Source organism: Acomys russatus, chromosome 14 (assembly GCF_903995435.1).
Source record: "Acomys russatus chromosome 14, mAcoRus1.1, whole genome shotgun sequence".
Classification (NCBI taxonomy): domain Eukaryota; kingdom Metazoa; phylum Chordata; class Mammalia; order Rodentia; family Muridae; genus Acomys; species Acomys russatus.
The window spans coordinates 117,380-260,933 of NC_067150.1; the positions used below are offsets into that span (position 1 = coordinate 117,380).

The 143,554-nt window shown below is 37.3% G+C and overlaps 1 protein-coding gene and 1 pseudogene across 1 annotated transcript; one reads left to right on the forward strand and one right to left on the reverse strand.

The window, feature by feature from the left end:
• Positions 1–14,444: 14,444 nt before the first annotated feature.
• Cwf19l2 (CWF19 like cell cycle control factor 2) lies at positions 14,445–84,291 on the forward strand. Its single transcript, XM_051155867.1, has 18 exons — positions 14,445–14,572; positions 16,668–16,778; positions 18,519–18,641; positions 23,680–23,793; positions 24,478–24,597; positions 25,944–26,034; positions 30,776–30,891; positions 32,492–33,174; positions 49,449–49,539; positions 51,550–51,642; positions 56,810–56,926; positions 58,516–58,653; positions 71,082–71,294; positions 74,327–74,443; positions 76,229–76,384; positions 77,492–77,572; positions 81,482–81,583; positions 83,980–84,291. Exons 1-18 carry the CDS (start codon positions 14,480–14,482, stop codon positions 84,121–84,123), a joined length of 2,703 nt encoding a protein of 900 aa, XP_051011824.1. The 5' UTR covers positions 14,445–14,479; the 3' UTR covers positions 84,124–84,291.
• A 1,573-nt stretch (positions 84,292–85,864) lies between these two features.
• LOC127197934 (ubiquitin-conjugating enzyme E2 variant 1-like) lies at positions 85,865–86,304 on the reverse strand (annotated as a pseudogene).
• Positions 86,305–143,554: the final 57,250 nt, after the last annotated feature.

The window sequence follows — 143,554 nt, forward strand, 5'->3', positions numbered from 1 at the left end:
CACATGAAACTTTGCTCCTGTAGTCACAATTGGTTGTTTCTACTTATTCATAGTTCGTCCCAGCCCAGTACAGGAGGGCATTTTTATCTAGTTAGTGAATCAAAAATCATGTTCTTGGAAAATACTAGTGAGATTGATCAATATCTAGCCAGACTGAGTTGACTAGGGAGAAATTTTTGTGATTTTTGTATTTGGCTCAATCAAAAAACACAAAGAGTAACAGGTAAGCTGGGCGTGGTGATGCACGCCTTTAATCCCAGCACACGGAGGCAGAGGCAAAGGCAGGCAGATCACTGTGAGTTCGAGGCCACCGGGGTCTACAAAGTGAGTCCAGGACAGCTAAGGCTACACAGAGAAATCCTGTCTTGAAAAACAAAACAAAACAAAAACAAAGAAAAAAAAGTAACAGGTAAATATTTTCAGATCATATCTTTATTAAAAATATTTATAATTGATAGCTATTCTTCCACTGACAAAATGAGCCAATTCAAGCCAAATTAAAGCATAAAGGAAAGTTTACTGGGGGCAACTCTCAGGTGGGTTCACCAGTCCCAAAGAATGGGGCCAGAGAAGTTGTCATGCAGATGGCGGGGAGTGGGGGGGGGGGCTTGAGGCATGGGGATGATGCAGTGTGGTGGTGTGATGAACACATGCAGGGAGAAATAAGAAAGAGAAGCAACACATCTAGAATATATAATGAAGAGCCTCTTGGGGAGAGGAAGGGGCTGGAAAGTTCAGCATAAAGGGCTAAGTATGTCAGGTATGCCTTGTACCAGGTAGGGCTAAGGGACGCTGGGAGAATCCCGAGGCCAGGTTCACTTTGATATGTTAAATAGGCACCTCAACCACTTGTCCCAGGTTTGAAACCCAACAATAATTAACAATTTTTTTAATCATAGTAGGATTTTTTCAAAAGAGACGTCTATTTGAATATACCATTTTCTTTTCTTTTCTTTCCTTTTCTTTTTTTTGAGAGAGGATCTCATGTAGTCCAGGTTAGCATCAATCTTGCCAAGGGTAACTTTGAACACCTGGTTCTGTTTTCACCTTTCCAGTTGTAGGATTACATGTACCATCACAGCATTTCTAAATATAAGTATATATATATGTGAAAATGAGATACTGGTTATATATTAAAGCAGCAGTTCTCAACCCATAGGCTACAACCCCTTTGAGGGTCAAACTATCCTTAAGACCACTGGAAATATCAGATATTTACGTTTTGATTCATATAGTAGAAAATAACAGTTATGAAGTAGCAATGAAAATAAATTCGTGGTTAGGGGTCACTACAACGTTAAAGGGTCACAACATTAGGAAAGTTGAGAACCATTGTGTTAAAGGAACAAGTGGACCATTGAGATGGCTTAGTTGGTAAGCACATGCACACACATGCACAAAAGCTCACACATACTAAATAAATATGTTTGTAGTTCTGGCTGTCCTGGAACTAGCTAAATTAACTAGGCTAGTCTAGAACCCACAGAAATTTGCCTGCCTCTACCAAGTACTGGAGTTAAAGGCATTTGCCACCATGTCTACCTACATTCATTTTTTTTTTTTAAGCTACAACATTTTAGCTGATCCTAAACCAAAGTTTGAATGTTATATCTGTGAATTTAAGTTTCCACGTAAACAAGTTTGTGATATTAACTGATCATAAGGTGAAAATTTCTTAAAATGTATATTGACTCTTTAGGCTAACTTAAATATTTCCTTATTCTTTGATATTTTAGAAATAACTTAAAGGCAGGCATATGGTTGTACCTATATAGTCTCATCTGCTTAGAAGTCTGAGTCCCAGAGTTCATAACTGCCCAGGGTTACGTAGTAAGACCCTATATAAAAAACATGTAAAACAGAGAAATCTGTTCCTTGTGTCATTTCCATCATTTCTTCTCCATTGAAAGGGCATCTTGGGGGTGTCAATCAAAATTATAATAAGAAGTAATTCCACTGACCCTTTGGGGCCTACATACAACTTACCACATGTTTTCTACCCATAGAATTAAGAAGTGATATGGGATTTTTGTTACTACCCTTTTCTAGTAGCTTCTGGATGCCTAGCTATGAGACTGAAGAGGAACTGCCAAAGTTAAAATCTTGCTAGCCTTTTCCTACAGTCTTTAGTAGATAATTTTTAATTTCTTCATAAAACAATTGTTATAAAGCATGAGAAAATGTACACTATAACTGATAATTAGTTTTTTTGTAGTTATGATTATAATTCTGGAGAATTCTATAATTAATAAAGGAAAGGATCTCAAGTTTTAATACAGAGTACCCAGATACTGTATCATATTGTGTGTCATGATTCACTCATTTACTGTATATCAGTTTTCAAATGAAAATACCTGGGAGATGAGAGCAGCAATAATTTGGTTAGAAATATTGGCTGTCTTCTTATCATTTTAAAATTATGATTTTGGATGTCCTATTCAAATCAGAACTCTGTGAGATAAAAGGCTAAGAAACAATAATGAGACTATGGCAAATTGATTCATGTTTAGCATACTTGAAGGATTTTAACTGAAGTTTTGAAAATGTAAGTTGTCATAATCTGGTGGCAGCTGTGAGCCTGTGTTGCTTTTTAGGAACTGACTTCCTCCATACCTTCATAACTATGTCTGACCTGAAGTAAATTTGTCTTGTTATTTATTGGGTCTGAATGAGAAATGTCCCATCACAGGCTCATTTATTTAACTCGTTGGTCCCAGGTTGGTGGTTCTAGTTAGGGAGGTAATGTAATGGTTATATTGTAGAGCCCTCCTGGAGGAAGTATTGTGGAGTGACCTTGCCCCACTTCCTGTGTACTCTCTCTGCTTCTCCTGTGTGGTCCCTCGGCTTCCTACTATAGCCACTTGCTGCCAAGATGGACTCTTTATTCCAGTAGAACTGTAGGACAAAATAAACTCCTTCTGTAAATTGTTTTTTTCATGGTATTTTATCACTGCAACAAAAAGTAACTAGTACACATGTTTTTAAGACAGTATTTTCACGTTAGATGTATTTTAAAACTTAACTCCACCACTTAGTAGCTGTTAGAATTTGGCAAATATGTATCTGAAAGAGAAAATTATAATGCTCAATTGCAGTTTCATTTGATGAATTGCATGAGAGAGCATGACAATTGCAAACACTGTACATTTTATACAGTGGACAATGAATGCCAGCTTGTTCTGTCCTCATCTCTTGCCCTAACAATAAACCTGGAAGCAATGTAGTTTTATCTTTCCTCACTTGTTTGTACGTGTTGTCAATTTTGCATTGACATTCATTAATACATCCCTATGACTCTTTCATTGTTAATTTACTGATTGCCTGTTGCACTTCAGGCATAATTCTTGTTGGAGAGAGTGGTGTATTATACTCAATGGATTGTTGTAGAATGTGCAGTAAGCAATAAACATAATTATTAAACATACATTATGATCTGAAGTATGTTGATAGGTAAGAAAGTTAATGAGAGGACTTGTGGGTTCCAACTTCTGAAAAAGCATGGATCATTCTCTGTAAAAAGATAACATTTAAATGCATACTTGACTGAGGTTCAAGAATTAGTTATATACTTACATGAGGAAATAGAATTTCAGATAGAGGGAAAATTTAGTATAAAATTATAAGGTAAAAGGCTAAAGTGAAGAACTGCAAGAAAGAGATGTGTCTGTAACAGAAAGTGTGACAATTGCTCTATGTTCATGGAGTCAACCAACTGTAGACCAAAAGCATTACAAAAATAATTGTATCTGTTCTGAGCCCACACACGGACTATATAGTATTCCTTCCACAGCCATGATGATTGTTCTTGATTGCTACCATTGAAGAAATTAGAATCACTAAGAAACAGACTTCTGGACATGGCTGTGAGTACATGGTGGGCATCGGGGGGGGGGCCTCATTTTCAGAATGAACAATACCTCCCTGTAGGCAGCGCAGATGTGAAGTGGTCTGAGGAAAAAGCAGTCTCACCTACATGCCTTCATCTGTGCTGACAGCATTTTTTGCTTACCAATGTGAACTGAATTTGTGATTCTCCATGGGCTGAGCAGCTAATGAGGTCTTTCCATTTTCAGTATGTAGATGGACATTGTTTAACTACCCAGCCTCTATCATGTAAACCAATATAACAAATAACCACTTTATAATATGTATACATTCTGTTGGTTATATTACTCTAGAAGACCACATCTACTACACCAATGAAACAGTGTAACAACCTCATACATAGCATATTTCTATTGTGTTAAGTATTATAAGTAAGCTAAAGATCACTTAACATATACAAGAGGGTGTGTGACAATTTTATCCAAATTATACTATATATATGATGGATTCTGACCTCTTCTGGAGATCCTGGAACCTCCCCCCCATTTCTCCCCACCCCTACCATGCCAAATACTGAGGGATGGCTCCAGTTGGAGATAAGGTCAGAGACAATATTGGATATGCCAAAACATCTTTGGTTATCATTCTGAAATTGCAAGCTCTTCAAAAACAGGTGACATCATGAGTTTGACTTTAAAAGAAAGTTCTGGCTACTGTGTGAAGATTAGACCATAAAGGGAGTAAGAGTGGAAGTAGGAGGGCCAGTCAGGAACTTTTTAATATAACCTAAATGAGAGGGGAATATTATCTTGCAACGTAAATGTGTTAGCATTGGATGTAGAAAAACAATATGCTTTGGCCTATGGATTTGGAGATAACCAGGAGTTTCTGATTAGTTGGATGTCGTGTGAGAGAATACAAAGAGCCCAAAATATCCCCACATTAACATGTGGAACTTCTCTGTGGTTTCTACAGTCTGTTTCGAGAGCTTCTATTCTTCAGTCAAGATTCAATTTTCCTGTATCCTTTTCTCTGTGATATGAGATATAAGTCTCTAACTGTGCTAACCTAAGCAAATCTATACAATACATCTACAGACAATACCAGTGGTTACTGTAAGCTCAGATATTCTATTTACTGTAACAGGATATTAGATTATTGTACATAGAAAACCTAATTGTCAGTAAAATATGAGTCTAAAATATATATTGCATTTGTCAGATGCAGTTAGGTGTGTCCTGAAGACATGCAGTTTGGGTGTGCTTCTAAGAAGCCTCCATAGATAAGAATAGAAAATTCCTCCTTATTTTGAGGCAAGTTGCTTGGGAAAGGACCCATGGTCTTCTCTCTCTCTCTCTCTCTCTCTCTCTCTCTCTCTCTCTCTCTCTCTCTCTCTCTCTCTCTCTCTCTCTCTCAGAGCCTTTTCGGAGGTGCTCTGGGTAAAAGATCGGGATCCTCTCTTTGGGCTTGCTGGAACAACACAGAAGCAACCAACAGGACAGGAAAAAAAGAATTCTAAGAAGGAGATAAGGGTCCCTTTTGGGTTTGGAGGAGCGAAAGAGACAGGTAGACTAGCTAGGTAGAATGACACAGATAGAAAGAGATTTCTAAAGAGGTAGTAGTTGCAAAATAAGGCTTAGCAATAAATATTTTGTATATAATTCAGAAAAAAAAGTTACCTCGCTGAGCTAGGAGGTTTTTACTTCAGTTTCTGCCTCCCATGTCTTTTTGGTATAAGTATTAAATAACTTAAGCAGCTAAATTAACTATCAAAATATATTTTAACTAATTTTATTTTTATTAGGTTATTCAAAGTAAATATTATCATTTCAGTAGATTAAAATATTTAATTGATTCTTTTTGCGACAAGGAACAAGCTTGGTTTTAGATTCTTGGTCTGTACTTTAATCCAAAGCATATATCTGTGTGTTATGTTTTACTTAACAGAAATAATAGCCTACTAAAGCCACCTAGAGGGCCATCTCTCAAAACTGGATATTCAAATGTCTCCGCCAAGACTTTAATCAGGGCTTTATTGATTAATCTGTTCCCCCAAATTCTCTACCATACGTAGTCTGCATCTCCAAGATTCAGACTATGGATTATGTTTTCTACTGTTCATTATCACTGCATGTGTCTCAGTTCCCCAGATTCTTCTGACAGCTGCTCCCAAATATTTTGTGTGATTTCCTCCTGCTTCAAGTCTCACCCCTCTCTGATTTTCCACAGTGCTTTCTGGTTTTTTGAGACAGGCTTTCTATGTGTAGCCTCGGCTATTCTGGACTCACTTTGTAGACCAGACTGGCTTTTATCTCACAGAGACCCACCTGCCTCTGTCTTCCGAGTGCTGGGATTAAAGGTGTGCACCACCACACCCAGCTGATTTTCCACAATGCTGCCAAAATGAGTTGTATAAAACCCAAAGATATTTGTCCTTAACTGAACTCTTTAACTTTTACTTTTTAAAATCTCAATGAAATGAATATACTTTATAATGATAATTAATCTTTACATACATTTCTTTTCTTCTTTTATATGAAAAAGAAAATGTTGAATTTGTTCTGTAGATAATCCACTCTTTTAGTATGAAGATAGTAACCTAGTTATTTATATTACTGAATTAAGCACATGTAACTTCTAATTCTTAGCAATGAATCCTATAAATAACAAATTGTCATCTCTTTACTGCTGTTGTTGGAACTATAACTGTTACCTTTAATAAAGAGAGAATGAAAGGATGTGGATTTGAAACAAGAAAAGAAATTTAGCAGTAGAAAGAAATAATTGACTCTATGCTCTATTTTAAAACTCACTTTAAATTAGACATAGAGCCTTTGGTAGTATAGTGTTTGAACCTCTCTCTGGAAAATGTTATATATGTGAGTGGAGATTTCTTTAAGAAATGAAAAATTTGTGTTCTACCAGTAACACAACAACCATTTTTATACACATTGTCTTAGTCATTGTTCCAGTGCTGTGAAGAGACACCATGACCAAGGCATTTTTTTTAAAGTAAAAAAGAACATTTAATTGGAGATCTTCCCACAGTTTCAGTGCACTAGTCCATGGTCATGAGAGAGAGTATGACTGAGTGCGTGACACTGGAGTAGTAGCTGAGAGCTACATCCTCATCTGCAGACAGAGAAATGAGACCTGGCATAACATTTTGAAACCTCCAATTCCATCCCCAGGGACACACTTCCTCCAACAAGGCCACTGCTCCTAATCCTTGTACTGCTTTCAAACAGCTTCATTTCCTGATGAGTAAACATTCCAATATATGAGCTTATGAGGGTCATTTTTATATCAAAATAACTTATTTATCTACTTTTTTCTACAGAACATAACTGCTTTCTTTAGAACAAGAAAGTTTACAAATGACAGTATTAACTTCTTTTGTCAAAAACTTTAAGCAAGGCAATTTATATGGTCACTTACACATAGAATAATATGGTGGTAGACAGAGGATATTAATATTTTTGTCTGTGCCTTCAACATTAACAATTGGAATTTTACATCATTATTAGTTATCTGCTAAGATATAAGTGATCAAAAGGGAAAAAATGAAGAAAATAATAAAGACCTTTAATTACATTTCCTGGAATATTTATTATTTTTCTAAAAGATTTTATTTATTTATAGATGGTTGTGGGTACCATGTGGTTGCTGGGAATTAAGCTCAGGACCTTTGGAAGAACAGCCAGTGTTCTTAACCTCTGAGCCACCTCTCCAGCCCCTCCTTGAAGATTTATAAAACAAACTTTTTGCTACATCTTTATATCATCATAGGTCTTTCCACCTTATAAACTAAGTATACTAATTATGTTTTCCCCCAACATTTGTTTTGAGGCTATAACAGTAGGTCAGTTTATTGACTAACTTGAATCTCTAAATAATTAATGTTCTTGTATTCTTTATACAATAAATTACATCTTCCATAAAATTACTTTTTTTTACAAACAAGAGGTAGATCTTATAAAATAAATATTATATGGAGATAAATAGTAGTTGAGTCACAGCAATAACCCAAGTAACATTAAGAAAAAGATCTTTTTAGAATATGAATGTTTAAGAATTTACAAAATTGGCGTTAAAATAGCAATGTCAATTACATCCATGGTTTTGTAGCATTAATCACATGAAATAGATGCACACTTGTAAGAATTTTGGACTACTTTATTGATCTTTAATAGCAGAGATGTTAGTTGATAAACTTGAAGCTACAGAATGAGAAATGTGCTCGTAGCAAATTTCAGTGAGTTATCATCACTACAAGACTCAGTGAATCTTCTCCTCTTTCACTTAGGGACTTTAAGACTGGCCACAATTTTATGAATATACAAAGATGAAAATTATATAGATGTAAAAATAGTTTTTCAATTGACCATTTCATAATACACTCAGCACAGTTTTTTAAAACTTCAGTATATTTTACAACTTTTGTGACAAATCACTTGGACTTACAGACATCAGTACCTTTGGATAAGAAAACTATTGTCTAGGGCTGGGAAAACTCAGTTGGTAAAGTATTGCAGGATATTCAATCACACCGTGAACCTGGAGATTATATTTTTTACTGGAAAAACTCGTTTCTAGTTGTGTTGTCCCTCAACCCTAGTACACACTTTAATCTAAGAGCTTTCTGATTGAATGGAATTAAATAATTGCAACCATACGTCAAGAGGTGGAACAAGCAACCAGTTGACAGGGAGTGAACATAGGAAAAAAACAGAGAGCAAGAGGAAGTTAGGATGACAGATAAAAAGATGCACAGGAAGTAGAAGGGAGGGACATTCAATAGAGGATTTTGTTTTTGATTTTTGGTTTTGGTTTTGGTCTGAGATTATGTAGGGAAAGGAAGGGGGTCAGGTCAGCTGAAGAGGAAAAGGATGCTTTCTCTGCCTCTCTGAGCTATCAGGCTTTCACCCCACCGTCTGGCTCCCGAGTCTTTATTGGTAAAATTGAATGATTGAGATTTTGTTAAAAATAACAGTTATGTGCTTCACTTAGCTTGAGGGAAGCCATGGGTTCTACACCCAGCACAACATAAAAGTGGGCATGGTGGTACATTTCCATAATCCTAGCACTTGGGAATGGAGACTAGATAGGGGATCACAAGTTGAAGAACATTCTCACCTTCATATATAATTCAGACCAGTCAGGGGCACATGAAACCCTCTCTTATGGAAGAGCACCCTGCAGCTTAAGGAGTGGGGTCTGCACAGAAGCTCAGTTAACCCCATTCCTCCACTTAGCATGCTCCAACTGCTGGCATGAACCAGCAAGGCCGAGCAGCTACTACTAGGGCCACTTGATCTACAATTTCAAAAATCTTTTGTGGAAAAATTTCTAACTCCTGAGCTAACTTATCAATCTGTGAGGTTTTTCTAATGAGATGGAATAAGTTTGCTCTTTGCAGAGCTTAATTTAAACCAGGAAAAATCTTTTAAGAGAAATAAGACATTTATGTAGATTACCAAATCTCAAAACTAAAAATATGTAAGTTCATAACAATGATAGTAACTTATTCAAACAAGCACAATATGTTTGAGAAATGAACTGACAGTTTCCTTGACTACACAAAGTTCAAACATGTAAGCCAAGACTTGTCTACCTACTTTGCCTATAGACAAAAGTGTATGCTAATTGGCAGATTTTATTGTAGAAACACAAAGATATTCTTCAGACTATTAAATTGGGAGATTGTGTCTTATTTTTAAAACCTAAAACCCTGTATGTGGAAGCAGGTAAGTTTTTTTTTCTAACTTGAGTATAGAAATTTCTAATGAGAATTTTCTCAGTCCAGTCTCATGAGAAAGATTTGGTGTGAAATATCTCAAGTAAATGAGTTCCTTCAAACCCCATCTGAAGTGAGAAATGCTAAACATGATGTCTGTTCTTCCTGCATGAGAAATATAAAGAGAGCACACCAGTTTCATCTCAGAAGAACAGCCATCTGGTCAGCACACACTGTTTAGGAAAACAACAGATGTAACTTTGAAGAATGAACTGTCACCATTACAGAGAAAATGATCTTTTCTGACCAAATTTTTTTTCCTCTCTATTTATTTTTAATTTTTATCTTTAAATTACCATTTTACTGGGATAAAATAACACCTTCGGAGTTTGACCTACAATCCCCATATAGTGTGTCATCACCTAGAGTGAGGTTTCTCAAAATGTAGCTTCTCAGCACCCAACTGCTTTACCTGCCACTCTCCAGTTGGCATCCACATTTTTAGACTGTCCAGATAGATGAGCTCAAGTCCCTGGCTGGAACACTGGTCTATGCATTTCACTGGCTCCTTGGGTTATTTCTGCGTATTCTAATGGAGAAAGGGGATTTGATTCAGTTCTCTCTTAAGGATCACCCCAAACACCATTATAGTAGTCAGAACATCCAGGCTTTGAAAAAAATTTACCAACAAAGGAAAAGATAGTTTCATGACTCTCTGAACAATAATCTTTTCAACTTGGGAATGAGAATGCTTTCATTATACAGTAAAAAAAAAAAGGTAAAAGAAAAAATTTATAGACAACTTTAAATAACTGCAAAGACAAGTAAATATATGATTATTGTGAGGATTAGAGGTTATTTGGTTGGTTGTTTTTTTTTTTTTCTTTAATTCTTTTTTCTTTCCTTCTTTTTCTTTCTTTCTTTTTCTTTTCTTTTCTTTTTTTTGAGTGAGGATTTCACTGTGTTACAGTCCTGGCTGTCCCTGTCCTAGAACCCCTTTGTAGACCAGGCTGGCCATGAACTCACAGCGATCCACCAGCCTCTGCCGTCCAAGTGTTGGGATTAAGGGAGTGTTTGACTACCCCTTGCTCAAGAATTGTATATTATGTATGTGAGACAAAGTGGTGTGGGAATTTAGAGACTTTGTTTTATCTATTAGATGGATTTGACTCAGTCTTTACAAATGTCATAAGGCAAGTAAATATGATAATTGTTGGCTCTGTTTCTTAACAATTAAACTTTATTATACAACCCAAGTATTTTACACAAGAGGGAAAAAAGGCTAAAAAGAAACACTATAATCCGGGTGGAGTCCCCTGGTCCTCTTCCTGAATTCCAGGCCCAGGATGGCTCCACACAGTCTATCTCAAGGTTAATCTCAGGGAGTATCCATGGTGTGTCCAAGGGCAAAGCCCACCAAGACTTCTTTCACCTGTGACAAAGCTTACAATCTTTCCTACAGATAAGGAAAATGTTCACCCTGGTGACATCTCTATCTTAACACCTTTTACAGTTAAAATTTAGAAGACACTTTACTCACTTGTTGGGGACCACAAATGGTGGTGGTGATTTGGAGAAAAGATAGCATCTGAATAAAAACTATTTGCTGCTCAACCAGAGAGAATCAATGACTTGTTCCAATGTTGACGACCTACTGAGAAAAACTTTCCTTGTTTCCTACAGTATTTGTAACAAGAAGGCAATGAATGTAGAAGGCATTCATACCATAAAGATTGGTGAGAGAAAAAATTAGTTTAGTATGGTGTTCTAGTTTTATTTCAGTGTTGTGACAAAGACCATGATCAAAAGCAACTTAGGGGAGGAAATGATTTATCTTCTTTACACTTCAAGATCAGAGTCCATCATTGAGGAAAGTTAGGGTAGGAACTTGAAGCAGAAAACAGGGAGGTGTTGGGGGTTGGTCTGATGTATTTTGATGTTAATTAATAAAAAGCCATCACACCTGGGCAGGGCAAATGAGATAGGTGTGACTAAGGTTCCTGGGCTTGGAGACACATGGAGAGAATTTTGGGGAGGAAGAGAACAGAGGAGAAGAGAGAAGAAAGGAGAAGAAGGTTGCACCATGATGGGTTAGGTGGCGGAGAAGAACATGGCTGGTGTGAATGGAGTGACTTGGCCCAGAAAAAGAACATTAGCAAGTATTTAGGATTATGGATGAGAGGAATCTTTATAGAAATTATTAGAAGCAGATTGCATATGATTGGGGCAGGTATCCCATACCTGCCCCCACTATGGGAAGTAGTTTAGAGGATTAATATCTGCCTTGCACCAGGTTAACTAAGACTATTTTGAAATATAACAGGTGTCTGTGTCTTGATTGCTAGTGGGTTATACTGCTGTAACAATAATAATTGTAGGGTTAATAATAAATGTTATTAGGCCATATTTGTAAACTTAACAACAACTTAAGGGATGTTGTTTGTTTGCTCCATGGTTCTGTTGCTCATAATTGTTATATAGTTTAAGATCATCTGTAGAATGAATGGTGTCACCCATAACGGGCTGGGCCTCCTACATTAATTAACAACCAAGATATCTCTCTCCACCCCACACCCACAGGTCAAGGTGATTTAGGCAATCTCTCAGTCAAGGTTTTTCTCTAAAATGACTCTAGGCTGTATTAAGTTGACAAAGGTGATTAGGACATACAACATCAAGTCCCTGACTAGGAGATATTACCTAGGAGATATTACCAAAGTGTGAAAATTGTTACCCTTGATTTACACTTTAGCATTTAGTTTGGAAGTTCTGTATACTTTAGCTTATTAGATTCTCACAGAAGTTGGGAGTATTCAGTGTTGTTACCAGTGTACATTTAAGAAACCAAATGTAGTAAATAATGTAAAGTGGTGTGGCTAAATAAATGGCAAAATTATTTAATATTCCAAACCTGTCTTCAGAACCTGCACATTAACACCTCACTAATACTTCTGAAATCATCACAGATTTAACAGATGGGAAACAGATTTTCAGATCTCTGTTACTGGTTACAGCATATTGCCCGAAAAGACTCTTGGTCTTTCTTGACTTACAGCTAAAGATAGCCAAGTATATGTTAAAGAGGAATTAAGATAAGATTAATATTAAGGTGGTCATATGATTTATTATCTAAACTGTGGCCCTTTTGAAAGCTAAATAAAGAGCTGTTGATAACCATCAGGGAAACAGATATAAATTAGATGGTCTAATGCATACTATAGCTAAGATGACATAGGTCATCCTCATAAGATATGTTGCAGGGAAAGCAGAGAGAAAGTTCAGCCAGAAAAGCAGTGAAAGCACAGCTACAGAATGGCTTCTATGCATGGTTCATCTCTAGGAATCACGAGTAGGTAGGTTTTTCAACATGTCTGTGCCTAGACTGTTCTAACGGGTGACATCTCAAGGTCTAGCAGGGCTTTGGCCTTACCTGTGTTATCCTTTACACAGTAGGAGGAGCAGGTGGCATCAGCAGGATATGGACAATTTCTCACTATCAGCCACAGCTTGACTGTCAGATCTACCCTAGCTATAACAATATCAGCGTGGTCTCTCATGACCACAGCATGTTGGGACGGGGAACAGGGAAGATAAGGGAGAATGTATCAAAATCTAGTTTTTAATTTCTTGACATATTTATTTCCTGTGACTCTTTTCAACACAGGGTCTCATGAATACTGAGCCTCAACAACGAAATGAACTTTCAAAGCTCTTCTGGCTAACAGAGAAGCAAAAATTTTACGGTATGACCTTCTGTGTGCCACGTGCCATTGGTATTGGCTGAGCAAGTGAAGCAGCCATTTCAGACAACTCTGTTGAGGCACAACCATGTAGTGATTTAGATGCACAAACTACTCAGGCTGTTGCTTCCCAAACATAGTGAATCAAAGCAAACGATATCACTGTTTTGGAGAGAAGGGATTTGTTTGTAAGTTTGGCAATTTACATTTTGCTGAATTGCCAAGAGGTAAAAGAAGAGAGAAATAGCTTATTTCAATTTTCCTATTAACACCCCTGTGGGACAGTCAAATGAAGCAATATCTAGTCTTTTGATACAGAGACTTATTTATGCAAAATGTAATGAGTACAACGAAGAGGTCACTATTTTCTTTATGAGAGATACTTTTACATCCAAGGCATCTTTCCTCAGGATGATAAGGACTCTTCATGTACACAGGCTTGTGAAACACCAAGGATTTCTCTGTGTATTCTTGGCTGTCCTGGATTCACAGGCTGGTCTCAAACTCACAGCAATCCACCTGAATGCTGGGATAAAAGATGTGCTTTTAATGTTTTTTTTTTCTTCCTGTATTTAAGTACATCACGTGGGTGCAGTGTGTGTGGGTGCCAGAAGAGGGCGTTGGATCTCCTGGAAAATGGAGCACAAAGCTTGGATCAGAGTTTAGGTCCTTTGAAAGAGGAGTTAGCATTCTAAACCACTGACCCATCTCTTCAGTCTCGTTTTAAATATATTTAAAGACACCCATCAAGGAAATGTACTGAATCTAAGGAGCACTTTTCCCCCGTTTCCTTCATGTTTCGAGTTTCAGATCAACATCCGTTCCTGTGAACCGTCACAGGAAGTCAGGCATGAACGTTATAATCTACACTTAATTTCTAGAATTATGCTGATAACAGAGGAGTTGGTATAGTGCAGGCTGAATAATAATGCATGTTGATATTGACTCGGTGTTTAGCGAATCCAGTACATTTAAAAGGTAAACTTTGCAGCAGGCTTTGAAGCATCCACCGAACCTCCTGGTGACAGACATTCCGATCTGCGCCTGCTCCGTTGGCATAGCAACGCCCCGCCCTGTCTACTCTGCGCCACTACTTGGATATCTGGATTTGCTTTCTAAATTACGACAGTCGTAAACAGGTTTCCTGACGGCTTCCTCGCTTTACGACAACAGCACTATGGCGGCGTTCGGTGGAAGATTTCAAAGTGCTACTAGTATCGAAGAGCAGAAAGAACAGACTCGAATTTCCAGGGCCGAGGTGTTACGCCAGGTACCTCCGCTTTGGAGAGTTTTCTTTTTTCCTTTTTAAAACTGGGGCTTGTACTGAGGGTTTCCTGCACGCAAGGTAAGCACTTTTCCCAGAGAATCTATCTTTAGCTCTTGAAATTCTTTAGGTTTTTTGTTTGTTTGTTTTTGTTTTTAATTTTAGATAGGGCCTCAGAAAGTTATTTAGAGTTGTAGGACTTGAGAATCCTGGAGATAGCTAACCCACGTCTCTGGTCACTCCGATGTCTTGCCTTGTCTGTAGTTTCTTTTTCCCAAAGAGTGTCGGCTCCAATTTGCTACTTCTCTTTGAGGAGAGATGTGATTGATTCCATTTCAGTTTTCTTAGCTTAATTAAGTCATTTATTCTTGATATTTCTACCGCCTGGATCGCTCAGTTTCTGTGTACTGTACCACATCTGACAACTCTTACCAGTTATGTCGAAGCCCGAGTTATTGCCCTGGCTATATAGGAAGTGGGACACCTTTGAATACACCGGTATTTCCTCAGCTCCTCTGGCTTACCGTTCTTTTCTGTTTCAGACTTAGGCTAAGGCTTTATTGATTGAAACACTGTTTATAGGTGGTTGTGAACCACTATATGATTGCTGGGAATTGAACTCAGGACTTCTGGAAGAGCAGCCAGTCCTGTTAACTCTGAGCCAACTCTCCAGCCCCAAATAGTTAATTTTTGGTTTTTGGAGACAGAGTTTCTCTGTGTAGCCTTGGCTGTCTCGGACTCACTATGACCATCTATAATGAGATCTGGTGCTCTCTCCTGGTGTGCAGGTGTACATGCAAGCAGAACATTTTATATATAATAAATCTTTTTTAAAAAGAAAAGAAAAGAAACACCGTTTAGGGGACTCACAGTATGTGTCCCCCCGCATTTTTTTTTTTTTTAGTAAACAGAGTTCTTGTTAATATTGAAATGTACAGAATTCATAAAAACGGAAGACGTAAGTAATTGAAATACCTTAGACGTTACTCATGATTTATTGTGACTGTGAACAGGGCATATTTGTATTTGAGTTACAGCAGAATGTTTGGTGATTTTTTTTTTCTTTTTTTGGCTTTTGTTTTAAGATAAAAGAGTTTTGTTGTTGGTGGTGGTAGTGTTTTATTTTGTTTTGATGTTGTTGTTTTTTGAGGCAGGGTTTTCCTATGCAGCCTTGATGTCCTGGACTCACTTTGTAGAACAGGCTGACCTTGAACTCACAGAGATACACCTACCTCTGCCTACCCTAAAGTGCTGGGATTAAAGGCATGCCACCATGCTCGGCAAGATGAAAGAGTTTTAAATAAGTCTAAATGCGTATTAAGAGAGGAAAAGAAATAGAGTAGGCAAGAAAAATGAGTAATGACTTCAGTCTTTTTTGTTTTGTTTTTTCAAAAGAGACAGGGTTTCTCTGTGTAATAGACCTGACTGTCCCGGACACACTTGGAACTCAAAGAAATCCACCTGCCTCTGCCTCCCAAGTGCTGGGATTAAAGGCTTGTGCCACCACATCTGGCTTTCAGTTGCATTTAAAGGGGATAGAGGTGAGCAGTTAGTCTTTCACAGTTAAACTGTTGTGATTATTTGCTGGTCTCAAAATAGGTATAGTAAATGCTCTTCATTATTGTATGGTATTTCAAGCAGTTTTTGGAGAAAATTCTTAGTAAGCTGTGACAAATTTTATAGGGATCTACATATAGTTTGATAAGGACCAAACTCACCTTTGGAATTTGAGAGGTGATGACAAAGCAGAAGAAACGTCTTTGAGTGTTGTTGACTGCTGTCTAGAAATGTTGCCTACTTTAAAGGCATGGAAAAAAGTCAGCTTCATGGTTTTGGAAAAGTCTATAAAGAACTAGGCACAGGAATGATGGAGATTAAAGTGATTCCAAGTCATATTTGCAAGGGAGAAAGGAAGACATAGACTAAAACATCATATTAGTTTTTAAACATCATTTCTACACTAGTAGGAGCAAATTTATTGGTAAGAATAGATCACTTATTGACTAGGAATTTTCATATGAAAGTGCTACCGATTTTCGTTTTTTGTATTTGAAAAGCAGCTATCAACTGCCAGTTTGTCTTTTGTGTGTTTTTGTTGTAGGCCAAGAGTAGTTTTGAAAAAGAACAAAGGCAAAAAGAACTTAAGCAGCTTCGAGGTGAGGACAAATGGATGCTACCTGATGCCAATGAACGAATTGAACAGTTCTCACAGGTGAGTATTAACAGATGTGCTTCATGTGATGATATGACTTATTTTGTTTTTGTTTTGTTTGAGGGAGGGTCTTTATGTGGCCCTGGCTGGTGTGGAATTTGTTATGTAGACCAGGATGGCCTCAAATACACAGAGATCTGCCTGTTTTTTCTGTTCAGGTGCTGGGATTAAAGGCATGTGCTGTTATATCTGGCTTATGCTTCAAAAACAAACAAACAAATAAAAACACTCTTCAAGTCAATATTGAGGAACAGTTTTTTTCTTTACATCTATTTATTCTCTCTCTCTCTCTCTCTCTCTCTCTCTCTCTCTCTCTCTCTCTCTCTCTGTGTGTGTGTGTGTGTGTGTGTGTGTGTGTGTGTGTGTTCGGGGCAGGTCTCAGAGGACAAAGTGCCTAAGTTAGTAGTTCTATCCTACCTCGTGGTTTCTGGGGGTTGAACTCAGGTTGTCAGTGATATCTTCACTGTCAGATTGCTGGTGTTATTGAAAATTATTTGGCAACATGATATATGTCTTGACTACAGGTTCATAATGATATGAGAAGATTTTGTTATGTGTGTTGGCTGGTAGATTTAATTATAAATTGGTGGTCTATTTGTAGGAAGTTTCTACATCTGAAAGTATATGTTGTAAGATTCATATCTTTTCCCCTCAATTAAGCCTTCTTTTCTATTTTTACAAGTTTCTAGTAGCTTGTCTTTTGGCATGTGCCCCTCAACTGATCCAATTTTGTTTTTTATTTTTATTTATTTATTTTAAATTGACATATGTTAATTGTTTACGTTTATAGAGTACACTATAATACTTTGATTTATGTACACATTATAGGAACATTTAGTCGAGGTTATATGTCTATAATATTCTCACTTTATTTTTTGGTGAAAATATTAGAAATCTGTTTTTTAGAGATTTCTGAATGCTTAATATGTATTAGTAACTGGATGTATGTATATATCTGTATATATTTGATACTATTGTTTACATATAAATAATTTAACTAAAATTTTACTCATTTTTTTCTGGTAAGAAATCAGAGCTACTTCCTTTATTAGTTATGTTTTTAAAATATCCATATTATCAGTATGCCCGGCTCACAATGAATTAAGACACTAATACTTGTTATATTTTAAAATAGCCTTACTTAATCTAGGCTGGGCAGACATTAATCCTCTAAACTATTTCCTGTAATGGGGCAGATTAGGGATCCCTGCCCCAATCCTATGCCATCTGCTTCTAATAACTTCTATCAAGCTACCTCCCATCCATAATCCCAAATACTTGTTAATGTTCATCATCTGGGCCGAATCTCCATCCACACTCGCCACGTTACCCATAGCAGCCTTCTTCTCCTCCTCTCGGGACTCTCTCTTTGTCTTCCTTCTCCTTTCTTTTTCACGGGATTCCTCTCTCTCCCTCTTAGCCACACCTCTATCTCCTCTCCCTGCCCAGGTGGGATGGCTTTTATTAATCCAAAGGTGGGACACAGAGACAGCAAGCAGTAATTAGCATCAAAGTACATCAGACCATCCCCCAACAATTAGTGGTGCTTATCTTACAGAAAGTGTGTTCTGAGTACTTAAAGAATTTCATGTTCTCTAAGTAAATAGAGTCATAATCTTCATTTCTTTTCATGAAAGTTGTAAAATTTCTTGGAACATGGACTTTTCTTCTTATTCAAAATGTCTTCCTGTTAAAATTAGGTAACATTAAATTCCCTTTAAACCTGTTCAAAATTATTAGGAACATTCTGTGAAGAAAAAGAAGAAGAAGGACAAGCATTCAAAAAAAGTGAAGAAAGAGAAGAAAAAGAAGAACAAGAAACAGAAATGGGAAAAACAGAGCGAGTCGACTGACAGTTCCTCAGTAAGTGAGAATCAAGACTGGGTGCTGCAGCTGTAGAGAGCAGTGGACTTGAGCAGTATAGGAACTAATGGTGCAAGAGACCCTAAAGTATCGCTACTTATGATAGAAAAATGTCTAGAAGACACACACTTGGAGTTCCTTGGGGAATACTGGCTCTTTAGACTGTTGGGTCTAGAAAATGGACCATTTAGTCATCACTGTTGCTCGGAGACACTAAGATAATAAAATGTGCAGGTAAACCAACATTGAAGAGCATCATGGGAAGGAGAGGAAACCACTTGTATGGGAAAGCAGCAAAAAAAAACCTGTATTACAGAACTAAGGAAGAATGTTAAAACTGGGGTCAAGTTTTCTTTTATGTTTCTGTTGTTCTGTTGTATGTATATATCTGTATGTAGATAGAAATTCATAGAAATTAACATTTAAGTCTTCAAAGTACAATTTGTTTTGGACCAAAAAGAAGAGTGTGTTGGGTAGCCAGTTCTAGTCTGCAAGGACCCAGAATAAAAGAAAGCAAGCCACATTTTATACTTATTTTCAAGAAGAAAGAGGTTGTGTGTAGGGAGTGATGGCCTAGAAATGTTTAGGGTTGATTACTTCTTCAGACAGAATCAGGTTCTGTCAGCAGGAAGGAAGATAGAGTACAAAGTCTTAGTGACAGGAAGCCATGCAAGATAAGTACTATGGTCAAGTTTTCCTGTAGCACTCCAAATATATGGTGGATAGGGACTGGGGAACGCAGAGGAGTAGAAAAGACAGGGGTTCTAGAGCTTTATTTGGTTATGCAGTTATGAAGGTAGTAATATGATCTGATTTAAGAATGGAAAGGCGGATGTGTATTGGTTGAAATTCTTTGTTTAGGTTATAGTAGGCTATAGAAACTAAACAATTTAGCTCATGTGAAAAAGTGGGAGGGGCATAATATTCAGATGCAAACATCTCATAAGACATTTAGGCCTAGAAAGTAGCTTGACCTCAATAACAGCTGGAATTAGTGTTGTGAGTGCGTTATAATCGTACCTGTTGCAGTGTTTGCTTGTTTGATACTTATGAACTCCACTTTTCAATAAAAAGGTGGACCGTGACAATATCATTTCAGTTCTCCTTAGTTTTATATCAGCCCATTTGGCTTGATTTGTAATATTTGGCAAATAACTTAGTTTGAAATGAATTTGGCCAATACCTGCTTCTGAACCAGTCTGTTATGGTCAGAACTGGAACTGGGACCTAGGGGTGCAGGTGGGCTCCCAGGGCCGGGATGTCTTTGCTACATGGTATATTTGACTTGTATTTTGGAGTTGACTATCAGCTTGGATGGGTGGCTAAGATGGTCCTGTGATTTCTGATCTGATAATGCCAGAAAACTCATTTTAGTAATTCAGCAAGAGAAACAGGCTTTGTGGAAGATGATGGGTTTATTTTCTTGAATTCAGTGTATATTAAAGATGGTAATTAAGTCACTGAAGCTTTAGTTGGATTAAAATCAATCAATCAATCAATCAATCAATCCCAAAGGAGTATGTAGAGAAAAAACAAACAAACTGTAGTCAGAATATGGAATCCCAAACAACGTGAGTGTTCAAAAACACAGTACAGTCGTGTGGAGAGCAGGGACTGATCCTGACATGAACCCTAGTGCCCCCTATTTGACCACTTCCCCTTGGTGGGGAGGCCTGATGGCATTTGGGAAGGGGAAGCAGGCTACCAGGATGAGACCTGATAGGCTGTGATCATATGGTGGGAGAGGAGGTCCCCTTCTGTCACAGGCCTAGGGGAGAGGAATAGAGTGAAAGAGGGAGGGAGGGGGAAACGCAGGATGCAATCTGAATAAATTGTTTAAATTAAAAAAGTTTAAAAACATAGTAAAGAAGGGAGAGTGCAGGAAGAAAATGCATAATAAGCCCTGAGGGTTGGCCTGGAGAATAGCTTTAAAATCTTGAACATGAGTTATCAACAGAGTTGAGGTTCCGGAGCTAAAGACTGGAATGCTTTGTTGTGCTTGGAAACATAAAACCCATTGATGAATTTTGAAGAGTTGCCACTAGTGTATCATAGTTAAGAATATAGATAAATGTTTGACTGGGCAATTATTCTTTCAGAAATATTATCTAAGAAAAGGAGTAGGAAGATGAATTGTTGCTGCAGAGATACATAAGGACGGAAATGTGCCTCTCCTCCCCAAAAAAGGATGTGAAATGTTTTTAGCATACAAATCTCTAGGTCATCAGGGCCTTTCCTTTGAAGAAAGTCAGAAAGAGAGTAAGGTGGCAGGAGAGAGACCAAAATACGTGGAGGTGGACCTGCCTGCAGTAGGAGGAGTTTGACAGAAAGTTAGGCCAAACATAACTGTAAGTAATTTTCCAGGGGGTTGTGGGGAATAGGTAGGAAGTGAAAGTGGCCTATTTTTGCTAAAGTAAGAATAGAGATCATTTGTTGAGAGTATAGGAAATGTTAGTTGGTAGAAAGCTCCAGGAGAGTGTGAAGAAGATACCAGAAGCCTAATACTAGAGGAAGGAAAAGGTGATTGTGGCTTCTGTGGTCTTAGAATTACTGCTTAAACTAACTAAGGATCAGTAAGGTGAATTCTGGTTTCAATAGTATCTAGTTAACTCAAGTTTGCAGGAGTTGATTGCTTTTGCCTGGGTTGGAACTGTGGTGATGGAGTGCCCAGTGGCAAGTAGTCAGCATAGTAAGTCAGAGAAATTCCTCACTAGAATTCCTGTGACAGGACCCTTGAACTCAAACTTCTTCATTATTTTACTTTCTTGTAGCAAATTGGCAGTCTTCTAAAGAAATTACTAATGTTTCAGGCTATAAATTCCCATTTTTTGTGCATGATATCAAGAATTATAACTGAGGCACTAATTGATTTGACAATATAAACTTGAGTTAGACTATTTATATATATACATACATACATATATATGTATATATATAAATATATAATGATTGTTTGTAAAAAGTGTATGTGAATAAATATAAATGAACTCAGGCATTAAATCCCAATTAAGGCATGAATGAATGAATTAGTAGACTCTGCCTTGCTTTGGGAAACAGTTGGTAGTTGATATGGCAGAACATAAATATATTTTACATGTTGATTATATCACTTGACAGACATACTTGTATGTTCATGGGGTAGAGAGATAGCTCAGTAGTTAAGAGCATTTGCTGCTCTTCTCAGAGGACTGAGGCCCCATCATTCTTAGCATCCACACTGGATGGTTCACAATCGCCAACCTTAGCTCCAGCTCCGGGACATATAAACAGTGTTCTGCACCCATGCCTACCCCCACCTCATCCCCACCCCCACCTCCACCCACCCCACCCCACACACGAATAAATCTTTTAAAAATCTTTAGGAAGTTTTGAGGGATTTTATGAAGTAGAAGAACATCGGTTTCTTACAGGTACTTGCTTCAGTTGGTAAGAGTATTTGCTATACAGCATAAGTATACAGTAGTCTCAACTACGAACACCCATGTAAAAAGCAGGGTGTAGCTGCATATGCCTAAAACTCAAGCAGTATGTTAAAGCAAATAGGTATTCTCAGGCCTGCTGGCTTCCTCGCCCAAGTTGAGTCAGAGTCTTACAAAGGAAATAAGGTGGGGAGTGGTAGAACAGGACAACCTAATCTGCTCTTCTAGCCTCTGCATATAGGCCTATGTGCATGTGCTCCCTTGTGCACACACACATGCAACAGGCATCACATGTGACATGACATGTACATACACACACATGCCTATGTGCATGTGCTCCCTTATGCACACACACATGCAACAGGCATCACATGTGACATGACATGTACACACACACATGCCTATGTGCATGTGCTCCCTTGGGCACACACACATGCAACAGGCATCACACATGTGACATGACATGCACACACACACACACACACACACAGAGTATTCATGTCTTAAGGAATTTAGATTCTGTGGTTTGCTTTTGTATTTGCTTATATGACCCCAATGTTTCCCAACTGTACACTAGAAGGTATTTTGCACAGATAAATCTTAGGATCTTAAGTATTCAATAGCTCTGACAAATATATTTTAGAGCCTGTCAGAACTATATTTCCATACTGATTCTCACAGGTAGAAATTAAGTTATGTGGGGAAATTATTTAATATTAGTGTATATGCAGGGCCCCACTCAGTCTATCACAAGGTATTCATGGGGTGCCCCAAGGGTAAAGCCTGCCAAGACTGCTCCCACCTTTGACAAGGCTTATTCTTTCCCATATATTAGGAAGCCTTTCTCAACTATAAAAAAAAAAGACTTTACAAATTAGTTTTAAGACTCAAGATGATAATTGGTATGACGATACTGATTACGCTGCTGACATTGAGAGTAGGTTGTTATTTGTTGATAATAAACTCCCAAGTTTGGCATAGTGTTGAGCATAAGGGACTGTGACAATATCATAGTTTATCTAATAATGTGACATTTAATGTTTAACCAGCCTAGATGTTACTAGAGATCTCTGCAATTTTAGATCTAGGAGAATCCCCCAAATTTAGTACTTGAGCAAACAGCAAATTTCTTTACATGGGTGTTATTTTCCTAGTGCTATTGAGGCAAATTGATGAGTGCGTCAGAATGTTGGTAGAAAGTGAGCCTATTTGGTGCTTTCCATTCCTATGGTTTATTTTTGATAGAACTCATGAGAGGAAGAGTAAGTTTTGCTATATGTCTTTTGGGCTCAAACCAAGTAGGATTTTCATATTATATTTTGAGATTTTCCACTGTTACTTTTTAAAGGGGAATTAGGGCCAGAGAGATGGCTTAGAGGTTAAGAGCACTGGCTGTTCTTCCAAAGTTCTGAGTTGAATTCCCAGAAACTACATGGTGGCTCACAACCACCTATAATGATATCTGTTGTTCTCTTCTGGCATGCAGGTGTACATGCAGGCAGAACACTCTATACTTAATATATAAATTACTTTAAAAAACCTGAATTATTTCCATTTAATAATGTAGGTATATACATATGCAAATTTGTGAATGTCACATATATGCTAAACATTCTTAGAGCTCCGAAGACATGTGGGTTGAGGCTGTTCCCTCCCAGACACCTGACAAAGAAAAGACCTGGAAAGTGAAAGACAAAAGGCCAGAAAAACAATGTGACAGCCATGTTATTCAGGTGAGCACCTATCTGATCTCAGAGAGAATTGATCGCTCTTAAGAACAGATGGATGTTAAACTGATGATTATAACTTCTTCAGGAGAAGAACTAGACGTTAGCAGTAGTTTATAAACCCTTTCCACAGAAATGCTAATAGTTGGTGTTCTGGCAGGCCTTTTCCTCCTACCATGGAAGGCGGGCGGATGTTCATCTTTGCTGCAGCATTTTTCTCTTTTGAGGGATTTACCTAATACTATTCTCTTGTCTGACCCTCCTGTATGTGTCTAGTTCAGTTGCAGCTTTTCTTTCTCTTCCCCTTATATCTTAATTTGCTCATCAGTGCTTACAGTTGAATAGCAAAGTAAATTTTGAGTTCTGGTTCATACACCTAAAAAAGAATATAATTTACCCTCTTAGCCACAGATAAAGGAAGAAGGGTGAACAGGAGCTGGTGTTTGATTGTTTGCACCAGACCCTATGTTGGCTGCCCTTTATATTTGTTATTTTGTTTACTCCTTAAGACAAACTTGAACGGTGAGTACTTTTTCACAGTCTTATAAGGGAGAGACTAAGGTGCAGCAAAAATGAGAAACTTCTTGGTAGTGGTTAGCCATGCAGTATTTGCTCCTGCCTTCTGCCTGCAGTCTCTGATATTAAGAAGCTCTTAAGTACAGATTGAAATGGCTTTATTTTTTTAAACAGCGGGATGAGTGGATGACTGTTGATTTTCTGTCTGTTAAAACTGTATCCTCATCATCACTCAAAGCTGAAAAGGAAACTCTAAGGAAAATAGAGAAGGAGAAAGCCCAAGCGCTGGAGCAGGTAAGAAAACAGTTTCAATACTTTAAATTTGCCTAAAATAAATTAGTAAGTTGTTCTATGTATTTTTTATGTAAAAACCTTATTTGTAATGCCAGTTAATTTGTAAAATACTTTTTTTTACTAGTGTTTGATAACGAGAACTAAGAAATGTGAAACAAATATTTTAAAAATAAATTTTTTGTAGCAAAGCTGTTTAAAGTATACTAAGGGTTGAGAGATAGTTCAGCAGTTAAGAATACATGATGCTCTTCCAGAGGACTCCAATTGGGCTTCTAGTACCCACGTGGCAGCTGACAACTATCTGCAACAACAGTTTCAAGGATTTTGAAGTCCTCCTTTGGGCTCTGTGGGTACTACATACATGTGGTGCACAGCCATACATGCAGACAGATGATACATATAAATACACATAAAATAAAAATGGCTCTAATTTTTATAAAAGTATATACTAAATTCAGGCTGGAGATAACCACAGGCTCAGTGGTTATGATCACGTCCTGCTCTTTCAGAGGACCCAAGTTCAATTCAGAACCCACAGAAGGTGGTGTATGGCACCTACACCTATGCTTACATGCACACTTAGACATAGGCACATAAAATAAATTTTTACAAAGACATATACTAGATGTATAAACCTAGGTGAATGTAGGTAAGCAATTAAGTAGCCAAGATTCTCATGAATTACAGTTGAAAATCAACTGAGTCTTCAGTGTGTATAAAAGTATAGTCATCCTAAGAATGCTTTCAAGGACACATAAAACTCCATATAAAATATTAAACAAGCATGTTTATGTTAGTGTTTCACTATGATGTCAAGAAAGCAATGAGAAATACCTAGAGACTGAAACAGATGGGATTTAAATCAGAGTTAAAGACATGAACCTACAAAGTGTAGAAAAGTATAGCTCGTGGCTTTCAGAACTTATCTTTATAATTTATCTTGAATGTAGTAGAGATTAACAAGTGAAAAATATGGCCAATCATTTTGAGAGTTCTGTGATCAGTATTGTTTTTTCTTCCAGTCTAATTTTAAAGGTAAGGATGGTAATTGTGTTGGTTTGTAATCAAGCTGGTACCCATATAGAGCATCAAGGGACAAGACTTTTGGAATGTCTCTTCTAAGTCTGAGTTAGACTTGAAGGTTCTGAGACATGTAGGTGTTGAGGAAAGACACATAAACATGAGTTAGACATCGTTACCTACAAGTTACATAACTTGCCTTAAGAATTTTAAATGATTTGTCTACGCTTGCATATCTGATAGTTAAGTTACCTCAAATTATTTAGTAATCGTTTCCATGATGGATTGACTTTTACACTCTAACTTTTCAAAATGCTTTGTTCTAGTCCAAACTGCTAGAAAGAGAATTGAATCCATACTGGAAGGATGGTGGAACAGGTCTCCCATCAGAAAATTGTACACCAACAGTTACTAAAGGTATCTTTATATTTTTGTGGACTTGTAGGCATTTCTCAGTTTTTAGTAATGAGAAGGGTAAAAATGATTAAGGTATGTTGTATACATGTTTGAAAATGTCATAATGAAATTCACTTTTGTACAGTTAATATATAGAAATAAAATCATACAGATTCTTGTAGTTTAGTGTTTCTATTACAGGGGCTCTTGGGGATCATGCTTGAGGTTGAATAATAAAGACACAGTGTAGAAATAATGTATGGGTTTCCCTATGCCCAATCTAGCTCCCAAATAATGACACAGAGAACTATTAAATTTGTTAATAAGGTTTAAGGCAGATTTTCAGCTATTCTTACCCAGCTGTGCTAGCCTGGCTACTTTCCAGCCACATGCCCTGTTACCTGCCCCGTTAATTTCTCCCTGGCTGTACCAGCTCCATCTTTATCTTCATGGCAACCTTTTCATAGTGACCTTCTCGCCTTTCTCCTCTTTTCCACTTGGGATGCTTCTCCTGGGGTTGAAAGTCCTACTCTAACTTTCCTGCCCACATATTGGATGTTCACCTTTTTATTAACCAATCAGAGATGATGCACAAGACATTGAGACAGGAGATTTTTTTCAATAATGGCAGTACCATTTGGGCACAGAAATCAGCATGTGAATATACAGTGCACAAAACCATCCCTCAAAAACATGGAGACATCTGTTAGCCTTTTTGCTGGCCAGTGCTACAACTAGCCCATCTAACTTGACCCCACTTCCCTGCCATTGCATCCCTGCTACAGTTCTTCTCTCTATCTCCCAGTTCCAGCCTTGCTCATGCTTCTAGGACCTCTGTCATTCTGCCTAGTAGGCCTGCCCCAGCTCTAGCTCCTATCCCTTTATTTATCATACTCTGCATTCTTTTCTCACATTAAAAATCTATTAGCATGGTAAGAGAGGTTCCAGTGTTTATAGCAGGACTACCCTTAGTGTTGCCTTTTGGCCAGGTTGGGGGCAGTGTGACCTTCTGTGACCTTCCCTATAGCAGCTTGCTTTTTATTATGCTAATCTCAAAGAGTCCTTTCTTTTAGGCCAGTGAGGAAGTGACATTTACATATAGAAAGCAGGTAAAATGGGGCATGGAAATGACTACCCCAAATATCTTGCTAGCACTTGGCTCTGGCAGCACAGCAATTAACAATTAGAATACAGGGATACAGTTAGGTAGCCATTTGATACAATATGTATGGTTGTAGGTCGCCCCAACAGATCCTAAGGGAATGACTTGAGTTTTATTTATAATAGAATATTTATGAAACATATAGCCTTTTGAAGTTTATTTAAATCTTTAATATTTAGAAAATATGTATTTGGAAACAAGATGATTAAATGCATACTGTTGTATGTGTAACCATGAGTCGTGAGTTTCTATTTTAAATGAGTTAAGACAAAGCATATTTATGTGAAGCTTTATGTTGCATTTGATTTGATAAATATTATAGCAGCATATAAAATATATTTAGTGTGAAATTTATGAAAATAATGTATAAACAATAAACATGCAATCTTACTGCTTTTAGAAATTCTTCATGTGTCTGCATTCATAAAGTTTGTGTTGCTCTTAGTAGAGTACTATTATTTTCTATAGATGGAGATAAAATATTTGAATATCACATAGACATCTTTAGAATTCTTCTACTATGTTATTAGCTACTTCAGGCTATTTTGCTTTTATCATGGGCAGAAATGTCTCTACTGGGTTAAGTAAATACTAGCAATGTTAGTCATATACAGCTTTGAAATACATCTTTCTAGAAAGTTAAGAGGGAACAATGAGTTAGCTTACTTTGACCATGTCGGTCATGATTTTTTTTTTTTAAATTTCTCAAAGTCATAGATTAAAATAAGGTCATGTTTCAGTAGAGCCCAGAATTGACACTAAGCCTTTAGATTTGGTATTCAGCAGGTTCTGAAGGTCACTGCATATGAGAGGCCTGGAGTTGAGCTTTGGCTAGTGTCCTGGCATTCAAAAAGAGTAGACTTGAAGAATCTAAGAGAAAACACTTTTTCCATTTCATGCTTTCACTACTGTTTCCCATGTATTTTCTTAGAAAAAAAGTGGCAAAAGTCTTGTTTGTTACAGGCTCAGGTTCCAGAGTGGAAATTAAGTTTTATAAAGTTTACTGTACATTTTACTGCATGTGCAGATATATGATCATTTTTGTTTAGAATATGTTAGGACTGGAACTGTTAGCAACATGTGAGTGTTAAGGGCATGTTAGCATTAAGTACTTGAGGGGACACATTGATGTGAAAGACTCAAATTTTGGAGTCAACTCTTTTTGTAATTTGAATTTTAATATATCCATTTAATAGCTTTGTGACATTGGGAATGTGTTTTGACCTTTCTGAGCCAAATTTATTGGGATGTGATAGAGAATACTGACAGTGCCTATTTTATGAGTTATTATGAGGACTGAAGAAATTTTCTAGTATGGTGTCTGGAATCTACAACCCTCCTTATTGATGACAACATCCAGTACTTCCTGGTCAAATATGTTGAAAAGGTTTTATTAACAGTTTGTGAAATGATTAGCATACCATATTTTTAGAAATTACTTTATTAATCTTCGTTTTATTCTCAGAATAAAAGCTTCATAGGCCATACAATGACATTTTAATTTTTATTTGAGTAATGGGAATATGTATATAACTTATTGTACTGGGCACATTCATGTATCAGCCTATGGTCACAACAGTCAAGTAGAGAAGTGGGTTTTACTGTCCTAGTTATATAGCGCAGACACCTGAGACTTAGCGTGGTTGGTGCTTTGTCTCTCGTCAGATGAGCAGTAAGAGTGCAGGTCTCAGACTCCCAGAGAGGTGTTCAGCACTTCAGGTCCCTGAGAACACTGGAGGGCTTTGTTTTTGTTTTTGTTTTTTGTTTTTTTTGTTTTTTTTTTGGTTTGGATGTTTGTTTGTTTTTTGTTTTGTTTTGTTTTTTTGTTATCATGTTCTTAGTCAACAGTGGTTTAAGGGCTTTTTCAGTGAGCTCTTATTGATTTTTTTTTCCTCTTTTTCCTCCATCTCCTCCTTTTTCTTGGACTTTCTGTTACAGTCTTTATGTTTAAAAGACCTTTACAGGGCTGGAGAGATGGCTCATAGGTTAAGAGCACTGCCTGCTCTTCCAAAGGTCCAGAGTTCAATTCCGAACAACCACATGGTGGCTCACAACCATCTATAATGAAATCTGGTGCCCTCTTCTGGCTTGCCCATGTACATTCAGGCAAAACATTGTATACATAATTAAATACATCTTAAAAAAAACAAAGACCTTTGCAGGTGGCTTTAATTTGCTGCTTTATTTAACACAAAGATACAAAGGTTCAAAGAAATGAATGACTTGTTTTTTGATGTTAACAACTATTTAGTAGTAGCATTCCTGATGCTCAATTTATTGTTTGTTTTTTTATGAATTTGTCTTCTGAGATAAATTTGTCATCTGTTAGATCAGCACATGCTCTTCACCTCTGAGCCATCTCTCTAGCCCTTCTTAAGCCTCTTTTCAAAGTCTAACACACATTGAAAAGTAAGTGAACCACAGACGCAAAGCAGAATGAAGATTGTCACAGAGTGTCATGGAATATCAGCACACAGTTGGAGAAACAACAGTTTTAACACTCCAGAAATGTTCTTGTCCCCTCCTAGTAACTCTGTCACTATGCTGTTTTCTGACAAAAGATGTCTTATACTCTTTGCCTCTTTAATTTTTTTTTATCCACATTTAAAATTCTTCCATAGTGTGGTAAGTTGCTTCAGGTTATTTATACTCCATTTACGAATGGACCATGATCCTCATGTCCCTCTCTGGTAATGTACATTTCCATGTTTGAGCTGGTATAAGCTGTTCTGATATGAAAATTTTTATGCATGTCTTCAAGAGCTTGTGTATGTTTCTTAGCTTTAAAGCTGGAGGGATCTGAAAGCAGTCTTCATTGGATCAAGAAACTCTGGAACAGCATTTTAATTTAAGTAATCAATTAAATTTCTTTGTATAGATTAAAAATACAATGAGAGAGAGAGAGAGAGAGAGAGAGAGAGAGAGACAGAGAGAGTTAGTTTATAGTTTCTAATCACAACGTAGGTTTAACTTTTAACTTAACATTATTTTCTATAACTTCCTTATTCATACTTTGTGGTGATTCTCTCGTATCTCTCTCCTGTGTGTACATTTATTCCTTATTTCTGGGAGTGATAATCCCCATATATTTTAAAACAAATCCAACTCATTTTCTTGAGCTCATCCTATGGAATTTTCTCTGACCTTCTAGTTAGCAATAATGCTTAAACTGAGCATAATAGCACATATTTTTAACTCTAGGGTTTAGGAGGCAGAGTCAGGCAAACTTCCGTTGAGTTCAAAGCTAGTTTGGTCTACATAGTAAGTTCCTGCCTATCCCGGGCTGCATAAAACCCTGTCTCAATAAATAAACAAATAAATGATCCTTAACTTCCTTGATCTTTCTATAACTTTCTTGTATTATATAGTTTTATGCTTGTTCTCTTAAATTGGTATATGCTTATAGGTATTTTTGTTTCTCTTTTTTTCATCAAGCCTTTGTAGCTCTCATAAGTAGGCATTTAAATATATGATGAATTTTAATTGTGGTTATACTGTTAAACATTCAAGAAAAGTACTTAATTTTATACCTTAGAAGTAAATATTAATTGCATAATAACCACCTAAGAAATGTAACTAATGCTTATTATTGGAATTTAGCTGTAGGAGTAGAGGATGGTGGATTAAGCTGGCTAAGAAAATCTTGTCAAAGAATGAAGGAACGAGCTAAAAAAGAAAATAGAAATTATGAAGATATTGTAGCTGAAAAATATGGGGTAAATATTTGTGTTTTTAACATATATATTTTCATATTTACTTGAAAAAAACTGAGTGTCTTTGTTTTGAGTCATGAAACATTTTTAATCGATATTAGATTTGAATTTATATTAGATTTATCTTCATCCATTTAAATAATTTTCTGCTTCTTAATATGTAAGGATATTGCTTAAAATGTTTTTACAGTTATTTATGTGTGTGCATGTACTCAGGAATGTGCACATGCCAGAGGGCCCATGTGGAATTTAAGGGGACAATTTATAGGAGTCAGTTCTGTCCTTTCATCATGTTGTCTTCTGCCATGTGGGTCTCAGTAATTGAACTCAAGTCGTCAGGCTTGACGGCAAGTATCCTTAGTCACTTAGACATCTTGCCAGCCCACCCTAAAACTTCTTAAGATTAACATAGAGAATGTAAAATCCAAGTGTGGAAAGATTAAAATGTATTTATGCATAATGTACAAGTTGCATTCTTTTATAAGAAAATTTCAATAATATAGGAGAGTCTCTAGAGTATACCTTTAGAGGTAAAGACTGTTGACATTTTTCTAGAGTTTCATATATTGTAGCATTATGGCAATGTGACTATGCTTAAACATATATTTTTAAGACATCTTAATGCTCTTTCATTTCACACAATGGGTTACCTGCATACCCTGTCTGTGAATTCACTCCTATTTGCAAACTTCTTTCCCTGTCCAATTTTTGCAAAGATTTTGCAAAGATCTTGAGTAAACTTATCTTCTTCCCCTATCCTAAAGGCTATTAAATGAGCCTTTCTGTTCAAGAAAATCAGTTGCATGAAATTCTCTTATTTTTTTTTTCCATGCTTTTCTCCCATCATTTTATCTTGAAGTACTAACATGTAATTATGAGGTTCTCTAGAATCAAATGTCATGTATCTGCTTATTTTTGCTTAAAGCACACATCTGCTGACTGTTGTTTCCCAAACTGTAGAGAATTTCTTTGGCAATTTGGTTTTTAAGAATGTAGTTCATTCAATATACCTGAACATTTCCCCCCATTTGTTAGTCTTTATAATTTTTAATGATTTATTTTATGTATATGTATGCTGTATCTGCATATACACCTACATGCCAAAAGAGGGCATCAGATTATAGTATAGATGGTTGTGAACTATCCTGGGGTTGCTGAGAATTGAACTCAGGACCTATGGAAGAGCAGATGTGCTTTTAACTGCTGAGCCATCTCTCCAGCCCATCTTTTTTATTAAAAAATTTTTTTTTCTCACAAGGATCTAGCATAACAGGGTTTGGCATCATAGTATAGCCTCTTGAATCTTAAGTTGCCAATATGTATTAATTATGAATTTTTTAAAGTTGTACTGTTGTGTCTGTGTGGCAGTGTCATACAGGACATTTCTTGTCAGTGCCTCCCTTTTTAAAAATATTTTTTATTTGATTTAATTATTTTTCTTTATTTTTTAAAGTATTATTAGCGTATGTGTTATTTATATTTCTGTCTACTTTGATGAGGTATTTTTATTGTACCGTTTAATAGTGCATCATGACACAGTCGCACATGGGAGAAAAGACACTGAACCTTTCTTAATTGTAGATATATTATTATTCTCCCTTAGTCAATGGAAGTACTTCAGTCAAAATTAAAAGAAGCTGAAAAAATCGCATGCAAAAGAGAAGACTATGGATGGGAACGGTGGAGGAAGCCTGCGTATTCAAATAGAGCTCAATGTAGTCAAGCAGGTGGCATGTCAGACTTAGTGAAACATAAAAGTGACTCAGAGGACAGACACTTTGAAGTGGAGCTTGCAAACAGCAGCGCCAGCAGCAGCAGCAGCAGCAGCAGCAGTGACTGTATGTTAAGCAGTCTTACAAAAGGGAAGGGATCTGGGTCTTTAGAAACCTGTACAAGAGAATCTACCCTAAAAAAAAGCCAAGAGTATTCTGGAAACTTAAGACCTCAATTCTTAAGACCCTCTGATGAAGATGGACTGTCATTTCGCAGCAAGAGAAGACATTTTGAATCATCTAATTTATCTTCTACGTTAGCAGCTAGGAGTTCTTTGCATTGTGATTTTCGAAAACCCCCAGAGAACAGTGAAGAAAATTTGACATCCTGGAGCCCATCTGGTAGGCAAGAAGGAGACAGGAAGCATTCAGATCAAAAGTCATTAGACACCCGAGGCTGCAGTGCTGATCAGCACTCTACAGGAGATGGGAGAGAACAATTACAAGCTGAGAGCTTGAGGGGTGACCCACCAGGAAGAAGACATCTGCAGGACACAACGTCGACATTTTCTTGGTATTTCATGCATATATATTTTCACATAGGTTATTGAGTGAGATCAACCCTAAGAAAACTTGATTATGTTATAGGGATGCCCCTGTTGGAGGTTGAAAAAAATATGTCTAAGAGGTAAGGACAAACTTCCACATAAATGATTGTTAAAATAGGTGAAAGGTCTTGGGAGATACCTCACATAGCTGGCATAGAAGTTCGCATCTATTACCCCAGTGCTCCTGCAGAAAGATGAGGGTAGAAACAGGAAAATTCCCCAGATCTCATGATGGGCAGTTAGACTTTGGAAACTGAAAAGGGAATTTTGTTATGTCGATTGAATAACCATAGCAGGGGTTAGAAAAAGTCAATGTATACAGTAGCAAAAACAAGAGATCATGTATGAAACAATCTAGAAGGTAGGACCTCTGCCCTGTTACCCCTACACTCTTGCCATGTGCAACCAAGGGGGAAATTCTGTTAATATTGACAGAATCACCATGGCAGGAGTTAGAAAAAGACAAAACTACCTGCGCCTTATTCTGAGTGCCTTGGATCATTTCTAGTCCTTATTTGCCAATGGGTATTGCCATTAATTACTGATATTCTTAATATTGGCATAGCGTTTTGACACAATGTGTTTGTTCTATTTTCTGTGAATATAGATGACCCTGTGTTCAGAGCTTCCATACATTGTTAGTATCTCATCTGGGTATTGATTTGCATCTTTCTCTTATGTTCTGGATATATATATATATATATATATATATATGTGTGTGTGTGTGTGTACACACACACATACATACATACATACTCTGGAATCCCTCTGACTAGATTGTTTTTTTCACATTAGACAATATGATGTTAGAAGTTTGAGGCTTTTCATGAATTCCCCGATTGTATGAAGAGACAAAGAAAAATTTACAAATTATCTCCATATATTTGGAAGAAAAATATCTGTGAATGATTAAGTAGTGGTAAAGAGCAAGCTAGGGCTAGGAAGAATGCCAGAAAGGTTCAGTGAAGTACTGCTGGAGGCTATTTGTGTGAGCATTATTGTGAGATATGTTGGATTGTTAAACAAATGCCAGGATTTTGGGAATTTTTAATGCCAATAGATTTTAGAACTACAAAAAGTTATTAATCTGATTTTAGTACCAGAAGAAATTATAATCTAAGCCCTGTATTTGCAGGTGTGAAAAATTGTAACTTCTTTGAAGCAGTTGTACCTCTTTATGATTTAAACAAATACACACACACACACACACATACACACACTTGCTAAACAGGAATTGAAATTTAACCAAATGTACACATTTTATCTGGCAAGTGGGTAGCCCATTAATTTTTTTAACCATATACATATATTTTTGAAAATTTTTGTTTCTTTAAGATAAATGTAGTTAACAGTACTTTTGTGTAGTTGATTTTTTCTTTCTCTTTATTTGCATCATGGGTAGCTTTCCTTTTCCATCTGTTCTTTCACTTAATTTCATTTCATCATCTTTATCATTTCTCCCTCATTCTTTTTGAGGCTGTGATTATCTTATAGGAAAACATGTAATAATGGCCCACATGAGTTAGAACTTTAAGCTTATTATTTTCAGAGATTTTATATATATATATATATTTTTTCTTTTGTTGTAAAAATATATTAGCTAAGTACTTTTAGGAGCTGGAAACCTACAACATTACTTAAAATAAACACTTCCATAATTTAGATTTCATAAATTTAATCAGAAACTAACTTATTTAATATACTGTTACAACCTCAGTATCGTCTTGTCATTTTGGAATTATAGCTCAAAAGGCAAAGAAAGGACACCAGCTCTTAAGTCTGAGTCAGATCTTTAGGTAGGAAGGAAAATGGGAGACTATGTGGTAAGGAGAGAGGAGTTAGAGATCACTGAGCACTGCCAGCAAGAAAAGGAAAATTGAATTTATACTACAATGTTAGTGGATTAAACTCTAATTATTTCCTTCTGAGATGTTCAGTATGTGTGTGTGTTAAAAATTTAATGATAAAATATGGTGTTCTTTATAGAAACTAATTAAAAGAAGACTGCAGGAATATGTCTGTCATCCAGGAAAATGAGACACTTCTTTCTTGCAGTGGCAAATATTATGATTGTGTTTCTTCGAAAATGTCTGCTCAGTGTTACAGATACTTAGAGAAGGTGGGGGAAATTTTTATCAATGTTTATCTCGAAAACTGTAGGCTTCAGGTTGACTTCAGTGTTCTTTTAGTACTATCACCTTTTTTTTGTTTGTTTGTTTGTTTGTTTTTCTGTTTAGCCCTGGCTGCCCTGGACTCATTTTGCAGACCAGGCTGACCTCAAACTCACCGAGGTCTGCCTGCCTCTGCCTCAAGAGTGTTAGGATTAGAGGCGTGCACCACTGCTCTCACCACGTCACTTTAGTACCCAACTTTAGTACCTTCTCTTGATTGAGTCTTTCAGCTTAGGTCTGAGACATGAAGGAAGAGGGAAGCTTTTCAGCAAAAGGCAGGGTGAAGTAAAGTACTAACTTGAATCCCATATAAGCATTAGGACAGGCCTTCTGCAACTTCACTGAGGACTTTTTTTGTTATAACAGAGTAACTAGATGGCAAGAGTCATTAGTCTAAAGTATGGTTCCATATATAATGTTAGAGATAGAAGTGATAGGCAGGAGATAGAAGCAGAAGTGCTGCTGTGGGGCTGTGTTCCTTTGGTCCGCTTGTTGTGAAAGCATGAGGATTTGAACTTGACTTTAGTACCCAATACTTGTATGTGTGTATGCAACCCCAGATCTGGGAAAATGGGCACAGGGTATCCCCAGAACTCAGCAGTTACCTAATCTTGACAAATTGGTGAGTTCTTTCAGTGAGAGTGGCCATGTCAAAATAAGGTGAAGTAAAATGTATATACCTCTCCCGTAATTCTCTGGCAAACTAAAGTCACTCTAAAAGTCCTTTCTTGTTTGGTTGGTTTTGGTTTTTGAGACAGGATTTTCCTGTGCAGCCTTGGCTGTCCTGGACTTACTCTATTGACCAGGCTGGCCTTGAACTCACATTGATCTACCTGCCTCTGTCTCTGCTGGGACTCAAGGTGTGCTCCACCATGCCCGGCTGTAAAAGTCCAGTTTTTAAAAAATGAAGCTATGAGTTTATTTTTAAACACACATGAATCAGAATTTGTTATGGCTGCTTTACAGCATTAAAGACAGGCTAGCGACCCTTCAGTCCCTTGGTTCTATGACAGCCAGGACTCTGCAGAGAGACCTTTTCTCTAAAATCACCAGGAGTGCTGATGATCTCCCATCTTTCAGAATACTGAATCAACCGAACTTCTTCAATCCATGTAAACAGGCAGAAAAAGCAGCTGTGAAATGCTCACAAAGAGGCAGGACAGGCTGCCTCCTGCAGGACACTCAAGGTTTAGGGCTGCTATGATTCATCCTGTCCTACAAGGAGATCATTGTCTCTGAGGGAGGGGCTAGACCAATGGTTGCAGATATAGATGCCCTGGGCTTCTTCCTGCACTCCTGGTTTATCAAGGCTGCTGCTTTTACTAGCCTGCATGGAAAGTTCCAGCACCTGGCTGACAAGTCTGTGAAGCTCCAGGTTCTTTTTGGTGATTAAGCCCTGAGTTCCTCCACGGCACTTATGCTTTGGCATCTGGAGAGCAGATGCCCAGCTCACTCCGGAGCTGTCGAACTGTCCTCGGGGTCTGCTATAGGACATCTAGGAGCTCCTAACTTACTTCCCTGCATGTGGACAGGCAGCTTGTGTTGCATGGTGGCCAGGGTTGTGCCCATTGTCCTGTCTTGCTCTGTGCAGTGCTCTACCACAGCCTGAAAAGGGCCCAGCGCCTCCATCTGGACATCGAGGGGCAGCCAGTTAGAGCTCCTGCAGCCTCTTCTCCTGGCACATAGCCACCAACTCCTCCTCAGCCTTCTGTAGCAGAGCCAGGTTGTTTTTCTTCACAGACAGCAAGAACAGCATCACACATGACTCCATCATGTCCATGATCTCCTGCAGCTCCTGTCTCTTCTTGTGAATGACTCTTTTTCAGAGGGGTGGTAAAGGATGTGGATACAGCTTTCTTTGACAGTTTCCTGGCTAGCTGGGGAGCTTTTGTGAACATGCTTTTGACTGATGGCTGAGAGAGTCTAGGTCGGGTGGAGTCTGCCTTTCTTCTCTCAAGTGGCTTCCCTCTTCTGGCTGATACAGAAACCTTAGTTTTCTTCTCTTGTTTCAGGTATTGAGACTTAAACACTCTTCCTCCTTGAACTCACCTTTTTTTTGTATTGGGGACACTGTGGGCACCAGTGGCCAGTCTCCGAGGCGTCGGCCATTTTACCTGCCATTTTAGGATGCGAGCCAATTGTGGTGGCTCATACCTTTAATCCCAGCACTGGGGAGGCAAAGACAGGCTCGGGTGAAGCAATATCTGAGAGTTTGAGGCCAGCCTGATCTACAGAGTGAGTTCTAGGACATCCAGGGATACAGAGAGGAATTCTGTCTTGAAAAACAAATAAACAACAACAACAAAAAAACAACAGCAAAAAAAAAAAAAAAAAAAAAAAGATAAGTATGTGACTAGAGATTTCGGGTAGCAGGGGAGAGGATAGAGGAAGTTTTTGTTATGCTCAGTTCAAAGTTTTGTTTTGTTTTTTTTTGTTGTTGTTGTTTCTTTTCTTTTGAGATAGGGTTTCTCTGTAGCCATGGTTGTCCAGGAACTCACTCTATAGACATTCAGAAATCCACCCACCTCTGCCTCCCGATTCCTGGTAGTGCTGGGAATAAAGGCATCCACCGCCACAGCCAGGCTCCAGTTCAGTGCTTTTTAATATATTATTCCCTAGAACATGGTGTCTCTCTTAGCCTGTGTCACAGCCCTGTATTGGTAGCTTCAGTAATACTGATGATGATGATGTAACACTTCAGTTGTCATCCAAATGATAACATCAATGTGTCCTTTCAATTTCTTAGGGCTCTGTTACTGTTTAGCTTATTTTTACCCCTGAATTTTGGTGAGCCTCTCAAATAATTTTTTTTTTTTTTCAAGAAATGATAGACTATATTCACCCATAGAGCCTTGGATACTGAAAGAATGAAAACAGACTATTTCACTCCTTCAACTTTGGGGAAAAAAAAAGTCTGGATTTGTGTGCTATGGAATGAGTTAATAATAGGGTAGGTTATGTTTGTGCAAGAGGTGTTTCTTGATGGTTTTTACGTGACTTTCATGAACTCTGCCATTCATCATATGTTTACTGGATGCTTTTATTTACTAGATAAGGTGGTATAAAAATAATTACGTTGTAGTATTTGTCTTTGAGAATTTACATAGGACAGGCACTCAAGTAGGTACCAATTACCAGTATGGTACTTTAATACCATAATATGAGTGTGAAATGTCGGTACTTTCAGTTGCAGTAGTTTTACACAGGAAGGAGTGATGAGGAAGTAGAAGGTAACATTATGGCCCCAGGGCCCAGGAAAGTTGTAAGGTCCCTCTGCAGAAAGCCTATTGGGCTGTAGGAAAGGCAGCCACTGCTGAGGGGACAACTGAAGCTAGGAGACAGTTTGCTATAGCTTATTGATTTCACATAGTGTTTTCCAGAGAGTGCAGCAGTAGTTCTCAAGAGAAGGCTGTATCTAATTCTAGTCTTTGTATCTCTGAATATTAAGAGTACTTAACATAGGTATGCATGGTGGTGCACGCCTTTAACACCAGCACTCAGGAGGCAGAGGCAGGCGGATCACTGTGAGTTTGAGGCCAGCCTCGTCTACAAAGCAAGTCCAGGACAGCAAAGGCTAACACAGAGAGACCCTGTCTCGAAAACTCAAAAGGGGGAAAAAAAAATAAAGGAAAAAAAAAAAAAAGGAGATGACTAAGCATATAATAGCCTCTCAGGAATTAGCTTAATATAGTTCAATGAAAGGACAATGGGAAGAAGTCTTAAAACCACTGCACCTTGCTAGTAGCATCACAAGTCATGCTTCAGTTGGACAGTATTTTATGAATATTAAGAAGGAAGCATCTCTATCATTCCTTAAGGACTGAATTTACATTTGAAAAGATTCTGAAAGTATGAAGGCTAGATTGGAAAATTTATAGATTGAAGGTGAATGCACTAGTCTGGACGCTGTGCTGAGAGAAGTCTTGTCCTAGAAGAGTGGGTATAGAAGAAAGGTAGTATTTTATTGAGTGCTTGAGGTGCAGTGATGGAGTTATTTCTTTACTTCATTGGAAGTGTACTGGCTGGTTTTGTGTCAACTTGACACAACCTAGAGTCATCAGAGAAAGGAGCTTCAGTTGAGGAAATGCCCCCATTTTCTCTGTAATGGAGTGTTCCCATTGTAAGGCATTTTTTCAATTAGTGATCAATGGGAGAGGGGCCAACCCATGGTTGGTGGTGTCATCCCTGGGCTGGTGGTCCTGGGTTCTATAAGAAAGTGGGCTGAGTAAGCCAACAGAAGCAAGCCAGTAAGCAGCACCCCCCTCCATGACTTCTGCATCAGCTCCTGCCTCCAGGATTCTGCCTTGTTTGATTTCCTATCCTTTCTTCAAAAATGAAGAGCAATATGAAAATGTAAGTCAAATACACCTTTTTCTCAACTTGCTTTTTGGTCATGGGGTTCTGCTATAGCAATAGAAATCCTAACTAAGACAGAAGGATTTGTTAGTGTATCTATACCTTGCTCTAGATTTTTTTTTTCTTAATCGTAGTCTGGTATAGGTTGACGTACAGTCTGACAAGGAAACTCCTTTTCTCAAAACACTAAGAAGGAATTTAATTCTCTTTCAACAAAGGAAGAAGGAAGTCAAATTATAAAGATGGGACTAGTGCATGAATAGCTAGCTTACAACTGAAACTCCGGATTGATTGGTGCCGCGGACCACCCCAGTCAGGTATCAGGTTCCCTGGGACAAGGGTCTTCAAAGACTTGGTGGGCAAGGATTCGGCGGTGACAAACAGACAAACACAGAGGCAATTTGAGTCTGAGTGTATTTTATAGGCAAGCAGTCTAGATTATTATACACATTTTGAAACAGGGAGTGTTTTGTGGTTACATTTTCCATGGAGTAGATTCAAGGAGGTCAGCGAAGCAATCAGGCATATAGAATACACAGTACAAAGTATATAGTAATAACATCATTGTTTCTAAGTCATTAACTTGGCACGGCAGATATTACATTCTCAGGTTGAGCCAGGGACCAGAGACAGTCTTCTGTAAAATTAACTTTTTGCTGTTAGTCAATGTCTGACACCTTTTTCCCATTGATGACTACCCATCTGTCCCCTCCCTCACACACTCCTGTATAGGGGAAAGGTGCATAAGGTGTAGTAGCCAATGTATAGGGTCCTCTGTATCTAGGAGGACAACAGAGACTGCTCTTCAATACATATGCCATGCCATATGGAATTTTGTAGGAATTAAAATTCTGCTTTTACTTTCGCTCTTGTCTGAGTTACTCTTCTTCAAATGGGTAAAGACCCTTCATTTAATTGAGGGAATTTTTCAACCACCTCCTTTTGCTATAGTTCATTGAAAAAGTTCTCCATTGTTTTATTATTCTTAAGAACTTTCAGGATGACTAATAATAAATTAGGCGCATTTGGAGGAGGTGTCTCATTCTGCAGTTTCTAGGCTGGCGCTTTGTCCAATTCTCCTCCTGCCACATCCCTGGTCACCTTGTTGTTGCCTTGACTATGAGTGAGAAGAATAACAGAACAAATAGGGAGGAATACCAGGAAGCAGGTTGCTCTCAACACTCCAATGGAAAGAGCACCATGGCCTTACTCTACTGGAGGTGGCGTAGCAGATTGGCTATTTTCATTTGTTCATTGTATTGATGAGCATGAGCCATTTTTTTCTTTCTTGACATTTGATATGGTAGTTAATCTCTTTCCTTAGAGGAAGCGGATGGCTTGAGGAATGGCTTCTGCTCTTCACGCTCATCCTTTCCAATTTAAGCTTGTTTACAAGACAGTTGACTTTTTCAATGATGATTTGTGTATAATTTTCCCTTATCTGGATTTTAGTAAGCTTCTTTTGGGCTAATTGGTAAAGATTTGGGAACCCTTCTTCTTCCCACAGCTCTTTATTTTATTATCTGGCTAGTTTTGAGATTGAATTAGACAAATTAGATATATTTCTTTGAATATGAGTAATGATATTAAGTATTTGGAAGAAGAAAACTAGACAAAGCAAAATGAAAGCAAGCAGTTTCTCATGGAGGGAACAGAGGCACATGAGAAGCAGACACAGGAGTAGGTCCATTTGCTGGGAACATAACTGATTGTCCTTACCAGGATGTTAACTGTGCTTGTCTGTTTTGCATTAGATTGTCCTTAGGAGCTTGTGAACTGTGGTTCTCTACTTTTCACTAAACATTCCTGCAAAAACATCACTAGTATTTGTAAGTTCTGCTTAAAGACAGGAACAGTACATTTTCAAAGCAGAAAATTTAACTGAATGGGAAGTAAAACAAATTGAGAAAATTGCATTGAGTAAGAAGTAAAAATTTATAGAAATAGAACTGAGTTGCTGGAAGTCACATAATTTACATTTATAAGAATGTTGTGTACCTCAGAATTTGAGAAATTTTTTCTGTAAAAAAAAAAAAAAATTACAACTAGTATTACAAACAATCAATGACCGAGGCAAATAAAAAGGCATCATGTTCTCCTGATCACATGAATGTAGTGACTCACTTTGTTTTAATTGCTTTTTAAAAATAGAGACTCAAAATAACTCCTTTCTTATGAATGCTTTGCTTCTGTTATTTATATTTATTAATTTAAGCGCTAGAATTTTACTCTTTGTGTTCACCTACCATAAGAAAAGATTAATTTCTATAGCAAAGGTTAGTGTAATGTCTTTTAAAACAAAAATCAAGTAATGTCTATTAAATTGTTGATTTTTTATGACAGAGAAGTTTGATATGTTTTGAAAATTCCATACATGGTTATTATTAGCATGTTCTCTCTTCCCTGCCCCCACCTCTCTCTTCTCTCTCTTTCTGTTTATGTTATTTTATTGGCTTATATTCCTTGTGCGAAATGATGGGCTTCACTGTAACATTTCCATAAATCTGGATCTACTCATGTTCACTAGATAGATCCTTTATACTTAGAATTGTGGTCCTTAAGGACTATGATTAGGTCCTGATGATATGTTTTGCTTTACTGTTTTCTTTTTTCTTTCTCCTTTTTGGGAAAATTTAAAAGCCTTATGAAGGACAATTAACACATGGTAAACTGCTATACATAACTTGTAAATTTTGTTATGTGTATCTTATGAAACATAATCTCTGCAAGCTTCCTGGTGAGCCTTTATAATTTCTCCCTCCTGCTACCACTGTCCATATCCCTAACTCTCCATTTCCAGACTCTTGCTTTCTTTCACCACAGACACATTTTATATAAGTAGGAAATATGAGTATTTTAGGGGTACTCTGACTTCTCTAGCTGAACATAATTATTTTTAGCTTTATTTACATTGTGCATATTAATAGCTCATTCCTTTTGATGGTTGAGTAAGATATCATTGGTTTGGAAACCACAGTTTGTTTCTTCATTCCCTGTTTGTGAACATTTAGATTGTTTCCTGTTTCTGTGCATTCCTGTGTATATACATAATTCCCAAGAGATGGATTATTGGATCATTTGGTACTTGTACTTTAAACATTAAGAAAATATGAGAGTGTTTCCTAGAATTGCAATGCCATTTTATGTTACTACCAACAGACTATGGAGCCACCTTGGCAGTGGGCAGCCTTTTTAACATGGTGGGTAGAGGTAGTCCAGAGCTACATTGTATCTCCTAATAACTACAGATGCTGAGCAACTCTCCAAGTGCATGTGTGCAGTCTGTGTGTTCTTTTAGTTAATGCTTAGACTATCTAGTAATGATTTCTTTTTCCTTTCTTTGATGATAATCCATACCTTTGTTTTCTTCACCTGTTTTATTGATCATATTAAAAAAGCAACTTTGATTTCATTTAATTTTTCTGTTTATTATTTTTGCTTATTTACTTTCTTTTTCTTTTTCTTTGCGGGGTCGGGGAGTGGCTTTTGTTGTTGTTGTTTGGTTTGTTTTTTCAAGATAGGGTTTCTCTGTGTAATAGTCCTGGCTGTCCTGGACTCACTTTGTAGACCAGGCTGACCTTGAACTCACAATGATTCGCCTGGCTCTCCTCCTGAGTACTATGACTAATCGCATGTGTCTCCATGCCTGACTTTTTTGTTTTATTTATACTTTTTAATCATTTCTTATATTCTGGTTACTTTTAATTGGTTTTCTGTTTTTCTGGGTTTTATAACTATAAGTTGTTATCTGTTGTTTCCAAATAAGTAATGAGTTCTATGCTTTCTCTAAGGATCCCCTAGCAGATCCCTACAAGCAAATTTAGTATGTTGAATTTACATTTTTACCAGTTCAGAATGCCTTCCAGTCTCCCTTTCTCTCTTGCTTGCCTCTGGTTACTTTATGTTGGTAGTTGAAGTTTTTTTATGCTGAAAATTGTTGCTATGCTTCTTTATGCTAGTACAAGTAGTTGGATGTCTTCCAGCAATACTTACTAATGATTTCGAATTTCATTTCATCAACCAGAAAACGATTTTTGGATGGTATGTTTTCTTGGGTTTCCTAAGAAAACCAGTTTTATGGCTCAGAATATAGTCTATTTTGGCAAACAGCTTTATTGTTCATGAAATAATGTGTCACCCATGGATATTGAGTGTTGTATTCTGTAAATCGTCAGCAGCTCACTTAGTTGTTCATCTTTTCATATTGTTGCTGATTTTTCTGTTTATCCTTTGGAGTGTTGACAAATACTAAAATGTATAGCTGTCATTGTGCATCAGTCTGTTGAAATACTATCAGTGTATGCTTTTTGAATCTCCCTTATTAGGTACATGCACATAGGGATTCCTGTGTACTTTGATAGCGCAGCCTATTTTTCTTATGAAATGACCCCTTTGTCCAGGGCTATATAGTATCATGTTATATAATAAATTGTGTCATATTAACATAGATACTCAACTTTCCTTTTACTAATATTGACATGGTATATCTTTCATCCTTTTTTACATACAACACATATCTTTATACTTAATTTCCCTGTCCTTTTTATACTGAGGTATTATGAAAAAATCAGTCTTTTAAATCAATTGTAATTATATGTCAAGACTTAGGTAACAAGCAAGGCAAAGGAATTCCAGGTTGAACTGAACCCATCGGTTGAATTACCTTGTTTATGGCCCTCGAATCTGTTATCATTTTTTTTATCTACCTGATTTTTTTTTTTTTAAACCTACAAATACAGGGGAATTTCAGAGACTGGAAGATTCTTTAATGTGTTGAGCCTCTAGCTGCTCTTTTACTAAACAGTGAAGTGCCTGTAACTTTTTTTTTTGTTGTTGTTAAGGGCCACTGCTCTTGTCATCATACAGGTCTGTTTGAAATCCATTTTAGGGGCAGGGCTGTTGGTATTTCAGCAGTGGCTCCTTTTATAAATTTGGATATTCTAAACCTGAGGAGTTTTGAGGTTGAACAGTGGGCATAGCTTGTGGTCATTCCTGATCACTTACATTAATCTTTTTTTCAGAACTATGTACCATTTCACCCCTAGTTTTAACATTGTTTATCTCTGTAATTGTAGGAATATTAATCTGAGTACCCTTTGTTGTAAAAGATCTCTTTTCCATAGATTAATGGTAATGTCAGCAACATAGAGTTTTAGCCTCCCTATTTGTCCTTTTGGTCTCACACACTCAAATCACCACACACTTTGTTTTATTTGAGATAATTTACAATTCCTATAATTTTTGTATAAACGTTTTGAAGTCGCCAATTTGGGTTCCAAGACTTTTGAGACTGCGGCTCCTGTGTCCACTAAGCCTTCTATTTTAACACCATTTATTTGTACCACTAATTTAGGTTTTTGATCATTAACTATTGTTTGTCAGAACAAACCTGTCCCTGTGTTTTTAAATGTACGAGTCTTTTTATTGAAGCGGCTTTGTCCTTAATGTAAGGAAACAGTAACAGTTGAGCAATTTTATCTCCGGTATTAATTTTTATCTCCTTTTTTACACATATCATAATTTTTATTTTTTTCTTAGAATCTCTATCTATAATACTGGATGTACAATAAAACCATGAGAAGTCAGCCCAATTTTTTCCAGAGCCATTTTTACTGTGTCTGAAGGCAAAGGATCGACAACACCAGTATTTAATTTGTAACATTTAACCAGTGGAGATAGGGTAAGAGACATATTTCAAGCCAGATCTAAGGCTGCACTGTCTTCAGTAGTATGTATTAGCTCACTAATACTCAGTTTCTGTTTTCCTGTGGGTCTGTCACTTTTGAACTGGCCAAGGGAATTTGGCTGGCATTGTTTATAGGGCCCCGAGCCGATTGTGCCCTCTTTCCGTTTCCCGCCAGCAAGATGTTATCTTGTACATCTCTTATCTTGACAATCTAGATCAATGTTTTTTGTTTTCCAGCGATTACAGTATCCTGGAAGTCTTGACACCTTGTTATCATTATGGCCAGAACCTCTTTGTTTTCTCTTACGAGTTATTTTTTGGGGGGTTATTGTGCTTTTTATCTCTACAGGTTTTTTGTACATGACCAATTTTACTACAGTAAAATACTACAGGTATTATGATATCTGGGTTCTCTGGCTATAGCTTGTCCTACAATATTGTTTTGATACTCCTGAGAGTTAATATTAACTGTCTCCTTTACTCAATCATCTAATGGAGCGCCTCTTTCCTTTAATGGTCTAAGTACCCTCTTACATTTAGTATTTATATTTTTATAAGCCATGATAAGCTTTAATGTCTGTTTAGTATTAGAATCTGGCAATACTCTATCTGTAGCGGATCCTAATTTTTGTAAAAACTTTGTGAAGGGTTTCCCAGATCCTTGGAATAGTTTAATAAATGATTTTTGTTATTCTCCACCCTTTTTAACCAAAGGTGCCTATTGTTTTTTTCTGCCTTCCAGTTTTTTGTTTTTTTTTTTTTTTTTTTTTTTTTTTTTTTTTTTTTTTGCATTTTTTTCATTTATTTAGTCAAGTCAGTAATTTTTTAAAAAAGGATAGAACTTATTGACTCTTTCTGATGTTTTTGGCTTTCCGGTCTCTCTATTTTCTGTCTTTCATCATTCTCATTTACCAAATATGCTATCTGTTTTCCCATCCCTTTATTTTTTCCTTATTCTTTCCAGTCAAATCTGTAATCTTTTTTAAAAGGATAGAATTTACTGACCCTTCCAGCTTTTCTATCTTATTAGCCTTTCTTTTAATCCTTCTAAGAATGAAATACAATAAAAGAACAACGAAAAAACAGAACATTCCCTTTAAGTATCAAACAGGAGTTTTGCAACAGTAGTTGCGATTTTGCTGATACCCTGAAACAGCATCTCTGTATCTTTGAATTTTGAATCTTTTTCATATCATTAGAAATTACGGAACCCATCGGGCCTCACGTTGGGTGCCACTTCTTGGCTCTGGGCCATTTTTGGAATTAAAATAGACTGTCTGAGGTTATAGGCAGGCATTCTGGGGGACTTGAATCCAGTGAGAGGAAAGATGTGTGTAGTAAACCAGAAATCTAAGACCAGTGGAACCCATGGGTAGGGTTAGTGAAGAGGCCCAGGATGTTTTCAGTTCCCAGTTAATCAGAGAGGTCCAGCAAACTAACTAGAGGGAAGCGTTTATGCAGAGTAAAGGGAAAAAAAAACCTTACCAATTAGCAGGTGTGTGAGGAGGACGGAATTGGGATTCAGGAGTGGATCTGTAAGCAGGCGAGCAAAGATTCTACTGGTTTTTATTCGGTAATCTGGTAAGGATCACCACTTATTACCACCACAAGGGCCTCCCCGATGTTGGGCACTAAATGTAAAAAGTGTGCGGCGGCGGTTAGAGGTGAACGGCGGAGCTGTACAGAAGGATGGAATCACACCACGCAACAGTTCCACTTAAGGGTTTAATACAGATACAGAAACTGTCTCTGGAGACACACGTGGAGAGAAAGAGAGAGATAAAGAGATAGATAAAGAAGTAGTGAAAGGTAGAGAGGTAGAAAGAGAAGTAGAGAGATAGAGAGCTAAAGAGGTAGTGAAAGGTAGAAAGGTAGAAAGGTAGAGAGGTAAAGAGGTAAAAGTGTAGAGAGTTAGAGAGCACCATGTGGAGTGTCTGTTTTTTATATGGCCCTGCGCACGGCCACGCCCCCATTTCAGGTAAGCAGTGACATCACAGGTAGGCGGACTGAAGCAGAATCCTAACACTTAACAATTAGACTTTATTATACAATCCAACTATCCTATACAAAAGGGGGAAAGGGTTAAAGGGAAACAAGAATAAACCTTCTGGTATCTGTTCCATGGGAGGGATCCTCAGGTGTCTCTGGCCTACATGCTGGTCCGGCCTGTAAGCTGGTCGTCTCCCCAATCCACAGGCCTGCAGCCTTTCGTCTCTCCACCTGAGTCAGTCTACGCCCCCCCCCCCCCCCCCCCCCCCCCCCCCCCCCCCCCCCGCCGGTGCAGTGGCTGATCCTGTCTGGCTCCCTCTTCCGGAGTCCCCAACCCTTTCTTGAATTCCAGAGCCAGGATGGCTCCATTAAATCTATCACAATGTCAGTCTCAGTGGAGTATCCGTGATCTTCACCTGGATAAAGCTTACAGTCCTTCTCACACTGGTGGCACTCAAAGGATGAATAGGCAAGCTACCAAATTGAAGCTTGATAACTTGTGACCATAAAGTGGGGGAGGAGATCCCCCTCGGTCATGGACTTAAGGGAGGAGAATAGGGTGGGGGTGGGAGGGAGGGAGGGAGGAACGGGAGGATACAAGCGATGGGATAACAATTGAGTTATAATCTGAATAAATTAATAACTTATTTCTTTATGGAATACTTTTATACTAGTAACTGGATATGCTTGTTTATTATATCTGTCAGTTCTGATGGTTTTTTATAAGAATTTTCTATGATTTTTTTCTATTTGCTTGTATATCTGATAATATTTAGATACTAAGTATTATATTTACTTGTTGAATACTTTATTTCCTTTTATTGTTTATTGACATTGATTCATTGTATGAATTGATCAGTTCTATAAGAACATTTTCATTCAAATGTGTCATGTATTTAACTATTTTTGCATTTTGTTTTAGGATATTAATGGAAACCATTGCTACTTAATTTTAACATTTTTTATTTGGGCTCTGAGCAACATTTTAGTGTACAACATATTATTTCCTTAGCGTTCTACCCAATATTTTCATACTTATGCAACTTTGCTTTGTGGCTAATGGAACCAGACATTATTACCAGAATTCCTCAGAACATTCTTTAACCATCTTGGAGAGTTGTTTCCCTGACTATAGGTATTTCCTTGATACATATATTTACTCCATGGCATTCCTGAGGGATTCTCTCATCATATGCCTTCTCTTCTTTGGCATGCTGTACCATGAATGGGGACTACTTTGGACTTGTGGATCTGTTCCTACCCTTGTTCAGGACTCCTGGCTCTTGCTAAGTTCACCTTGTTTTTATAGCCTTGACTCTTAAGGTAGTTCAACTGTGTTATTAGATCTTGGCTGAAATTTTCTGTTATGTGAAGCTTCTCCTGAGTTTGGCACATGATCTCAATTTTAAATAACTTTTGTTTCTAATTAATTTGGGGCCAACTTTACAAAAGAACTCATGGTTATTGTTTTTACTTGTTGAATGTAATTAACTACACTCAAGATTACAGTTCTGAAAAGATCAATAACTTGTCATATGGATTACAGCATTTCTTAAGGTACAGAAAATTGTGGTCTGATATTAGTGATTTTGTTTGTTTCCTTTTTAGAATGAGTATAAATCTTGTTTATTTATTTGTTTCTCAGACAGGGTCTCTTGATGTAGTCCAAAATACCACGTAGTTCAAGATGGCATCTTAACTCATGACAGCTTCTAACTTTGGCCTCCTGAGTGTTGGGATTGTAGGTGTACATGAATATACTCGCTGATTATTTAAAAAAATGAATATTAATTAGTTTGTATATTATTTATCTTACAGTTACTGGACTGTTTTCAGTTATTACTACAACTGTAATAGGTCGTACTTGGCATTGGAACAGAATCTTGAAGTGTAATTCACCCTAGAATGCTGAGCTTAAGTTTTACGTGTTAGAATTGTGACCTACTATTAGTGTTGAATGCTTTGCTGAGGTCAGTTAAGACAGTGCATGATGTTGATTTATGACATATGTTCTTCCCCTACCCTGTTTCATCTGCAGTCCAGAGGCGGAGTCCACCTATTTCTTGAGTGTTGATGAAAAGAACAAGTTGGGGGCCAAGATAATTAAGGCAGAGATGATGGGCAATATGGTAAGACCTCTGTGTGCTATTCATTTGGAGAAGAATGAAAATTTTAATTTTCACAGATATAGTTTTAGAACTTTCAGTCACTTAGATGTGGAATGCTTTGAAGATAATTACTGCTTCTTAATTTCTTAAAGCAAATCTTGAGACTTTCTAGAAACATTATTCTTATGGTTTCTCTACTGGAGAAATATATTATCTCCCCTTTATTAGACTTATGAAATTTATGAAAAAATTTGTTATTTTATTTTTAAGTACTTTACTTTTGGATTCCTAATATCTGGAAAATAGTTAAAAGACCTAAAGATGTTTTTGTTTCATTTCCATTTTAACTTATTAAATTTGCTTATTAATTTCTCATTTTAAAGTTGTAATTTTCTTTAAAATTTTTTATATTTTACATATTTTATATGTGTCTGTGTCTGTGTGTGTGAGTATGTTCATGTATATTGGGTTACCCATGGAGGCCAGAAAAATGTGTTGCATCCCCTAGAGCTGTGGAGTTATAGGTATGCACCTGAAGTATGTGCTGGGAATTGAACTATCGTCCTCTGTAAGAGCAGCAAATGCTCTTAACCACTGAGTTATCTGCAGCCCAACCTAAGCACATGGGGCCAGTGGGATGGCTTAGTTAAAGGTGTTATAACCAAGGCCGATGACCTGAATTTGCTATATGAAACCCACATGGTAGAAGGAAAGAACTTACTGCTTCAGGTTTCTTTGGACGTCCACACACATGCTGTGATGCATCCCAACAATAAGTTTAAAATGTCTTAAAAAGAACCTAAATGATGTTTATGAGTTAAGACCAATTTGCCTAAAATTAAATACAAATAGGGATAATTTGTTAGGAACTATTCACTCATCCATTTATTCATTCACTATATGCCCATTATACTAATTTTTGTTAACTTTGATATGGCAGAATTGCAAAGCCTGAAATCCTTCTACTTTCTAGTATAGCAAATCTATTTACTATCATATGCATGGGCTTGTTTTAAATTTAAATATAAATGCTCCTTAAATTTTTTGTTCTGGTGTACTACCAAAACAGCTTAATAATACAAACAGCAGTTAAGGAAGATTAGTTTGTTTCTTTTTTTTTTCTCTTTATTTTGTTGTAGACTCTATATATGCCTGTTTTTTTCTTTGAACATGGTTTTGCTAACCAATGAAATTCAACTCAGCCTAAACGTTAGTAAAAGAGATAAGGTTACTATCAAATAATTCTAATAGAAAAAAGTATAGTTTAATATTTGAAAGCACAGAAGCAGCAATGATGGAGTGATAACCTAGTAGGTTAACTTACTTTTGTTTGTTTGTTTGTTTTTGTTTTTTCAAGACAGGGTTTCTATGTGTAGTCTTGGCTGTCCTGGACTCACTTTGTAGACCAGGCTGGCTGGCTTCAAACTCAGTGATCCGCCTTCCTGTGCTACCCAAGTGCTGGAACTAAAGGTGTGTGCCACCACACCAGTGTTAACTTACATTTTTAAAAGGGTGTCCTGTTTTTATGGAAGCATGGCATAATTAAAGAAATAGATTAGCATACTACTTTCTGTCAAATAAATCTATCATTTTGTGGTTGATTGCGTGTTTTATATAAATTTATAAAGTTCTGAGAATAGTGTAGTATATTCAAAGTTTTTATGTAAGTCTCTCATCAGAAATGAAGAAAACAAAATTTTTTGTCTTGTAATTACTTTTAGTATGGGAAGTTTGTAATACCTAAGAAATTGCAAAAGTGTGATTCTTGATGCTATGCATTTCTTCCGTTTTCCAGCCTCTTTTAAAATATACTTCCTTGAAGTATATGACCTCAAAGCAATAAACAAATGCTCTTAGTATTCTAGCAATTTGTAACTGAGGTATGCTCATTAAAATTTAGCGTAATTGGTTATTGAAGTTGGCTGTTGTCTGCAGGGCTTGTTGTTAAGCTGTTTTCTATTATATAACTTTGAAATATTCTGTAATGAAAAATTCAACCTCAGAGCTAACTGTCTTATTTTCCTTTTTAAGGAATTAGCTGAACAACTTAAAGCCCAACTTAAAGAGGCAAATAAATTTAAAGAAACCACTACACAGATATCAGGAAAAAGATCAAGAGTAGAGGTAAGTAATAAAAGTATGTGTATGCACTGCACCAGTGGAATTGTAACACAGATGGCTGTGTATAAATTTCACTAGCATTCCCTGATGCAAGCCTCATCCTAGGGCCAAGGAAATCTGCTTTTATTCTAAATTCTAAATTCTCTAGCTTAGTTTCTTTAAATTCTTTTCCTACAGACGAGTAAGAGAGTTGAATTAGGTATTCATTTCATATAGAACAAATTATTTTGTCTAAGGTTTGTTCATTTACTTAGCATTGCATGAAACAAAAACACCTGCCTAGAACTTTCATTTGAGTACAGATGAAGGGATAATAAAGTCTAAATGATGATATCAAAAGGTTATACATTCTATGCCAGAAAGAGTGAGAAAGAAAGTTTTAGATACTTGTTGGGTGACTAGAAATGAACTGCTAGATTTGGAGGTACCTTTTTTTGTCTGGCAAATACTTAATCTTTTCTTACTATAAAATTGATATACTTTTATGGTAGAATAATATTTGCTTTTCCTCAACTATTTTTAGAAACCAGTAGACATTGTTCATCCCTCGCTATATCACCAAGTTGACTTAATAAAAAATATTTTCTTTCTTAAAATATTCTTTCTTAAAAATTCACAATTTTTTTGCCACCCATATAAGCCTATTTTATAGGTACTGAATGCACAAGACTAAAGCACTTTGAGATTTGTTTATAAGAATATTCACATAAAATGTTTATAATTTAACATTCTATTTCAATATTTGCAAAACTGAAAGCTGTACAGATTGAACTGTGATTGTTGGGAAAAATTTAACACTCTGGAACACTTTGCATTCTTAGGAAATGAAAAGCTTTTATAAATGCTTTCTATTTCTAGCAGGAAGTATGTTTGTTTTATTTGGAGAAAAATTAGTAAATTACATGGATGTTAATATTGGTTTGCCTATTTTCCTTTTTAGTTTTTTGAGATGAGGTCTTTCTATCATATAGCTCTAGTTATCCTGGCACCCACTATGGAGAGCAGGCTGGCTTTGAACTCACAGAGATCCACCTGCCTCTACCTCCTAAGCACTGGTATTAAAAGCTTGTACTACTATGTCAGGCTTTTTTGTGTTTTCTCTGTAGAATGGATCTCGTTGTTGTAGGTGCATAAAGTGAGTTGGCTTTAGGACTTCTTTACTTGCAGTATTATGGAAATGAAAGAGGAAAAAGTGGGAAATAGTCACCCAAGGAGAGGAAGTCAGTTAGTTTTGAGAGCATATCAATCGGTTTGAGACCCTCATCTGTTAATTCCACTTGTCAAGCATTTATTGAGGAATCTTTGCTGTTTGACAATGTCCCAGGTCTTATATACACTTAAAGTATTTACCTTTGTCTTGGCCTTGAAAAGGTGGCTGAGACAGAAAGTCACAAATAGTCTAATAGTAACTATTTTGGAAATTTGTGATATAGCAATGTGAATGTTCTTAAAATTACTTGGGAATTGACTGTTGGCTGTAGTTACATTCTTGGTTTCCTTTTAAAATAAGAAGGTAACTTTTCCTATGCAATGGAAGTAAGATATATAGTAAATTTACCAGAATTATGAAGAACTAGAAAAGAAGTACAGGGTCAAAAGTTGAAAGTCTTGCAAATTCTTGGCCTTTCCATTATTTAGTACAGCGCTTCTAGCCTTCCATGCAGGATTACGGTTGTTTATAGATGTATAAAATGTGTGCATGTCTGTGTGTCTGTTGTGTTCATCTTGTATTGATAGTGTCATAAAATGTGATTCACATTATTTATGGGATATTAAATAAAGATTATAGGAAGTAAGTCTGTAAAAATTGCTAGGTGGTTAATTACTATAGATTTGCTCCCCAGCAGTCACATGTCAATTCACAAACATTTGTAAGTCTAGTTCCATGGAGTCTGGCATCCTCTTCTTGCCTCCTCAGGTGATGTTTGATTTGTTATTTGACTTTAGAGGGCTTCTTTACCCAAGCTGATTCCCAAATTAAGTGAAAACAGAAACCTTTTGGTTTTATAAAAGCTTTTAGGCACCATAACTGGGCAGGTATCAACCTTCTAAGCTGTTTTGCTATTTCCCAGCTATGTACCCCATGTTACTTGCCGTAATTGTTTCTGCCAGGGCTGCTTCTGTTCCAGTAGGCCAGCCCTCAAGGCCATGTGCTCACGGACCATACTGCTCCATGCTCCATGGTGCCTTCCTTCTCTCCAGCTGCCTCTTCTCCTGCTACATCTTCTGTTTCCTCTCTCCACTCTTCCTAGACTTGTGGTCCCTGTGAGACTCCAAGCCCAGGAACATAAGCCTTGCTTACTTTTCTTCTGTCTGGTCACAGGATTCAGTAACTTGATTAGGCAATTAACTTTGAATTAGGTAGAGCAAAGTTTACACAACAAAGACAGCTGTATATGAGGATGTACTTATTGTGGGCAATAAATCTTGGGAGCCTCAGGGACCAGTGTAGGTTTTGTCATTTACAAATCTACCTTATTTGGGGTTGTTTAATGCCTATACTTCCCTTCCAATCCACCTACCCTACACAGGAGAAGGAGAAGTAGATCTTTTTATACTCAGTTCCTTGGAGGGATTCCATTCATATTTCACAACTGAGCATCACTCTGGTCTATGATATGTAGTCTCTAGGTTAAGTAAAGACTAGCACAATTAAGTTTACATTTAATAGTAGAGTTTGAAGCAGTATTAGTGCCAGTGAGGTTAGATTTCTGGGAAATGAATAAATGCTTGGAATCACCAGCATATGACAGAAAGCTCTAAGGCATAGCAGAAAATGAATCTGGCTTTCTTTATATTAATAATTCTTATGGGAGTAGTTTTCACATGAAGCTATAATCTTTATGTCAGGGACTTTATTTCTTAGAGGTGTAGGAACTGAAAATGTTTGCTTATACAGCTACTTTAATATTTGCTAAGTGACTAAGTTAAAGAAAAAAGGCATAAAAATGTCAAGAGCTTGAGAGATGGCTCAGCCAGTAAAGTACTTGAAGTGGATTCTGGGTACTTGAGGTAGATTCTCCCAGAATCCATGTATTAAAACCTGATAATCTCAGGGCTGGTACAATAGAGACAGGCCATTTCCTGGGCCTTATTACGTAGCCAGACTAACCTACCTAGCACATTTTGAGTCAGTAATTTCAAGGAATCACATGCAAGGTCATCTTCTGGCCTCCATATGCATACGTATACATATACACCACACCAGTGTGCACATACACACGAAACTAAAAAGAACTCAGACCAGAGAATGCTACAAACATAATAAAATACTTTCAAATCAAGGAATATGGTCATACAGCTAATAATTATTGGCTTTAGTTATTTGAAAGTCTTTAGTATTAGACAGCAGCTTTCATAGTATGATGAAGTTAGAAGTCATATTATTATATTTTCCTATCTTTATATTTTCTTTCTTTTTTTGTTTTGTTTTGTTTTTGTTTTTGTTTTTTTGTTTTTTTTGGTTGTGTGTTTGTTTTTTGAGACAGGATTTCTCTGTGCACCCTTAGCAACCCTGGATTTGCTTCATAGATGCGGCTGGCCTGAAACTCACAAAGATCTACCTGCCTCTGCCTCCTGAGCACTGGGATTACAAGTGTCTTTTTCTAGCAAAGGAACAAATAAAAAGGTTTAAAATATAACATCTCACAACATAATTAAGGGAGAAAAATAGTGACAGTCTCTAATCTCCACTAAATACTTGGAAAAGTAAATTCCTATAAGAACAGTAATAAAGCCAGGCATGGTAGTGCATGCCTTTAATCCTAGCACTTGGGAGGCAGAGGCAGGTGGATTGCTGTGAGTTTGAGGGTCAGCCTGGTCTACAAAGGGAATCCAGGACAGCCAAGGCTATTACACACAGAAACCCAATCTCGGAAAGAAAAAAAAAAAAAAAAAAAAAGTAGTAAGGATGTATTTTACTTCTTCATAAGAGCTGTTAAATATAAATAGATTTGATTCTTATGTTTTATTCAATTTTGAGAAGAAAATTGAAATGTGAATAGCTGTTAGCTTTGTTTGCAATTGATGTTTAATGAATATATCACCTAATGCTTTTATTGATTATTACAATCCACTTGCATCATAGAAAATTTTTATTTTATGTTATTCCAGAAATATTTTTGGCTATAATTTTTAGTAACAATAATATCTTTAAACTATATCAAATATAATAACTCTGAAGAGCCAGATACAGGAAATGTATTTGAAAAGTGTTAACACAAAGAAAACACTGATCATTACAGTAGATACTTTGAAAAGTCAGCTTTGTCAATTGGTTGCCTTGTTACAGTCAACTCCAAGTTATAAGTTTATAAAACACTCACTAAATATACTATCCACTGTATCAGAGATGGGGATTCTCAGACAAGTCCTAGTAGACTATTGGTACCTTAACTTCATTTTTTTCCCCTTAAGATGATATTTTATTGATTATTTTGGAATTTCACGTAATGTACCCAGATCACACTCACTTCCCAATCCTCCCAGGTCCCTGTACCCTCCACCCACCCTTGTGTCCTCCACTCTTGTGCCCTCCACCCTTGTGCCCTCTCAGGAAAATAAAGAACAACAAGAGAGGGAGAGACGGAGGGAGAAAGGGAAGGGGAGAGAGAGAGAGAAAGAGAGAGAGAGAGAGAACACGCAAATGAACGAAACAACACCAACTCTAACTTATGTTGCCCATACACTCATTTGAATATAGTCAAACTACCAGTGTCCTGGGGACAGTCTCTTAAACAGAACTGAGTCCTTCCTCAATCCCAACCCTCAGCCCCTCAGCAGTGAGTCCAGGGCCACTTGAATGGTTCATAATACCATAGTTCAGAATCTTTTTAAAAAGTAAATAAGAGGATTGGATATAGCTCATTGGTGGGATGCTTACTTAGTATTATACATGAGATCTTAGATTCAACACCCAGTATGCCCAGTTAAAACCAGTACCAGAACTATTTGAAGGTTGTCTCAGTAGTTATTAAAATACTAAAATGAATTTTGATTCTCTCCTCATCTTGTCATGCTCACTTTATAATACGTGATTAAAAATCCAAGAGACTAGAAATGGCCTATACTTCTGTATTTAAACTAGAATCTTTTCTGTGATTTGCTGTGGTTAAGTGTAGCAACTTAACATTCTTTTAGAATTTCAAATATTAACTAATCCTTTCTATAGCATGAAGATGAACAAGAAGTGATCCTTATTAGAACGGATGAGTCTGGAAGAATGTGGCCTGTGAACACCCCCAGAGAGACTCTGGATATGAAAGCAAAAAGACGGAATAGACAAAGGGTATGTTTAGTATATGCTAATTCACAATTCTCTTTTTCATCCTTTGAGTTCCTTTTATATTAGACTAGAAAATTTTTGAAATAAAATATTGGAAAATAGCAAACTATCACTTTTATTCTCAGTTGTATCTTTTTACCTTTTACAAATGGCAAACAATTCAACTGTGTCTTTTCCAGTGTCTCAACATAGAAGGCTTACCACATATTAATTTTAGTGTACATTTTTTGATGTTGTATTCCATTTCTTTTGCATGTTTACCATGTTGCACATAGAAAATCTTGACCTCCTAGCTCTGTTATCTTTATAGACACCTAATTTGAGGTCTGGAAACGTGATGTTCATACACAGTACTGTCTTAATTATGTAGGTGCTGTGAGCTTTTAAGCACCTCATTTTCTTTTCTATCTTTTAGCTCTGGGAATTAGTTTCCACCACTACCTTGAGTATTTGGAAAGGAGGTGAAAACAACACATTCACTTCCTCTGAGTTAAGTTTTGTTTTAAACTTGAAGATCATTTAGATGATAACTAAATATACAAATAATTTTATATCCAATATTGATTGCCTGTTGAGTATCTATCCTGCTATAGTTATTAATTCATTCTTTCAGTATAAGAAATGAGTTGGACTTAATGTAATGCAAAGCCTGGCAAAGCTGGAGAGATGTGGAGAAAAATAAAACTTTGGACATATAAAATGGCAGAACTGACTAGGAATCCATAAGCAGAGATGCCAGTTTGATTTGCATATTACTGAACAATATGAATAAATGTTTAAAGTCAGAGATGTAGAGCTAGGATTTGCATTTTGAGCATAGGCCGGATATTAAGTATGTAGAGCCAAGGAAATTATAGCAAATAAGTTTTAGGTTAGCAAAAATTAATAGCAATGTTAGAATAGACTATGATAGCAAATTAGTGCTTAGGAGTGAGTATTTTATCTGTCAAACAACATGTTAGATTGGTGGGCTGGCCAACAGAAATGAATTCTTATAGTGTTTGAAGCTGAAACATCCAAATGAAGGCACTGGTAGGTTTTAATATCTGGGTTCACAGTGATGCTTTCTCAATTTTTTCTCACACAATAAAGAGCAGGCACAGAAAAGGTGCTATCATGTCTTGATAGGATACTAATCATGGCTCCACCTTATGGCCCGATTACCTCTCCAAAGTCCTGATTTCTGGTGTCATTTTATTGGGAATGTGGCACCATGTGAGTTGATGGAGGAATACAAACATTAGGCACATAGAAGTGAGTTTTTACCTCTGATTTTTTATATACTTATTTCTGGCTTGAATACTGGCAGTCTTTCTTCCACAATAATAAGGAGTTTTAACTATAAGAAAAGAGGAGAGAGGGGAATGGACAGTTGTAATCTTTCACCAAACCTGGCAATCACTTGTGTGATCCTTCCTCCTGGGAAGGAAGACTGGAAAGGGGAAGAGTACAAAGTGTAATGCTGATGGACTTTCTTTCACATGGAAGCAACAATTGTGATACCTGATAGGATTATGTACATTTATTATCAGAGTTATGGATGATCCATTCAAAGCATCTGCAAAAACTTAATTATGTTCACATTGCTGTAGGTTTCAACCCATGAGGATAAAGAAAGGCTCCGATACTTTCCTGATGATGATCATCTGAGTCTCAATGATTTAGTCAAGAATGTAAAGATGGGAACAGATACTGATCAAAACAGAGATTTCATGAGAATAGCATCTAAGGTAAGAGTCTCCCAGCAAACCTTTGCATTGTAAGAAACTGATGGTGATATACATGCTAAAGAGATCTGACCATCTCTAATCTATTTTATTAAATTGAACATTTTTACAGGATATACCTGGAAAATATTAGAGCAAATACTGTATATGACTATTTTCAATATTTTAAGTGAAAATAATTTTTTATACATGTATTTGATAACAGTTCTCTCTTATCTTTTTCCAGATCTTCCCCACTTCGCCATCCACCCAACTTCATGTTTTCTCTTTCTCTCTCTAGAAAACAAACAGGCAAATTAAGAAACAAACAAACCAGAATAAAACAAAACAAACAGGAAAAAAAATCAACAATAAAGAAAAAGCATGAGAAACAGACATACACACAGAAAACGTAAAACTGGAAACCATAATAAGAAAAAAAACCCTAGTAATGTTAAAAATGCCCAAGTAAAAACATTATGAGATAAAAATTCTCCAAAAATACCATTGAGTTGGCTTTGTGTTGGCTTGGAGCCTCCTTTAAGTGTGCTTTGTATACCCAGGGCAACTCTATTGGGGAAAACTAATTTTTCTTGCTAGCAGTTAACACGTGAAGATAGCTTCTGGGTTAAGATTGGGGCTCATGTCCATTTTGCGTCTCAGTGCTGGAATCCCACATAGTTTGTATCTGTTAGACCTATGGATGCTAGCCAGTGTTTGTGAGTTTGTATGTGTGTAAAATCCTGTTATGTTTCCTTTGTGTCTTCCATTCCCAATGGTTTTTACTTGCTACCTCTTTTTTCTACCTCTTCTTCTGCATAGCTTCCTGAGTCTTGAGGGAAGGAATTTGGTGAAAGCATCCCATTTAATACTGAGTGGTCTAAGGTCTCTCTCACTCTCCACACGCTTGTCCAGTTGTGGGTTTCTGTGTTAATTCCATCCTTTGCAAGAGGAAGCTCCTCTGAGCAAGACACTGATCAGATTCTCAATTTGGCATCTTTTTGTCAATTTTTAAGTGTAGACTCTGGCTTACTTAGTTTGGGTTAGATAGGATTGTACTATGTTGCCCAGGTAAACGTCAAATGTATGACTCTCCTGCTATAGAACCCTAAATAGCTGAGAATATAGGGGTACACCATCATGCTTCGCTTGGTACCAGAACTCAGTGACTGAAAATGTGTTTATTGTCAGCCTATTCTATCATCTTTTATATTTATTTATGAAAAAGCTTCCTAGGATACACAGTGTTTCTATTTATTCCCTTCTCTGACTTTTTGTCATAATTTGATTTGTTTATTTCCTAATAATTTTAAGCAGAAATGAGCCAATTCTGATAGCATTTATTTAAACTACAAATTAAACCAGACAAATTTGTGTGCAACTAAAACATTCAACCTGGACTTTTCTACAAGTGCTGGTTGACTAAGTTATACACTATTTGCATTTTGGCACAAGTGTTGCTTTGTTCTTGTTTCTTTCTCTTTTTTCATTCTGTCTGTTTGTTTGTTTTTGAGACAGGCTTTCTCTGTATACCTCTGGCTATCATGGACTCACTTTGTAGACCAGGCTCTGTTTCTCAAGTGCTGGGATTAAAGGCCTGTACCACCATGCCTGGCTTTGTTTCTCATGTTAATGGAGATGTTAAATTTTTTGGACCCACTATGGAAGATTAAAGCACTGCCAGCTGTTCTTCTTATAGTCAGTTTTTACTTATGGGGTAAAGATGTGGGTACGCAACATCTCTAAAAAAGACAAGGTTTTTTTTTTTTTTTTTAAATGGGCAAAGCAATGGTTCCAGTTTGTGACAAAGCTAGTGGAGACATAGGTTGCTATTAAAAAAAAATGCTGATTTGGCCTGGTTTTATTTTAGCCTGCTTAATAAGGAGCCTCAACATAGTAATTGTTTTATACTTTTAATAATTAACATTTAGATGTACCTCTGCCTCCCTGAATGCTGGGATTTCAGGCATGTGCCACGGCACCCAGCTCTATATCTCTTAGTTTTGTTTTGAGTCTCTGAAGATGTTCTATATAGTTAATTAAAGAGGGGATGGATGGCGTAAAGCTGGGCATGGTGGTGCCTTAATGGGTCCAAAAAAAATCAACATCTCCATTAACACAAGAAAGAAAGCTGGGCATGGTGGTACATGTCTTTAATCCCAGCACTTTGAGAGGCATCCCTGGTCTACGGAGTGAGTCCAGGACAGCTGGGGTTGTTACCCAGAGAAACCCTGTCTCGAAAACAAAATCAACCAACCAACCAAATCTGAAGAAAAAAATTTCCGGTTGTTTTCCTATTGAGTATACCATTATGTTTATTATGATCTCTAACGGTGAATTGTCTTTCTTTGAGATTCGAATAGAATGAACCTGAGCCATACTAATCGTGTTTAACCTTCCTTGTTTACAAAAGAGAAAGCAGACTCTCTAAGAGCTAAAGGGAATATGCAAGGTTTGGTGACCTAGAACTAGGTTTCCTACTTCTCACAGTTCTTGGGTGGCAGACTATAGTATCTTAAACTTCAACTTTTAACTCCCAAGTCAGTGTTATTTTCATTAAATGGTACTTTACTTTAAATCATTTATGTTAAATAACTCTTGATTGCTGCCTAGGTTTGTCCTTGACCAGTTTGCATATGTCATATGTTGATATTTGGAGATAAGTTGTGGGTACCTAACCTTTTGTTAATATACTCTATATTGACTCCAACATTTTTTAAATGTAAACTCTCTCACTTAAAATGTAAGATGTCGGGCTGGAGAGATGGCTGAGTTTAAAAGCACTGGCTGCTTTTCTAAAAGGTCTTGAGTTCAATTCCAAGCAATCACATGGTGGCTCACAAAAATCTATAATGAGAGCTGATGCCATCTCTGGCATGCAGGCACACATGCAGGTGAAACATGATATACATAAATAAATAAATAAATAAGTCTTTAAAAAATAAAATGTAAGATGTCAGTATTTTTATGGCAACATCAACTCAAGAACATCTTCAGGAGTTCTATATATATCTCTCCTCATTAATTTTGTTCACACTATGGCAGTAATTTCATTCTTTTTGTGCTAATAGGATATGAAAAATGGGATGATGGGGAGGAAAATGGGAGGCTTAAGAGAAAATGGGCAAGAGAGAGAATAAAGTCATGTGGGGTTTTACTTTAAATTAGAAGGAAATGATAACTTTATAGCTAATAAAAGGTGTTTATATTTTGGTTGATTTTTTTCCTGTTTGTAACATTTAAGGCTTAATATATTTTAAAAGTTTAATATATTTTATGATGAAGCTGATTATTGAAGTACGCATTACCTCTTTCTTTAAGAATATACACTGGAACTAAAATATTTTATTCTTTTCTTTTTAGTAAACAACCATTTTTTTAAAAGTTTTTATTTGTTTTTTATTTTATGTATATGGGTGTTTTGCCAGCATGTGTGCAGGGTCCATGAGGACCAAAAGAATGCATTAAATCACCTGAGAACTCAAATTATGGATGGTTGGGATATACACTAAACCCGGGTGCTCTGTAACAAAACCAAACCAAACCAAACCGTGTTCTTTTTCTTAAGAAACCTTAAGTGGTTGAACTACACACCATATTTGAAATTTTAATTTGATTAAGATAAGGAAGGTTGCAGTTGATAAAGTCTTATATATGTCAGCTGTGGATTATTTATTTATTTATTTATTTAAAATGGGTGTTTTGTCTGCATGTGTCTGTGTGAGGGAGTCAGATCCCATGGAACTGGAGTTACAGACAAGTGTGAACTGACATGTGGGCAATGGGGATTTAACCCAACGCCCTGGAAGAGCAGACAATGCTCTTAGTCACTGAACCATCTCTGCAGGCCCCTGTGGGTTTTACAAAGGGAAATTAGAGCAGGAAGAGGCTAATGCAAGAATGTAATACCATTTAGAGCTACTGAAACATCCCCTTAAAAAGATTGTATGTCCTAAAACAGTAGAAGTGATGTTTTGTTTTTATTTTGAACTGAAAAAGATATATATCTATATATGTGCATGAATCCTAGCTAAGCTGCTTTTAAAAATCTAGTTTTTGTCTTGAAAAATTAATATTTTTTAAATTTTATTTTATTAATTTATTCAGATTACATCTCAATTGTTATCCCATCACTTATATCCTCCTGTTCCTCCCTCCCTCCCACTTTTACCCTATTCCCCTCCCCTAGGTCTATGACTGAGGGGGACCTCCTCCCCCACTATATGAATATAGGCTATCAAGTCTTATCTTGGTAGCCTGCTTATTCTTTCTCTGAGTGCCACCAGGCCTTCTCCCTAAGGGGAAGTGGTCAAATATGGGATACCAGTGTTCATGTCAGAGTCAGTTCTTGCTCTACACATAACTGTGGAGAATGTCCTGTCCATTGGCTAGATCAGAGTAGGGTTCGATGTTTACTACTTGTATTGTCCTTGGTTAGTGCAGTAGTTTGAGCAGAGTGCCCTAGGCCCAGATCCACCCATCATGATGTTCTTCTTATAGGTTTCTAGGACCTTCTGGATCCTTCTATTTCCCCATTCTCCTATATTTCTCTTACCTAGAGTCCCAGTAGGATATCCTCACTTCTATCCCAATCTCCTGGTATGTGAAGACATTCATGGGACATGCCTTTTGGGATAGTGTTCAATTATAAGTGAGTATATACCATGTGAGTCTTTCTGCTTCTGGGTAAACTCACACTCATTATGATCATTTCTAGTTCCATCCATTTGTCCACAAATTTTGGGATTTCCTTGTTTTTAATAGCCGAGTAGTATTCCATAGTGTAAATGTACCATGGTTTCTTTATCCATTCTTCAACTGAGGGACATTTAGGCTGTTTCCAGGTTGTGACTATTATGAATAAAGCTGCTATGAACATGGTTGAGCATATGTCCTTGTTGTGTGCTGGAGCATCTTCTGGGTATATTCCAAGGAGTGGAATAGCTGGGTCTTGAGGTAGCCCTATTTCCAGTGTTCTGAGAAAGTGGTTGTACAAGTTTGTATTCGCATCAGCAATGAAAGAGTGTTCCCCTTTCTCCACATCCTTGCCAGCATGTGTTGTCACTTAAATTTTTGATCTTAGCCATTCTGATGGGTGTAAGATGGAATCTCAGACTTGTTTTGATTTGCATTTCTCTGATGACTAAAGATGTTGAGCATTTCTTTAAGTGTTTCTCAGCCATTTGATATTCCTCTGTTGAGAATTCTCTGTTTAATTCTGAGCCTCATTTCTTAATTGGGTTATTTGGTTTGGTGGTGTTTAATTTCTTCTAGTTTTTCTGAACTTCACATAGGTGTGATGAGTGGAAAAGATAGGGACACCAAAATATCAACATACTTCATTAACAGTCTTTTACTTGGGCTCTAGTTTTTTTTTTTTTTTTTTTTTTTTTTTTTTTTTTTTTTTTTTATAATAAAATGCACATGGCATAGGTATTGCCATTTAATTATTCCAGTTATACAATTCAGTACCATTAAGTATGTTTGCAGTGTTGTAAACCATCACCATTATACATTTCTAGGACTTTTCACCATGCCAAGATTTTAATGACCTTTTAAGTAGAAGACTTGTACCCAGTCTTTGTTTCTCCTGTCTTGTCCCTCTGCTTCACCTGTCTCTGGTAACACTTTTGGTATGACTTCATTCTTAATGTTTTCAAATCCATGAACCATGTATCTGAATCCCATTCCTTTTAATGTTTTTGTATTTTTACTGATAGGGTGATGATCATTTTAGGTTTTCTGTGCTTTCCACTTTTTTGCTGTTGTTTGCATACCTCTGTGGATGGTGATATCCTTATGTTGGCATTTTTGCTCTCTGTTTGCAGGAATTATCTCCAGAAGTACAGTTCCTGGATCAAACAGTAGTTTTAGTTTTAATTTATTTTTCAAGAACCACCAATTTATATATATATATATGTATAATTTTACATTTCCACTAGCAAGATAGAAGTGTTCCAGTTCCTCTTATATTTTCATCAGTTTCTTTTAAAATCTATGTCTTAGCAGAAGGAAGGGAGGAATGGGAGGATACAAGGGATGGGCTAACAATTAAGATGTAATATAAATAAATTAATAAAATATTTTTAAAAATCTATGTCTTACAAAAAGAAGTAGTACTGTGTGTGCAGTACCATTATGATCAAGTCCATTTGGTGCCATGTGTACTTTTGAAGACTGTAGAACATTTGTTAGACTTCTGGTCTAATGTTAAATTGTTGATGAATCAAGTAGACAGTTTATCCATGTTTCTCGTTAAGGAAAAACAAAGTCCAGGATTACCAGCAATTTGTATTTGAACAAATTTCTCTTTTTTCTAATGAATTTGAAGGCCTGGAGTTGGAAAAGATAAGTTCACAGTTCAAAAAAAAATTTTAGTTTTGTTTTTTGTATTTTTCTTTTATTAAAAATAGATTTTGTTTTATATATTATATTCTGGTTATTGTTCTCCCCCAAACTCCTGATATCCTCTTAACTCTCATCCAATACAAATCTACTCCCTTTCTGTCTTACTAGAAAACAAACAGGCATCTGAAGAATAATAATAAAGTAAAATGAGATCAAACATACTGTTTTTATTGTAGAATAATTTGAAGAGTATTGGCATTAATTAGTTCTTATTTGAAAGTCTGTTAGAATTCTGTACTAAAACTATCTAGTTCTTGGGGTTTTTGGTTGTGAGATGTTTAATGACTTTCTTCTTTATGAGTAGGGCTTGTAGGTCTGTTTAAATTGCTTGTCTGATCTTAATTTATCTTCGGCTAAACTTAAAAAAATTCCAATCTAGTGGATTACAGGTTATTAAAGTATGTCCTTATGATTCTATGGACTTCTTGGTATCTGTTTTCATCTCTAGTTGTATTAATTTGAATATTCTCTGCCTGGCTTTTAAGTTAATGTTGCTAAAGGTTTGTTGATTTTACCAACTACCGCAAAGAATCAGTTCTTTTTTTTAATGAGTATCTCTGTCTTGGACCTGCCAGCTCGCAAATAATGACATGGAGAATTATTATTTATTATAGCATAGGCCTTAGCTTGCTACCTCCCAAGTAGCTTATATTACTTGATTAACCCATTTATTCTAGCCCACGTTTACCATGTGGCCCATGACCTCTTACTCAGTCCCAGTACCTAGGACTTTCTCTGTATCTGACTGACAGATCTTGCCCCTCTCAGTTCTTCCCAGGGTTCATCTCTCTGTCCAGAAGTCACACCTATCTCTATCTATTCCTATTATTCATAGTTTTGGTCTTTTCATACTTTCACATTTATCCTGAATGTTTTGTGCCTGTATTTTTTTTAGATTTCCTTTGACCACAGTATGCATATCTTCTATCTCTTTGAACTCTTGTATTCTATTTGTGAGACTTGCCACTGAGTTCTTGTTTGGGCTCCTAAATTTTTTATTTCCAGTTTAGAGTTTTTTGGTTCTTTTGTTTTTTATTCCATTTCTGGCTGAGATGATTAACATTTTGCCTTTATAAGTTTGGGTGCCCTTTTGGACATTGGGTTTCAGTTAATTTCCCTCTGTTGATAATCCTGCTGCTTCTTATATGCATGTGAAAGTTTTAGTTTTTTTTTTTTTTTTTTTTTATGATTTATTTACTCTGGAGTATTTCGCAAGCATGTATGTATATGTGCCACATGTGTGACTGGTGCCTACAGAGGTCACAAGAAGGTACAGCATCCCCAAGAAATGGAGTTAAAGATGCTGATGAGCTACAGTGTGGGTTCTGGAATCTGAAACTGGGTTTTCAAGAGCAGCCAGTGTTCTTAACCTCAGAACCACCTCTCTAGACTTGAGGTTTGCATTTTCTCTTTATATATTTGATCCAATTTTTATTTATTTATTTTACATGTGGACAGCAGGCTTTGGAAAATGGTTTTCCAAAAATTTGCATCTAAAACTGAAATTCTTTTTTCCTCTTTGGTTTTTCAAGACAGGTTTCTCTGTGTACCTTGGTTATCCTGGACTTGTTTTGTAGATTAGGCTGGCCTTGAACTCACAGGCCTTTGCCTCTGCCTCTGCATCCCACAGTGCTTTTCTTTTCCTTTTTTATTATTAACATATGGAACTTACATAGAGAGTAATGGACTTCATTGTGGCATTTTTATTCTGATATGTCATTATACTTTGTGTTCATTCTCTTTCCCTATTGCCTTCTCCTGTGTCCCTGGCATTTTGTACCCCTCTGGCTGGATCCTTTCCTTCCCTTTTCCAGGAAGTTGTACTTTCTACTTTCTTTATTTTTTGTGTTCCATTGTTCTCTTTTCCTCTTGCTTAAGGAAATTTTCACCCATCTAAAGTCTTATGACTTCACTCACACACATACACACACAGACACACACACAGACACACACACACACACACACACACACAACACTTTTAAATCCAAGTGCCATATATAAAAAGAACATGCAATATCTGTTTTTCTTACTCTTGCTTATTGCATTTAACACATTCACTTAACATAGTCATTTAACATGGTCACATTCACTTTCCTGCAAATGTCATTATTCTTCACAGCTGCATAAAATTCCATTGATAAAACCATTTATTTAAAACTATCATTTTTTTTCACTAACTGATTGACACCCTTGTCCCAAGTCATTTAACCATATATACGTGTATTTATTTCACCATGTATGTGTCTTTACTTTCTCTCTCTCTCTCTCTCCCTCTCTCTCTGTGTCTGGGCTCCATCCTCTGCCCTATTGGTCTGTGTGTTTGTTGTATTTCTGCCATTTCTGCAGTATTTTGATTCCTGTAGTTCAAGGCAACTTTCAAAATCAGTAAATGTGAGATCTCCACGTCTACACTTTTGTTTTTCAGATTGCGTTAGCTGTTTGTGTTGGCTGAGACTCCTTGAGATTTTTAGGATGGTAATTCCTGTTGTTTGATGTTTTTGTTTGTTTTGAGACAGAGTATTAGTGTCAGAGTCTTCAACCTGAATTCTTTTGTCTGTTATCAGATCAAGGCAGGTTTTGTTCTCATCTTGTTTTTTTGTTTGTTTTGTTTTTTTTTTATTTCTATAACAAATGTTACAGAGTTTTTAATGGTTACTTCAGTGAATCTGTATGACACTTGGTGTAGTGTTAACATCTTTTCTTTGAAAAATCTTCTTTCTCTTAATTTTTATACCCACTTAAAACATTTTTCTGATATTGGCTGTAGAGGTTCTCCAAGCTTTAGTATATATGGTGTACTGTTTTAGACTATAGTTGTCTTCCTTTAACATTTTGTCTAAATGATGAAGAAGCTTATTTTCCTGACCCCATTTTTCTTCACCTTCACTTGTCTAGCATTTCAGTGGCTTTTTTTTGACGTATAAAATATTTTTTACTACCTGTTAAAAGACTGTTAATTGATACCAAATATGACAGTATTGTAGATCAAAATTGTAGAAGAGGTATATATGACAGATAAGATGAGAACATTTGAGCACACCCCTAAGAGAAGGCAATAGAAAGAAGTTCAGTTAACTTATGTGTATGAGGAGTTCATTTATGCTGTTCTCATTTAAATGGAACCATGTTTCAGTTCTGTTGAGGAATAATTCTCACTTAGTTGGCAAGTCTATACCAGAATCAGTCAAACACTATAAATAAATTAGAGAAGATTGACAGGATCTTCATAACTTTTACAAAGTATGGAAGTTCTGTCTTCCATATACAGAACATAAACATTTCCTTTAGTGACATATAGACAGTGTGCTGTATTTAATAGAGGCATGCTTTTATAAATGGAAGCATGAGCTATGTTGTTTTAGTATACTGTCGATAAACTTCTACTAAAACCTTCACATTGTTTGGTTTATTTATTCTGGAAGAAATCTAGTTTTCTTCTAATTCTTCTGTTTTGTAGATTGTATTTACAGTATATTGGTGATATATATGTTAAGAGATTAGGTTCTTAAAGGAAAGTGTTATTTATGTGCCAGGCATCCTTCATCTCAGTTGTCAGACATATGGCTGCAGTAGTGGCCCACATGTATTACCTTAGCAGTCAGAATCAGGAATTCAAGGCCAGTGTGAGCTACGTAGTGACCCTCCATTAAAAACAACAACAATAACAACAACAGCCAGGCGTGGTTGCGCACACCTTTAAGCCTAGCACCCAGGAGGCAGAGGCAGGCAGATCTCTGTGAATTCGAGGCCAGCCTGATCTACAAAGCAAGTCCAGGACAGCCAAGGCTACACAGAGAAACCCTGTCTCAAAAAAACCAAAAACAACAACAACAAATTTGTTCCATGTAGTCTTTGAACTTGGCAGTTGTTGCAAAAACATTTCTTGTTATAGTCTAGATACTTTAAAGTCATCATAGTATCTGTCCTGGTGGACAGTCTGCACACTTTGAAAAGCATTCACTGTCTTGCCAAGGGGAACTCTGTCAGTGTTAAGTAGATAATATTGGTCAATAGTCTGTTAAAGTCTTCATTTTGTATTTTTGTTTCTCTCCTTCTTCTAGTAATCATACGGTGATGTTTAAATCCCTGAATTGTGGATTATATTTTCCTTTCAGTGCCATTGAGTTTTTGCATTGTGTATTTTGAAATTCTGTTACTAGGCACATAAATTTTAGGAATGCTGTGTCTTGAAGTAGCTTTTGTTCCTTTTAAAGACAAAGTCACTATGTAGCCCTGGCTTGCTTGAAACTCACTGTGTTTATCAGGATAACCATGAACTCATAGAGACCAAGCTCCCTTTGCCTTCCAGGTGCTATAAATAAAGCATGAGCATTCTTTATTTTTCATAATCTGTTATTAGAAATATTTCTTTACTTACGTAGATATACTCTGTCTTTAAATTGTTTTAAAGGTCTGCTAAGATCCAAGTAGCTTGTAATTGCTTCGTATTTGATGATTTTTTTTTTTTTTTAAATATGTGTGTATGGACAGAAGATTGAGTAGAAAATAATGTAGTCAAAAAGGAAAAACAGGTCCATGGACACTGAATACAGTGGAGTCTTTCTGAGACTGATGCTAATACTTTGGAGGGACATGGATACTTGAAGAAACTTCTTCCTGAGGGCGACAACTGAATCTAAAACTACAGCTGAAGAATGAGAAGAAAAGCAATGTTGTTGCTAATTTACTAGGATGGCCTAATAATATTTATTATCAGGCCTATAATTATTAATATGGCAGTATAACCTGCTACCAATCAATCAAGACACAGACACTTGTTATATTTTAAAATAGCCTTAGTGAACCTGGGGCAGGTCTGTTATTAATTCCTTAAACTACTTCCCATAGTGGGGCAAGTATGGGATACCTGTGCCAATCTCATGCCATCTGCTTCTAATAATTTCTTTCACGCTACCACCCATCCATAATCCCAAATACTTGCTTCTTCATGTGGGCCAAATTCTCCATCCACACCAGCCATGTGCTTCTCTTCCATCTAATCCATGGTGGACTTCTCCTGTCTCTCCTCCCAGCTCTCTTCTTCCCAAGATACTCTCTGTCACCCCATGCCTGGGAACCTTAGCCACTCCTATCTTATTTGCCCTGCCCAGGTGTGATGGCCCTTTATTAATTAGCATAAAAATACATCAGACCAACATGGCAGCATGGAGAGAACTGGTCAGAGAGCATGTGCAAGTTGGAAGGCAGCAGTGCCTTGGAAGACTAACACTAGAACATAGAGAGTGAATAGGTGTGACCAGATGTGTTAGCAATCACTGCTGCTAGATTATGACAGGGGTTACTTTTTACTATGAGTCTGTAGTAACTATGTGTTGTAAGTATAACTCCAGAAGACAAACAGTATTATTGTGATCACGAGAGAGTGCAAAGAGAGGAAATGGGAAGCTCAAGGTTAAGTAGGTAGGAGATAGAATTTTACTGTGTTTATTTTGACTATAGAACCAAGTTTCTAATTGATACAGCTTTTTTGTCTCTACTGTTTTGTAGGCTATAGCAGATTTTGTTTTGTTTTGTTTTTTATTTTTGTTTTGTTTTATAGCAGATTTTGTATTTGGCCTTCTATAAAAAAATAATAGAGGTTTTTAGGAATTTTAAGCAGAAACAAAATTTGTTTTCTGTCTTTCTCCATATGTTGGAAAGAGTGTCAAAGAAGTAGAGATCAAATTGAACAATATTTACATTTTATATATTCTATGTCCTCTGTTTTCAAGTAGCTTAACCTCTGCATTTTTGTTTCCTTTCAGCTTAACTGAACATAATAATGGTTTACATATTATGTACAAAACTAATTGAATGATATGAATTTGTACTTAGCTAAGATTCAGTGACTTTAGCTGTGATTAGATTGATGGTGGCCTCAGTAATGATGGATTTTTTTTTTTTTTGAGCTCAAACCTAATTTTAATTATTTAAAAAAATATAGGTTGTATCAATAGTATTTATAGATAGGACTTTAGGATGCCATTATTCAGCAAAATATTAACTACTGCCTTCTATCTACTATTATTATTTTGGTATTTCAGTTCATGGGAAAATCAGATGGAGACTATTACACTTTGGATGACATGTTTGTCTCCAAAGCAGCTGAGAAAGAACATTTTGGTAAAAAGGAAGACAGCCAAAGGAAAAGAGCAATTGCCGAGCATCAGAGTCTTGCAGCACAAATGGCCAAGTGTCTATACTGTTTTGACAGCTCTCAGTTCCCTAAGCACCTTATTGTTGCAATTGGTGTGAAGGTAAGAAATAAAACATAGACAAAGTGAAGGTCAGTTAGTATATGCAGATATGCTCCTTCAGATTTAGGGGCGGGGAGGGCGGTTCTCTGTGTACCCTTGGCTGTTCTGGACTAGCTTTGTAGACCAGGCTGTCCAGGAACTCACAGAGATCAGCCTGCCTGTACCTCCCAGAGTGCTGGGATTGCAGGTGTCTGCTACCACACCCAGCTGTTCCTTCAGATTTTTATAAAAACTTTGAAGGTTTTTTACTAAGTCTGATTTTTAAATATTTTTGTTCTCTAAGTTACCATAGTTCTTTGGGCTTTTGATAGACCAAGTATTAGTATTTCGTTGTTTCAGTTCATGTTGTATATGATTCTGCTCTGTTGAGAATCAAATTCTAGCTGTGCTATTTTTGAGCTTTATGACCTAATGACTGAATTGATTTCAGCACTAAAATCTCCCCTCAGAGTCTTAATCCAAAGCAGCTTCTTTTTTTTTTTTTTTTTTTTTTTTTTTAACTTCCTCTTAAACAGCATCTCTTTGATATCTCATAGGCTCTGTCACAGTTTGAAAACTTTATTAAAGCTAGTTTGTCTTATTGGTACAGTCATTCTCCAAGTCTTTCGGTTTCATGACTACAGAGATAACCTTTGCTCACCATTGTATTCCAAGCATCTTCATAGGACATCACTGCAACCACATAAAGTATCTAATACACCAAGAAAGACACAGGAGCCATAAGAGGTTAAAATAAACACAAAATTAACTTGCTAGCTCAACAAGGTACCTTTATTTTCTGAACTATATATACAAAATATCTATTTACAATCCTGATTCCACAACTAAACCACTAGCTGTTTAGACCCCTCTTTTTATGTGTCATTCTACGTAGCTAGTTTTTCTCTTGAGCTCCTCCAAACCCAAGAGACCACCTTAGCTCTTTCCTAGAATTCTCATTTACCTGTTTCCTGCCAGCTGCTTCGCTGTTGTTCCTGCAAGCCTAAAGATAGCTCTGTCAAAGGTCCAGTTGCTTATCAAAGAAGTCTCTGGCTACTCCCCTGCACCCTTGGCAAGCTGAACCATGTCACTCTCATGGTGGGGGGCTTGAAGCCAAGTTAGTAGGGGCTGAACAATTTCACCTTTATGTGCGTTAGCTCCAGGGTACCCATCTTACTTTGCCTTGGGTCATAGAGTAAAGATCACAAAATCTTTCCCAAGCATCTTGCCTTAAATTAGGCAGGAGCTTTCCATTCTTTAGCATTCTTATGGAGGTCTTTAGTGGCACACCAAAACTGCATCTCTTCATCGGACAAATACAGTCTCTATTTAGATTTTATATGTTGCTAACACGAAGGTTTTCTATGTACAATAATCAAATATCCGGTAATGTATCAGAGACATTTATTTCAATAAACATGTTGGTAACTATTTTTCACATGGTGTAAATTAGTTTGTGGATGTGGTAGGTGTCAAATTCTAATTGTCACAGAAAAGTAAAGAATCAGGAAAATTTAAAAAAAATTTTTTTTTTAATTTAAAGATTTTTATGGGGGAATCAGGGGAGGTTGGGACTTGAATCTAGGGTTCCATCTTCTATTGAAAAAAAAAAAAAAACAGATTAATCATTACCCCAATTCAGATGGATATTGTCATAATATGAGGGCTGGAGGTGTCTTATTGAAAAGGTTTTATAGAAGTCCTCTCTGACGCACCAATGAATGAAAAGCCTTCGCAGAGAAGAGAAAGAAATAAGACTGGAGTGGCACTCCTTTAGTCTCAGTACCCTGGAGGTAGAGGCAAGCATATCTCTCAGGTTGAGGCTAGCCTGGTCTACAGAGAGAATTCTAGGACAGCAAGGCTATACAGAGAAACCCCGTTGTTGTTGTTTGTTTGTTTGTTGCATGTGGTTGTTTGTTTTAACTAGAAAAAAAGATTTGAGTGGATTAGTGGGAATGGATGGCTGAGGCTGAAGGAATGAGTTCTTGCTTCAGGGACTAATAGTTTAGGGAACATACATATTTATAGTATTCCTCATCATTCATATATTTTTGAATACTTCCTTCTATATAATAGAAAAATAGCTTCAAGTCAAAGGTCATCATATATGTAAATAAACAGAATTTTGCCAGAGAGGTAAAGCTATCCTGGGCTTGTTTTCTTTCTCTCAGCTGAGTAATGACAGAAGTTGCCTGGGTGATACACATAATTTAAACTGTCAGTAAAAGAAAACAGCTTTCCTCACAAAGGAACAATAGATGCTCTATTCTCGATCGAAATATGAATTACCATGGCCCAAGAACACCAACTTAGGTTACCCCATGTCCCATGTTCCAATGTGTTAAAATTTTCCTAATATTGTTAGCATAACATAATAAGAAAAATGAAAAAAAAAATCAAGTGACTTTTTGTGTGTATTAGTGAAAACAGGTAGGCAAGTTGTAGAACAGCTAGGAAATCTCATTATTCCAAGGCTTCTTGCTTTTTGATTGGTAGAAGTTAGTGCTCTGTCAGGGCTCCTGGAAGTTTTACATACTGGTCACAGGGGGCGTTACACACAGAGGAGGGCAATAAATGACTATTAGGGAGCTAAAGATTAGCTCAGGGTAACTTGGCTCTCGACTTGCACCATTTCAGACTCCACAACTGGAGTTCTGGCCACTTCATTAGCTCTAAACAGCACAAGATGCAGCTCCTGTTGGAACTTCCATTCATAAGATTTATGTTGTCATTTTATTTTCAAAAACTGTTGTTTTCAGTCTTTGTAAATATATAGTTTTCTTAGATAAAAGATCAGTGGGTATTGTTCTTTCTTGGGAATTCTTAGTCTTTAATGTCTATCAGTGGAAACTGAAACCTGTGCTCTAAATTTTTAGTTTTTTAGAAACCATTTCCATGATATTTTGAAAGTAAAAAAGTATCTTTGTGAGTATTAAAATAAAAATAGTTCTTTTAAATAAGTCGGCCTTAATACCACCCGTGATTTCACTACTGTAGTCTCATCTGTTACACCTATGACAAAATAACACATCACCATTGGAATTTGCCTCTAGGTTTATTTATGTTTACCCAATGTCCAGTCTCTTACTGAGGGCCACTGCCTCATCATTCCTCTGCAACATCATCAGGCAGCCACTCTACTGGATGAAGATATCTGGGAGGAGATTCAGGTCGGTACTTCAGTGTTCAATGTCTGCAGAAATCATGAGGAGGTTTTGCAAATTATTATAATAAATTCAAACAGGTTTGATATCTTTACTTTATAATTTGTAGTTGTCTATAGATCATTATGTTTCTATTTCTCATTTTATTTTTGTCACATTCTCCTGTTTTGAAATCTGTTATTTACTAAGCTGACAAAGTAATTACTTTTAAAAAGACAATTGGGTTTCTAATTAGTGCATTTTTCAGCTTGAGATAATTATTTTTATTAAATTGTAGCCAAAAAAGAAAGTTTCTGAGAATGAAAAGATGTGGAGTCAGAGGTTTCCAGTCAGCAGTTATTCTTTGCCCCCTGGCCCTCACTGCAATGGTGATTGTGCTGCCATAGCAGCTTCTGTTCTTATCTCTTCCCTTCATAACATACCCTGGCTTTGAATTCAGTTGTATGAATCAGTTACACAGTTTTATGTCGGTTCTTTGAGAGATTGAAAGGCAAAGAATGGATTAAATTGTTGCTGAATTATTTCAAAACCTCATAATGAGTAAGACAAAGTGTATTGTTATTTTCTTAAGTGCTGTGTTGTTACAGAGGACCCAGGTTACAGAATGTGGAATTGCAAGATTTCAAAAGAGATGACAGTATATACTAGTTTTTGCAGAATATAAATAAAGATGCCAAAAGAGGACATATTTGCCTGCATTTTGTTTCTGTGCATTTTAATTATTTGTACTCCCAGAGTTCATGGGTCAATTAAACTGTGTCAAAGGCCAAACATAACTAAGGTCACAGACAAATTATTTTTGATATGAAAAATTTTTCCTAATGGAAATTAAAGAGTATGGAAATTTGGTCTTTAGGTAGGACTATTATGAGGTGCATTTAAATTTTTATGAAAAATTGATTTAACAGAAAAAAAAATACAGTACAGAAAGCATTTAATCCCAAGAATCTTACATTATATATTTCTGTGAGAAATTAAGATATGTGGTGAAAAACTTAGAAGTGAATAAAATATTCAGTCCACTAGACAGTGAGCACATGAATACAACAGCATTATAGTTCTTCTTGAGAAAGGAAGAGCATCATTGCACATGGTGAAGAGTGGAGCACTGAGATATTTATAGCAGCGTAGCTGAAAAAGCACCATGTTTAGATTTTACTTCCAATTATGTGTGACACTCAAATTAATTATACTATTTATGCATCCATTTATTAGATACATTTTGAAATGTAATTTGACTTAACACGAAATATTTGAAAATGCAGAAGCTCTTTTTCAATTATTTTCTCTTTCTCTCTCTCTCTCTTCCCCTCCCCCCCCCCCCCCCCCCCCCCCCCCCCCGAAACAGTGTTTTTCTATGTAGCCTTGGCTTGCTTTGCAGACCAGGCTGGACTAGAACTCACAGAGGTCCACCCACCTCTGCCTCCTGAGTGCTGGGATTAAAGTTATGCACCACTATACCCAGCTTAATTCTTTTCTTTTTTATGTATTATTTATTACTAATAATACTGAATTGTCTTTGGATCTTATGTTTGGTAGAAAACATAATTTTCATCAAAACATACTTGAAGGGAAGGAATTAAAAAAAAAAAACTTGAACAACCACAAATTACAAATGGGAAAGATCTAAATTGTATAATATTCTTTTTTATGTTGAGCTTCAAGAATGTTTTTCCTTTAATGCAGTTGGTCATCTCAAATTATTCCATCTAGCCAGGAGTTTAAAACATTTGCAAATATGGAGAAGTTGTTGAGTATATATGCCTTTCATCTTTCTGCTCTTTTCTCTAGATTTTTCGGAAATCATTGGTAAAGATGTTTGAAGATAAAGGATTGGATTGTGTCTTTTTAGAGGCTAATATGGGCATGAAAAAACAGTATCATATGGTTTATGAATGTATCCCTCTCCCAAAGGAAATGGGTGATATGGCTCCCATCTACTTTAAGGTATTTATAAGCAGTTTTGTGTACATTCTTATTTTTTATACGTTAGTTTTGGTGGATATATTTGTTGTAATGTATTTTTTATATATCCATACCCAATCTGATATTAAAAAGTGAAGTAAAGCATAAAATATTCCAAGTATATTTCAGTATAAAGAATTTTGAACTTTTTGTTTAAGGAGGCTTGCTTAGAAGTATGAATGAGCAGCCAGGCACAATGATGCATGCCTGTAACCCAGCCCTAGGGGAGGCAGAGGGAGGCAGGTCTCTGCGAACTCGAGGACAGTCTGGTCTGTCACAGCCAGGGCAGCCAAGATTAGATACACAGAGAAATCCTGTCTCAAAAAAAAAATTATATATATCAAATAGTGACTTACAGTTTCTACTTTAACTTTGTTTTTAGTGAACTCATAGGTTTACTATGAAACACTTCCAAGTCATAACTATAAAATTGAACTCATGCAATTTTAAATAGGGAATGACAGCCTATATGATAGCTGAATGTTAATTTCACCTTAAAGTGTGTTTCATTAATGGTAACCCCCCCAAAAAAAGATTATTTTATAAATAATACCTATGCTACTTAACTTAAAAAGTCTTAAAATTCCATTTCTATGTATTTTTATCCATGCCTTTAAAAAAGTAGACTTTGGTTTTGAGAGTAATTTTTTTTTTACATGATTACTCAATTGTTGTATGGTATGAAATAGTTTTTAGTAGCCACAAATCATATTCCCCCTTTTGATGTTTGGAAGTCGAATAGTAAAATTAAATGAATTTCTTTGAGTAGATTTCTATGAATAAGAAATTTGGAAAATTTTACATTCACAGATCATGTTCTATCTTTAAATTGCTTAATCTTCACACTTTTTGTCACATAAAGTTGAACTGTTCACTAAAGAGTTAAGCGTGAATAAAAGAATATTGTCTTTGACTAAACATCAGGTTTTAAAAAGTTAAGTAATTCTAGATTTAGATCTTCTAATTAAGGCTTTCACCCATTCATAATAACAGTCTATCCGATATACTGTACCCTTCATTCACCTAAGAAACAAAGCAACAAAAACCCAGTTTCTTTGTGTTTTTGTTTTTCAAATGATTATTTCTTAGAAAGCCATATTGGATTCTGATGAAGAATGGTCCATGAATAAGAAATTGATTGATTTGTCTTCAAAAGATATTAGAAAGTCTGTAAGTAGTAATAAGATTTTTTCTAATATAAGAAATTTCTATTGTGTGGAGAATCTTTGTGAATGTCTACCTCTTGGTTGAGAATTAAGCTATGTTGCTGAGTAGGTAAAGATGAAGTAACTAGGGTACACATCGAGAAGAAAGTATATTCATTCGATCTCATTTGTAAAATGATCACTTGTTTATAGGGGGATTTCATGTGTTCAAATAAATCCTTCTTCCTGGTCCTCAACCCTTCCCTTTTATTCCCTATAATCGGATATGGTGGCCTTGCATTCTGCCTTGTGACATTTCAGGAGAAGGACATTTTTTTGTCACTGGTATTAAAATGAAAGAAACAATTTTATATGTACTTTTATTTGAGTTTGGCATGCTTTCTTTTTTTATGCTCATCTCTCTTTCTTCCCACTCCATTTTAAAAGAAAAAACAAAAATGAGTGTGTGTGTGTGTGTGTGTGTGTGTGTGTGTGTGTGTGTGTGTGTTCGTGTTCGCGTGTGATTGCACGTGAGCATCCATGCGTGTGTCTATGTCCTTGCCTTATACTGTGCAGGCTAACTAATTTCATACTCAAATTCTTTCATAAAATTGTAACGACAGCCAATATATTCCAAGTAGAAATTTTAAAAGAAGTGTATTTTTCATCATTTGCAACTTCTGGTCCATCTAGTGCAACTTCTGGTAAGTGCAACTTCTGGTCCATCTAGTGCTTAAGCTTGCTTTTTCTAAAACCAAGACTTAGGGTACTTTTACTAACAGATACAGAAAACAGGAAGCAGGAGTCTTACGTCAGCATTAAAAGTCTGAAACTAGGAAACATTGAAGCAGTGAGGTTTCATAGAGTTGGATTGTTTTGCTGTGTTGTTTTGTTTTTAACAGAGGCTCTTCAAAAGTTGCAGTAGATGTCCGTTGACCACTTTTCACTCTATCTCAGTGGGGGCCTGACAAGATTACCCCTATCTACATTGGCATGTCAATTGGTCTTGTTATGCTGTTTTTGTTCAGGTAGCCATATTGTTGAGATTTCTTGGATGTATTTTCTCTGTCGTGTCTGGGCCTCTGGCTCTTATAATTTTTTGCCCTGCTGCCAGGGACATTCCCTGAGCCTTTGGTATAGGAGTTGCATTGCAGATACATCACTTGGGATTCAGCAACCACAGACCCATCCTTATTCTCTGTGTTTTGACCACTTACGGTTCTCTGTTACAGTCCCTGTGTGTTGAAAAAAGAAATTTCTTTTATGAAAGGTGATAGCTATACTTAACTGTGAGTATAAATATTTAGAACACATTTTTTTTTTTTAATAAGCCATACTCTAATTAATAGAAACCCCAGTGCCTGGCTTGGGAAACCTCCCCTCAAGTTGTTTGTTGGAGGGTTACAAGAGCCTTCTAAAACAATGTAGGCAGTTGCCATTGCCTTTGCTTGCTTTAGGGAACTTACATGTCAGGCCCTATTACTGTGCACACTGTTAAAGAGTGATAACTAGAGTTTTAGCAGTTTTCCTTGTGATGGACAAGGCAAGAAAAGGAGAATGCTAACAATTACAAATATGCATACTCTGACGCAAGTGCCTTTGCCATATCTACAGTCGTACAACACTTATTACAGCAGGACTGCAGGTTTCACCTGCTGAAGCCTGGAAAACCGAATAAAGGAGAAGCCATGACAGAAGCTGTCATTTATGTAAATTCTGTCATCACAGCATTTTGGCAAGTACCTCAGAGGCACTGAGTGTTGATGTATATATTAGTTTTCTGTACTGCAGTGACAATGGCTTAAAATGTTGTGCAGTTATACTACACCACAGTTTGGAAAGTCATAAGTATGAAATACACTCTGTTGGGTGTCTCCTCCTGAAGAGTGTAAAGAGGAAGTATTTTTTAAATGGATTGGGGCTAAACCCGAGGCTCTATGCATGTAAGGCAAGTAAATTCCCAGTGAGCCTTTCTCAGCCTTAGTTTTTGTTTTGTTTTGTTTTTCCTTCAGCTGTCTGTAGTCAAGTCCTTGAACTTTCAGCCCTCTTATTTCAGGCTCCAAAGTGGCTGTGATCATAGCCCTCTGCCATCAGCTCTAGAGAAAAATGGACACCCTTATCTTCTCAATTTATGGAAGCTATCTGTATCTATGACTTGTTGCTTTCCACTGCCTTCAAAAGTTCCCTACTTGCCAACCTTTATAACTCAGGCCTGCTACTTCTTATAATTATAGTCATGATTACATTGATCTCATGTGAATACCCAGCATCACAATTTCACCTCAAGACTCTTAGCTTGTTCACACCTTGTTCCTTTTGCCATGTAAAGTAGCATATTCAGGGCTGTGGTTCCCAGTTCCGCTTCTTCCTGCATCCAGGCACACTAGGCTGAGAGGGATGAATAAATACATCTTTTAAAAAAATACATAACTATAGAAAAGCATAATTACATAAAATAACATTTTTTATTTATACTATTTTGTAGACTTATTTTTTTAAATTAATGTTTTCTGTTGGCCCTAATTTTATTTGATTTATAATGCTTCAAGAAGACTTCTTTGTTCCTACCATATAGCACTGCACACTGTAAAGTTGTACCTTCCTAAGCACTCAAAACCAAATATGTGTAGTTAAGAAAGAATATGTGGGTCATTGTCCAGAAGAATCAATGCTGATTGTGTGATGGTGTTAGTAATATAATACTGTATATTAACTAACATGTATGATTTATAATGATAAAATTTGGAACTTAGAGGAAAATTTACAAAGATACAAAATCTACTTAATGAGAAACTAAGGAATTAAAGCTGTTTTTAATCAGTGTGAATGTTAAAACTCTCTCTCTCTCTCTTTCTGTGTGTGTGTGTATGTTTGTAAAAAGAGATGGAGAAAGTGATAATTATAGAATGTAATATTATTCTTTCTATATTGATTAATAAGTAAATTATTATGGTAGCAGTTTTCTTTAACCAGCTCTCCAGTGACTGACACAGAGAGACTATGATTTATTATTAAGCTGTAAGCACTATGCTAGACAGATTCTGAGCTATTCTGATCCTAGGAACTTAAAAACCCACATAAAAACCAATCAGTTGCCAGTCTGATGATTCCTAGGCAGCTTCTGCTCTGTTAGTCTGTTACAGCCACGTGCTCATTGATTGCCATCTTGCCCTGGTGATGACTCCTCTCTCTCCAACTTCCTCTCCTGCTACATCTTCTCCTGCTCCTCTCCCAAACCCAAGCTCTGGAACCTAAAACTTCCCTACCCCTCTAGAGTCTTTATTTAGCCATTCAGGGATAATTGGGGAACATTCCTTATCAACACATGGTTACAAGAGATACTTCAATATTTATAATAATGTCCATGGCAGGGCAGTAACCAGATCTCAAGGCACTGAAATAATTTGTTAACTAAGTTAGACTTTCCTCCTACAGATAATAGAGAGCTGATCACAAAGATATTGTGAAATTAACTTGGTAATCTAAATATTGCTATATTTACCTCACCAGCTAGTGAGAGAAATAAAAATGATAAACATTTGTATTTGATAAGAATAATCATAGTGAAAATTTTATGTACCAGTTAACATATTCAGATATAATAACAAGCTTCCTCTTCCTAAGTAAAATATGAAAAACTATATCTTTATTTGTATAATCATAGAAAAATTATTCCTTTGCTATGTAAAAATATTTAAATACATTTTTTCTATTATCTCCAAGAACAGGTGAAAGTATTTGCTTTGATTGTGAGTTATTAGACTTGCCAAAGGTCTGGCTGGCTGGAAGGCTATCACAATGAATTCATTTCCTTGGGAAGTTAGGTCATTACAATTTTGTCATGTACATTATTCTGACAGATGATGACAGGGAATCAGAGCAAGAAGTTAAGCATAGCTTTCCCATTTCATTTGTGTTTTGTTTGTTTACTTAGGTGCCTAGAAACTTGCCTTACTTTGCTGTAGACTTTGGCCTTCAGGGAGGATTTGCCCATGTCATTGAAGATCTACACAAATTTCCTCGTTACTTTGGAAAGGTATATTCACAAATTTGATAAAGCCTTGGAGTCTAGTGTTTTGGTTAATACTTCCATTGTGAAAGAAAATTAAAACTTTGGATACAGGATATAAGAAATTGATGAGTTTTTATCTATATAAATTTTGGAGAGGGAGAGAAGTTAGGAACTAACAATAAAAATATACCAGAATATTCATGACGAATTAGACACATCCATGTGTGACCAGACATTTTTGTAGTGTGCTCCGTAGCTGTAATGTTTTCCACTGTAGTCAGGCAGTTTTGTCCTGAAAAAATGCTGACATTTACTAGCATTTGTGAAGGGCTTACAGCACGCCTATCTACTGCCCTAATCATCATCTAGTGTTCACAATAGCTCTGCTGTCTAGATTTTGATACAATATTTGTTGTACAGAAAGGAAAAATCAAAACTACAGAGAGGTTGTGTAACTTGCCTAGGGTTTTGTGCTAAGTGAGAGAACCAGATGCCACAAGTTATAGTTAGTGCAGAGAATAGATGGTTTCAGCTTTGCATTTATAGTTAAGGTTCCATCCAGGAAAAGTAAATGACTAATTTCACAGTTAGGTTCTGGACGCATATGAAAGTCCCAGTCATTTGATTGCCAGTAGTTTCTTTCAGGTAAGGAAAAGAAAATGCCTTCGTAAGAATATATTCCTTAAATTAGAGATCTTCTTAATAACTGTCTAAAAAACTGAAATAAAATTAATACAGCATTTCAAATTGGCAAAATGAATCTGGACCTAGCTCAGAGCTTCTTGTACCACCTCTTTGTGCCTGTGCCTCTAGAGAGGGGGACCTTAATGAACTTGCTAAGAATTCACAATTGCCCACCCTCTTCTTTCTCTACCCTACTCTTAATTGCATGAAATCATCTTCTGCAATAAATAGGGATGTGCTAGGAGGAAACAGAGCTCCATTGCTTTGGATCCAGAACTTATTATGTTCTTTAATGTAGCCATGACATACATCTTTCAGTTATTGCTTATAAACTCTCCCATAGCCCAGGCTGATCTTTAACTCACCACATAGCTGAGGATGTTCTTTAGGTCCTCATCATCCTGCCTTTACTTCCTGATTGCTGAATTTCCAGGAATGAACCACCGCACCTATTTTTTATGTAGCCTTAGGGATCAGACCCACAGCTTCATGTATGTTAGACATATACTCTACTACTTTACTGAGATATGTCCCCAGCCCTTGTTTGAGAAGTTTACAGGATTTTTGGTTTTTTGTGTTTTTTTTTTTTTTTTTTTTCTTGTAGCATTAACAAAAAACAAAACAAAAACCAACTTGGTTTTCACTTCTGTGAAAAATCCTGTTATTATTTTCCTGGAGATTTCTAACTGATCTCTCTTTCTTTCTCTTGGTTTTGGAGACAGGTTTTCTATGTGTAGCCCTGGCTGTCCTGTACTTGCTTTGTGGACCAGATAAACCACCTGTCTCTACGTGTGGAGAGCTGGGATTAAAGGCCTGTGCCACCACGCCTGACTTCTTCTTTTTGTATCTAGAGAAAAGGACATCACTAGCACATTGTTTTACTTTGAAATTTCTCATTGGGAAAACTGCATCCCCTTCAAATATTACTCATGTATTGTGGTTTATGTAATACATTTTTAATATTGAATAGGTGGTTTCCTCATGCTACAGAGCATGCCTTTCAGGAAATACTTTGGATCCGTCTTTGACTTGCTGTCCAAGAAGTTGCTTGGAGAACAAGAGGAGGTTTGAGAAATGAACTCTTTTGCACTAAGAGAATTAGAACCTGTCTTGCACTGTCACTAACATAATCAGCAATCTAGAGACACTTTTCTACAGATAAAAACTTTCTCAGACTTTACTGTTTAGGTGGAGTGATGTTAGGAAACTCTTGGACTAGATCTGAATTTGTCCAGTTTCTCCTGAGGCCACATGCAAAGTACTTTCTTAGTGACAGGTGGTTTCTTTTTTTGATTTATTTACAAATAGGGTTTTGTTGTTTATCTCAAGTGTCTTAGTGGCCTGCTGTATCAGCTCCCTTTTTCCAATGTATAGCTGACTCTTTTGTTATTTTTGTTTTCACCACATATCCATATTCTCTTAGGAGCTCTTTGTTGACATATTAGTTATTATGACCAAAGAAAATAAATTTCACTTTCTTCCTCTGTTTTTCTACCATTAGATAGATATATTAATGAGGAACCAAGAAACATGTTGATTCACAGGAGACACTAGAAGGACTCAGAGAATTTGCAGTTAGGATTAGAAATAAGGTTTATTTGCTTGAAACTAGTATGAAATATTTGTACATTGTTGCAAAGAACTACTTAATATTATATTTATTAGCATAAGTGAATAGTTCCATTCCTTACTACATTGTTCATAATATATGTTCATATTTTTCTTCCACTTTAAAGGAAATCATTGGTGGTATGCTGGATCTAGAGCCCAGGCTGTGGAGGAAGGGGATTCGAGAAAGCTTTGAGGACCAGAGGAAGAAAGCATTGCAATTTGCTCAGTGGTGGAAAACATATGATGTCACCAACAGTAAAAGCTGTTAAGTGTATGTCATGTCTCATTTCCTCTGCTGAGCCCAGTTTATGTCTGTTTACATCTACAAACAACTGTGCCTTGGGACCTACGGAAAGCAGCAGTAGCTGGCCACTCTAATCACTGACATCCATGTTAGGTCAAATTGTTTTCTTCCTCGTGGCTCCTGGAGACCTGGTTTCAGTAATGTAGAGTAATAACAAGCACATCAGGAGTATCAGCTCACATTAGCTTCTGTGTCTACTTCTGACTGTTCCCTGTTACGCAGTTACTCTAGAGAAGGACTTGTTTCTAGAGATCTGGCAAGGTTCCAGGGGAAACCGGATCTGCTTCCAGGTAGAGTCTGCCACCCAGCTTCTTTTCTGCTTTTTAAATAAGATCAGAAGAATTCAGTACTAATTGAAATTTATTTTCATAGCTTTGTAGTATCTTTGTTAAAGAAAACAATTAAATAATTAAGTGATAAGGAAATATGCATTTTAAAAATTTTCTGGACCTTTAAATAGTCTGAATTTTGGTAATGTTAAATAATTATTCTAATCTGGAGGTGATGGCACATGTCTGTAATCTCATCCCTCTGAGAAGGAGAGGCAGGTAGATCCTGAAGAGAATGAGGAACTTGCCAGTGAGCCAGGAGGTCAGGCACAATGGTCTGCAAGCATAGTGACACACAACTCCTCTGGGTCCCTGCAGAAGGTCTGAGGAGCAACATTGAAACCTGAGTCTGCAAGGTCAAGGCGTTGCCTTCAGCTGTCAGGTTCCCCATCAGAGCCAATGGGTGGCCATCATGAGAGCCCTATTCAAACCTCTTCAATGTTTAAAGGCGAAGCAATTATGGGTAAAGGAACCAACCCAGAACTGTGTGTACTCAGGACTCTGTGCATAGCCTTTTTCTAGGAGGAACCACCAAGGACTCTGAGGATTAGCCAGTCCTGTGACTGACTGATCATCTTGAGACCTGAGCTCAAAGCTCATGGGCTGGTGGAGATGGCAGGGCCAAGGACCTGGCACTCCCTTTCCAGCCTGGTGGCAAGTGAACAGAGGTGGTTTGGAGCTAAGTGAGGGAGGCCAGGTTATTCCAATCTCATCTGATGGCTTTTGGCCACAGCAAATTTTAGGTGGTAATGGGCAACAAGAAATTTGAGGAGAGGGAAAGCAGCACCGTTTGATAAAAGTGGGAAGACAGGAAGCCCTGACTTCCTCAACCATGGCCAGTTTCAAGGGAGGGGAGAGTTGCCATCTAAACTTTGGCCAAGGATGGGCGCAGAGCAGTGGGAACTATGGTTTGGATGGGGCATCACGTAAGACTTAACAGAGCAGGGGTGCAGCCAAAGCATCCCCAAGATCAGCAGTAGTCCCACAGCTGCCACCTAAAGTCTTCCTATCTATTCTAAGGGCCATCACACAGCAGGTGGGCAAAGACAGACCCACTCCATGTTCCAGTAGCAGGTGTTTTTGTGACTTGTTCAGAGTTGCATTAGCTGTGCCCACAGCTCCCAGAGGGAACTGATTTCAATACAGAACCCCAGAAGTTAAACTAGGCAGACAGCGGTTACACTCGACAGATGTTACACAACACAACTTAGGTATTTCAAATGGATAAGAAATTAGTATCAGAACAGCGCCTGAGGATGAAGTCTGAATGGAGCTTCCTCTCCAGTACTTTGAGGTCTACAGATATATCTAGAAAATTCACTACTGTGTAAAATGAAGACTTAGGTGGATGGGGAGGGGAAGCCAAGGCCCTGGTGACTAGTTGCTGTAACGCTGTCCTTCTGGCAGCTGTGGCCACTTCCTGTTCTCTTTTGACATCATCAAGTGTGGAAGTTCCTGCCGGATGACTTGGATGCTGTGGGAATGTTGCCACTTCACCAGCACAGCTGTGGTTCGTGGATTCAACACTCCATTCGAGCTACTCACACTGCTTGTATTGACTTTTGTTACAGATCTTACAGATGGGGGTGATTCTGAGTATTTAGGCCCACATTCTATTTTAAGGCTGTATATTCAGTTTTCACAAATAGTTTTTGGAGGCCCAATTATCATCCCTGTTCATCTTGTAAGCGTCATTTCTTTGTTGTCCTCTACACCCTAGCTAACTGTTTGTCGCCCACTCGTTTCTGGCCTTCCAGCTCTTCCAACAGTCGGAAATTTCGAGGAACTTTTATTTCCAAGCTTGTGGTGGCTGACATCTTGTGTCATTGTTGCATGAAGCTATTGACAGTGTGTTCACCTATTGGCTTTGTCTCAAGTCTTATGTTCATTTTTATAATCGATATGCTAAAGTATTTGATTATAGAGTACTATATTATGTGTTGATACTTCAAAAAATATAAATATTCCTGCCTTAATTTTTACTGAATCTGTAGCATGTCTATCACAACTAAATTCCTGGCTTTGTCTTGGCTCCAGTTGCTTCTTGATGCACAATGAATTTCTAAAATCTTAGTGGTTTGTAATAATAGCTATTATTTTGTAATTTATGGTTGGGACTTTTAATGATTTGCTTTTCCTTTATGATGTGTAGGTCCTTGGCTAAAATAGTTAAAATATCTGGAGATGACTGGCATTGTTTGTTGAGGGCTTCTGTTCACTGCAAATATTGGCTCTGGAATGTTCTATGTGGTTTTGTCACTTACATGTCTAATGTCTCGGCTGGGGAACAGCTGGAGATCGCCTAGTATAATTTTTTTCTGTATATGATATTTTCAGGATAGTTGGATTTCCTTTCTTCCCTAAAACTCCCTAGAGCAACTATTCCAAAGGAAAGATACAAGATGAGGAATGTGCTGGTCTGTAAGGCAGAGGACAGATTCTGATACAACTTGATCAGAATAGGTATTATGTTTGCCAAACTTAACTGACAGCCTGTCTACAGTTAAGAAGAGGGGTCGGGCTGAGTATGGTATGCCAAGCCTTTAATCCCAGCACTTGGGAGACAGCAGGCCGATCTCTGTGATTTCATGGCCAGTCTAGTCTACATAGTCAGTTCCAGGACAGCCAGTACTACATAGAGACCTAATCTCAAAACAAAACAAAAAGGGAGGTCATAATAAGAGAAATGTGAAATAATGTTTGTTCATCTTTAAGTTGTTACAGTTTATTCTCTGCCTACAAATTTACATGTGTCTCCTGTGAGGCAGAGGCAGGAGAATCACTCTGAGTTCAAGGCCAGCCTGTTCTACACAGGACATTCAGGACTACACAGAGAAACCCTGTCTCAAAAAGAAAAAAAAATGTGTGTTTAAATCCTCCTAAGAAAGCCTCATTGTAGTGAGGCTTTAGTATCAGGCTTATGGCTTATGGTCTCTTCTCAGCAAGATGTAACTACCGAGGAGTTTTCCATTCAGTTTGAAGACCTGTATATATACTTAAAGATGCAAATTGTCTACCTCTCCTTATCCATATATGCCGTTAAACCTACAGCAGTTGGCATATGTTACTGTTTTATGTATTAGAGCCTCAGTCTGTTCTTGAGAAAGGTCTAGCTCTTTTCTTTGTTCTTCGTACTCTTAATTAGCTGATTTGACTTTCCTTTTGCATAAGAAATTATTCAAGAATTATGCCTGGAGATAAAGATTGAGTGATTGTATTACCCTCTTGCCTAAAACAACCACCAGATGATATAAACCAAACCATGATTACCAGGTAAAGAGAAAACAAAGTTTAGTGATTACTAAGAAACAGGAAACAAGTGAAATGAGCCCTCTTAAGTTCTGTCCTGTGCTGTGGTTCAAGGTGGGGGATACAGGAAAAGCCTACTTGCACTATTCAACCCGAAGAAAAGCAGTTTTGAGCACAGAGAGATCTAGACCACATAAAGGAGAGTTTGCTGAACAGAGTTCTGCAAGGAGGCATCTTTTAGTATATGTATGAGGAGGCTTTCTTTGGCTAAAGATTAGCTTGAGAGAGTTAGTAATAACATTTTTTTATTTGCTAGAATGTATAATCGCATACTTGACTGGGAATTGGGGAGACAGTTAGCACATACCATAGACTAATAGCCTTGGTAGGTTAAAGTTATTGCTTCAAGTCTAAGTACTGATCTGGTTTTTGAGAAACATCCTAAAAGTAAAAGGCAAAGGTATCAAACTTTCCAAGCAACTTATTTGCACTCTAGAGCAAAGCTCAAAATATTAAAATGAATATTTTCATTAGAATATGTTGAATGTCTGAAGTCCAACCAAAAAAACAACCATGCAAAGCACCAAACTGGCAACTGCTTGGGTAAATAAATGTTTTTTTCTTAAGAAATACTTTACTATTTAAAGAAAAATAATGAGGAATTTATACCACCCAAAGCTAAAATTACAAATAGTAGTGAAGATGTGTAAAAGGAAGGAATGGAAGTTTTATTGTTATAAGATTGCTGCTCTATTGAAGTGTTAATAATTTTAAATATAGGCTTTTGCAAGTTAAAATTACAATATAAAAAAGTTAAAAATATAAATTCTAAAGAGGTCCTTAAGATTAAGAGAAAATATAGGTCAAAAGGACAGTAAAGCAGGCACAAAACCTTCAACCTACAATTTGTCCTGACAGCATGATGTGCTGGGGTAAATGTTGCACAGAAATTGTGGGGGTGACCAACCAATCACTGGTCCAGTTTGAGATCCATGCCACAAGAGGGAGCCCACCACTCTTACTGCCTAGGGGACCGGAAACCAAAGGGTGGATGATCCAGAGACTTATAATAGAATCTACCACACTGGGCATTGAGGGGGAGATTGGGGGTAGGGATAAAGAGATGATTGCTAATGATATTCTACTATGTATACAGGAGCCTGTCATAATCACCATCAGAGAGGCTTCATATAGCACCTGATGAAATAGATACAGAGGTCCACAGTCAAACATTAGATGGAGCTCCGTGAATGCTGTGGCACCAGAAGTGTTAAGGACATCACAGGAAAACTTGGACGCATAGGAGTACATTTGGACTGAACCAACCATCAGAGAGCCTACATGGATCTAACCTATGCCCTCTGTGTATGTGTGCGCACGCACGCACACACACACACACGCACACAGTTGTGTAGCTTGGTGTTTTTGTGCGACTCCTACCAGAAAGAGTAGAGCTCTTTCTGGTGCTTTTGCCTGCTTTCAGGACCTTTGTCCTACTGGTTTGCCTTATCCAGCCTTAATATGAAGTGTGATGCCTAGTCTTACTGCAACTTAATGTACCATTTTGATTGATATCCCTAGGAGGCCTGCCCTTTCCTGAAGGGAGGTGAAGGAGGAGTTGGTTGAGAGTGGAGACTAGGATTGGGATGTAATATATGAGAGAATAAATTAATAAAATATCAGATAAAAATAGGAAAATAGAAAAGCAAACTACAGGCGGGACAAATAGAAAACAAATAGGTTTAAACCTTCACATACACAACTGTCAGTTGTTATGTAGCAAATTTCCACAAAACTAGCTGCTTACAGCAACATGATTTTACGATCTCACCACATCTGTGCAAGGATGTTAGAGGCATGCCTAGTTAAGGTTGTGGTCATTGCCAGCTAAGACAGGCTCTTCATTTCAGCTGCAGTGGGAAAAGATCTACTTCCTCACCCAAGTGGTTGTTTGCTACATTCAGATCCTTCCAACTAGCTTCATGTGTTTTCCAGGCTGTTAGGCAGCTTTTATATGATGCTGAAAGTTCTTCACATGTTTCTCAAAGTGGCTGCTTGGTTATTCATAGCAAGTAAGGTAATAGGAATCTGCTAAGATGATTACCAAAGGCTAATTATATGTAAAGTAATCACATAATGATGACAAAGATCACAAATATATATCCTGTCACCACTTCTATGTGTTATTGGTTGGAAGCAAGCCAATAATCTTCCCCATACCCAAAGTTTCGGCATGTACCACACCAGCAAGTGTCAGTCCACACAAGGCAAGAAAATTGTCCACTTCAATACAACTCAGTAGTATATGTTAGTTCAAATGTTGAGAGCCTGAAACAGAACAATTTATTTTAAGCATATTTAAGCACATCACAATTTGGAAAAAAAAAGTTTCTCCATGTGTACAACAAAGTGTAAGACATGATTATACTGAAACTCTTGTAAAATACAAGTGACATATCCATAAATGTTGGTTCTATAGATTAACTGGGAAAACAGGCTCCAGGTAATCAATGCTCCTGATGAGGATTTTGGGGAGGACATACTATAGATTGCTGGAGATATGAGAGTCTGGGGGAGCCCTGTGGCCTGACTATAAGTATAGTGCCAAGGTCACCAGTATTAACCCCCTCTTTTCCTAGCCTCCTGAGCAGTGAACAGGTTAGACATCTTTCTTTGAAGACGCATCCCTGTGTGTTTAAAATTACTGGTCTCCTTAGTGCATATTTGTAAGCAGAAGTACTTACATGTTTCCTATAAAAAAAAAGAATGAAATCAGAATGTAATGGAGGTTTCATTAAATCCATATGTCAGCACTTTAAGAAATCCCTGGAAGTGATGTCAGAGTTTGAAATACTAATCACTGCCACAAATAGCAAATACAGGCACTATATTGGTTAGTTTTCTGCTGCTGTGATAAAATGCCATGTTCAAAAGTAACTTAAGGAAATGAAAATGTATTTTGGTTTAGGTTCCAGTTATCATTGCAAGGAATTCATAGCATAAAAGCAAGAGTAGAAGGTGGGCTCATCATATTTCTGTCCACATACAGGTGTGGGGAATGGATATGAATGAATTCAGAAAGTAGGGACCAAGTTAGAAACTCAAAGCCTGTTCCCAGTGATGTATATCTTCTAGCAAAACTCCATAACTATCAGTTGAGGGCCTATAAGCCAATGGGGAATACCTAACTACCATAGACACCAAAATGATTTCTGGTTTGGCTCAAGAATCAATTTAAATAGCTACATGAGCATTGTGGGACCAAAAAAAAAAAAAAAAAAAAAAAAAAATTGGTGACCATCCACAGAACACTGGTGAAATTCAGAAATGGAAGGAGACAGTAGTAAAAAAAGAAATGCAGAGGGTATCAGATGTATTAGCATACAGTGGCAACCACAATAATCTTTAGGATCTGCTCCATAAAGGACACTGGAATGTTCTGGCATTTAAATAGTAGCAGGTGTTCCTACTGAACCCCTCAGTGAAGTAGGTGTGCATGCCTCAGCTCCCTCCTTGGAATAAGCAGCTGTTCTGTAGTTTCAGCTCAACCACTCACATTCCTGTCCTCTCTAAGTCCTAACTGCTTAAATGTCCACACTCTCTAGAACTCTTTGGCTCAGAGGTTCATATGTTTCTTTTCTGACTTTCTCATCTAGAAAACTACCACAGTAATAGTAATACACAATTATAATGAAAACTAAGTGAAGCACAAGACTCCTGCATACACAAAACATTCAAATATAGAATATTTCCCTACAAATGTGAACTTCAGACTCAATTTTTCTTGTCTTCCCTCCTCCTGTAGTTAGAAGCTTGCAGTCTTCTGCACTAGACTGCTAAATACAAACTGAAGAGAAAAGTGGATTGGAAAGTTTAAAAGCCTTTATGTCACAGCATTCTTTACATTTTATGCTTAAAAAATAAAACAAACTATTTGAGTTTAAGCTTAGCAGAATGCACTCCGTCACACAAAGTCTATGGATTGTTTTCTATAAGGAGATAAAATGTAGAGAGCAAAATGATGATGAGAGTTGGTGACGTCTTGAAGGGAATTCCACAGATGCTTTCACAGACATAAAAAAGGATAAGTGAAGAGTCAAGCCATTGCTTAGATCTGAAAAACTGAAAAAGGTTTCATTGAAGAAATTGGACTTGTGGTGAGCCTTAAAAGATTTACCATCTAAATAAAGCATAATCAGAAGAAAGTGTGAGCCAAATATTTTCGCTTTAGCTTTCCATCAAGTAAAAGTATGTACCAAAATTTTAAAGGAAATGAGGTGTTGAGAAGATGGCTCACTCAGTAAAGTCTTTGCCTCTCAAAAATGAGAACCCGAGTTCAGATCCCTTGTAGCCTCATATGAAGCTAAATGCAGTGGCATCCTTGTAATAACAATGCTGGAGAGTTACAGACAAGAATCCTTGAGACTTTGTGGTCTGCTAGTCTAATTGGATTGGTGAGCCATTGGGTCAATGAGAGACCCCATTGTAACTAAGCCAGAGAGCAATTGAGGACACCCAGCAATGTATGGCTCACACACACACATTCACAATTTTTTTTTTCTGGCCCAGTAGGTAATACCATTTTCTATCCAAGTAGGAAGACTTCAGTTTGAGTTCCTAGAAACCATGGGCTGGCTGTGTGTACTCATAATACCAGTATTGGAAGGCAGAGAAGGCTAATGTTAAGAAGGTCAAGACTAGGCCAGCTACCCTAGCAGATATGGCAGCCTTCTGGTTCAGTGAGACACTGTCTCAAAGCATTAAGGTAGACAAGGACAGAGGAAGACATCTGGCTTGTGATCTGCCTTCACATGCATGTGCACTAGAGCCTTAACTAAAAAGGAGCCTAATATATTAAATACAAAATATACCTGTGCTTCTATGAGTGGACATTAAAAAACATTAAAACATTAATTTAAAAACATTAAACATACAAAATCTGGTAAAGAGTAGAGCTATTTGTCAGCCTACAAGAAGATATAAATGCATATTTATATTTTATCTTCCATACTTAAATGTTGTCTTTTTGGAACCAATATTCTATCTTTTAACAAACAGGTTGTCTTAGTTAATTTTTTGTTGCTGTATTTGATTAATGAGGATTTACTAGATTTGCTCAGACAATATTGTCAGTCATACAATGGCTGGCTCATACCATAGAAGTCAAGAACCCAATGATTGCTCAGCACATGAGACTGGGTGCCTCAGTAGTCGCAGTCTGGAGCTAAAGGCCTAGAAGATTCCTTCGGAGCCACTGGGTCCATATTGGAAGCTTGATGAAGTTCTAATATCAATAAAGAGACCATGAGCAACAATAACAGAGTAGATGAATTTGCCAACAAAAGTGAAGATTAAGCCAAAATGAAACAGAAAATCAAAACAAAAAACAAAAAACCCAAACAAAAAGCCCTACAACCCTTGTTTCCTTTACTATCAATAGATGGTTTTGTACGCCGCCTTAGTTAATTTCCTGTTGCTGTGATAAAAACTCTAAAAGGAACTTAAAGAAGGAAGAGTTTATTTTAATTCACAGTTCAGAAATATAGTCCATTATACTAGGGAAATCACAGCAACAGGAGTTTGATGCAGCTTTTCACATTACAGCCAAGGTAAAGAAGCAGACAGCCATGTATGCCTGTGCTCAGCTAGCTTTCTATCTTTTGTAATGTCCAGAATTCCAGCCCATTTTAGGATGGGTCTTACCTCCTCAATTATGTAATTAGCATAAACCTATGTAAGCTAAGTAATCCCTCATCAGGTGTGTTTGAAGGTCTATCTCTTAGGTGATTCCAGATGCTGTCAAGTTGACAATGAAACCTTTCTACTTACTATAGGAGCCCAGCTCAGAGGGGTAGTCATAAATCCTAAGTCCAGAATCACACTTTGTCAGGCTTCAACTGTCAACCTGAAGAGCATTATTGTTTAGGGTCCTCTCATTTGGGGACAAAGATGGTCACAGTCTTTTCTCCTGATGTGGCTTGCTAGCTAGTAAATATTCATGTCCTAGCAACCTTCAAAGCTATAATCCAGAAGGACTGTAATCTAGATGTAATTACAATAATGAGTTCCTCTAATAAATTATTTTGAATCCAAAACAAATCTGTAATCTTTAATTCTATATTATTGTTAAGGAGAAACTTTAGAGAGTCTTTCATATTCATCTCTATTTAACAAAGCAAAAATTCCCAGAATTTTAAGTTTATACACTGTACTTCAGGCTATTTGGTATAAGACTGTTGAATCTTGATTTAGTTAGACATAGGGAGAGTGTGCTCTTATGATTTATTTCATTTTACATTTCTTGGTTAGTTAACCTCTACTTTTAGTGTTTTGGCTTTCACATTAAACAAAAGTCTACACAAAGCTATAACAACATCCATTGCCTTTCAACACTAAGACTAGACAAAAACAGTCTAGCATTTTGGTTAGTTATTTGCTGTACCATTCTAGAACAGCTAAACAATAGATGAAAATTTTTTTCTGACTTCAGAAATCCCTGTCCTTCACTTGTATCATATCAGTCCAAGCAGGATGAAACCAGTTTTATTCATACCCTCTCACCTGAGGCCATCCTTGATATTTTTTCTTTCTCTATAGCTATTCCAACTCATTAAATATCTATTATCCCATTCTTTTAGTATCACAAGGATACCTGACAGCAGAGATCCCATTCTCCTTAGCACAAGATAAATTCTGATATGTTGCTATTAGAAAATAAGGTAACAAAATTAAGTTTCCAGAACTACTCCCCCTCCCAGCTTCTTTCTCTTTCATCTGCAGTCTTAGGCACCTGAAATCAGGTGATGTTTACCCACTCTCTGGACCTGAAGACAGGAGTTCATACCATGATTATTGGGGCCAACACAGAGCAAACCTGGGCAGACCCTCTGATTAGCATACTGATTTAAGAAGGCCAAACAAATAGGGAGTATCTTGGTGGTGATTGTCAGAAGGGAGGAGGAGAATTTAAAAGAAATGAAAGAGAATGACAAGATTCTAGGAATTGTGGAAGCCTTGCCATGACAAACATTATGTGACACTAAGAGGCTAGGTGTGATCCTACTCAAAAAAAAAAAAAAAAAAAAAAAAAAACCTATCAATACAATATGTGAAGTGTGTTAAAGGTCTCTGGAAAACTGGGTAAGGAATGCTAACCTCTTTCTAGAGGTTATGAAAATGAGAGAGGCCTTAAAGGAAGAAAATAAATCTCTCACACTAGAACTGCAATACACAAAGAAAGAAACTTTCCTAACCTAAAGAAAGAAATGTCCATAAATATAGAATGGACCAGAAAAGAAAATCCTACAGCCACAAAATAGTCAAAGCAGTAAACATACAAAACAAAGAAAGAGTATTAAAAGCTGCCAGAGGAAAAAGGCCAAGCCACATATAAAGGCACACCTATCAGAATTACACCTGACTTCTAAGCAGACACTATGAAAGGCAGAAGAGCCTGGGCAGAAGTCATGCAGACACTAAGAGATCACAGATGCCAACCCAGACTGCTATATTCAGCAAAACTTTCCATCACCATAGATGGAGAAAACAAGATTTTCCATGACAAAAACAAGTTCAAACAGTATCCAACCAGAAATCCAGGTCTACAGAAGATACTAGAAGGAAAACTCCTACCCAAGGAGGGTAATTTTACTCAGGGAAGCAAAGGAAATGAATAACCCCACACCAAAAAAAAAAAAAAAAAAAAAAAGTCTCTCTCTCTCTCTCTCTCTCTCTCTCTCTCTCTCTCTCTCTCTCTCTCTCTCTCTCTCTCTCTCCCCTCTCCTCTCTCTCTCTCTCACTACCAACATAAAAATAATAGGAACCATTAACCAGTGGTCATTAATATCACTCAACATCAATGGCCTCAACTCCCCAATGAAGAGACACAGACTAACAGAATAGATGCAAAAATAGGACCTATCAATCTGCTACATACAAGAAATATACCACAGAAGTAAAGATAAACATTACCTTAGAGTAAAGGGCTGGAAAAAGGTATTCCCAACAAATGGACCAAAGAAACAAACTGGAATAGACATTCTAGTATCTAATAAAATAGACTTTCAACCAAAACTAATCAAAAGAGATATGGAAGGACACTTCATAGTCATCAAAGGAAAAAAAAAAAAAAAAAAAAGACCAAGACAATGTCTCAATTTTGAACATCTATGCCCCAAATACAGGAGTACCCACATTCATAAAAGAAACATTACTAAAGCTTAAATATCACACTGAACCCCAAATTTTAATAGTGGGAGACTTCAAACCCTATTCTCACCAATAGATAGATCAGCATAGTGGAAACTAAATGGAGAAATAAAAAACTAATAGACATCATGAACCAAAGGGACCTAACTGATATATACAGAACTTTTTACCCAAACACAAAATAATTCACGTTTTTCTCAGCACATCACAGAACCTTCTCCAAAATTGACCATATAATTGGTAACAAAGCAAATCTCAACAGATACAAAAATATCAAAATAATTCCTTGCATCCTATCACACCACCACGATTAAAGCAGGATCTCAATAACAACAAAAATAACAGAATGCGTACAAACATATGAAAATTGAACAGCTCCCTACTCAATGATATTTGGGTAAGGAATTAAATAAAAATAAAAAAAAATAAAATAAAAAGCCTTCTAAAATTCAATGAATTCGGAGGCAAAACATACCCAAACTTATGGGACACAATGAAAGCAATGCTAAGAGGAAAATTCATGTCACTAAGTGCCTTTATTAAGAAATTGGAGAGATCCAATATTACCAACTTTACAATACACCTGAAAGCTCTAGAACAAAGAGAATCACACTCAACTAAGAGCAGTAGATAGCTGGAAATCATTACACTCAGGGCTGAAATCAATAAAATAGAAACAAAGAGAATGATTCAAAGAATCAACAAAACAAAGAGCTTTATTTTATTTTATTTTTTTTTTTTTTTTGAAAATCAACAAGATAGACAAACTCTTAGCCAAACTAAAACACAAAGTGAGAATAATCAAATCAACAAAATCAGAAATGAAAAGGGAGGAATAACAACAGACAGTGAGGATATCCAAGGAATCTTTAGGTTGTACTTTAAAAGCCTATATGCCACAAAATTTAAAAACCTAAATGAAATGGATAATTTTCTTGATAGATATCAACTATTGAAATTGAACCAAGATCAGCTAAACAAATTAAATAGTCTTATATCTCCTGAGGAAAGCATCAAAATTCTCCCAATCAAAAAAAGCCCAGGGCTGGATGGATTTAATGCAGAATTCCACAAGACCTTCAGAGATGAGCTAATATGAATCATCTTTAAACTTTTCCACAAAGTAGAAACAGAAGGAACATTACTCAACTCATTTTATGATGCCACCATCACCTTGATATCTAAAGCACAAAAAGACTCTACAAAGAGAATCCCTGTCTTGAAATAATCCCCTCCAAAAAAATTCATAATGGGATGAAATTTGAAGCTATAACATCTGTTTGATTTTTTTTTTTTTTTTTTTTTTTTTTTGAGACAGAGTTCCTCTGAGTTGCCCTAGCTGTCTTGGACTCAATTTGTAGACCAGGCTGTACTTGAACTCACAGAGATCTGTCTGGCTCTGCCTCCTGGGTTCTGGGATTACAGGCATGAGCCATCATACCTGGGTTGAGGATATAACATCTGAAAGTCATTATGGATTACAAAACTGTAGCTTTCTTTTTCAAAAGATCCATCCAGTAATTACCCTATCATCCCCAGATTTCTAAGTAAGTAATAAGAAGATTCAGCATGCAGCAAAATAATATAGATTCAAAAAACTGTCGAAATTGGCAGAAGCTATATCCACGTAGTTTACTAGAGAAACAACAACTGAAAATCCCTACAATCTCATTACTATAATTAATCTAACACTGACTTTCTGTTGTCATGCCTCCCCCCCCCCCCTTCTCTTTGTTCTTAATATAACTGAAGATCAAGGAACAGGTAGGGTGATGCTAGAAAGTGTAATGCAATGTGTTTGAAAAAACTGCATTTTTTTTTTAAGTTAATGATGTCCTGTATAAAAGATGATGAGAGAGTGAACAGGTCCCAAATGACCTGCCAAGCGCCGCCCTGTTCAGGGAGCTCACTAGGCATGTGGGCTGTCTAGGAGGTGATCTGGTGTTTGCAAGGTCTTATACCACGATGTACCCCAAAACTGCTTCCAGCCTCTGACATGCTGTCAGGAGACATTGATTTGGGAAAGTCCAGGAGGCATGAGAGATCTCTGGAGGTGATCCAATATTTGCAAGGTCTGTATTGTGATGTACCGCAGAACTGCTTCCAACCTCTGACTACCCTGTCAATTGTGCACTACTGCATCTCTCTGAAATCAGGCATTAGAGCCGGGCATGGTGGTGCATGCCTTTAATCCCAGCACCCAGGGAGGCAGAAGCAGGCGAATCACTGTGAGTCTAAGGCCAGCTTGGTCTACAAAGTGAGTCCAGGACAGCCAGGACTACATTCATGGCCAGCCCGGTCTACAAAGCGAGTCCAGGATAGCCAAGATTACACAGAGAAACCCTGTCTTGAAAAACCAAAAATAAATACATCTGGCATTGGTGTGAATTGTTAGCTTCTGGGTACTGACCAGCTCTGATTGAGCAAACTTCCTAGAGGATCTTATTGAAGATGTACTTTTTGTTATCCAGATGAATTAATCCCTGATTATGGAATTCCTAATTTGGCTCAAATAGTTTTAAAAGTTAAAGTTAGTTTATGGCTGCAATAAATACCTTTGTGAACCTCCAGATGCCTCACTTAGGATAGCCTACCAGCAGATTTGTGGCTTCAGATAAGCCTCCACCGCAGATGGCACCACGAATCCTGGTATTTGACCATAAATATAGTCAAATTTGTTTAAACTCCATGTGAACCTATGTAGAATGAAGTTACCTAGAGAGGTCTGAATTTACTCTGTTTCTTAGAATGAAAGACAGACAAAATTATTGTCCTGAGCTCATATGAACTAAGAGATAGTTGGATAATGTATAGTCAGGTCCGTCCTAACTGATAGGTTGTATACTCTTGTAAGTTTCAGACCCTGTTAACCTTAGACCCTGCCAACCTTCGTCATTTTGAACTCACCATGAACTTAAGTAATGGATACATAGATAAGAAATGTTTAGATTTAAAGCATGTAACCTGTTGTATTTTAGAATCCATCTGCTTTTGTGATTAATTGTACTCTTCTGACTATGAGGTAATTCCCTTTTCTCAGAAGTATAAATATGGGCTACAATAAATGTGAGAAGGAGAACAAAGGAGAAAAGGAAGGAGAACGAGAGAGAAATGAAGGGGAACAAAGGAGAAAATGAAGGAGAACAGAGGAGAAAATGAAGGGGAACAGAGGAGAAAAGGAAGGAGAACAGAGAAGGAAAGATTGAGCAGCTTAACTTCAGTTGAAGTTAAGATGCCTGACTTCATCTGCCTTTTCTCCTGGTCCTCTTCTCTTGAACGTATGTGTGTGAGTGTTTGATTTTCTATCTCTCTGTCTTACTTCTTATTTCTCTATAGATTAGCAAATAAGTTAGCAGACTCAAGGTCATCAGCCTTCTACGGCTAATAAGCCTAAGCTTACACCAACTTATTGGAGATCTCCGCAAAGAGGCCTATCTACAGATCAAAGAGCCTCCTTTTACGACCCCGCGCAGTTTGTAGCCAGAAGCCGCTTTTACAGCCTCAGCCATAGGAAAAAAGGTGGTCAGTTTAAGTTCTCCTCAGCTGCAGTACAGCCAGTCCCTAGAGAAGAAACCTTGGGCTCTTTTCCCTTTCCTTCCTTTTTCTTCTTTCAATCCTGATCAGTTGCCTGAGCCATCAGGTCTGGTCACCCAAGAGATAAAGTGAACTAGAAGGGCACCCGCGATCCAATACCAGAGAATCTACCCTGGACCCTCTCCAGAGCACCAGCCGGGCATTAACAATGACCTGCTTGTAAAGGTGAAATAAGTGGGGCAAATTGTTAAGAATGGTCTCTCAGTTGATTAATATCATGCCTATTAGTTTGTGTCTGTGATGTCACAAAAAGAAAGAAAAAGATGGGTATCTTATATAGAGAGAGCAAGTGGTAAGGTGAGGCCCAACCTCTTCATGGAGGTAAGAAAGAAAAACCGTATATAGGATTGTGGGACTCCACATGTCATATCTCCCAATCAGCTGTTCAACTCTAGAGTTGCTGGGGAAGACAGAGCTTCTTTACTGGACAGGAGGAAATGAGCACCACTGTCAGCCAGAATAGATGCCGTGCACTCACAATGAGGAAACAAGACCTCCATCCACATGAGATGATGTCTCTTTCTTATTCTTTCTTTGTATTCTGCCTTTAGAGAGGGAAGATAGTAAGAGCCAGGTACCACAACCAGGTAGAATCAGAAGGTGAGCGTGCAACAGGACTGGGAGGAACTATGAAAGGGAAGAGCTGTGTATTATACGTGAAACAAGTTGAAAGGTGAACAGGGATAATTCTTAAACACTTTAGAAATCTCTAAAACTAGAAGTAACTTATTCAAGAGGAAAGAAGGGCTTGACATAGCCTCATTTGTTGGTCATCATTATGCAAAATGGTCTCATTTTATATATTAATAGTTGATCCTCCTCTATAACTAGATGATGTTCATCTCCATGGAAAGACACTCTGGATATTAGGAGAGTAGGAACCAGTATTTTCCTTTACCGGTGGTGAAAACAATTGTTAATGGGTGGTAAATTCTGCAATCAGGGGTCAGTTTTAAATTAATGAACCCTGGAATGCTATAGTGAAGCAAGGTCAAGCACAGCTATGATACATTAGCACACTAAGGAAAGACTCTAGGCCACAGAAGTTGGGTTGCAAGAATGATTTCCTGTCCTACACTACAGTGTTGATAAGTTTAACCACAGTTAGGAAGTTGAGAAATAACTTCTCTTCTAAAAAAAAAAAAATCTTACAACTTCTGGTGTCAGTCTTTTGCTGGTTAATTAACTGTCAGTTTGATAGAATCTAGAATCACTTAGTAGATGGTCCTCTGAGCATGTCTTTGGGAGACTGTGTTGATTATTTTTATATTAATTGATGTAAGAAGGCACAATTTAAATATGGGTAAGGCCATTCCCTGGGTAGGAGATTATGGAATATATAAACTTGAGATGAGGACAGAGAAGTAGGTTGCTATTGTAACCAACTCCCTAAAGCTCTTACTGTTATTTCTTCCCATTGGTGTACCGTAACCTGGAACTGTAAGTCAAAATAAACCCTTCTTATAGTAATTTGCTTTAGTTATTGTATTTTATCTCAGCAATGGAAAAGAAATTAAAAGAAATCTTAGAGTTTCTGCTCAGGTTAGGTAGGATTTACTGATTTCAATTTCAGAGGTCACCATACCAAATTGAAAAACATTAATAGTTCTCTTTGTATAGCAGAGTATCATCAATAGTGTCAGAGGTTAGGCATCTCCCATTTAGTGGATCTGAAGTTTGGCCATTAACTTGTTGGCCATTTCCCCAATCTCTGTTTTATCTTTTATCCAAACACAACTTGTAGGCAGGACAAATTTTGGGTCAGTGGTTTTCTGGATGGGCTAATGTCCCCTTTCCTCCACTGGAAGTCCAGTCAGCTACAGGATGTGGCCATTTCAGTCTCAGTATCCCATCCTGCTAGGAGTTGTCACAGACATGAGGACAAGTTATAGAGCTTTTACTTGACAGAGTTCCAAAGACCTCTGACTGTCCAGGAAAGTCTTAAACACCCAGAACAGCTGTTGAGACTTTGCTTGATGAAGTTCCAAATTGCTCTGGCTGATCACCAATTCTACTAAATATTATGTATGGTCCAGGTGTAATTTTGCCTAAAAACTACTTTAAAATGTTTTTTTTCCTCCTAAAACTGCCTTTTCTCTATTTCTCACTTTGACTTAATGAAATTCATTCTGGAAAAAGTTTTCCCACATAGAATGTTGAAGACGGCATCTGGCCAAAGTCATGAGATAATTATAGAGACTTAGCTACAATTATTGTGTTCAGTCAAGCAGAAACTGCTTAAAAAGAAAGTTAGTACTTTGACACAATAGCACCTGGTACTGTAGCTGTAGCTGTAGAAAAGTGAAATTTATTTCTTCAGAATCTGCTTTGAAATGAATAGAAGATGGGCTAGGAATGTCATGCTTTACAGATATTTTATAATAGAAGACCCATAACAGCTAGCCTAGGATTGGATAGCACACTTATTGGTTTGGGACTGGAAATAAGTCCAGTGTTTTCTGTGTTAAGGACATTAACTTTCAAGCTATGTTGCTAAGGACAATGACTTTAGCCAAGGGGAATTTATGATTAAATTTTCTCAAGTATTGTGTAAGGAAAAAAATCAGGTCTTGCTGACTATTGCTTGGAAATTGATAGGTTTTTACTATATGGCCTATTGTAGATTATACAGAACTGTTTGGATTTCTATGATAGATTGCTTTGTTGATTTTTAAGAACCTATTGATTATGAAAGATGATAAAAATGATGATGCAGTCTGTAATTTAAAAGCTGAATTTCACTTTAAATAAAGTGCTGTGGTTGGCACAGAGTAACATGAAAAATGAGAGGAAAAATTAAAGTTCTCCTGGGCTAGAAGACTTTTCAATTTGCACCACATTTTATGCCTGGGCTAATGCTTTTTTCTTCTCCTTTCCTCAATCTCTCCCCAACTAGTAATTTCTCTAGCTAGTTCTTCAGCCAGCAGTTGATTCCCTTAACTACCTATTCAGCGGCTGCTCAATTCTCCCTACCACAGAACCACCAAGACTTTCTCTTATCTCTTCCCTGAACTGGTCTGCAGGAAAGAGTCTCTGCTGGAGTCAACCCCATATCTTCCCCCAAAGCTTCCCCCAATCCCTGTCTCCATCTTGTCCAAGAGATGCCCCAATACCAATTTCTTTTCTCTCTCTCAGCCTCCTCATACCCCATCTCTGTTCCACCAACACCTGATTACCCCTCCCCCTTTCCACCTCCTCTATCACCCTTCTAGCACCAATTGTGATGTCTATTTTATTTTCCCTTCTTAGTGGGATTCAAGCATCCTCCCTTGAGTCCTCCTTGATACTTTGCTATCCAGGCAGACAGGAACCTGAGATAACTGTCATCTGAGAGGCTTCATACAGCAAATAATAGAAATAGATACAGAGACCCACAGTCAAACATAGAAGTATTGAAGGAGCTAGAGGGATCAAGGACTCCACAAAAAGACCCACAGAGTCAACCTGATATAAGCATAAGTGTTTTAAAAAATATTTTATTAATTTATTCATATTATATCTAAATTGTTATCCCACCCCTTGTATCTTCCTATTCCTCCCTCCCTCCTGCTTTCCTTCTACTCCCCTCCCCTATGACTTTGACTGAGTGGGACCTCCTCCCCCTGTATATGCTTATAGGGTATCAAGTCTCTTCTTGGTAGCCTACTATCCTTCCTCTGAGTGCCACCAGGCCTCCCCTTCCAGGGGATGGGTCAAATATGGGGAACCAGAGTTTATGTGAAAGTCAGACCCCATTCTCCACTGAACTGTGGAGAATGTCCTGTCCATTGGCTAGATCTGAGTAAGGGTTCAAAGTTTACGGTACATATTGTCCTTGGCTGGTGCCGTAGTTTGAACAGGACCCCTGGGCCCAGATCCGCCCATCATAATGTTCTTGTACATTTCTAGGACAATCTGGACCCTTCTATTTCCCCATTCTCCTATGCTTCTCTCACCTAAAGTCCCAATAGGATGTCCACGCCTCTGCCCCACTTTCCTGGTAAGTGAAGACTTTCATGGGACATGCCCCTTGGGCTAGTGTCCAGATATAAGTGAGTATATACCATTTGACTCTTTCTGCTTCTGTGTGAATTCACTCATTATGATCATTTCTAGTTCCATCCATTGGTCCACAAATTTTGTGAGTTCCTTGTTTTTAATAGCTGAGTAGAGTAGTATTCCATAGTGTAAATGTACCACAGTTTCTTTATCCATTCTTCTACTGAGGGACACTGAGTCTGTTTCCATGTTCTGGCTATTATGAATAAGGCTTCTATGAACATGGTTGATCATATGTCCCTCTTGTGTGGTGGAGCATTTTCGGGCTATGTTCCAAGGAGTAGAATAGCTGGGTCTTGAGGAATCCCTATTCCTAGTTTTCTGAGACAGCGGCAGATAAATTTCCAAAGTGGTTGTACCAGTTTGCATTCCCACCAGCAATGAATGAGCGTTCCTCTTTCTCCACATCCTCACCAGCATGTGATGTCACTTGAATCTTTGATCTTAGCCATTTTTATGGGTGTAAGATGGAATCTCAGAATCATTTTGATTTGCATTTCTCTGGTGACTAAAGATGTTGAGCATTTCTTTAAGTGTTTCTCATCCATTCAATAGTCCTTGGTTGAGAATTCTCTGTTTAATTCTGAACCCCAATTCTTAATTGGGGTATTTGGTTTGGTGGTGTATAACTTCTTGAGTTCTTTATATATTATAGAAATTAGACCTTTGTCAGATGTAGGGTTGGTGAAGATCATTTCCCAGTCTGTAGTCTGTGGCTTTGTTCCATTGACAGTGTCTTCTGCCTTACAGAAGCTTCTCAGCCTCATGAGGCTCATTTGTTAATATGCATAAGTGCTTTATGATGTTGGCCATGAAGCTCTATTCAGAGTTATTATGTCTGTAATCAACCAGCATCTATATTTGTAGCACATGGAAATTTTTAATAGATTATCCTGTTTTAAACAGATGCTATGATGCACAAAAGGAAGAAATGTGCCATAGAACTGGCTGTAGGAGTGCAAATTTAACTTTGGGGTGAAATTGGACAGCAGAGAATAATCTCCTACAAAATTACTTTGGAACTGAGACCCAAGAAGTCAAGAGAAATCCAAAACCTCCCATGCTAACAGATTATTGATTTCCCCAGTTGTCTGAAACTTATTGACAAAACAAACAAACAAACAAATAAACAAACAAACAAAAAAACCCCACAACAACAACAAAAGAAATTTATTGTTCTAGATGACAGATGTCTGGAATCAAGGTACTGGCAAAGCTGTACTCCCTGCAAACACCCAAGAAAGAACATGACCCCTATCTTTTCCAGGTTTTGATGGTTCCATACATTTCTTGGCTTGTCACCATAAAATATCTATCTACTCCTGACTTTACTATGTCTTTTTCCCCTGTCTCTTAAGAGCACGGTTGCCACTGACCAAAATTATAGCCCACCCCAAAATTAAGAATGATCTTATTTCAAGATTCTTAAGTATGTCTGAACAGACTCTTTTCCAAAATAAAATTGAATTCAGAGGTTTGGTAGGTAAGGCATAGACATGCTCTTTGGTATGTGCATCATTTAACCTATTACAGGGCTTCAGTGCACAGTTTAAAAGCCTTGCCCCTAAACTCTCAGAGCAGCTCAGCTCTATATCACTTAGTTACATACAAGACAGTAATTACCTTACTGTCTTTGTTTTGGAAATATCTGTATCTCTGGAATATAATTTTATTTTGATCAAAGGCTTTACTTACTCTATTTTTATATTGCAAACTCTATCTCTAGTTATATGCACAGGACAATTCCAGATGTTTAAAATCATCTGGACATTCAGAACATATCCATTCCAGATGCATGAAAACAAAGTAAAAAATGACAATGTTGAAGTAAAAATAATAATTGTGTAGATGTGACAGCTGTTAACAAAAAGCTTATTGGCCAGTTAGCTGGGCAGAATGACAGGAAATAAAAGATGAGACTTCTTAGTAGAGAGAAAGGAACTCTGAGAAGGGAAGAGACTTTTTTTCACCAGGAGACAAGACAGATGTATTAGTGGACATTGGGAGGATAGCTGAGCAAGTGGCTGTAGGAACAGACTGATAGCGCAGAAAGCCATGCCATGAGTCATCAGATTGGTGATAATTGGATTTTATGTGGGTTTGAAAGGTAATGGGATTAGAGTAGTTCAGAATCTGCCCAGCGTAGTGCTTACAACTTAAAAATAAATCATAGTCTCCCTGTGTCAGTCATTGGGGAACTAACTGGTTAAAGAAAACTTCTGCTTTAATAATTTACACATACACATAATAATGAATGATATAGCCCATGTGTGAAAATGTTTTCAGAAGAAAGTGGTTTGATGAATATTCTTAATTAATAGAATGAAGTAAGGAGCTTCGTGGCTTCTAGCCTGGAATTGGAGATGCTCCCTCCAAAACATTTAGAATCTAGATAATGAGAGGAATTATTTTCTTTTGGAAATAGTGATTTGTCTATCTTGAGAGGATGTTGTAATGACAGGCAGCTTCAGTTATTTTAAGGCACATTGAAAAAGCAATTGTTTGGTGAGACTATTCAATTGTAATTTGTCATTGTCAGAGTCACAGGCATGTCATGTCTGAAGGATGCATGTTTTCTGCTCACATTAAATGGCTGTATCTGGTGAAGCTGGGGAAATATTTGTGGCCATCTACAGATTCCTTTGTTTGTTTTACAAGCTTACCTCTAATATCTTGCTGACAAATTGAACTCCTATGTTATTTTTCAGCCTAGGGTGAAGAGAGGAGAGCTAGAGGAAGGATGTGTCCTCCATAAAGGACAGTTGTTCATCAGCCACTTTCACTCTGAATCCAGCCTGCTCCCATAGCAGAAATCAGTTTCCAGAATGTGACTGCTGCTTTAGGAAACAAGTGAAATTATCAACCTCTGCCAAAAACAAACAAGTCAGGGAAACACACTTAACTTTGAAATGGCCACTCTGCTTGTAAATTTGGTTACGTTAGTTTCCCATCCCACCCTGCTTACAATTAGTCTACAAATTAATAAATCACAATTTTTACTTGTACAGTTCATTTTGTATCCAAATGTAGTAAATTTTTATGTATTGGTTGACAGAAAGGCTGTCCTGGCAGCAATTCTAATCTTTAAAAATGAAAAGCTTTTGAGTATAGTAATAAAATCAACAATTCCTATTTGTCATTTCCCCTGCCACAGTCCTGTGATATAGATAGAGCTATGATATACTTACCCTGACTCTGATGCTCTGAGAAAAATTACTAAGGAATGTTCTTCTTAGGTCATAATTTAGATCAAGTGGTTAATACAAATCTATCAAAGTATTTGGTATACTGAGCTATTGGGGTTCAAATGTATGCCCTGCCAAATACAGGTTTTGAGAATGAATGTCCATTGAAATAATTTTAAAAGATAAGATCAAGGCTGGGGTGATGGCTCAGTAGTTAAGAACACTGGCTGCTCCTCCAGAGTTCCTGAGTTCAATTCCCAACAGCCACCTGACATTTTACAGCCACTACAGGGTCTGGTGTCTCATGGGATCTGATGCTCTCTTCTGATGTGCAAATGTATATGTAGACATAGCACCCATGTACATAACATATATAAACAAATATTATTTTAAGAGATGAGACCTTTAAAAGATTGTTAAGTTCTGAGGACATCTCTTTTATGATGAGAATGTTATAGTCTTTATGAATAACGTTTCATGCAGTGATAGGACATAGTCCTGTGTATTAGTCTGCTGCATAGCAAAACAAAACAAAACAAAACAAAACAAAAAAAAACAAAAAAATGCTGATCCAGAGGCAAGAACAAAAATGAAGCAAGGCAAAGTCCAAATTCTGTGCTTTCATATCTGAATCCAAAGTGCTCTCTAGATCTTCAACTCCTTTCAATTTTGTTGACTACAACACACTTTTCTCTTTTGTATTGGTTCCATACCTGGTCTGTGAAGAGGTCTGGCTAAATAAGCATAGCAGGCTCCACGATAAGCTTCAGTTTCTTGTTAACTTAAAACAGGCCTCTCTGTCTGATCTATGGGCCACAGAGAAACAGCATCAGTTTCTGCTGGTCAAGCGGGAGCTGATGGTGTGGATTTTGGATAGATCTGGCCTCAGATCTTCCCAGAATTCCACTGAAGGACCCAGACCCACACAGGAACCCAGGCAGCTGTGGACACATTCTCCAGCTACAGCTCCATAGCTGTACTCTCAGATTCACTGATCTAAGGTGGCATCATCTGAACGAATCAGGCAGAAACCTAGCCAGCCACCTCAATCCAACAAGCCCAGGAAGATCCTAGTCAGTTGGTCCAACCCAGCATGAGTTTCCACTCTTGCTCAAATGTGACTGAATCAGCCTTAAGGGATCAGGCAGATGCCTAGTCAACCTGCAGAAGCCTTCAACCTCCACAAGCCACCAGGGGTTCTGGCACTCTAGCATGGACTGAGCCTAGGCCCACAAAGGCCCAGTGCCTGAGGGCAGGGCTTTCAAAGCTCAGCCAAAGGCAGGATAACTGGCTTGATCTACACTACATCAAGCTGATCCTTGGCCTGCAGAACATGAGGACCCGCCTCTGCTAACCTTGTGTGGAACCCAAGGTATGAAGCTGAAAGCAGGTCATCTACATGATCCAGGTAAAGGTTCCCTCATCCCCACAGGTGAAGGTTCTTGACCTATAGACACAAACAAGCTGCTCTCAACAGCCAGTGATGTCCCAACATCAGGGACATCTAGATGACTAAAGGCCAATATAAAAACCACAAACAACAAAGCCCAAAATAATATGACATCTCCAGATCCCAGCTTTGCCAAAGAATTCAACCTTGGGAACTCAAATCACAAATGAAACACAAGATAATGACTTCAAATCCTTACTAATAAAGATGATAATGGAGAAAAGTGAGTAAAATCTGTAAACAAATGCAGGAAGATGCAGCCAAACAGCTTGAAGACATTAAAAAAGGCCTATAGAGTGGCACAGGGAGAAATCCAGGGAAAAAACCAATCAGATGAAGGAAATCAATAAAACAGTTCAAGATCTGAAGATGAAAATGGAAACAATGTTAAAAGCACAGACAGAAGAAAGCTGCAAATGAGAGAACTTAGAGAAGAAAACAGAAAATACAGAGGTAAAGTTCTATAACAGAATTCAAGAGACGAAGGAAAGAGTCTTGGAAGTAGAAGATACAATTGAAGAATTTGATGCAACCATCAAAGAAATGTTAAATCTGAGAAATTTCTGACACAAAATATCCAAGAAATCAAAGACAACATGAAAATATAAAACCTGAGGATAATAAGCATTGAGGAAAGAGAAGATGCCCAGCTCCAAGGATCAGAAAATATTTTCAACAAAATCATAGAAGAAAAATCCCCCAATTTAAAGGAGATGCATATAAATATACAACAGGACTACAGAACACCTAATAGAATGGACCAGAGAAGAACATCCAACCTTCAAATAATAATCAAAACACAAAATAAACAAAAAAAAGGAAAAATATTAAAAGCAGAAGGGAAAAAGGTCAAGTAGCATATAATGGCAAACCTATCAGAATTACATCTGACTTCTCAGCAAAGACCATAAACACCAGGAGGGCCTGACCAAAGGTCCTGCAAATCCTGAGAGACCACAAATGCCAGTCCAAACTACTATACCCAGAAAAACTATGAATAACCATTGATATAGAAAACAAGTTATTCCATGACAAAAACAAATTCAAAAAGTACCTATCAACAAATCTGGCCCTACAGATGTCACTAGAAGGAAAACACCCACCCAAAGTGACATACTACAACCAATATAACACAGGAAATATATAAATTCACTCTTACTAAACATAACGACACAAACACTCTACTGCAACAAACATCAAAATCAAGGGCCTTAACAGTCACTGGTCATTAATTTCTCTCTACGTCTATGATCTCAATTCTCCAATAAAAAGACACAGACTAACTGAATGGGTGCATAAACAAAACCCAGTATTCTTCTGCATTCAAAAAACACATCTCAGCCTCAAGGACAGACATTACCTTAGGCTGGGTAAAGGCTGGAAAAAGGTATTCCAAGAAAGTGGACACAAGAGCAAGCTGGTGTAACAATTTTACTATCTAACAAAATAGATTTTCAACCAAAATTAATCAAAAGAGATGAGAAAGGCCACTTCATGTTCAACGAAGGTAAAGTCAACCAAGATGACATCACAGTTCTGAACATCTGTGCTGCTAATATAAGGGCACCCACATTTGTAAAAGGAATACTAACAAAGCTTAAAGCACACAATAATCTCTACACATTTATAGTTTAAGACTTAAACACCTCACTTTCACCAAAGGATAGGTCAACAAAACAGAAACTAAACTTAGAAATTAACAGATGTCATGAATCAAATGAATCTAACAGATATCTATAGAACTTTTCACCAAAACAAAAAAGATTATATCTTCTTCTCAGAACCTCATGGAACCTTCTCCAAAATTGATAATATAGTAGGTCACAAAGCAAACCTTAGCATATTTAAGAAGATTGAAATAATCCGTTGTATCCTATCAGTTCACCATGGTTTAGGCTGCACTTCAACAACAGAAATAACAAAAATCCTACACACACACATGGAAACTAAACAACTCTCTACTTAATAAAAACTGGGTCAGGCAATAAATAAAGAAATTAAGGACTTCCTAAAATTCAATGAAAATGAAGGAACAACATACCAAAATTTAAGGAACACATTGAAAACAATGCTAATTGAAAAATTCATAGCACTAAGTGCCTTCGTGAAGAAACTGGAAACATCTCATATAGGCAACTTAATGACACACCAGGAAGTGATAGAAAAAAAACCAGAAACACCCAAAAGGAGTAGATGTCTGGAAATAAACAAACTCAGGGCTGAAATCAATAAATTAGAAACAAAGAGAACAATTCAAAGAGTCAACAAAACCAGGATCTGGTTCTTTGAGAAAATCAAAAAGGCTGACAAACCATTAGCCAAACCAACTAAAAGGCAGAGAGACATTATCCAAGTCAACAAAATCAGAAATGAAAAGCAAGATATAACAAGAAACACTGAAGAAATACAAAGAATCCTTAGGTCCTACTTCAAAGGCTTATATGGCAAAAAATTGAAAGTCTAAGGGAAATGAACAATTTTGTTGATAGATTCCACTTGCAGAACTGGAATCAAGATCAGATAAACAAATTAAATAGCCCTACTTCTACAGAAATAGAAGTAGTCATTAAAATTCTCCCAACCAAAAAAAGCCCAGGGCCATATGGTTTCAGTACAAAATTCTACCATACCTTCAAAAAAGAGTTAATACTGATATTCTTTAAGCTACTTTACAAAATAGAAATGAATAGAACATTACCAAACTCATTCTATGAGGCCACAGTTACTTTGATACCTAAATCTCACAAAGACCCAACAAAGAAACTGAATTTCAGACCAATTTCTCTTATGAACATTCATACAAAAATTCTCAATAAAATACTCACAAACCAAATCCCAAAACATATCAAAGATATCATTCACCATGACCAATTATGATTCATTGTATGCATGCAGGGATAATTTATTATATGGAAATCCATCAATATAATCCACCATATAAACAAACTGAAAGAAAGAAAATCACATGATAATCTCCTTAGATGACAAAAGAGCATTTGACAAAATCCAACATCCAATCATATTTAAAGTTTTGGAGAGATCAAGGAAACAAGGCACATACCTAACATAATAAAGTCTATATACAGCAAGCCAATAGACAACATCATATTAAATAGATAGAAAGTCAATTAAATTCATCTAACATCAGGTACTAGACAAGGCTGCCCACTTTCTCCATATCTCTTCAATATAGTTCTTGAAGTTCTAGCTAGAGCAATAAGACAACAAAAGGAGATCAAATAGATTCAAATGGGAAAGGAGGAAGTCAAATTATCACTATTCACAGATGACATGATAGTGTACATAAGTGACCCCCAAAATTCCACCAGAGAACTCCTACAGCTGATAAACACCTTCAGCAAAGTGGCTGGATACAAAATTAACTCTAAAAAGTCAGTAGCCTTCCTGTATACAAGTGACAGTCATGCTGAGAAAGAAATTAGGAAAACCACACCCTTCATGATAGCCACAAGCAAGAAATAGTGTCTAGGAGGAAGGCTAACCAAGCAAGTGTAAGACATGTTTGAAAAAAACCCCAAATCTCTGAAGAAGGAGATTGAAGATGACATCAGAAGATGGAAAGATCTCCCTGGTTTGTGGATCTGGAGAATTAACATAGTAAAAATGGCCATCTTCCCAAAAACAATTTACACATTCAATACAATCCCAATAAAATGCCTACACAGTTTTTAAAGACACTGAAACATTAATTCTTAATTTCATATGGAGAAACAAAACCCAGAATAGCCAAAACAGTCCTATACAATAAAAGATTTTCTGGAGGAATCTCCATACCTAATCTCAAGCTGTACTATAGAGCAACAGTAACTAAACAACATGGTACTGTCACAGCAATAAACTGGATAACCTTTGGAATTGAATTGAAGACCACGAAATAAATTCACGCACATATAGACCCTTGATTTTTGACAAAGAAGCCAAATCTATTCAATGGAAAATGGATAGCATCTTTAACAAATAGTGCTGGTCTAACTGAATCTCTACATGTAGAAAAATGCAATTAGACCCATATTTATCACCATGCACTAAACTGAAGTCCAAGTGGATTAAAGACCTCAACATAAAACTAGAGACATAAGATTTGTTAGACACAAAAGTAAGAAAGATCCTGGAACTCATGGCACAGGAGACAACTTCCTGAACAGAAATGTAACAGCCAGGCTCTAAGGTAAACAATAAATAAATGGGATCTCAACAAAATGGGACTGCATGAGGCTAAGAAGTTTCTTTAAGGCAGAAGACACTGTCAGCAGTACAAAACAACAGCCTATAGACTAGGAAAAGATCTTTACCTACTCTACATCTATCAAAAGACTATATCTAAAATATATAAAGACCTCAAGATATTAAACACCACAAAACCAAATAACCCAATTAAGAAATGGGGCTCAGAACTAAACTAAGAATTCTCAACAGAGGAATATTGAATGGCTGAGGAACACTTAAAGAAATGCTGAACATTCTTAGTGATCAGAGAAATACAAATCAAAATGACTCTGATATTCCATCTTACATGCATCAGAATGGGTAAGATAAAAAACTCAAGTGACAGCACATGCTGGCAAGAATGCGGAGAAAGGGGAACACTCTTTCATTGAGGGTTGCAATGAAAACTTGTATAACAACTTTGGTAATCAATGTGGCACTTTCTCAGGAAACTTGAATTAGGTCTAACTCAAGACCCAGCTATTCCACTCCTTGGAATATACCCAAAAGATGCTCCACCACACAACAAGGATATATGATATGGTCAACCATGTTCATAGCAGCCTTATTTGTTTTTTGTTTTGTTTTGTTTTTTGTTTTTTTGAGACAGGGTTTCTCTGTGTAGTCTTGGCTGTCCTGTACTCTCTTTGTAGACCAGGCTAGACTTGAACTCACAGCGATCCGCCTGCCTCTGCCTCCCGCGTACTGGGATTAAAGGCGTGTGCCCCCAATAACGTAGATGCCCCTCAGCTGAAGAATGGCTAAAGAAACTGTGGGACATTTACACTATGGAATACTACTCAGCTGTTAAAAAAAAGAAAATCTTGAAATTTGTGGGCAAATGGATGGAACTAGAAGTCATCATCCTGAGTGAGATAACCCAGACCCAGAAAGATACACATGCTATATACTCATTTATAATTGGACACTAGCCCAACAGGTGAAGGTCTTCACTTAGCAGGGGATTGCTATAAATAGTGGGACTTCTTTTGGGGACTTCAGGTGAGAACGATAAGGAAGAATGGGAAATAGAAAGATCTAAATGCTCTTAGATATGCGGAAGAAGACCATTAAGCCTGGAGGATCTAGACTCAGGGGGTCTGATCAAACTACAGTACCAATCAAGGACAATGCATGCAATAAACCTAGAACCATTATCCAGATCTAGCCAATGGACAGCACATTCTCCACAGTTGTGTGGAGAGCAGGGACTGACTCTGAAATGAACTCTGGTGCCACCTGTTTGACCATTTCCCTGTGTGGGGAGGCCTGGTGGCACTCAGAGTAAGGGTGAGCAGGCTACCAGGATGTGACCTGATAGGCTGTAATCATATGGTTGGGGAGGAGATACCTTTCTGTCACAGACCTAGGGGAGGAGAATATGGTGAAATGGAGAGGGATGCAGAAACAAGAAGATACAAGTGAGGGGTTAACAATTGAGATGTAATTTGAATAAATTACTTAAATAAAAGAGAAATAAAATGAAATTCTATCAAATTAAAAAAATTTTAGGACAAAGATAAGCCACATTGTTTGCCAAAATAACATAAAATATCAAAATGTCAGCTGCTAATACCTATCCCCTCTGAAACCTTTTGAACTTGGCCAGCACAGTCCAAATCACTGTTAGTGCTCTCAGCACTATTATTTTCTGTATTATTATTAGGAACACACATTAAACCACAATGCAAACATTCCACTATCCTTTTTAGACCAAATAATCAATGTTTTCTATATTTATTCAACAAACAACATGGTCTGTTCTGCCACAGCTATATCCAACTCATGGTACCAAATTCTGTCTTAGTGTTCTAGCGCTGTGAAGAGATAACATTCTCAAGATAATTCTTATAAAAGGAAATTTAACTGGAGGCTTGCTTACAATTTCAGAAGCTTAGCTCATTATTATGTGGGGCTGTGGCAACAGACAGGCAGGCAGAGTGCTGGGAAAGCTAAAAGTGCTACATCCTGATCATCAGGAGAGAGAGAGAGGGGGGGGGAAGGGAGAGAGAGAGAGAAGAAAAGAGAAGACCTGGTGGGACCTTTGAAATCTCAGAGTGACACACTTCCTCTATCAGGATCAAACCTACACACTGAGTCCTCTTCCAACAAGGTCTCTGTCTCTTAATCCTTTCCAACAGTTCACAAATTTAGAACCATACATGCAAATATATGCACCTATGAGGGACATTTTTAATAAAACCATGACACACAGGATCTCATAAATTCATGGCTAGCACTTTCAGAGTTATCACCCAGCAGTAAAAACAGTAGTACAACATGAATTCTGTTCAAAGAAGAAAGATCTAGATAGTTTATTCTTCTACCCTTTAGAATTTGAATGGGTAAAATGGCTCTAATTAGAAAGTAAGCACTGCAATTCCAGCATTCAGGAAGGCAGATGCAGGGAGGATCTCTGTGAGTTTGAGGACAGATTGGTATACAAAGTGATTCCAAGACAGCCAAGGCTACACAGAGAAGTGCTGCCTAAAAAAGAGAGAGGGGGTTAGAAAAGGAAGAAGGAAATAAAAAAAGAGAAATAAGGAAAGAAGGAAGGAAGGAAGGAAGAAAATAAGCAGTGGTCTCTGAAGCTGAAGAGTGATGTGATAGATAATGCCATCTACACAAGTATTACTTGATAGACCTTAAGTAAGCCAATAATGTAAAAATAAAATAATATGTAGAAAAACTATTTAAGGTTAGAAGTAAAAACACAATGTATGAAGTTAGATTTCACAGTAGATGGAACACTTCTATGAGCATTCAGGAAGACTGGAGGAACAGAAATGGCCTTTATTACGTTGTATTTACAGGTTCAATTATGGTCTGTGGCTCAGGATGGCACAGCCTTTTTTGTGAGACCTGCTCAGTTTTCCATGTCCCTGTTTCATGTCAAAAGCTCTGCATTTAAATTGCTATTTTTCTCTAATATTAATTTGTTTTTATTGCAAATATATTTTATTGGCATGGATTCCAGTGATACTATACATGGGCATACCTTGGTACAGGTTTCCAATAATAGATCCTTAATTTCACAATCTTTACCATTCTTTTAGTTTACTATGTCCCTTTTGAATAATGTGCTTACACTTATTTCCTTCTAATGGCAAAAAAAAGACCAACAATTGGGTAAATTAATGCTTCATGGAGCAAGGGAGGGAACTGTTTTCTCTCTTACTTAAATAAATTCCTGCAGTTCATTGATTTGATGGACTTAACTCATATGCTCAATCCAGTCATGAACCAGTAACTGCATTCTCATCTTGACTTCAGGGGAAGCAATAAGTGTTAGTGAGAAAATTTCGGATTTTTCTACTCTCTGCAGAGCCTTTTAGATGCTCCCGATCACCAATTACTTCTCATGTCAACAAGATGAAGTCAAAGTTTCTTACTATTGGTTATTAGATATTGCATGACTTGGCTTATGGCAGTTGCACATCATTTTCCCTTCATCAGACTCTATATTTCAGATAATGGTATCTAACTCTGGTTTCTATTCTCCTCTCTGGTCACTCTGACCTCTGTTGAAAAACATCAGAAAATACAAAAAATGTAGTATAGATTATAGGTGTAGTTTGCTACAAGATAAAGTGATACATGGTCAAGGGTCAAAGTGGGCAGTGGACAAAGAGGCCATCACAGAGTAGAACATTCTCCTGAGGACAGAATTGACAATGGCCATTATACCAATTTATATTGTTAAATATGTTTTAGATCATATCATGAGGGTTCTAAATAGCTTTTCTATGGAGCATTTTCAAGTGACTAATAAACACATTTTGATGAACTATTAAGGGAGGGGACAACCGTTCATTTTTTGTTCTTCACCATAAAACCTTCTGTTATATAATAATCTTATTACTATATTGGTTATATATTTATTACTATATATTGTTTGGGGAGTTTAGATTGTCATATTTATGCTGAGCCAGAGACACAATTCATATCCCATTAATTTGACCATAAACCTGACTCTTCAAGTTTCAGTTCTTAGTTTTACAAGTTGCCAACTTTGAGGAGGCCAATGACCTTGAAACTTGCTAAAATCTAACTAGCTTCTCCCTAACATCAGCAATGTCTTAATTCTTCACAAGGTTTAAATTCCTTCCCACCTCAACAACATCACATGTTTTACTGGGACTCTTCTTATATTTTTACCTCCTCATTACTGAAATAAATGCACAAGTTAAAATGAGGAAAAAGTTCTTGAGGAAAGTCAACATGCTACCTCAGAAACAAACACATTTTTCTTCTTTGTTCAATGTAAGAATTTATTGAATAACATTAAGTTCATAAAGGTATCATCATTCATAAAGGTATCATTGGCTGCAATTTGTAAAGTAGCTCAACCTTTCTTTGATATCTGGTTATTGGCAAACACATGTTTAACTACAACTGTTAAAACTGTCAGATCATATATTATAAACCACACAGTGAATTTCTGTCTCTATATTGTATAGGCTCCAGTATGTTTTCAAAAGTTTAAAGAGGCTGTATCAGAGGACACAGAATCCTTTGAGTAGAAAAAGAGTGATGAAAGAAATGCAGAGTCTCTGTGCAATAATGAACTCTTCTAAAATCTTCTACTGAAGCTGCTAGTGCTACAATGCAGACCAAAAAGTTGAATTGGGCTTCAAAGTTAAATACATGGAAGCCATAAGCGAAAGGACAGAGGAATATAGGTGATAGTTCTTTCAAAAAAGATTTATATATTTGTATATAAATGCTTTGTCTGCAGAAGAGGGGATCAGATCACATTACAGATGGTTGTAAACCACCATGTGGATGCTGGAAATTGAACTCAGGACCTCTGGATGAGCAATCAGTGCTCTTAATATCTGAGCCATCTCTCCTGCCCCTGGATGGTAGTTCTTTATAGGTTGCATTCACAATAAGAACCATGCTGAGATCAAGTTCATGAGATAGTTTGAATTTCTCTGTCTGTTGGCCCATTGACATCTTCTAGGTGGTCATATGACAATTCAATAGGAATTGTCTTCATTATAGAAGTATATGCTCTAATTTTTATAGGGTCTGGGTGTAATTATTGCCCTCATTTCTTGGTTTGTTGTGTTTATTAGGTTCTCATGCCTGGTTTCCTGAAAAAATTTTAACATACCCATGTGCTAATATGGTCTCAATTTACTTAGACTTAGTTTGCAGGGTGGTACCCTTTTTTCTTTTAAGAATAAGTGGGTCTCCCATAATGTGATACCCACTTCTCCCACTGAATGAGAGGTCTGGAAGGCCAGGAACATCTTTTCTTTTGTCCAGTCCATTGCCTGAAGTACATGGTTTATAAAAGAAGACATCCCATTCCATTAGCATATATATGCTGGTCCAGATGTAGAACTCAACTCTTATCGACTTCCTCAGCACCATGTTTGCCTGGAGTATGCTTCCTGCCATGATAATTATGAACTAAAGTCCTGAAACTATAAACCAACTCCAGTGAAATGTTATCTTTTAGAAGTGTTGCTGTGGTTGCTTACTGACCTGGCTCATCAGGGACACACAGAGCAAACAGACAGATCTGTGATTGACACAGTCAACAACTCACATTAGCTGCCAGCCAGAGAAGGCCTTTCAGTCACCTGGACAGCTTTGGGATTGGGCCTCTCTCCAGCCACCCACTTCTTACTTGCCTGGTCCATCTGGGACACAGAGAACAAACAAGCAGAGCTGAGTCAGGCATGGGCCACAACCCACATTAACCTCCATCTTGAGGACTGTGGGACAACCAAGCAGCATAGGGCTTTGTTCTCTCTCTTCCCACTGCTTACTGGCCTAGCTCATCTGGGTCACCCCTCTCCAATAAAGTCTGTGTGACAAAATTAACACAGGCCTGAGAATTAAGACCCCCAAAGAGGGGAAGAGTCTCCCGGACTGGGGTCGATGTTTCCACCAGCAGAAAAACTGCAGATTTAAGACTCTCATTGCTGGGAGTTTCTTATTTCTTAATTCTTAAAACTTCATTTCTTAAGCTTCACTCCCAGTTCAGGACCTTTTTCAGGTATGCACATTACTACAAAACATTGTTAACATGGAACTGCAGCCAGGGACTCTCCATGGCCAAAAAATTCTGCTACACTTCCACTTATTAAAAGAGACATGACTAAATATTAATCATTAGTTAATAAGTTACACTATGTCTTACAAAGAAATGGAGTATTTCCAAAGGCTCCAGGTAGAAGGAACGAGAGAAATAGAGAAATGTCCTGACACACAGGTGCTTGGCACAAGTTTCATTAGGAAGAGGATGTTGTCCATGAACAAAAAAAGCACATATATATTGATATCAAGCCAGTAACTTAGGACAGATGACATCTTTCTGCTATGTACCTTAATTGTTTCATTCAAAGCTGTAATCCAAAAAATTACAACACAATAAGTTTACATTCCATATCTGTATGTTTGATTGCTCACTGACTCCCATGACACTGCTTCGCTACTGCTCTGTGGAAACTGTAACCACCACAAACCCCCCTGTTTCAAAAGAAGAAATATATAATGCTAGACTGCTTGGCTACAAAATACACTCAGATGAAGGCTTGTCTGTGTGTCATTTTATGGTAGTGGTGACTTTCTGTTCACCAACACTCCAAGAACCACTGGCTATCCCCAACTGAGCTAGTGGTCCATGACAGAAAGTGAACCAGCAGAGGTGAGTTGGGCTTGTACCACAACAGTCATTATTCCCAATACCAAGGAAGTCTGAGGTCACCCAAGCAGCTTTTGGATTAAAGCTCTCTCAGTCTGCTCCTCTCCTGCCTGACCCAACTGGGACATAAACATGGAACACAGTAGAGATGAGATGGGTTCAGGTTTCAAAACCTATTGTCAACCATCCTACAAAGGCCTCTGAGAAGCTCTAGCATATGTCCTTCAGCTTGAAGTTTTCTCTGGTAGTTTTTGACTTGCCTGGCCCAAGTTGTACATACACAGACAGTGACTCCATTGGAGGAACCTCCAGGCCTACTATCACTAGAGACAACCAGATGAGTAGAGGCCAGCACTAAAAGAGAAGCAACAAAACTCAGAGCCATATGACATCACTGGAAACCAGTGATCCTACCACAGCAAGCCCTGGAGATATGAATACCCACAAAGTGCAAGAAGATTTTAAATTTGAGGTGATAAAATGATAGAAGCCTTAAAGGAAGAAAATAAATATCTCAGAGAAATACAAGAAAATACATTCAAACAGATGAAGAAATTGAATAAATACTGTAAAGAATTACAGGAAAATTCAATCAAACAGGAGAAAGAAAGAAATGGATAAAACTACCTAAGACCTAAAAAGAGAATTAGAAGCAAGCAATAAAACACAATCTGAGGCAATCTTGGATTTGAAAAACCTAGGGAAGAGAACAGGAATTGCAGGCACAAGCAACAACAGAAGAAAAGGGATGGAAGAAAGAATCTCAAGTGTAATACATATGGTTAAAGTTATTGATACATCAGTCAAAGAAAATGTTAAAACTAAAACGTTCCTGACACTAAACATCCAAGGAATCTGGGGTGCTATAAAAAGACCAAACCTAAGAACAATAGGAATATGAGAAGACTTCAATCTCCATGGCCCAGAAAACACTTTCAACAAAATCATAGAAGAAAACTTCCCTTACCTAAAGAAATGCTCATAAATATACAAAAAGTCTACAGAACTCTACATAGATTGGATCAGAAAAGTAAATCCCCTTGCCAAATCATAATCAAAACATTAAATACACAAAACAAAGAAAGAATACTAAAAGCTGCAAGAGAAAAAGGCCAAGTCATATATAAAGGCAAACCTACTGGAATTACAATTGACTTGCCAACAGAGACTACGAAATCCAGCAGAGTCTGGACAGATGTCATGCTAACACTCAGAGACCACAAATGCCAACACTGCCTATTATACTCAGCAAAACTTTCAAACACCAAAGATGAGGAAAATAAGATATTTCAGGCCAACACTAAGTTTAATCAGTACCTAGCTACAGGCCCTACAGAAAATACTAGAAGGAAAACTCCATCCTACAGAGGCTAACTACACCCAGGAAAACACAGGAAGTAAATAACCTAACGTGCACAAAAACAAAAGAAAGGAAACACACACACTCTCTCCCACCACCAAGATTAAAAAATAACGGGAACTAACAACCATTGGTCATTAATATCTCTCAACTCTCCAATAAAAAGACAAGAGTAACAGAATTGATGTGAAAACAAGATTCATCACTCTACAGCATACAAAAAACAGACCTCAGCAATAAAGATAGAGATTACCTTAGAGTAAAGGGCTGGAAAAGGTGTTTCAAGCAAAGGGACCCAAGAAGTAACCCGGTGTAGCCATTCTAGTATCTAACAAAATACTTTCAACCAGAATTAATCATAAGAGATGGGGAAGGACCCTTCATAGTTATCAAAGGAAAATTACACCAAGAGGATGTCTCAATCCTGAATATCTATGTCTCACACACAGGAGCACCCATATTCATAAAAGAAATATTACTAATTCTTACATTACACATTGAATCTCACACATTAATAGTGGTAGACTTTAACACCTGACTCACATCAATAGACAGTTCATCAAAACAGAAACCAAATGGAAAAATAATGAAACTAATACACATTCATGAATCAAATGGACATAACAAATATCTACACAACATTTCATACAAACACAAAAGAATATACCTTCTTCTCAGAACCTCATGGAACCTGCTCCAAAACTGAACATATACTTGACCACAAAGCAAACCTCAACCAATACAAGAACATAGAAATAATCCCTTGCAAATTATCAGACCACTATGTATTAAAACTGGAACTCAACAAAAACAGAAACAACAGAAAGCCTACACACTCATGGAAATGGAACCCTCCTACTGAAGGCCTCTGGGTCAGGCATGAAATAAAATAGAAATAAAAACTTCAAATAGTTCAATGAAAATGAAAGCACAACTGAACAAAAACTTATGGAACACAATGAAAGCAGTGCTAAGAGGAAAGTTCATAACACTAAGCACCTTCACAAAGAAAATGCCACGGAAGAGCCAAAATGGTGACACTGAACCCACATCTTGTTTGATCAGTAGGACAACAGTGACTGTACAGCAACCTAATGACTGGTCTGAGAACCACAAAACACCAGTACTTGTGATGCATAAGTGAGAGGGGACTAAACTCTGTGGAGCATGGTTGGATCTGGCCTCAGGCCAACTAACTAATCTACAAAAAACTTCCAGGTCCCTGAAGGTATGGGTGGATACTCTCTGAAAGCTAGTGCCACATGCCTGGGAGGCAGGCACCTTCTGAACTCCTGGAGCTCAGAGGGAACTGTAGCCAGCAAAAAATCAGCTTCTGTGACTTCTAGCATGGGACAGAAGCCACAGTCTGAAACAGAAGTGATCTAACCTCAGTTCCTTGGATAAATTGACAGAAAAATCACAAGTTTGTGCAGGCAGGGGTGCACAATCTAACAACTAGCCACATGCTTGGCTGGTGGAGAATTTCTGAACTCTGGGACTTAGAGTTTTGCTTGGCAAAAACACCAACACTGCCCTCTTCCTCTAGTTGTCAAGAAGGCCCACAGGAACAGTGCTATGCTCAGTATTTTTCCACCTTCTCCCCAGGTGCTTGGTATACCTGTATCACAAACAGTGAGCCAACAGAGATGGGGAACTCAGCAGAGATGGGCTGAGCTTGACACAGGACCAAAGTCTCATTGCTCTCTGCTCAGAGGAACTAGGTGAACCCACCAGATCAGGTCTGTGTTCTGATACCTTTTTGCCTACTTCCTAGCTGCTTAGCTTATCTGGATAATAAAGATGGGGCCAACAGAGACAGTGAACACAGAAGTAAGTATGGTGCAGGACTGAATCCCCATCATCTATACCTACTCCCAAACCCTCTGACCATCAGAGGTCACCAAACCTGCTAACACCAGAGACATCACAATGGGAAGAGGTCAGCATAAGAACACAAGTGACAATTCCCAGGACCATCTGATATCAGTATAAACCAGCAGTCTGAGCACCACAACAAGCCATGGAGACACTAGCATACTTGATGCACAGAGAAGGATTTCAAATATGAGGTTATGAAAAAGATAGAAGCCACAAAAGAGGAAAATAAATCACTCAAACTAGGTCAATAATATACAAAGAAAGAGATGAAAGAATTGAAAAAATCACTTAAAGAAATTTGTGAAAGACAAGACACTACTATTCAACAGGAGGAGGAAATGAATAAAAGGATTCAAGACCTAAAAATGTAGATAAATGCAATGAAGAAAACACAATCTGAGACAATCCTTGAAATGGAAAACCTAGGGAAGAGGAAAACAACTACAGACACAAGCAGCACCAAGAGAATACAAGAGATAGAAGACAGAATCCCAGGGTTAGAAGATGTAAAAGAAAAAATCAGTACAACAGCCAAAGAAAATGATAAATCTAAAAAGCTCCTGACACAGAACATCCAAGAAATCTGGGATACTATGAAAGGCCAAACTCAAGAATAATAGGAATAGAAGAAAAATAAGACTCCTGGTTCTAAGATGCAGAAAATATTGCCAACAAAATAATAGAAGAAAACATCCCTAACCTCAACAAGGTAATGCTCATAAATATACAAGAACCATACAGAACTCCAAACAGATTGGTACAGGGAAAAACATTCTCCTACCACATAATAGTCAAAACACTAAATGTACAGAACAAAGAAAGGATATTAAAATCTGTAAGAGAAAATTTCTAAGTCACACATAAAGGCAAATCAATTAGAATTACATTTGATATCTCAACAGAGACTATGACAGCCAGAAGGGTCTGGATGGATGTCACGCAGACACTCAGAGATGACAGATGGCAATCCAGACCACTATACCCAACAAAATCACCATAGATAGAGAAAAAAGGATATTCCATGAAAAAACCAAGTTTAAACAGTACCTAACCACAAATACAGCCCTACAGAAGCTACTAAGAGGAAAACTCCACCCCAAGGAGGCTAACTTACCCAGGAAAGCAAAGAAAATAAATAACCCCACATCCACGAAACCAAAAGAAAGGAATCTGTATCTCACGCACACACTCTACCACTGCCAACATAAAAAAAGAAAAAAGAAAAAAAAGGAACTGATAACCACTGGCCATTAATATCTCTCAACATCAATAGCCTCAACTCCCCAATAAAGAGAAACAGGCTAACAGAATGAATGTGAAAATAGGACCATTATTCTGCTTCATACAAGAAATGCACCTCAAGGGGTTCCAAGAAGGTGTTGACCAGTATGCACCATATCTGCTCTACTGCGAGTAGACCATGGACTTGAATGGAGCCACAGACTGCTGGATCCTGAGAACTGTAGGTGGGAAGGTTCCCAAACTCCACAGACCACCAGTGAGCCTAGCCCCGGGACAAGGGACAGCCCAAAGTTGCTAAACCCATTCCCCAGACTATCGAATGGAATCCACATTCGAGCTGCAGCTGGCATATAAAACACAAACTCGCTGTGTGGGGAGGTGGTATTCTGGAGCTGCTGGCCTGAGGAGTCTCAGGGAATAGGGTGAAACTGCCCTTGGATCCCTCCACCCACCCAACACCAAATTGCGGAGGTCGTCCGCCCAGGCCGAGTGGAAACACAGGTGGCAGGACCCACCAAAAACAGTTAGAGTGGGCGTGCAGCTCGTGGGCTGTCCTGGGCCCAATCTAAAGCCGGACACAACGGACTGAGTCTGCAAACAGGGTCAGTTAGAAACCAGCTTGGACTGCTCCCACAGGCCAAGCAGGATCTCCCACACTATCGGGAGATGTGGGTCATGCCTGCAGTGTGTAATCGCTGACCTAGAGGGATCTCTGAGTGTTCTGGCTTACTGGGTCATGGAAAGTGCAGGCACCTTGAATCCTACCAGTAGCTTGAAACTGTATTGTGTCTGGTCCGCTGTGCATTGATCTTGCACTCTCCAACAGACAGAACCTAGCTGGATCAGCTCCCACAGGCCCAGCAGATCTCCCCAGCTATCAGGAGACATGGGTCATGCCTGCAGTGTCTAATTGCTGACTTAGAGGGATCTCTGAGTGTCCTGGCTTACAGGGTTGCAGAAAGTGCAGGCACCTTGGATCCTGCCAGCGGCTTGAAACCGTATTGTGTCTGGTCTGCCTTGTGCGTTGATCTTGCACTCTCTAACAGACAGATCCTAGCTGGTTCAGCTCAGATAGGCACGGCAGGATCTCTCATGTTCCTGGGAGAGGCTGGGCACTTCTGCAGGGTATAGAGGCAGAGCTAAAAGACAGCTACAGACCAGAAGATCTGATCCATCTGGGGTCTTGGCTACAAAGCGACAGGAAGGACAGGCAGCTGGGACCAACCTACCCAACCAGAGTGCTTGTATGCTGACCTTGTTCTCAGTCCCAAAACTGCTGATCTGAATTACAGCAGTAAGGTGAAAGGGTCCAAACAGAAACCTATTTTTGCTGAGTCAGTCTGAAGCCTAAGGTGTAGAGAAAAATCTCCAGGAGTAGAAACCAGATCACCTGCCTGTTCCACGGAAATGCTACCTGATACCCACAGGCAAGGGCACCCGACCTATAATCAGTCATCAACTATCCACTCTCAACCAGTGAAGGTCACTAGAAGCTACCTCCCAATATCAGAGACACCAAAATAACAAGAGGACAGCAAAAGAATGTTAATAAAACCCAAAACAGTTTGTCATCTCGAGATCTCAGCAATCCCAATGAAAACAACCCGGAGAACCCCAAAACAATTGAAATACAAGAAAATGACCTCAAGTCCTTAGTAAGGAAGATGATAATGAAAGAAATAAAATCAGTAAACAACTGCAGGAGGAGGCAAACAAGAGGGCTGAAGATTTAAAAGAATCATATAAAGAGGCACTAAACGAATTTCAGAAAAACACAAATAACCAATTGAAGACAATCATTAAAATAGTTCAAGATCTGAAGATAAAAATGGAAGCTATGATAAATGAACACACAGAAGAAAAACGTGATTGAGAGGCATCAGAGAAGAAAGCAAGCATCTCAGAGGTGACCTTATCTAACAGAATGGAAGGAATGGAGGAATGAATATCGGAACTTGAAGATACAATCATAAAACTCAAAACAACCATCAAAGTAAATGCTAAATCTGAAATTTCCTGACCCAAAACATCTAAGAAATCTAGGACACCATGAGAGATGAAACTTGAGAATAATAGGTATTGAGGAAAAAGAGGACACCTGAGTCTACAGCCCAGAAAATATCTTTAACAGAATCATAGAAGAAAATTCCTCCAATTTGAAGAAAGAGATGCATATGAACATACAAGAGCCCTACAGAACACCAAATAGAATAGACCAGAAAAGAAAATCTTCCTGCCACATAATAATAAAAACACAAAATATACAGAACAAGGAAAAATATTAAAAACAGCAAGAGAAAAAAGGCCGAGTAACATATGATGGCAAACCTATCAGAATTACTCTCAACTTCTCAGCAGAAACCATGAAAGCCAGAAGGGCCTGGACAGAGGTATTGCAAACCCTAAGAGAACACAGATGTTAGGCAAGATTACTAAATCCAGCGAAACTATCAATAACCATTGACAGAGAAAACAAGATATTCCATGACAAAAACAAAAATCAAACAGTACCTATCCACAAATCTGGCTTTACAGAAGTTACTAGAAGGAAAACTCCACTCAAAAGGGTCAAATTATAACCAAAACGACATAGGAAATAGATAACTACACCATCGCAAAATCACAACGCCACAAACTCTACTGTAACAAACAGCAAAAATGAAGGGACTTAGCAGTCACTGGTCATTAATATCTCTCAACATCAATGATCTCAATTCTCCAATAAAAAGACACAGACTAACTGAGTGGATGCATAAACATGGCCCAACATTCTTCTGCATTCAAGAAACACATCTCAACCACAAAGACAGACATTGCATCAGAGTAAAAGGTTGGGGAAAAATATTTCAGACAAATGAGCACAAGAAGCAAGCTGGGGTAGCCATTCTAATATCCAGTAAAATAGAGTTTCAACCAAAATTAGTCAAAAGGAATGAGGAAGGACACTTCATACTTATCAAAGCTGAAGTCAACCAAGAAGATATCACAATGTTGAACATCTATGCTCCTAATACAAGGGCACCCACATTTGTAAAAGAGCTATTAACAAAGCTTAAACTACTCATAGATCTCTACACATTAATAGTGGGAGACTTCAACACCCCACTTTCACTGAAGGATAGGTCTTTGAATCAAAAACTAAACCAGGAAATAACTCCATTAACCAATGTCATGAATCAAATGAATCTAACTTATATCTATAGAACTTTTCACCCAAACGCAAAGGATTATACCTTCTTCTCAGCAGCCCATGGAGAGTTCTCTAAAATTGATCACATAGTAGGTCACGAAGCAAGCCTTAACAGATAGAAGAAGATTGCAATAATACCTTGTGTCCTATCAGATCACCATGGTCTAAGGCCGGATTTCAACAAGAGAAATAACAAAAAGCCTACACATACATGAAAACTAAACAACTCTCTGCTTAATGACACCTGGGTCAAGGAAGAAATAAAGGAAGAAATAAAGGACTTCCTGAAATTCAATGAATATGAAGGAACAACATACCCAAATTTGTGGGACACAATTAAGGCGGTGCTAAAAGGAAAATTCATAGCACTAAGTACCTTTAGAAATAAAATGGAAACATCCCACATACACAACTTAATGACACATCTGGCAACCCTAGAAAAAAAAGGAGCAGAAACACCCAAGAGAAGTAGATGTCTGGAAATAATCAAACTCAGAGCTGAATTCGATAAATTAGAAACAAAGAGAATAATTCAAAGAATCAAAAATACCAAGAGATGGTTCTTTGAGAAAATCAACAAGATAGACAAACCATTAGCCAAACTAACTAAAAGACAGAGAAACGCTATCCAAATCAACAAAATCATAAATGAAAAGGGAGACATAACAACAGACACTGAAGAAACACAAAGAATCATAAGAACCTACTTTATAGGCATTTATGCCACAAAATTTGAAAATTTAAGGGAAATAGGCAATTTTCTCAACCGACTCCATTTGCCAAAATTGAATCAAGATCAGATAAACAAATTAAATAGCCCAATTTTGCCTATAGAAATAGAAGCAATCATTGATAGTCTCCCAACCAAAAAAGGCCCAGGGCCAGATGGTTTCAGTGCAGAATTCTACCAGACCTTCAAAGAGGAGCTAATGCTGATACTCTTCAAGCTATTCCAAAAGATAGAAATGGAAGGAACATTACCTAATTCTTTCTATGAGGCCATTGTCACATTGATACCTAAACTTCATAAAGACCCAACAACAAAAAAGAATTTAAGACAAATTTCTCTTATGAACATTGATGCAAAAATACTCAATAAAATACTCACAAAATGAATACAAGAACATATCAAAGACACATTCACCATGAACAGGTAGGCTTCATTGCAGGCATGCAGGGATGGTTTAACATATGGAAATTCATTAATGTAATCATTCATATAAACAAACTAAAAGAGAAAAACCACATGATCATCTCCTTAGATGCAGAAAAAGCATTTGACAAAAACCAACACCCATTCATGTTTCCAGTTTTGGAGAGATTGGGAATACTAGGCAGATACCTAAACATAATAAAGGATATATACAGCAAGCCAATAGCCATCATTAAATTAAATGTAGAGATACTCAAAGAAATCCCTCTAAAATCTGGAACCAGACACGGCTGCCCACTTTCTACATATCTCTTCAATATAGTTCTTGCAGTTCTAGCTAGGGTAATAAGACATCAAAAGGAGGTCAAGGGGATCCAAATGGGAAGAGAGGAATCAAATTATCTCCATTTGCAGATGATATGATAGTGTATATAAGTGACCCCCAAAATTCCACCAGTGAACTCCTACAGCTGATAAACACCTTTAGCAAATTGATTGGATACAAAATTAACTAAAAAAAGTCAGTACTTTTCCTATATACAAATGACAAACATGCAGAGGATGAAATTAGGAAAACTATACCCTTCATGATAGCCACAAGCAATATAAAATATATAGGGATAACTCTAACCAAGCAAGTCAAGGACTTACTTGAAAAAAACTTTAAATCTCTGAAGAAAGAGATTGAAGATGACATCAGAAGATGGAGGGATCTACCTTATTCATGGATCATGAGAATTAACATAGTAAAAATGGCCATCTTACCAAAAGCAATTTAAAGATTCAATGTGATCCCTATCAAAATACCTACAAAATATTTTGAAAACATTGAGAGATGAATTCTCAACTTCATATGGAGAAACAAAAACCCCAGAATAGCAAAAACACTCCTATACAATAAAAGATCCTCCGGAGGAATCTCCATACCCGATCTCAAGCTGTATTATAGAGCAACAGTAATTAAAACAGCATGGTACTGGCACAGTAATAGGCTGGTGGATCAATGGAATCGAATTGAAGACCCAGAGATGAATCCACACACATTTGGTCACTTGAGTTTTGACAAAGAAGCCAAATCTATTCAATGGAAAAAGGATAGCATCTTCAAAAATGGGGTTGGCCTAATTGCACGTCTACATGGAGATAAATACAATTAGACCCCTATTTGTTACCATGCACAAAACTCAAATCCAAGTGGATTAAAGACCTCAACATAAAACCAGAGACATTAAATTGGTTAGAGGAAAAAGTTGGGAAGAACCTGGAACACATTGGCACAGGAGACAACTTCCTGAACAGAACACCAACCGCCCAAGCCTTAAGGTCAACAATTAATAAATGAGACCTCATGAGGCTGAGAAACTTCTGTTAGGCAGGAGACACTGTCAACAGAACAAAGTGACAGCCTACAGACTGGGAAAAGATCTTCATCACCCCTTCATCTGAGAAAGGTCTAATAACCAAAATATATAAAGAACTCAAGAAATTATACACCAGACCAAATAATCCAATTGAGAAATGGGCTCAGAACTAAACAGAGAATTCTCAACAGAGGAATATCGAATGGCTGAGAAAAACTTAAAGAAATGCTCAGCCACATTAGTCATCAGAGAAATGCAAATTAAAACAACACTGAGATTCCATCTTACACCCATCAGAATGGCTAAGATCAAAAACTCAAGTGACACCACATGCTGGCAAGGATGTGGAGAGAAGGGAACACTCCTTCATTGCTGTTGGGAATACAAACTAGTACAACCACTTTGGAAATTTATCTGCCACTTTCTCAGAAAAACAGGAATAGGGCTTCCTCAAGACCCAGCTATTCCACTCCTTGGAATATAGCCAGAAAATGCTCTACCACCCAACAGGGACATATGCTCAACCATGTTCATAGCAGCCTTATTCATAATAGCCAGAACCTGGAAATAGCCTAAGTGCCCCTCAGTAGGAGAATAGATAAAGAAACTGTGGTACATTTACACTATGAAATACTACTCAGCTATTAAAAACAAGAATTCCCGAATTTTGTGGAAAAATGAATTGAACTAGAAATTATCATAAGGAGTGGGTTCACCCAGAAGCAAAAAGAAATGAATGGTATATATTGACACATTAGCCCAAGGGGCATTTCCCATGAAAGACTTTACTTACCAGGAAAGTGGGTCAGAGAGGAGGATATCCTTTGGGGACTTTAGGTGAGAGAAGCATGGGAGAATGGGAAAATAGAAGGATCCAGAGGGTCCTCAAAACTTATAAGAAGAACAATATTACAGGTGGATGGGTCCTGGGGTCCTGCTCAAACTATGGCACCAGGCAAGGAAAATATAGGCAGTAAACCTCAAACCCCTACCCAGACCTAGCCAATGGACAGGACATTCTCCACTGTTGAGTGGAGAGTGAGGTCTGACCTTCATACAAACTCTGGTTTCCCATTTCTGACCACACCCCTTGGATGAGTTGGCCTGGTGGCATTCAGAGGAAGGAAAACAGGTCACCAAGAAGAGACACGATACCCTATGAGCATATCCATAGGGAGGAGGTCTCCCTCAGTCTCAGACATAGGAGAGGCAAGTAGGGTGGAAGAGGGAGGGAGGGAGGAATGGGAGGATACAAGGGATGGGCTAACAATTGAGATGTAATATGAATAAATCAATAAAATTATTAAAAAAACAAGAAACACACCTCATCAACAAAGATAAATGTTACCTTAGAATAAAGGGCTGGAAAAAGTATTCCAATCAAATGGCCCCAAGAAACAAGTTGAAGTAGATATTCTAGTTTCCATTAAAATATACTTTCAACCAAAACTAAGTAAAAGGGATCATCAAAGGAAAAATACACCAAGAGGATGTCTTAATTATGAACATGTACACCCCAAATGCAGGTCCACCAACATTCATAAAAGAAACATTACTAAAGCTTAAATCACACACTGAACCCACAAATTAATAGTGGGAGACTTCAACATTCCCCTCTCCTCAATAGACAGATATTCAAGCCAGAAACTAAATGGTGAAATAATGAAACTAACAGATGTCATGAATCAAATTGACCTAACATATATTAAATATTTACAGAACTTTTCACCCAAGAGAAAAGAATACACATTCTCAGAACCTCATGAGACCTTCTCCAATATACTTGGTCACAAAGCAAAACTCGACAGATACAAAAATATCTAAATCATCCTTTGCATATGCTCAGACCACCATGGAATAAAACTAGAACTCCACAGGAACATAAACAACAGAAAGCCTAAAAACTTATGGGAGCAGAACAGCTCCCTACTCTATGACCTCTGGGTAAGGAAAAAATGAAAAAGAAAAAATTTCCCAGAATTCAATGAAACATACCCAGACTCATGGTAAACAATGAAAGGAGTGCTAAGAGGAAAGTTCACAGCACTAAAGTGCCTTTATAAAAATGGAGAGATCTCATACTAGCAACTTAAAAGCATATCTGACATCTCTAGAATGAAAAGAAGCAGGCCTACCCCAAAAGAGAGATGGATGGAAACTATCAAACTTGGGAAATCAATGAATTAGAAACAAAGAGAATAATTTAAAGAATCAACAAAACCCAAAACTGGTTCTTTGAGAAAATTAACAAGATAGACAAACCCTTAGCCAAATTAACTGAAAGGCAAAGAGAAAGTATTCAAATCTAATAACATCAGAAATGAAAAGGGAGCCATACCAATAGACTCAGGAAATCCAAAAAATCATTAGGCCATACTTCAAAAGCCTATGTGCCACAAAATTTGAAAACCAAATGAAATGTACAATTTTCTTGATAGCTACAAACTGTGAAAATTGAATTAACATCAGGTAAACCACATCTCCTAAGGAAACAGAGACAGTCTTCAAAAGTCTCCCAACCAAAACCAACCCAACCCAATGAAGCCCCAGGGCCAGAGAGATGCAACACAGAATTATACCAGACCTTCAAAGAATCCTAATACAAATTCTATTCAAACTATTCCAGAACATAGAAATAGAAGGAACATTACCAACCTCACTCTATAAGGCCACAATCAGCTCGATACCGAAATCACACAAAGATCCAACAAAGGAAGAGAATTTCAGGCCAATTTCTCTTATGAACATTGATGCAAAAACACTCAATAAAATGCTTGCAAACTGAATCCAAGAGTACATCGAAAATATTATTTACCATTACTAAGTAGGCTCAATCTCAGGCATTCAGGTGTAGTCCAGTATATAGAAATCCATCAAGATAATCCATCACATAAACAAATTGAAAGAAAAAAAACCCCATATGATCGTCTCCTTAGATGCTGAAGAGGCATTTGTCAAAATCCAATACTCTTTCATGTGTAAAGTCTTAGAGAGTGCAAGGATACAAGGCATATCTAAACATATTAAAGGCAATATACAGCAGTCTATAGCCAACATCAAACTAAATGGGGAGAAGCAAAAATCAATTCCACAGAAATCAGGGACAAGACAAAGCTGTCCAATTTCCCCATATCTCTTCAATATAGAACTTGAAGTCCTAGCTAGAGCAATAAGACAACTAAGGATCAAAGGGATTCAAATTTGAAAGTATGATGTCAAACTATCACTATTTGCTGATGACATGATTGTATATATAAGTGACACTAAAATTTCTATCAAGGTACTGCTACAGATGATAAACACCTTCAGGAAAGTGGCTGGATACAAAATCAAGTAAAAAAAAATAGTAGATCTCCTCCATACAAATCACAAACTTGGTGAGAAAGAAATTAGGGAAACTACACCCTTCACAAAAGCCACAAATAATATAAAGTATCTTGGTGCAACTCTAACAAAACAAGTGAAAATTTTTATGAAAAAAATTGATGCATCCCTTTAATCGCATCATTTGAGAGGCAGATTCAGGCAGATCTCTGAGTTTGAGGGCACCCTGGTCTACAGAGTGAGTTTTAGGTCAGCCTAGGCTATACCGAGAAACTTGTCTCAAAAAATAAAAAATAAAACTAAAACCAGCCAAGCAAAAATTCAAACAAAGTGAAATCTTAAAGTCTTTGAAGAAAGAAATTGAAGAAGGTATCAGACGATGTAAAGAAACCCCTTGTACGTGGATCATGATAATGAACATAGTAAAAATGACCATCTTACCCAAAGCAATTTATAGATTCAATGCAATTACACCAAAATTCCTACAATTTTTTTTACAGACCTTGAATCATCAATTCTCAACTTCATATGGATAAACCTAAAACACAGAAGAGCTAAAACAATCCTGTACATTAAAACATCTTCTGGAGAAATCTCCATCCAAGGTTTCAAGCTGTATATAGAGCAGCAGTCATAAAAATGGCATGGTATTGGCCTAGAAATAGACTTGTTTGTTGATCAAAGAAATTGAATCAAAGACTCAGAAATAAACCCACACACCTACAGATATTTGATTTTTGACTAAGAAGCCAAATCCATGCAGCAGAAAAAAGATAACATCTTCAACAAATGGTGCTGGTCTAATTGGATGTATACATGTGTAAAAATGCAAATAGATCTATATCTATCACCCTAAACCAACTAAAGTCCAAGTGGGTTAAAGACCTCAACTTAAAACATGACACATTAAATATGTTAGAAGAAAAAATGGGGAGGAGCTTTAAAACCGTTGGCACAGGAAACAACTTCCTGGGTATGGCAACAGCAGCTCAGGCTCTAAGATCAACAATTAATGAATGTGACCTCAAAAAACTGCAAACTTTATTTAAGGCAAAAAACACAGTCAACAAAACAAAATGACAGCCTACAGACTGGATAAGGATCTTCATCAACCCTACATCTGACAAAGGGCTAATATTCAAGATATATAAAGAACTCAAAAAATAAAAAATCTCCTCTGTCCCAGTTTCCTGGTAAGTGAAGGCTTTCGTGGGACATGCCCCTTGGGCTGGTATGCAGATATAAGTAAGTATATACCATTTGAGTCTTTCTGCTTCTAAATTAGCTCACTCATTATGATCACTTCTAGTGCAATCCATTTATCCACAAATTACGGGAATTCCTTGTTTTTAATAGCTGAGTAGTATTGGGACTCTAGATGAGAGAAGCAATGGAGAATAGCAAAGTAGAAGGATCCAAAGTGTCCTAGAAACCTACAAGTAGAACAGTATGATAGGCAGATTTGGGCCCAGGGGTCCCGCTCAAACTAAGGCACCAGCCAAGGACAATACAGGTGGTAAACTTTAAACCCCTACCCAGATCTAGCCAATGGGCAGAACATTCTCCACAGTTGAGTGGAGAGTGGAATATGACTTTCTCACGTACTCTGGTGCCTCACATTTGACCATGTCCCCTGGAGGGGGAGACTTGGTGGCACTCAGAGGAAGGATAGCACATTACCAAGAAGAGACTTGATACCCTATGAGCATATACAGGGGGAGGTAATCCCCATCAGGAACAGTCATAGGGGAGGGGAATAATGGGAAAATGGGAGGGAGGGAAGAATGGGAGGATACAAGGGATGGGATAACCATTGAGATGTAACAAGAGTAAATTAATTTAAAAAATTTGAAAAACAACAAAATAAACTTCACTCATTCAGAAGTAAAAAAAAACAAAACAAAACAAAACAAAAAAAAACATCGAATCACCCAATCAAAAATGGGGTACAGAGCTAAACAGAGAATTCTCAACAGAAGAATACCAAATCCCTGAGAAACACTTAAAGATATGTTTAATGTCCTTACTAATCAAGAAAATGCAAATCAAAACGACCATGACTCCATTTTATACCTATCAGAATGGCTAAGATCAAAGTTAAGGGACAGCACGTGCTAGTGAGTATATGGTGAAAGGGGAACACTCCTCCATTGTTGATGGGAGAGCAAACCTGTACAACTACTCTGGAAAACAAACTGGAGCTTTCTCAGCAAATTTGGAAAAGTTCTACTTCAAAAATTAAGCATACCACTCCTGGCCATATATCTGAAAGATGTTCCACCACACAACAAGGACATTTGCTCAACTATGTTCATAGCAGTTTTCTTTGTAATAGCTGGAATCTGGAAACAACCTATGTGTCTTTCAATGAAAGAATGTATTAAGAAACTGTGGTACATTTATACAAAGTGATGGATCTAGAAATGATCCTCCTGAGTGAGTTAACCCCGACACAGAAAGACAGGCATGGTATGTACTTACTTATTAATGAATCTTAGCCTAATAATACAGGATAACCACAGTACAGTACACAAACCTTAAGAAAGTAAATAACAGCTGGGTGGTGGTAGCACATGCTTTTAATCCCAGTACTTTGGAGGCAGCGGTAGGCAGATCTCTGAGTTTGAGGTCAATCTAGTCTACAGAGTGAATTCTAGGACAGACAGAGAAACCCTGTCTCAAAAAAACAAAAGAAAGAAAAAGAAAGTAAATAACAAGGAGGAGCTTAGGGACAATTCTTAATTTTCATTCAGAAGGACAAGTAGAATAAACACAGGAAGCAGTTTAAGTGAAGAAACAAGAAGGGGGCCTAAAATAGAGGGCCACAGAAAGACTTCATCCAGCAGGAGATCCAAGCAGATGCTGATACACACAGCCAAACGAGTGTATGACAGGAAGTCTTATGCAAGAGTTGGGGAATAGTGTGACATAGGGGTGTCAGGCTCTTCACAAAGAGACCATAGGTGCCTGTAAATCTTGGGGGGGAAGGAATTGAGTTCTGCAGAGACTGATTCACCAATTAAGGACTGTGCATGGTGTAGACCTAGAGGGAGGGAGTTACAATTGAGATGTTAAGTGAATAAATTAAAAATTAAAATTAAAAAAGGGAAGATTTGTTGTAGTCATGGCATCTTTTCACAGCAATGGAACATTGACTAAGACAAACAGAAAGTTAAAAAATGAAATGTATTCAATGAGGCCACACTGGGAAGAGAGACAAAGAATTTGAACAACCTTCACAAGTCTGTGTTTCAGTGCCAAATTGAGTGCAAAATTTAAAGGGAGGGCCAGTGGTATGCATATCTAAGTAGTCCAGATCCGAGTGTGGTCACAGCCAGTACTGCCCCATCTTTACTAGGCTTCAATCTCATATGTTAAAGTTTCTCTGGTTCTGACCATTTGTTTTTACCAGCATGAGACTCATAGAGAAATTTCCATTTTGGAGGATCCATTGTTTCAACAGTGTGATAAATTGAAGAAAACCTACCATGTCTTCCTCATGTTCTGAACTTCTCACTTCATCCTCTTTGCTCTTTTGCTTTGTTCCAGCCATTGTTATCTTTCTATATGTCCAAATACTACTCTCTGGTAAATAACTACTTCAGTCACATTTTTAAAACTCTGCTTATACTTTGTCATGACTCTGACTTGTGTAAGAATGACTTAAATATATGCCATCAGAGTCAGCTTGTTCCCACCTCAAAAGATGGGATAGTATCCTACTAAAATACTTGACATGATGCCTGTCTTGTGTCATTTATGTGTGTTTGTGTGTTTGTGTGTGTGTGTGTGTGTGTGTGTGTGTGTGTGTGTTTGGTTTTGATTTTATGGGACAGAGTTTCTCTGCTTAGTCATAGCTATCTCAGAACTCACTTGTTCCATAGATCAGGCTGGCCTTAAACTCAGATATCTGCCTCCTTTGCCTGCCATGTGCTGGGTGCCATCACCATCCAGTTTAGCATTGTATCTTACAAATAGTTGAAGTTCACTGATGTAAGTTTTGATTCTAAAGCTTCACATTGTGATTTCTTCATTAAATATGTTGTTTTCATCAAATGGCATTAATTTTGATAACACTTCCCATATTCATTGATGAACATGACCTAGTGGTCTAACTACAGGCCTATATGCTGAGCAGTAGATCTGCAGGAACAGACATAGTGGTTGTCTCATTTCTAATAATACTGATTACATTGTGTGTGTTGGGCTTTCTGCCAAGAGTAGCTCAAGAATTAAGTAGTTTTTACTATCTAGGCTGTCTTCTTGGTTTATGTTATGCTGGTTAAGAGCAGAACAGTTGGTCATAAATGTTTGGATGAAAGGAAGTACTGGTAATTTACTTTTTCTTTTTTGAATTTTTTTATTTTTATTTTTTTATTAATTTATTCTTGTTACATCTCAATGGTTATCCCATCCCTTGCATCCTCCCATTCTTCCCTCCCTTCCATTTTCCCATTATTCCCCTCCCCTATGACTGTTCCTGAGGGGGATTACCTCCCCCTGTATATGCTCATACGGTATCAAGTCTCTTCTTGGCAACTTTCTGTCCTTCCTCTGAATGCCACCAGGTCTCCTCTTCCAGGGGACATGGTCAAATGTGAGGCACCAGAGTACGTGAGAAAGTCATATTCCACTCTCCACTCAACTGTGGGAAATGTTCTGCCCATTGGCTAGATCTGGGTAGGGGTTTAAAGTTCACCACCTGTATTGTCTTTGGCTGGTGCCTTAGTTTGAGCGGGACCCCTGGGCCCAAATCTGCCTATCATACTGTTCTACTTGTAGGTTTCTAGGACCCTTTGGATCCTTCTACTTTGCTATTCTCCATTGCTTCTCTCATTTAGAGTCCCAATAGGATGTCCTCCCTTCTGTCCCAGTTTCCTGGTAAGTGAGGCTTTCATGGGACATGCCCCTTGGGCTACTATGCAGATATAAGTGAGTATATACCATTTGAGTCTTTCTGCTTCTGGGCTAACTCACTCATTATGATCATTTCTAGCTCAATCCATTTATCCACAAATTTCAGAAATTCCTTGTTTTAATAGCTGAATAGTATTCCATAGTGTATATGTACCACAGTTTCTTTATCCATTCTTTTACTGGTGGACACTTAGGCTGTTTCCATGTTCTGGCTATTATGAATAATGCTGCTATGAACATGGTTGAGCAAATTTTCTTGTGTGCTGGAGCATCTTCTGGGTATATTGCAAGGAGTGGAATAGCTGGGTCTTGAGGAAGCCCTATTCCCAGCTTTCTGAGATAGCACCAGATAGATTTCCAATGTGGCTGTACTAGTTTGCATTCTCACCAGCAATGAAGAAGTGTTCCTCTCTCCCCACATCCTCGCCAGCATGTGGTGTCCCTTGAATTTTTGATCTTAGCCATTCTGATGGGTGTAAGATGGAATCTCAGAGTTGTTTTGATTTGCATTTCCCTGATGAATAAGGATGTTAGGCATTTCATTAAGTGTTTCTTAGCCATTCAATATTTCTCTGTTGAGAATTCTCTGTTTAGTTCCAAGCCCCATTTCTCAATTGGGTTATTTGGTTTGATGGTGTTTAATTTCTTGAGTTCTTTATATATTTTGGATAATAGACCTTTGTCAGATGTAGGGTTGGTGAAGATCTTTTCCCAGTCTGTAGGCTGTTGCTTTGTTCTGTTGACAGTGTCTCCTGCCTTACAGAAGCGTCTCAGCCTCATGAGGTCCCATTTATTAATGGTTGACCGTGGAGCACTCTCACTGCCGTGGTGTGGGGACATCAGTGTTCCCAGCCCAGAAATCTGCGCAATTCCCTGTATTGTTCACCAGAGCCTCCAAACATGGTTCACACTGCTTGCCGCCATCTTGGATCTCCCCGGTAATTTACTTTTAAATTTTTTCAACAAAGTGTTAGGCAAAGAATAGCAATCCACTCATTAGACCATAAAAAGACCATGAAATGATACAAAATCTGTCTAATATGTGAAGTTAGCATATTTAACACACTGATATACACAATATCATCAAAAGGCAATAATAACATTTTATTATGACTTATACTGGTACATGTATGTAAAATAACATTGTAAACATACTATCTTTTATTTTCCAAGTTGAAAACTCAGACACAGTGTCCATGAACAGTCATAAAAACAAGCCTGAAAAATAATGAACTTTTCTGCTGTGATAGACCAAGACAAAGAACAATTTATTGGGGAAAGGCTGGTCTCCACTAATTGTTCTTGGCATTGCTCTCTGGAAGTCTCTGCCTCTGAAAAGCAAGGCTGTGATTCTGAAACAGACTTTCTTTTCCAGAAAGTTTTTTCCTTTGCTTTTTTTTTTTTTTTTTTTTTTTTTTTTTTTTGGTTTTTTTTTTGTATAGAAATCAGGCTTCTTGACTCAGGCTAAAGGATGCATGTGCTCCTCTTACATAAGGACACTGAGTACAAATTTTGGGATCCTTGAAGATTAGTGTGCATGACATACACTTTAAACCTCATGAGGACAACCTGTATAATTCTATTAGTCAAGGAGAAATAATGTCCAGGCATTTATTTTATAGGCCTTTGTTATATTTATTATTTAGAGAAGAAAAGAAGTTCCACAATGATGAGTCTGAATGACTCTTATAATTTATTTTATTTGCATTAGCGTTTTCTGCATGCATGTCTGTGAGATGGTGTTGCATTCTCTGGAACTGGAGTTACAGACAGTTGTGAGGCTATCTCTCCTGTCCCCCAAGTGACTCTTATTCCCACCTAATTATAATGTTGTGTTCCTCCTTCTACTGGGAGTGGAGGAGCACACCAGGAGAAAGAGAGCAAAAGCAAAGAATGGAATTCAGACAGCCATCTCTACAGTCATCTTCAAACAGGTACTCATTTTATTGTTTTAAAAGTAACATATGTAAAGATTCTTAGAGTTACAGGCAGGAAGAACTGATTGGTCATAACACTGTACCTAATTATCATATAGGCAGGAAGGACTGATCGTTCATAACATAGTACCTAATTATGATAAGGGCAGGGGGAAGGAATGGAACTGTGTGTTAAATCACATAGCACCTGCAGGAGGCTTTGGGCAGGGTGATCCTTCAAGCAAGTCAGACATCTGCGCCTAAGAACAGTGTCCAGATTTGGTCAGGTAGAGAAGAGGAATACTTGCTGAGAAAAAGAGTCCCCATATTTTGTACATATTCATTTTTCCTCACCTGCCTACAGCATTCTAGAGTTGTATGATTGGCTGTAAGCCTGGGGAGATGGCTTAGCAGTTAAGAACACTGAATGTTTTTCCAGAGGGCCCTGGTTCAATTCCCAACACCCACATGGCAACTCACAATTGTTTGTAACTCCTTTTCCAGGGGAACAGACACCATTACACAGATATATATGCAGTAAAAAAAAAGTCACCAACATACATACAATGAAAATAATTTAAAAATAAATATTTAATGATATTAGCTGGGCAGTAAGTGGAGGGCAAAACAGAGATGTGGAGAAGGATGCTCGAGAAAGGAATGAGGTATGGGAGATTCACCAGGGAAATGGACGTAAACAGACAGGCCAGACGAGAACAGAGAGGTAGAGTTGGCCACATGGTGAGATGTACTGCCAGAATTTGTCAGAATAAGTTTAGAGTAGCTAAAATTCTAAAGCTTTAAAATATTTAAAAGCCTTTGATTCATTGTTTATATCACTTGTGGGTCTGAGATAGTTTCCTTATATATGATATGTCCACGTGGGCCCAAGAATTCCAAGCTTAGGTGCAAGAGATTTGGGTCTAGGGCCTGAAAAAAGTTCCAGATATGAAAGCCAGACCAGAAACCTAGGCAAGGAAGACAAATGGAGATGCCTTAGGCAAGATGAGCTTGTGAGGCTTGGTACTCATGATGTGCAGAAGTATGCATATGTGAGCTAGTTAATGGCATTGTGGGATCCCACATTCCTTTCTGGTTAATCATGGCAGGCAATGGGACCTATTTAAAGCTTGGCCCATGCTGGAAAATGGTTATAGGCAGTAAATCCAGGCCATGAATGAGAAACTTGTAGCCACCCCAGGCCACCGAGGCTGGTGAAAACTGAGAAAACCTCAGAACAGATACTATGCCTGGATCTAGCAATCCCTAGAAGATAGAGTTTATATAAACTTAGGTACAAGAATTACACACATACTCACACACCCACCCACCCACACACACACACTTTATATCTACCTATTTCTATCTATCTATCTATCTATCTATCTATCTATCTATCTATTATCTATCTATCTACCTTTCTATCAATCTGTCATCTATCATGTTCTTTAAATGCACTTTGGTACTAAAGAAAGGAAAAAAACTAAATATAGACAGTCATAGAAACAATATTGGTCTCCAAAGGAAGGAGAGAATTAGAGATTAAAAATAATAATCTGTGTCAAACTATTGAAAACACTATGGCAGAGGACACTTGAACATTGTATAGTTTAGTTTAGACTATCAAAATAGAATTAAGTGCAATATGTTTGATAATTATTTTAATTTTTAATGCCCTTTCTAAGAAATATCAAAACATAGAAAACTTAGATAAGGAGAGGACTGAGAGATGGAATGTTAGGGTACAAGAAATAGAACATTCATTAGATGATCTTTTATATCAGAATAAAATTTTTTCTCAGTTTAGGCCAGGAGAATCCTATCTAACCCTAAAGAGTTATCATGTGGTGACATTACAGGATGGCAATATAGGCCCATTAGAAGACCAATCATGAGTTTTCCAGAGAAACCCACAAGGACATAAAGAGTTTGTGTGGCAGCCCACAGAGATGTTTGATCTAAAAAGATTTAAAGAAGCAACAGTGGCTTATGGATATATTCATCTTATGTAAAACAGATACTAATTATGGAGTCATGAAAAATTATTTAATTTGAAAAGATTAGATTTGATGTTATCCATCTTCGAATCAGGACCTCAAAAACAATGTTGAACATGGTGAAAAGATGAGGCTTCGGCTATGGAGCAACAAAATTGGTCTAGAGGTATTAATATTGCCAAGGACCACTAGCTAGGTCAAGTTCAATATGCTGAAGTAAGAGTGCAGACTCTGTATAATGATACCACCTTAAAACAATGCTGTATAGTAACTTTAAAACTACGGACAAGGTTGAACAACAGAAAAAGCATACAGAACAATTTTGAGGGCTCAGATGAACCTTTCACTGATTTCTTACAAATATTAGCTTTAACTCTAAATAGAGCAATAGCAGATCTAGATGCTAGAAAAAATTTAAGTTAATCTTTAGGTTTTAAGAATGCTAATGCTTTAGTTTGAAAAAAAAAGAATGCTAATGCTGTATGAAAAATGCTATTAGATTTTTAAAGGGTCAGATCCACATTTATTTATGAATGGATTAAAACTACTGCAGATACTGTTTCTAAATCTTAAAATTCAGTTGTGATTTGGCAGACAATTATGAAAGGTATGAGAGCTCAAAATGTCCAGTGTTGTGGCTGTTGGAAAACCAAGTCACTTCTTAAAGGACTGTAGACAAACAATTCCTAATGATAAAATTTTCTCTACTGACAATCTAGGGAGGAATCTTCCTGGGACATGTAAAAGATATAGAAGGTTCAGACATAAAGCTCAAGAATGTATAACATCCAGAGACATTCCTGGCAATTCCTTACTTTTTGAAAACTGGTTAAAGGGCTTTGGTTAAGCCTCAACAAAAACAGCATGAGCTACTCATTTAGTTGAAACTAAACTAAAATATTTAACAGAGATTGAGCAGCTCCAATAGGTAGAACAGGAGATTATAATGATATCTAAACCACATATTTTGGCAAACTGCTATAAATAATAAGAGAATAAGTTGAAATTACAATTAGAAGGAATTGAGATCAAAGGAACAGTATGTATTGGAGCAGATTTAACAATAATTTTACAAGATTGTTGGAATTCAGCTTGATGACCCCAAAGGGATCTGCATTGCTTTTAGGGATTGGGACATTGTTTCAGGTATAACAATGTCTAAAATGGTTTAAATGTTTGGACCAGATGATCAAATAGGAAGATTAAGGTCATATGTGGTAGATATAGCCATGAATGTATGTGGATAAGATCTACAGCAGCAATAAAAAGCATAGATTAGCATTCCTTCAAGTTCAGGGCCACACTATAAAAAAGGAAATGTCCCTGATAAAGGTATTGAAAAATGTCATTAAAACTGGTTACAAGCTGTCCAGGACACAACAGAAGTTGGCATTCCAAATTTATAGGAAGGACTACTGCTGACAGAATTCCAGCTGACGTACCAATAAAATGATTAACCAAGAAACTTGTTTGTGTAGAGCAATGTCCCTTAAATAAAAAAAAGTTACAAGCACTAGAACAAGAATAGCTGGGGGCTCAACATATAACAGAGTGCACCAGCCCTTCAAATTCTCCTATATTTCTAATTAAAATGAAATATGGTAAACGGAGGATGCTGACAAATCTGAAAGCAATCAATAAAGTAATTGAGCCTATAGCTTTCTTAAAACCTGGAACCCTTTAACTTTGTTACCTAAGGCGTGGGCTATTATAGTGATTGATTTAAAAGATTGCCTTTTCTCAATACCAACCAAGAGAGAGCAACAGTGTCATGCCAGAAGGACTGGTAAAAGCCTCATCTCACATCAATATATTGTACAACAGCTGTTAGAAATAATTACTAAACAGTTTCCTCAATCTATAATTTATCATTATATGGATGATATCTTGATTGCTTATTCAGATGGGGATACCTTAGAAAAAAGTTTGATAAAGTAAAGAGAAATTTGCCCTGGTGGGGATTACAAATTGCTTTTGAAAAAATACAACGAAGAATTTCTATTAATTATCTAGGATGTAAATAGGTTTATAGAAAATATAGCTACAAAAGGTATATATCAGAAGAGACCAATTACATACTGTTAATGATTTTCAAAAATTGCAGGAATATATTAATT

What these genes read in the sequence shown, in the direction of transcription:
- Cwf19l2 (XM_051155867.1), top strand. Translation starts at nt 14,480, where the DNA reads ATGGCGGCGTTCGGTGGAAGATTTCAAAGTGCTACTAGTATCGAAGAG. An exon ending in GGGCCGAGGTGTTACGCCAG is followed by an intron (nt 14,573 to 16,667) that starts GTACCTCCGCTT and finishes TTTTTGTTGTAG; the next exon opens with GCCAAGAGTAGTTTTGAAAA. An exon ending in AGTCGACTGACAGTTCCTCA is followed by an intron (nt 18,642 to 23,679) that starts GTAAGTGAGAAT and finishes AAACATTCTTAG; the next exon opens with AGCTCCGAAGACATGTGGGT.